Source organism: Artemia sp. Qi Xiang Cuo, chromosome 10, assembly GCF_049724085.1.
Source record: "Artemia sp. Qi Xiang Cuo chromosome 10, ASM4972408v1, whole genome shotgun sequence".
Classification (NCBI taxonomy): Eukaryota; Metazoa; Arthropoda; class Branchiopoda; order Anostraca; family Artemiidae; genus Artemia; species Artemia sp. Qi Xiang Cuo.
In genome coordinates this window covers 25,936,530-26,080,708 of record NC_142803.1, presented here as the reverse complement: position 1 = coordinate 26,080,708, position 144,179 = coordinate 25,936,530, and the positions used below count along the sequence as shown (strand labels likewise).

The window sequence follows — 144,179 nt, the reverse complement described above, 5'->3', positions numbered from 1 at the left end:
ACACAAATCAGGAGAAAGCCTAGCGATCAGTGGCTTATACCTGCAGAGAGCGTTTGATTCATTGATTCATGTGCTTATGTTGCTAAACTCAGCTAAAAAAGGAGTGAACTCAAATATTATTTTGGCTTTCCGTGATCTTTACTCTCGCCTTCGTATGCGACTCAAGCTCCCTCCCGATAAAGGCCTTCCACCAGCCCCACAGTCAGCTTTGATACCAGTCCATAAAGGTGCCCGCGAGGGGGCAGTTTTATCCCCCAATTTCTTCAACAACGACATTATTGAGCCTCAAGACAGCTGTCCTTCATCATGCATTCTCAGTTCCATTGACATCTCCCTAGTATGCTATGCTGATGACACGCTGAATCTCAGCCAGACGCTTAACTGCCTTTCAGAAATATTCTCATGTCTGCAGTCCAACTACAAGAAATTTGGTCTGAGATTTAACTCCCAAAAGTCGGAAGTCTTGCTTTACAATTGGAAGAATGACCCTCCTACTAATATCACACTAGGTGATTGCTCAGTAAAACCAGTTGACAAAATAGTATATCTGGGGCTGCCAATAGGTACCTCATTACAGCATACCCGCTCCCTCCTGATCATCTCACATCTTGAATGGCGAATTTCCAGCTCCTATGCTTTGATTGTTAAATCCACTCTGAGATTTAACCGTCCACTACTGGCAAGTATTTATAACGCTACCGCTCTACCACATATATTATATGTGACCCCTTTCTGAAATTATTGGCAAACTGTGAAAAGTATAAAATTTGCTCTTTATTTTTCTGTTTTGCCAAGTACCTACTAAAATTGCCACCTTGGACAAAAAGTAGTTTTCTGATTCGGTGCTACAACCTAGCAGACCCAAATCTAGCTGTTGAGACACTTTAGCCGGCAAAAAACAAAACCAGCAATTCTAAAGCACGAGTGGGCAAGTTTGCTTGTTTAATTTTCCCTCTTGTTTCACTTTTTTTTCTCTCCTTTCAGAAGTTGTTGTTTCTGTTGCAGTTTTTGAGTATGTTATGACTTCAGTCTCTTGTTATTAGGGAGATAAAGCGTTTTATAATCTAGGTAATTACAATTTTGAAATATTAGCTGAAATACAATTATATTAGTTCTGTGAGCTGGTCAAGACAGAAAGAGCTACAAGCAGAATTCACATATGACAATCCAGAAAAAAATAGTAAATTAAATAATCGAGAAAAACGAGGGTAATGTCAGCCGGTGGCAAGAAAAGAAGCGAAAATGACAGAAGCAGATATTTCGTCAGGGACTTCCCCCCAGCCGTCTTCAGTGCTCAAAAAAAGAAGCAAAACTAACCTTTTGAAGTAGCTCTTAACAGAGCAGAAGAAAGACTGAATAAAACAAGCCAAGCCAGAATAAATGAAAGATTATCAACAAGTTAGATTTGGATAGAATTTTCCGCCTAGAGATCGAATTAGCTTGTATGCTGACCAAAATTTCAGTAAAAGTGTGGACAGATGATCCTAATTTAAACTGAAGAAAAAACGGCACTTATATCCTTTAATTTTAAGATATTGTAAAATGGGTTTATAGGAATATCTCCAGTATCTCTATTTAAAGCAAGGTCTCTATTTATGGATTTTTTATCTCAATTGCCTTCCCAAAAGAATATGGGAAGCCATTTGCTTCATATATTAAAGTTGACTCTCGTCACAAAGAACTAAATAATATGGATTTTCAACGATGTGGAGGGCCAAAGCAAAATCAATATCCTCATTTTTATTTTAATTTTCACTTCTCAGAGAAATCTTGTGTTCATGCCGTTGTTCACCGGGAGCCAACAATTACCCTCCCCTCCGAAACATACCCTCCGTGGAGAATTCCCCCTTCCCCGCAAAAATCCCTCCCATTTTCCCCTGGATAATTCCAGATCTTCATTAGAAGGGAAATTGATATTTATACTCTTCTGTTTACAGCAGAGGCAATCATACAGCATTACCCATAAGGGTTCAAAATACTAATATTTGTTCATTTGTTTTTTCCCAAAGCCTTTCATTGTGGAAGGGGTGGTTGAACAAATTTTGGAGGAGGTTCAGTCAATTAGAAATCGAAAGTTCCAGTGTCCTTTTCTAAGATTTAGCCTGCTTTTCAACCAATTGCTGCCGAACTTGTGTTTACTGACTACAGTTTCTTCAAGAAATTCTTATTCTAGTTTAACAGCCCTTGTGTTTCAGCAGTTGTTTTGAAACAGTACTCAGATAAATACAGATTTAGTTCTAAGAGAAAGACGAGGGAGGTTGGAGGTAGAAATTAATATATATTCCTCATGGCCGTATCCAGGACTTTTGTTGGGGGGGGGGGGGGACTTTGGAACCGGCACAGTCACCTGAATCAGAAACTGAGTCGGAAGAAGAGGAGCTAGATTTGCCAGTAGATCCTGCTGAAAACGGTCTTAATGACTGAAAGTGACTGAATGTTCTGTTATTATGATCCAGTGCTTAGATAATCAGCCATCAAAGTGTTATAAACCACTTTTTTCCTGTATTTACTTCTTTTATAAACAAATGAAAAATAGCATGTATATAATATGGGAAATTTGGTTGAATCCAGCCCAAATAGTGGGGTTTTTTTTTTACAAAATGGATGTCCGAAATAAGGCATTGTCCAAGTGCTGAGGTATTACCCTAGGCACAAGATTACGAAAGGGATAAACTAGAATATTAATTAGATTGAAATAACTCTAGATGAAAGGGCATTACCTTTTTTAAGCCCCGGAAAATCATAATCATCAAAATATTTCATTAAAACCTGAAACTGATGCTTAAAAACCAATGCTCAACTGATTTTGTAGCTACAGGGAAAGTCTAAAACACCAATTTTACCCTATATTTCCTAGGAAGTACCGTATTTTACCCTATTTTAACCATTTACTTAGTGAGTTTTTATTTTACGGTAATTTTAAAACACTATTGTCAGCACTAACCATGTTAATTTTTGCTCGTTTTGAGTTTGGCTCAAAACGAGCTTTTTGTAAGGTTATTCAAACCTTAGCTAGGGTTGAATGAACACAAATTAAAACAAAATGATTATATCAAACATAGAGATAGCTTATACTGATATAGATTAATAAATTCAATTTAAAATATGTAAAAATTAAATTGAATATTTATGCCAAACTCAAAACAGACAAAAACTACGACAAACAGAAGTTTGGTTACTGCCCCCTTCCCCCTCTCCTAACTGTAAAAGTTCTAATTCCTATGGCGTGACTTTGTTTCTATGAAACAAAACGCATTATAAGTTTTGCTTTATATTTAAAACATTGACAAAAAAAATATTATTGAGTGAAGTAAAAGTATATTCAGTCATTTCAGTCATTCAGTCTTAGTATGATTCATTCATTATATCATTAAACATTCAGTTCATTTACAATAGTTATTTCCAGTCATCTAGATTATTATACTGATTTATTTTTCTAATTTTCATCAAAATTTTGAAAAACTGAAGAACACTGTTAAAAAATATAAATAGTTTTGTTCATTTCAAACGGAAATAGCACTATTTTAGACGCCATTTTCGAAAAGTTTAAGGCAGTTTTCAAATGTCCATGAACTATTTGTCAAAACATGATTTTACTACAAGACTAATCAAAATAATAGTTACAATTTCTGAATCAACAACAAATCGAAATTTTTCCTCGCCATACAGATTTTAGTTACTATGGGCCATGGTTCATTCATTCTTAGGATGCAACAATTGCAGCAAACATAATAAATGTAGATCACACACAAGAAAAACCATTCGGTTTTTTTTGCAAGTCTAGTAAAAAACGAACCACTTTGTCAACACTTTTACGCAGATGTATCGAAATTCTCCAAGAGCGAGGATGGGTCAACAACACAAAAAACTGCAGAGGCCCAAATCTTCAAAATTTTCATGGGAGGTTCCCTGAACCTCCCAAGTGGGAAGTTCATGTTCCAAGTGGAAGATTATTTCCTCAAAAGGAATCTAAATCTCGTATTTTAGGATAGAGTTCTAAGGAACTGGCTAAAACACAGAGATGTACATAGACATTCACAGATCTGAAGACTAGGGGTGTTATATAAGTTCTCAACAAGTTGTGTGTGTGCGTGTGGGGGGGGGGGGTCAAAATAATGTTTTTTTTGTCCTGATTTTGTTTCAAGCATACCCCCAAAGTACTTATTCACTATCTTGATACAGAGATAGATTGGACACACAAGTACAAATTATTCAGAAGTATCAAATATTTCCTGAGATAATAATCTATACCAGCACTGTGGATACTTTTTCCTTTTGAAAGTTGAACAAAGAGTGCAAAATAATAATCATAGAAGAGTTAGTTTGCCTAATTTAACCACATTCAAATATACAAGATATAAAGCAGATCTTATTCATAAAACAGATTTCACAAAAAAAAACTGTCAAACTTAGGTTTTTTATAGACACAATTTGTACAATTTACAACAAAGAGAAAACATCAATCAGTCTAATGAACCAGTACATAATTAAGTAATGACATTAAAAAAAAAAATATGTAATTGAATGAAGTAGCAAATTAGTATCCTCAAAATTAATTAGTTATGCTTCCATGTTTATTTCTTTCTTTTCTGTGACAATTCATAGCAATATTGACTATACCCCCCAAAAATCTAGAGTTTGTCTTTTCCCCAACAACTTATATATTCTCCATGCAATTAACATATCTTTGGTAAATTTTTTTTTCTGAAGTTGTGCTCATCCCTTATCTGAAATAAATTGCTGCATCCATGCTTTCATCTTTTCCCGGTCTTTTTTTCAGTAATTATATTTTCAAGCTGTATCACTAAGAATTTACCTTTTTCTTTTCATCTGTTTAATCCATGTTTGCAACTAAAATACTGTCATCATTTTAATGAGTTGATTAAGTTGTCATCATTTTAAACATTTGATTGTCATCAATTGATTGGGTTGTCATCATTTAATGAGTTGATTAAGCTATTTGCTATCAGATTTGAATTCTGCAGTGAAAAATTAGGTGCAGCCTACCCTCCCCTTCCAGAAATCTTTTTGAAAATAATAATAAATAAGATTCTTGGGCAAAAACTTGCCACAAAATCTATATCACAGATAAAGCAACAAAAAGTAACCTGAGATGAAAGAAAGTAATCAAAAAACATTTCAACAATACATACACCAATTACCAAATTAATGTGCTTACTACATAGAAAATGATCTTACTCTTCATCATTGAATTTTTTACTGAGAACGACTTCAGCGCCATCATATTTCACATCAAAACCTTCAAAAGTAGTAGGTGGCACTTTCATTTTTTGATTTTTCTTCTCTGTGGCAATTTTCTCTGTCAGAAATTCCAGTAGTTCTTTATCTCCTGAAAGAACATCATAGTTAAGGCACAGATTTTCAAATACAACGATTGTACAATATCAGATCAGTCATTATGTACTGTCAGCAGTCAAATTAATCAAATAGTAAGAGGTTTAAGGGTAGAACAGGAAGATGATATTATGTGAGTGTTGTGTGGAAGTCTACATTTTAAAGTCTTTAACAACAAACAGCAAAACCTTCCAAATTATGTTGCTTGGCTATTCAATAAATAACAAGACAAACTACTGTAACTCACAAATGATTTACTTAATCATTTCAACAATTTGGCAACTTGTCAACACAGTCCTGAGCAATATTTATAAACTTGTCCAGCCACTGTTCTAATTTGTGTATGCCTATGGTGTCAAATTCCTTAGATTCTCTTAAATTCTTTAAAAGAATTTATGTTCTTTCAGTCAACATTGGATCAAAAATGTTTTCTGCATAGAGCCTCTTTAAGAGGTCCAACCTTTTAAAAGTCTAAGGTCAGGGGAGTAGGGATGATTTGGAAGGATCTCCTACCCCAGTTTTGAATTTCTTATGGATTTATCATAGCCATGCACAAGGCCAACACAGCTACGCACGCTCCTCCTCTATCACGATCTATTCAAAGTAAATCAATGAGCTTGCAAATTTTTTATGCTAAAAATTAGTTGCTTGTGTTTCTATGATCATTTTTTTCTGTGGCAATATTGATAGAAAAAGCTACCTATAACTACCCATAGTTTTCCTGGGTTACTGAATGGGTTAACAACAAAAGCTATAGCTTTTTTAAGAGAAAACAAGCACCTGCTTTGAGTTTTTTCTTAATTTGTGTTTTAATACACATATAAGCAGGAGGAAGGGGGGTGGGAGTTTCAAGATTATACCCTCCCAAAATCTAGACATTGTCTTTTCCCCAGCAATTTATATATTCTTCATACAATTGACATATCTTTGGTCATTTTTTTTTCTGAAGTTGTGCATACATTCCCACATCTCTTCTGTAGAATCTGGTTTAAAATTGTTTAAAACCCAATACTAGCAGCATAAATAGCACAGCAAATAGCACAGCATAATAGCACAAGCAAGTGATTAGTTCACAATGCTGCATCTCCCTTCCTTTCATTTAGGGCCGTCTGCTTACATGTCCAGCCTTAAGGGTGGTCTAATCACTCCACTGCTGCAGGTATGCAGCATGACCTTTGGTGTGGTGGTGGAGGGTTTAGTCCTTGTGGCTGGGCAAATAGCAGCCGCATTTTGGGATGTAGGCACTATACTTGGTGGGGAAGATGGCTTGCCTTTTTCTCTTGGTATTAAGAGACTCTTTGGCGGAGTTTTAATATTTGCAGGGTTTGGTTGAGGTAATTTGGCTAAGGGGGTGATAAAGGTGTAGCTACTTTCGTCCCCTGTTATTGGTGGGATCCTGACTGCATCCTCGACTGGGCTAAAGGGACACTGGGAGATGTGGACTCTGTTTTGCCATAGTCTGGAACCGTCTTCTGTCTCCACTACATATGAACTAGGGTTTCCATGATTTTTGGCTTTGTCCAGGGGCTGTTTGTTTTCTTCTGGACCTAAACTTGGTCACTTGGTTGTGGCTCAAGTAGTGGTTTTGTGGACTTATCATGATAAGATTTATGTATTTCCTGTTCCTTTGACCTATGTTGTAGAAAGGTATGGAGAGGGATGGTTTTGGGTCTCAGCTTATAGTATGTTGATAGTAGGACAGACCAAGGCTGGCGACTCATTAGGAATTGGGTAGGTCATGACCATCAACTGGGCTGTTTCTATATTCTAGAAGTGCAATATATGGGTCACTTTCACTTTCCTTTGCTTTTATTAGTATCCATTTGCAAGTTTGTATTGATTTTTCCACTAGACCACTTGATTTTCGATAGATGGGACTGGAGGTTTTCAGACTGATTCCCCATAATTGTGCAAAGTCTAAACTCCTGAGAGAAAAGTTGAAAACCATTGTCTGAAGTTATCAGCTGAGGGATTTCAAAACGTGCGAAGTTAGCTCTCAGTTTGTCAATGATTGCAGCTGATGTCTGACTTGGTATTTTATCTATTTTAAAATATCTGCTGTAATAGTCAGCGGTTATGAGATAACAGGTTTTGTTCCACTCAAAGAGGTCAATGCTGGTATGGTGCCATGGTAGTGAGGGTGGCTGGTTACTAATAAATGGCTCTTTTTGATTGTTCATTGCAAACTTTGTACATGCTTCACATTTTGGATAAAGGTCTCTAGGTCTGCATTCATTCCTGGCCAGTACGCAACCATTCTGGCACACTGCTTGGTTTTGTTTAACCCCAGGTGTGCTGATTGAAACTGGTGAAGTATATTGGTTCTGAGAAGATGGGGTACAACAATTCTTTGGCTTTTAGAGCTAGCCCATCATGGATTGCTAACCATTTGAGGAAAACTCAGCTCCCAGTCCATGCTTTGAAGCATCAACCTTGAGCTCAGCTGTTTTGCATTCATGGTCAAGGAATGCTAGATTTTCTGATATACAGCTCTTGATCTCTCTCATGCTAGATTTGTGATTAACTTCCCACCTGGATTCCATGGCTTTAGTGAGATCTCTCAGTGGCTTATTTTTGGAGGATAGGTCAGGTATGTACTTTTATAGGAAGTTGAGCATTCCTAACAATGTCTGTAGCTCTTCTCTAGACTGGGGATTTGGGATGTTTTGTATGGCCCTGAACTTTTCTATGTCTGGCTTTGTTTCCGTCCTTGTTTATAAACCAAAAATTGGTATTCCCAGGTAAAAAAGTTGTGTGGTAAGAGTCTAGACCAGCTTGACTTGAACCTACCTGAATCCCTAGAAGTTACTGCTAATGACTTAACAATTTCCTTGCTTCCATAGTCCAGAGCCTTCCAGCATTGTCTTATCAATTACCTACTGATGTTCTCTCCCCTGTTTTCCCCTCCATATTTCCGTCTGAGATCGAACGAAGAATTGGGAAACTACGAAAAGCAGATGTATGCCCTTTAGATATCCCGTTTTTTCTTATTAGTGCTGTCAGTGGCTTTCTCTCAAAGCTCTTGTTTGTTATTTTCAATGACATTACTGATTCTAGCAAATATCCACAAACTTGGAAAAAGTTTTCATAACCCCCCTCAAAAAAAAAAACGGAAAGCCGGATTTTGAAGGTGCTTATCCTATTTCACTCACTCCCATAATTATCTAAACTATATGAAGGATTCCTTGCAGATTGGCTAAAGGAGAAAATTCTATCTCTTACTGACCTGAGACAATTCGGGAATATCAAATCCACCTCCAGTTCCCATTACCTTGTTTTTCTTATTGACTCAATTGGGAAAATTCTCGAAAACCTAATGGCTAGCAAAATTCAATTTCCATTGACCTTCAAAGAGCATTTGACCTTGTTAACCACAATATTTTAGTTGTGAAACTTGTAACTGATTTCAATATTGATTCTTTCCTAGTTAAATTGGTTGCCCCCTTTTTATCAAATAGATCACAAGGTAGTCAAATATCAGAATCATTATTCCAGCCCCCTCCCTGTACACAATGGAGTACCCCAAGGTACTATCCTAGGTCCCCTTCTTTTTTCTGTCATAATATATAATATTAAATAATTTCTGAGACCACACTGGCTAATCATGATAAAACGAAAATATAGTAAAAAAAAGAGAAAAACGAGGATTTTAAAGCCAGTGACAAATTTGAACTACAATGCGAACGTTTTAATCAAGGTCTCTACTCTGACACCAGCTGTAAACGATGATAACAAAAAGAGTACTAATAAAAATCAATGCAAGTTAAGCGAAATTCCCACCCTTAAAAAAAAACGTAAATAAAATTTGACGGCTCTCTCCATGTAACATTGAAAGCGTAACTGGATGAAAAAATACAGTACTGAATGGGAATTCAATTTTTTCATTTATACAGAGCCTTTTTAAAAGCTAAACGCTTTCCAGGTAAAACATCATCACAGATTAGGTTAGGTTGCAAAATGTGATTTTTTTTAATATTTAAGGAAAAACGATCAGAATTAATTAGTTCATTATAAATGGGGCTTAAATAGGTTTCTCCCGTGTCTCTATTGAGAGCAATCTTTCGGTGAATATATTTTTTTTCTCAACTACCTCCCTGAAAACTTGGATGAGACCTTTAACAGGGGCAATAATGGAGGTGTTATAGAATGAAACGAAATGGTGTGGGTTGTCATACACATGTTGAGCCAAGGCGGAATCAAAAGTCTCAGGCCTTTGGTATAGCTCTATAGCTTTGTTGATTGAGGACCTGTGTTCCAACAATCTCTTCCCCAATTGCTGATGGGTTCTTCCAACATAGAAACAGCTGCAAGAACATGGAGCCCTATAAACACCACTGCCCAAAATGGGGCTCGTTTTATCTTTACCGCTGTTAAAATAGCTCTGAATTTTATTAAAATTTTTGAAAGTGACATTTAAGTTATGTTTTTTTAGAATTCTTTGCAGTTTGTCACCTAATTTGGGAAAATAGGGCAAAACAGTAAAAACTTTCCTATCACCAACTAAAGAGATGCTAGCTATTGGAGGTTATCGAGATAATGAATCCTTTTCTGCCTTTTTTTTGTCTTTTTTCTATTATGGATTCCAGTAACTTGATGGGATATTCATTGCAAAACAAAATATGCTTCAGATGATTTAATTCTGGGATTATATGAGCCTTTGAACAAATTCTTATGACACGATCAACTCAAAATATAACTACTCCTCTTTTAACACAAGGAGGGTGGTTGGAAGATAAATACAAATACCTATCATTATGTGTAAGTTTTTTATAAATCGAAAATTCAAGGCTGAGAGATTTGTTGAAGATTAAGACGTCTAAAAAAGGCAGTTTATGATTATCTTCCAGTTCCAAGGTGAAATGAAAGTTGGAATCGAAACCATTAAGATGAAGTAAAAAAGTGTTCAGTTCTTTATCTCCATGATTCAACATAGAGATAACATCATCGACAAACCGGCCCCGGAACTGGTGTTTCAGAGGAAAAGTATTCAAAGAAGAGGTTTCAGAAAATTCCATGTAAAAAGTGGCCAAAAAAGGTGAAAGGCTTGTACCCATTGGGAGGCCATTTGTTTGGGTGAAAAATAGATTGTTATACCGAAAATAAAAGGAATATCTATTGCAAAGGCGAACAAGTCGCATAATGGTTTTAATATCTAATGTTTTGTAATCCATCCAGTCAATATTATCTTCTAGTTTCTTTTGAAGAGCAAATTCACATTTTTTTATATCAAAGGATATAAAAAAAGGATATAAAAAAAGGATATACATTGAAATGGCATCAAAACTGGCCAAAATTGTGTCTTTTTTTATATCAACGTTTTTTAATTTTTCCACAAGGTGTACTGAATTTTTAATGTAAGAAGCTTGCGTCAACACAAGAGGACGAAAATATTGTGGATAACCATTTTCCCAGTCTGGAAGCTGGCAAACTATAAGAGGCCACAATTGGGCACAGAGGAACTCCATCTTTGTGAATTTTTGGGAGACCATAGAATTTAGGAGCAGAGCACCCTATAGGGTAAAACATTTTGTACATTTGTGGAATAACGAGTCTTTCTTTTTGTAAAATTCCCAGCTCTTTTTGTACTTCACGGGTGAACTTGTTGGTGGGGTCTGACTATACGTTTATAAATGTTGGACAAAATATCTGTAACTTTTTTGTTATATGAGATTTTATCAAGGATAACAATTTTCCCTTTGTCAGCCCTGGTGATAATGATGTCTTGGTCTTTTGTTAAATTTCTCAGAATTTGTGTTTCCCGAGTTTTTGAATTAGAGGAATAAGGAGTGAAGTTAAGAAGATTCTTAACAACCTCCCCTCAAAGTAAATCGGGATTTTCCACAATACCTCTTGAGCCAAATATACCCGCCTCCACACAGGATACTATCTCTGAGAAATTTACTCGTGGACGAGGCAGGCAAAATTTTGGTCCCTTAGACAAGATATGGATTTCTTCCAGTGTAAGAACTTTCGAAGATAGGTTCTCAATGGCCGGGCCAGGACAGAATCTAGGAAGAAAACGTCTGGAATTTTGAAATTTTTCGTATTGTAATTTTACAAACTTTTCTGATAAACGAATTCTAGCCATAAAAAAGTCGTGACGGAAAGAACTTTTGGTCATATTCTCCCCGTAAGCTTGTCGTAAATAATTTCTGAGACCACACTGGCTAATCACGATAAAACGAAAATATTGCAAAAAAAAAGAGAAAAACGAGGATTATACAAGCCAGTGAAAAATATGGACTAAAATACAAATATTTCGGTCAAGACCTCGGCTTGACCATCCTCAGTGCAAGATAATAACATTAAAATTACTAATAAAAATCCAAGGATACTATAAAAAAATTTCAAACCTTAAAACAAAGCGATAATAAATTTGAAGACTCTCTCCATGAAACAGTAAAAGGATAACTGAATGAAAAAATACAGTACTGAATGGGAATTCAATTTTTTTATTTATACAGAGCATTTTTAAAAGCTAAACGCTTTCAAGGTAAGACATCATCACAGATTAGGTTAGGTTGCAAAATGTGATTTTTTTAATATTTAAGTAAGAACGATCAGAATTAATTAGTTCATTATAAATGGGACTTAAATAGGTTTCTCCCGTGTCTCTATTTGAGAGCAACCTTTCAGTGAATGTACTTTTTTATCTCAACTGCCTCCCTGAAAACTTGGATGAAACCTTTAACAGGGGCAATAATGGAGGTGTTATCGAATAAAACGAAATGGTGCGGGTTGTCATACACATGCTGAGCCAAGGCGGAATCAAAAGTCTCAGGCCTTTGGTATAGCTCTATAGCTTTGTTGATTGAGGACCTGTGTTCCAACAATCTCTTCCCCAATTGCTGATGGGTTCTTCCAACATAGAAACAGCTGCAAGAACATGGAGCCCTATTAACACCACTGCCCAAAATGGGGCTTGTTTTATCTTTACCGCTGTTAAAATAGTTCTGGATTTTATTAGAATTTTTGAAGGTGACATTTAAGTTATGTTTTTTTAAGAATTCTTTGCAATTTGTCACCTAATTTGGGAAAATAGGGCAAAACAGTAAAAACTTTCTTATCACCCACTAAAGGGATGATATCCGTTGGAGGTTGTGGAGATGATGAATCTTTTTCTGCCTTTTTTGTCTTTTTTTCTATGATGGATTCCAGTAACTTGATGGGATATCCATTGCAAAACAAAATACCCTTCAGATAATTTAATTCTGGGATTATATGAGCCTTTGAACAAATTCTTATGACACGATCAACTAAAGATATAACTACTCCTCTTTTTACACAAGGAGGGTGGTTGGAAGAGAAATGCAAATACCTATCATTATGTGTAGGTTTTCTATAAATCGAAAATTCAAGACTGAGAGATTTGTTGAAGATTAAGACGTCTAAAAAAGGCTGTTTATGATTATCTTCCAGTTCCAAGGTGAACTGAAGGTTGGAATCGAAATTATTAAGATGAAGTAAAAAAGCGTTAAGTTCTATCTCTCCATGATTCCACACAGAGATAGCATCATCAACAAACCGACCCCAGAACCGGTGTTTCAGAGGAAAAGTATTCAAAGCAGAGGTTTCAATAAATTCCATGTAAAAAGTGGCCAAAAAAGGTGATCATACCCATTGGGAGGCCATTTGTTTGGGAGAGAAATTAATTGTTATACCAAAAATATAAGGAATATCTACCGCAAAGGCAAACAAGTCGCATAATGGTTTCAATGTTGAATGTTATTAAATTTTAAAATAAATATCTTATCTAATAATGGTGCATCTCACTCAAGCAGTGACGATGTTCTATCCCTTCTGTTTTAGTTTATGTGTAGTGACAACAGTGTTTCAGAACCAAGCAGAGCATGCAAAGATGAAGAAGAATATAAACAAAACTGTACAGAGTTTTTATAACTGGTAGCCAATGTTGTTCAGTAAACCAATAAGATTGAGGAAGTACAAAGCCTTGTAACACATCTCTATTCCTGGATACCAGGTAATATCAAACTTGTACAGAGTTTTTACAACTCTGATATCATGCCCTTCCACAAAACTATCTTGGACTGCTTGATTGGTGGGCTGATGCTTGAATTCTTAAATTTAATGTTACCAAGTGTCATGTCATTCACTTTGGCAAACAGAACCCTTGTTGCTCTTATTTTCTCTCAGGTCACCCACTTTCCTCTGTAAATACTGAGCAAGATCTTGGAATCACTATTGATAATGAATTAAAGTTCAGCACTCATGCTAAGAAGTCTGCTGTTGGTGCTAGTTCAACCATGGGGCTGATTAAGCATACTCTTTTATTAGAAATTTTTAAGGTGACATTTAAGTTATGTTTTTAAAGAGTTCTTTGCAATTTGTCACCTAATTTGGGAAAATGGGGCAAAACAGTAAAAAATTTCTTATCACCCACTAAAGGGATGATATCCGTTGGAGGTTGTGATGATGATGAATCTTTTTCTGCTTTTTTTTTTATGATGGATTCCAGTAACTTGATGGGATATCCATTGCAAAACAAAATACCCTTCAGATAATTTAATTATGGGATTATATGAGCTTTTGAACAAATTCTTATAACACGATCAACGAAAGATATAACTACTCCTCTTTTTACACAAGGAGGGTGGTTGGAAGAGAAAAGCAAATACCTATCATTATGTGTAGGTTTTCTATAAGTCGAATATTCAAGGCTGAGAGATTTATTGAAGATTAAGACGTCTAAAAAAGGCAGTTTATGATTATCTTCCAGTTCCAATGTGAAGTGAAGGTTGGAATCGAAACTATTAAGATGAAGTAAAAAAGCGTTAAGTTCTATCTCTCCATGATTCCACACAGAGATAGCATCATCAACAAACCGACCCCAGAACCGGTGTTTCAGAGGAAAAGTATTCAAAGCAGAGGTTTCAATAAATTCCATGTAAAAAGTGGCCAAAAAAGGTGATCATACCCATTGGGAGGCCATTTGTTTGGGAGAGAAATTGATTGTTATACCAAAAATATAAGGAATATCTACTGCAAAGGCGAACAAGTCGCATAATGGTTTCAATGTTGAATGTTATTAAATTTTAAAGTAAATATCTTATCTAATAATGGTGCATCTCACTCAAGCAGTGACAATGTTCTATCCCTTCTGTTTTAGTTTATGTGTAGTGACAACAGTGTTTCAGAACCAAGCAGAGCATGCAAAGATGAAGAAGAATATAAACAAAACTGTACAGAGTTTTTATAACTGGTAGCCAATGTTGTTCAGTAAACCAATAAGATTGAGGAAGTACAAAGCCTTGTAACACATCTCTATTCCTGGATACCAGGTAATATCAAACTTGTACAGAGTTTTTACAACTCTGATATCATGCCCTTCCACAAAACTATCTTGGACTGCTTGATTGGTGGGCTGATGCTTGAATTCTTAAATTTAATGTTACCAAGTGTCATGTCATTCACTTTGGCAAACAGAACCCTTGTTGCTCTTATTTTCTCTCAGGTCACCCACTTTCCTCTGTAAATACTGAGCAAGATCATGGAATCACAATTGATAATGAATTAAAATTCAGTACTCATGCTTAGAATTCTGCTGTTGGTGCTAATTCAACCATGGAGCTAATAAAGCATACTCTTTCCATTTGTTCTCCTAAAGTCATAAGTCTTCTCCATAAGGGACTTGTGTACTCTTAGCTGAAAGTTGGAATATCTCTAACCTCTTCTTATTTTAAAAAGACATAAAAATATCAGAAGATGTGCCACCAAAGGGATATTCTGCATGCAGGAGCTTTTCTACACTGCAAGACTAGCAAAGCTCCCAACTCTTGTATATAGGAGAAATAGAGGTGATGCCATTTTAACCTATAAGTTAATGAGGGCTAATAAGCATTATTTCCCACTGTTGGTCCTAACTAAAGAACTAGAGGTCACCAGTTGAAATTTGTTAAGCAGCCTACCCTATCCAGAGTCTGTGCTCAATTCTTTTCCTCAAGAATTGCCAACAGTTGGAATAAACTCTCAGAAGGAACTGTTACTGCTGAATCTGTGGACATCTTCATACAAATACTGGATGCTGAGTGGTCCTCCAGGGAGTGTAAACTCCAACTGGGAAGCTATAGACCAGCACAGTGCATCTGGTCACAAAAGAATCCTGAGATTGCTCCAAGCTGCAATTTAAGGTAATTGAATTCAAGTAATTTCCAAAGAGGTGTATTGACAATAGTTAGGTCAGAATATGATGTTAAAGTGGTAGATATCCCCCTATTCATGATTATGTTGAGTTTGTCTGCTTTGATTGAAAACTTCCACTTGACCCTGGTAATAAATTTTTTTTTTTGTGTGTTTATAGAAGCCTTTCAGCTCTATCTAAAATTATTATAGAACAAGCTGTGGCAGATCATTTTCAAAAAATCAGAGCATCAAACAAAGGTAATCTGCTCATAGCAGTGGACTTTAATTTCCTGCAATTATCATGGAAAGTAGGATTTGGTTACCATGGATATGGTGCAACACAACAACCATTCCTTGAATGTATACATGACGTCTCCCTATATCTAGTTTATAAACCAACTAGATATTGAATTTTTCAGAACCCTATTCTATTAGACCTTGTTTTTCTTAATAGCCAAAACCTTTTGGAAAATATTGAGTACTTACCCCCCCCCCCCCCTTGGTAAGAGTGACCACATAGCTACAGAAATACAGCTCTGTCTAAAGACTTTGACTAATAGATTTCTTTAAAAAAAAGCCTTCATACTCAAAACAGTGAACTGGAGTGAAATTTTACGGAGATCAGGAGAAGAGCATTGGGAAAACTTCAAGTTAAGTTTACTCAAAATCCAAGACAGTAACACAACTGTATCTTACAGGAGAAAGTCAATGACTATTCTGTACATGACCAAGAAAATGAAGAAGCAGCTGAATAAAATCAGAGATCTTGGAAAAATACAAAACAACTGATAGTTCAGACCAGTACAAGAAGTTCAAAAGAGCAAGAGATAAGTTGAGAAATCTAGCCAGGAAACTTCACCAGAACCATAAAGCCACACTAGCTAAAGAAAGCAAGCATAAACTAAAAAAGATTTGGCAATACATGTCCTGTAAAAGTCCTGGTCAGCAATCAATATCTAAACTAACTGCTTTAGGAGCTGAACTAACAGATGTCAAAGAAATTGCAGATGAGTTGAACAGCCAGTTTCTGTCTGTTTTTAGTAGTACATTTGATACAGACCTAACCCCTGTTAAAACCCACACAAATCCACCATCCAATGGAGCCTATTGATATTCATAGTTTGAACTTCCTCAAATGACTTAAATTGCATGTACCAAGGAGGTACCAATGGATTAGAAAACAGCATTTATAACCCTTTGTTCAGAAAAGAAAACAAATACAGAGCATAGAACTACTATCCCATAAGTATAACTTCTGCTGTTGCTAAAATCCTGCAAAGAGTGGTAAATGACTTGTCATGGAACAGCTTAAACTTAATGGGGTAGTATCACCCAGCCAACATTGTTTTGAACCAGGAAAGTCAGTAGAAACAAACTTGCTGGAGACATATGATAAAATAACAGACCTGTTTCATCAGGGCCTATCTGTTGATGTCATGCTGCTTGGCCTTACAAAAGCATTTGACAATAAAACTCATCTCATGTGGAATTAATGCAGACGTAGTGGGTTGGATCTCAGCTTTTCTTACTGATAGAAAACAAAGAGTGAGGCTTGATACTAATGAAGGAGAATCAATCATCTGAAAGATGTGGAGTCACCAGCAATGACTCCATTGGTGACTATAAATCATCAACAAATTTTGGCAACCATGCTGTGAGAGAAATTTTTAAATTCTATTCTATCTCACTCTCTATACTGACAAATCAAATTTGTTTGGTGCAGTCAACCATGAGCCACTACAAGCAGATCTGAGCAATATTCAAAATTGGACAACAACACCGCACATGAGTTTTAATATTGACAAGTGTAGTGTTATACATTTTGGCAAATCCAACCCAGGTTTTAAGTATACTATGGTCAATCCAGCTGGAAACAATATTCAAGAGCTGCAAAGAGAAGATGAAGAAAAGGATCTTGGAATTGTTGTTGACAACCATTGTAAATTTTATTCAAACAACAAGAAGACTGTGTCTCATGCAAACTCTGCCCTTGCACTCTTGAAAAAAACTATTTCCAGTAGGTCTCCCTATGTTTTTGTGAGGTTGTACAAGGCCCTTGTGAGACCAGTGCTTGATTTTGGAACATGCATAGCATCACCAGGATACAGGGGTGATGTACAGCTTCTGGAAGTATTGCAAAGGAGAGCTAGTACAGCAGTAACAAAGATGAGAGACAAGCCTTATGAGGAATATTTGATGGAGCTAAAATTATCTACACTGCTTTACTGACAAAGAAGAGCTGAAATACTTATGACATAAGCTCTTTACTTCTAAAGACCAACCCCCCAATTCATTTGTCAACTTCCCAAGATATTGGCACTGACAGATAGGGGCATTCAAAAAAGCTGTTCAAGTGATCTGTCAAAACTCAACACCACCAATGGTTTTTCTCCTGCTTTGTAGTAAACCACTGGAATAGTCTCTCAGATATAACAGTCTCACCACCCAATGATGAAGCTTTCAAGAAGTTACAAGATGACAAATGGAATGGTTACCCCGGAAGTACCAGTAGAATACAGTTGATGTTTGATCACCAATATTATCAAGTATGGAGCCATTCACAGATCAAGATGGATCTTAATTTGCTCTGGAGTACAAATTCAGGTAACAGAGCCCATGTGTTAGAATGTTCTAACAACCCAAGTTGTTTTGTTAGAACCTCTACAACAGTTTTAGTGGTGTTCCTTTGGGTATTATTGTTGGTTCTTATTGGTTCCCCCCTCCCCCTAAAGGACCTCAGAAAGGACAGTTGCTATCTTTTGGTGCAAAGTGAAGTTTTGTTGGGCAAAGCCTGACAAAACTTACTACTTCATGTGCACAAAGTTGATAGAAACCTATTTGCCCCCTAAAAAACGACTATTAGAGCAGAGCCCTACAAAACTTGTCATTTTGTTGGTCCATTGTAATGCCATAAAAGAATTATGCCAGGGAAAGAACAACAAAATTTACTGCTTCATCTACGCAAAGTCAGCAGAAACCAATTGCCCATCTAGAAAACAACTTGTTGATCCGAGCCCTACAAACCTTAATATATAGTTGGTCCAATCTAATGTCATTAAAGACTTCTGTCAGGCAAAGGACTATGAAATTTACTGCTTAATCTGCACAAAGTAAACAAAAACTTAATATTTTTTTGGTCCTTTACTATGTCATAAAAGACTTCCATTGGGCAAAGACAACAAAATTGACTGCTCCATCTGTAAAAAAGTTTACAGAAACCAATTTGCTACCTAGAAAGCAACTTGTCGGGTGGAGCCTTGCAAAACTTGAATTTTTTTAATGGGTTGGCTAGCCAGGACAATTGACTGAGAAAAAACTTGATGTGAAATAATGTTGTTTCTTTCCAAAATATTGGAAACAGCTGATATATTTTGCTAATAGATGAGCCAATAGAATTGCAAGGTTATACTAAGCTTATTCATAACTAGGTTCCTTCTTCTCAAAAGCCCTATAACAAATCATATAACTAAGGGTTTGAAGAATTAAGAGTTCAAGGGAAAGAAACAACTTTTAATTCTAGATTTTAAAATTTTTTGCTTTGCAACATAATAGTTATTTTAAGACTTAATTAAACAAAAAATTAAAAAAAAGGCAGGAGGCCTGGTAACCTCTATAATACTGCTACTCCAAAAGAAAATTCTGTAATACATATCCTTTTCAAAATAAATTCAAACCAAACTGGTTTGTCAAGAGTGAGGAAAGTTTACAGGTTGGAAATTGATCACAAAGAAATGGTAGGAATCAGCAATATCTTTGCTATTCTTTCTGGCATTGTTGAAAGCTTTAATTCCCCCAAGATATCAACGTTCCCATATTTTGAATTTTCTCTGTCACTGTTGCCACTGCAGTTGCCAAAATAATTTTCGTTTGGACAAATTTGAAAATCCTGCCAAAAAAGCCAAAAACCACAGAATAAATGTTTTTGAGCCCCCCTAAGAAACTGCCAGAGATGGGAAACCTGGTAATAGGAACAGAAAATAAAATAGTAAGTCTGATCCAATCTTCTTCTTGCTCTGTATCATGACCCCCCCTGTATCATGATAACTGTTGGAGCTAATACTACAATCGAGGGTATTCCCCCATTGTATGATGCTATTTCTAACACAAAAACCCCAACGGATGGCTTTCAAGAAGTTCTCCCTTGGAAAGCCAAGAAACGTAAAAACATTTCCCCAGCAAAACCCCTAAATTCCCAGCCCAGGAACGACCACAATATCTCCCCCCAACTATTGCCCAAATCAGACTGGCAATTTTCAAAATAATTAAATCAGAATTCTCATTAAATATTAATAAAAATGGCACAATTTTAATCTCTCTGAAGGATAAAGCTGAATCAAAAAAACTTCTGATAACTACTAATCTTTAAGTATGTCTATCAAGTGTGGTTATTGGTCTCCACCCAAAAGGGAGACCAAAATTGTTATTTACAATGTCTCAACATATATAGCACTACAGGACCTGGCCACTGGCCTAACAAATAGCCAAGGGGAGCCTATATCAGTGTCAAGTGTCTCTAGATTAGGAAACCTGATACTACAGGCCAAATAATCAGCAAATCTATCTTATTTGGTTTGAACAACGAGGTAAATCTAAATCAACCTTTGCTGTTATTTGGCCAAAGAAAAGCCTTTAAAGCCTATCAGTTGAAGTCTGTCCAATGCCATAAATGTTCAAAGCTAGGGTATATAGCTAAATTTTGCTCTTCAAATAGTATAACCTGTGCAAAGTGTGATAGCTAACATAATGAGGATGCTACCTGCCCCAAAGAAGAACCCAAATGGATTAAATGCAAAGGCCCTCATAGATCAGTTAATAAGTATAAATGTTCATTGTACAAACAAAAAGCTGTCACTTTAAAAATTGCTGAAGAAAGGTCAATACCTTACACTTTTCCCACTATAGAGGCTAGAGCAACTACAAAGTCAAGCCTCAAACATGCATAATAGATCAGAACCTCTGGTACTTATTTCCATTGGTGTCAATCAATTGAGTACCCCCCAAGCAGCCAGCACTCCCCATTCACCAAGCCTTGAGGAAAACAAAAAATAGGAAAAATTCAAACCCTTTGCATCAACAAGAACAATTATCCCCCATTAATACCCCTGTCAAGGAAAGAATAGAGGCAAGAAGCATCAACCCAATCCCCTAATAATGAAAACCTCCTATCTGATATGTGCCTCTTTATGCTCAACATGCTAGCCCTGGAAAAAGTCACCCTGCTACCCCAGCAGAAGTCAGATATTGCCAGTGAGATAGCCTCAACCTATCTCTCAAAAGAAATACTTGTTCAGCCTGAAGCTTGCTTTACCCAAATTATGAATAAGTACCAATCATCCTGTTCAGCTCAGATCAAAAAAAAAACTGGCCACTAACAGGGGGCTGTCAGCCCAACTAACTGTTCATCTGTCTTTGTCAATTGTTTATCACATCAATTTATTAAATTCAACCAACATTTTTTCCAGCTCAAATAATTCAAAACACAACTTAAGTGAGGATAAAGTATTCATAGCAGAGAACCTTTGGATAGTTTGACTTTTGAATCTTGCAAGTTGGGACTTAGTAATATTGGTGATGCACATATTGAAAATGAAGACTGACTATTTGTGCTTTACAGTAACATGGATTGCATCACCACAAAAATGGATGAAATAAAAGCTGTAGTGTCAGCAAGACCTGAAGCAAGTTTGTTTGCCTTCACTGAAGTTAAACCAAAGTTATACTTCAGTGCCACTGACTGATGTGCAAATCTAGATCACTGGATTCAGAATAATTTCAAACCTGTCAAAACCAGAAGGAAAAGGAATTGTCCTGTACATCAAATCATCACTGAAGGTGGGAGACCTGAATCTTGGTTCTCAGTATGAGCTGTGGGTAGAGCAGGTCTGGACAAAAATTTATCTAAAGGGTCACCCCTTAAATATAGGTTGTATTTATGGAAGCCCAAACTCTCACTCTCAGAAAGATTCTCACCTCATAATTGCGAATTCTATAAGTTCAGTGATGAGTTGTCTGTGCCATAATATAGTAATGGTTGGAGACTTCAACCCACCTCATATTCAATGGGTTAGTGGTTATGCTGCTGCAGGAGATAACAATCACCAGATTGGCCCAATCCTCAAGTGCCTACAAGAACATTCATTGTATCAGACAATTGATTTCCTGACTAGGTACAGAGAGGGCCAGAACCTATCTCTCCTATTTGTTAAAGATGAGGAGGCAATCCAAAGTATAGACCCAGAGCCACCTTTTGGTGTAAGCAACCACATAGGAGAATCTTCGTCTCTTAGTGACCCTATACAGAAGAATAGGACTACAAGTCACCATAGAGAAAACCGAATTTATCGTTTTTAGCAGCACCAACTTGACCAATTCCAATCTTGTCCTTGACGGTATCAGAATCCAGCAGTCCCAGTCCCTAAATTACCTTGGTATCAAGTATGGTCAGACGCCTAGGTCAACTAGAGGCTTGTTGGCTGAATCAGTCTGTAAATCTATCCACTCAGCATATGGAAAAGCTGTCAAATGCAAGTGGTCATTTAATCGATTTACTAAGTCAAAACTATTCAACGCTGTCGTCTCCCCTGCCATCTGGTATATATCACCCTTGTGGGAAATGTTGTCCCTCACCGAGCGTTGAAAAATACAAACCACATACTACAGATTTGCAAAATTTTTGCTGGGACTTCCACTAAGATTTTCTAACCCAGAGATCTCATCCATATATGGATCCTTGATAATCCTTGATCCATCAACCAAGGTGATTGATCTAGAACGGAGAGCCTCAAGACAATCCCTCAGTAAACTCTACGACTCACCGCTGACTCAACTGTTTCTGTGAATGAAATACCTGTATTTAATTTTTAGTGTTGAAGATGTTTTTCTTCTTTCTTTGTTTCATTTTGTACTCTGCTTTTTTTTTTCATTTTTCCATTGTAAGCGGGCATAAATAAATATATATATATAGCCATAACTTGTCGACTAAAGATGTATCCGCAGACAAACAATTTTAGAAAGTATGTGTATACAAACTATAACAAGGTCAGGCAAGATTTAGCTAACCAAGATTGGTCTTTTGTTAAAAAGAATAATGTAGTGGGAGCTTGGCTTGAGATGAAAAGGGTCCTCAGTGAGACAACTGCAAAATACCCAACAAACACTTTGAAACAAAGACCAAGAATGCTCCCTTTTGTCACACAAGAAATCAAGCTAGCAGTCCAAAAGAAAAAGAAGTTCTGGAGAAGGTACAAGGACATCCCAGTGCAGTTAAATCATGACAAACTCAAACAAATACAAAACAAAGTCTGCTACCTTACAAGAGAAGTTATTAGCAAGCATGAGGAGTCTTTAGCTGCAGTGTCAAAAACAAATCCAAAGCAATTTTGGTAGTATGCCTGCACTCAAATTGCAAACAGGTGTAATATTTGCATTTTGCCAATCTTCAGGGACTTGTTTGGTAACAAGACTTCTGGAACAGTTTTGCTAGGGGGAGGGCAAGCTCTACATGAGCCTCTTTCAAAGTCCAAGGGTGAACCCCATGAGGACCAACTGACTTATTTGGGTTCAATCTTTTCAGCTGTGATTCCACATCCAAAGTGCCAACAGTAATAATTTGCATTGGTTTCTAGATATCATATTCCAGCATCTGTGGCAAAGGGGCATCTTCTGGAGGTGTAAAAACTGACTTGAACTGCTGATTCAGAGCTTCAGCTATATCTCCAGGGTTGCTTATGGTATGCTCATTAACTGAAGGTTCAGTTACTGAGTGTCTTCTGTTTTGCTATCTTGAAAAGGAAATGGGTTAGGATAATGAAACTTTCAGTAATGAATCTAGGGTCAAAAACACCTTAATAGGGCAAATCATACCTTAATTTTCAGTATATTTTTTTCTCTGGTTTATGCTTTGAAAATGCATATGTTATTTGAATAGAGTTTCAAACCATATCAATGGTTTTTCTATATTTATGAAATGCACTTGCAGATCTTTGAAACCTCAAAAATTGGAATTGAGCAAGGTTGTGAAGCTGAGTCTTGTACTTTATTTAAGTAAAAGATCTATAATTTTGCAAGGTTTTTATTTGTAGATCTATCTCTGAATCTCTCATTTTCCTAATCTAATTACTTTCCAAGATATGCATAAAGTAGCTTGTCTAGAATTTTACCTTGCTAACCTCTTTTGGAACACACAGTATTAGCCAAATCAACTCACATGTTTAAGTCCAAAACTGACAAAAGGTGGCTACATCAAGAGTCCTTGTTAAACTGGGAGTAGGCTTGCTGAATCCACAACCCAGAAGTAGCCTAATAAACAGCCAGACCAGAAAATCCTTCCTAAAGATGTTGTCAGAGGATAACAAGGCTTGAAAACCTTATCTTGCTCTAAGCTGTGATTGAGGAAAATTTCAAGGTACAAGAAGTCTAAAGGCAAGCTACTACTTTTATTTAATTAGCATTTTCCTTAAGAAGAAGCCAACCACTAAATTCTTAGGTAAATTTTTGGCATTCATATTATTGACTTACAAATAAAGTAAACATACTAGGCTACTTGATGCCTCTTTTTAAACTCTTTCCAAATACAAATACAACAATCATTTTTGTCAGAAATGAATTTTACCCCTACCCCTATAGGCTATATATATTTCAATTCATGGTATATATTTGCACATTAGGGGGGGGGCTAAAGTTTATTTCTGATGCAAATCAGAGGTAAGTTTAAACTTTACCCCTATCCCTTCTAAAGTGCAAATATATACCCTGAATTGGTAGCCTATATATAGGGGTAGGGGTAAAATTCATTTCTGACAAACATGATTATTAGGTCTATATGCATAAAGAGCATTAAAAAGGGGTAAATTTTTTTCAGTTCATATTATTGACTTGCAAATAAAGTAAACATACCACTCAATGCCTTTTTTATGCTCGTTCCAAATATAATAATCATTTTTGTCACAAATGAATTTTACCCCCACCCCTATACATACCAATTCAGGCTATATATTTGCACATTAGGAGGCATGGGGGTAAAATTTAGACTTAGCTCTCATTTACATCAGAAATAAAATTTACCCACACCCCCTAATGTGCAAATATATACCCTGAATTGGCATAGACTTATATATGGGTGGGGTAAAGTTCACTTCCAACAAAAATGTGTCAATATCTACAAAATTATATTATTGAGTTAGGACAAAAGTGAATACACCATTCAATGCCTTTTTTTATGCTGATTACAAATATAATAAGCATTTCTATCGGAAATGAGTTTCAGCCCCCCCCCCCTATATAGGCCAATTCAGAGTTAGGTTAGGTATAGCCTATATAGGGGGGGGCTGAAATTCATTTCCAATAGAAATGCTTATTATATTCATAATCAGCATAAAAAAAGGTGTTCAATATATACGAAATCATATTATTGAGTTAGGACTAAAGTGAATACACCATTTGATGCCATTTTTTATGCTGATTACAAATATAATAAGCATTTCTATTAGACATTGATTTCAGCCCCTCCCCCCTATATCGGCTATACCTAACCTAGCCTACCCCTGAATTGGCCTTTATAGGGGGGGGGGCTGAAATTCATTTCTAATAGAAAAGCTTATTATATTCGTAATCAGCATAGAAAAATGCATAGAATGGTGTATTCACTTTTGTCCTAGCCTAACTCAATAATATGATTTCATAGATATTGACCCAAAAATGACTATTATATTTGAAAAGAGCATAAAATAAGGCAGGTAAGTGGTATGTTTACTTTATTCATAGGCTAAGTCAATAATATGTACTGCAAAAATTTACCAAAAAAGGCATCAAGTAGCATGTTCACTTTATTTGCAAGTCAATAATATGAACTGCTGAAAATTTACCAACTCTTAGTCTACACAAAAATAATAGAAACCAACAAAATAAGTAAGTTTTGTAGGCTAGGCTAGTTCAGATTAGGGCTGTAGGCTATCTGAACACATTAGGAGGGGCAGTAGACATTTGAAAGTGTAAGCTATATTGCAATTAGTATATTAAAAATAGATTGTCAGATAAAAATAAGCAATGAGAAGCCTAGAATCTTACATATGTTTCTAGTTTTAACTAACAAATTTACCAAAACATCCAAAGATTGACAATTTCTAACCTCAACAAATTAAATACTGTTTGGAGTAGATTATTTCAACTTACCTCTTGTGTGCATTCCTTGAAATTTACCACATCCACAGCTACATGCTGTACTAACATTTGTCAATTTTTTTGCAGTGACAGCAACTGTAGGTGCTTGCCGCTGTACTAAATGGGTAAAGTTTCTTTTGGCCACGCTAGAGAGATTCAATTCACATTTGGCTGTTGGAAGTTTGGATAGAGTAGAGATAATTCTTCCTACAGATGCCATATCTCCCTTTTTCTGTTTTCTTGCTGTGTGTGATTTTCCGGTGTCGCGTGCCTTTGTTTTTTATTCATGCCTTGAAATCTTTTGGGCTTAATAGATGGCACTAAGAAAGCTATGTTTGCCGCTTCGCCTTACAAAAACCAAAGTATAAATCACCCCACGGAACAAGTACTGACAAAACTTTCCAAAAGTGACCCCGCGTACCTCAGCGCCTCTAGACGCAAAATATTGTACTACTTAATCGCTCCGAGCCAAAGTACTTTGCTCCGAGCCAATAAATTATGCTAGAGCGTGATTCAGGCGACGAGTTACCCGGAAAGTTGTATTGAATTGTGTAACTAAGCTGTTTAGTTGCCAGGTTCGCATAGGTATACAAAGGGTCACTTTTTTTATGTGGAGAGGATATGTTTTGTCAGTACTTGTTCCGTAGGTGATTATACTTTGCAAAAAACTAAAAAAACAAGGGTCATTCCAAGAAAATCAACTACCATCTAGTGCCTGAAAAAGAAAACAACGTAGCAACAAAAAAATAATAGGGTGGATCGTTTAAATTATTAGGAAAACTATTCTTAAATTAAATTGTCTCAATAAAGCATCTCAATCGAAATCTGCATATATTCCAATGAAGTTCCCAGCTTCTTACAGGTTAATTTCTCCTTTTTTTTCCCCAGAGCCCTCTATAGCATTACATAGCCCCTCTAATAGGCAGTCATTTCTCAAAACGGATAAAAACTTACTTTCCTCCAGTAAGTGCGTGAAAAGCTTGTGGAATTAGGCAAAGTTGTGTATAAGGAGCGTATCTCTGTTTTTGTAGATGCCAGCCAAAATTATTGTGATAAAATAGCCCTTTTAATATGTTTCAAATAATGTGTTGCCTAGTTATAAATTCCCAAAACCCATTGTTTATTCAAAGTCAATGTCGAACTTTGAGCTTCTAGATTCGGCCTCACAATATAACTGTGACATTCAAATTTTCCATTATGTAAAGCTTTCAAATGCACTTCCTTCCAGTTTAAGCGACTTAGTATTTGTAACATTAAATTTTAGATCTATTTTACATTCTTAACCCTCAAAATCCCTAGAAATTCACTAATTTTACTAAAATTTTTATACAAGACATTCGAGTCTTTTGTATAATCTAAACTGGTATAGTCATAATAAACATAATCCAAGTCTTGAAGATTTTTATTTTCCTATTTGATTCCGTGTTCGCCTTTACGTGTTCCTTAGGACAAAGATTATGAAAATGATACATGCAAATGAGGATAGGACACAAACCTGCTCAATTCCTGATTCACACCGAACCAGCCCCACCTCTTACCTTAACCTCGAAAGTATTATTGTCGTATATCGCATCAATCACTTTAATAAACTGTTCAATATACTATGTAAGGATATTACCTTCAATGAAGCATTTAAATTAACGGAATAAAATTATGGTTCTTAATCTATAAAACTGAGGACGAAAGGAGCCTGATGATTCGGACACCCTTAAATATATAAGCTAAGCACAACAATTTCATCGACGCCTTCTCTCCACCTCCTGAAAGCACGCTGTTCTTGCTTTAAACCTTTATTTACAGTGTCCCTTGGTCTTATAAGTATCAACACTCTAGGTAGTTTGCTTCTTATAAAAATCATTGCACAGACCAAATAGCTGGATAATCTCTGAAAACTAACCAGCCAAGTGGGAGAACCATCTTCTGAGAGATTTATATCTTGATGGAGACTTTCAGAGGCTTATACAACAAATATAAACCAAATTAATCCCCGTTTCCTACTTACTTTAATTTCGGCGGGAACCAGACGATGATCCATCCTGCCCGGTACCAATGGACGATGGAATGACTGACGTAGTCCAACACGCTCTGTCAGCAGCAGCCTCTTCTGCAATCTTCAGCCAGTTTTTATCCCAACGACGTCCGTGTCGTCGGAAGTCACCCCAAGGATCCTGGTCATTCTTGAATGTCTGCCAGAGATTCTTTGGCCGCCTGGTCTCCGTTTCCAAGTTGGAAGGGGGTCGCAGATGAGGACATCGTGGGATATAGTTCCAGCTGGTAAGTTTCTTGGTGGCATGGGCGCCCATAGGCTGAATTTTAGGGGGGGGGGGCAAAATATTGAAAAATACTTTATATCCTTGAATATCCGTATATTCTTCCATTTTCATTCGAGGGCACCTTATGGTACAAACACACGATTTTCCCTTTTAAAATGTAAAATGTAATTTTGATATTGGCCTTGCTTTCAAAACCAACAAAAACAGACAAAAAACATAATGGTGGCAGAAAATTTTGTCAACATCGGTGAGTTCTGCTAAAGATCACATTTGCCGTCTTAGCGAAATTCTCTGTTGTGAACCACATGAGTGAAATGAAATGAACCACATGAAAGTGAAATGAGTGAAACTGGAGTTCGGAACATAATCGCAAATTTTTAATCATTAGAAATTCAAAAAATAAAACACGGATTTAAGATTTTTGATTTATCTAAATCTCAAAAAAATTGATTTAACTCATGAAAAGAAACTTACATAAGATTTTTAAATCACAAAATTATGACTTTTTAGAAAAAGCAAATTGCAGATTTCGGTTCTGTTTGTAAAATTTGCCTATAGCCACATCTTCCAAATTGAGCTCTTTTACTCTACACTTGTGAATGATTAATAAGCTCAAACTTGATAGGCGTTCTTCACTCCTAGTGCTCCTCAGCCATGTTTTAACTCGCCTCAGGGTGCTAAAGGGTCTCTCCACAGTACATGTTGTTGGTGGGATGGTTAGATAATTAACAAGGGCTCTCATAATTGAAGGGAAAAATGTAGTTTCAGAGAAGAGATCTATGAGCTTCACTTCCTCACCACAGTCTTTGTTTTACTACACATCATACCAGGTTTTTGCTTCCACTTCTAAATTTTCATTGTCATAGAACTTAAATAGATCTTTCATAGCATTAACAAATGTATTCTTCTCTGTAATTTTTAAAATGTTGTGATGACTAAGAAATAATTTGAATGGGGTTTTGTTGTGGTCATTGAATCTCGATTCAAGTGACACAATTAACGAGTCCAAATAAGGAATAAAAACAGCTAACCTATAGTAATCTATTGGATTAGTCATAGAAATGTTTGAGCGATGAGTTTGTCTTGCGGTTGTCCTAGATGTTTTGATTTCAATTTCCAGTAAATCACAGGTTTCTTGTAATTCCGTGAAAATTCCTTCAAATTCCATGACTGCTTCTACTCTGTGCTTTTGAAAAACCCATAACAATTTCTCTTTTACGTGCATATGTACAGCATGCAGGTCAAAATCGACGGACTGCATTTTGTTTACAACTGGCTCAAGGTATGAAGAGTATCTGGAAATGATTTTTAGACATACGATAAAAACTACTGATGATGCTGCAGTATCCAACTGAAAAGCTTGTGAACGCGTTTCTTGGTTCGCCTCATTGTCAGTGGAAAGTTGACTCAAAGCTTCCTTGATGGCACTAAAATTGTTTGAAAAGTTGCGTATGCATCTGTACTTCTCAGACCACCTTGTTTCACACAGAATAGAAATTTTTTGGATCTTTTTCCTTCTAAAAGCGCTTCCCTGAAGAATCGAATAACTTTTTTTATTGTGACTATTGTGTTTCTAATTGCTGTTACAATATTGAGGTCATTGACTATTAAATTTAATCCATGAAAGGCAGAGTGAAAATACACAGCTTTTGGATATTTTCCCTGGATTCTTCGTTGAACTCCAGTATCTTTCCCGGCCATCGTTGAACATCCATCAAATCCTAAACCAATTAGCTTTGTCATGTCTAGTCCTATCTTGTCTGTGAAATGCAAAATTGCATCAGCAATACTTCCTGCACCTAATTTTTCAAGTTCGGCAAACCCCACAAATTCTTCTTTGATCACCCATCCAACGTTTGAATCCGTTTTTATGTAACGTACCCCTATTGACATCTGCTCTTTCCCACTAATATCAGCAGTCTCATCTGCTAGCAAAGAGAATGCTTGGCTATCATTTACTTCTTTGACTATTGTATCTTGTAGTATAGTCCCACAAATGTTTATTAGCTCATTTTGGCCTCTATGAGATGTATATTTAGCTTTTCCTGAATATGTCGTTATTTGGTCTTTAAGGACTTGATCTCCTGCTTCAATGCGAAAACGAAGCAGGTCTTGAAAGTTTCCTCCATTTGAATGATTTCCACGGAGAGCAATGTCGTGAGTACCACAAACTATAATTGCTTTTAAAATTAATGTAAGTTTGCTTCGGTTTATCTGTATAAGATCAGATACAGCAGAATGCAGTTGTTCTTTGGTGTCGTTTTTCTTCATCGTCATTGAATCAAAGAAGTTATTAGCATCAATTACAGCTTCGTGGTGCCACTTGGATTTGGCATGATTCCGTGCGTCTTCATGAAAATGTTTGAAGTCCTTGTGAGCTTTTATCACGAAAGAGCCAAAAATGTCTCTCTTCAAGGCTGGCTTAAATAACACACAATATTTACAAAGCCCGTCTTTTAGTGAAGTCGAATACACTAACCATGGATAAGCATACAACCAGCTTTCCTTAAATTTACGGGCATCTTTACCAATAATAGAAACATCTTTCTTGAAATCATGAGAATAACAGTTTACACTCGGGTTTGTCAGCAATTTCTATTTTTTACAATCAGAAATACCTGGCTTTTCCAAAAAGCTCCCTAAATCAACACTTTCAACCGCACTGTCATTAACATTCGTGTTTTTGGACTGTAAGGATTGCTGAAACTCATCAAATCTTCTTGAAGTTGAATGTTGTTCCATTACAGTTTCTTTGGCTGTTGATGACGAAACATCTAAATCAGGCACCTGCATATCTTTTTTATTTTCTGGAGGCGAGGTTTCCTCAAACTTAGCCTTTTTTATATTTTTTGATTCAAAAAACTTCCGGATATCCATTTTTCTAAAAATAAAGAAAATATATCTATTAGAACTGCCTCATTAGTAATTTGGAGTTAGTGTTTTGTTTGAGCGAGGAATGATTTTGATTTAAATGGAACGAATTTTATAGAAAACAGCAAACTTGTAAATAAGTAATGTAGGTGCCATTATTCAAAGCCATCAGGGCCTTCAATAGCATCTGCAATGATTTATGTTAATCAATGAATATCCTTCGGCAAGCTTACATTCAAATGCAATGAATTAAATAAAAAAAAATAGTTTTTCCACCTGAAATTAATGAGCACCATTAAAAATTAAAAAGAATAGAAACGAACCATTTAACACCCGACTATTCACGGTAATATTTTTTAGTACTTTTAAGAAAGCTTCTTATTGTTCTAATTAAATAACAGTTGTGTTTCAGGAATCGTTCTAACAGAATAGGGACAAAATTCAAACTGTAGCGTAAATAACGTGGTTTTAAAGAGGAGACCCCAACAACCCCCCTCTGATATATGTAATAATTCTTGTTCGTTTTAATGTTGCTCCTTAGGCCTATTTTCAGATGATAAAAAACTTTTTTGATATTTACGGTTAGAAGATTGTGTGGTTCTTACCCATTAGCCAGAAAACACACAAAAAATTGTATAGCGAACATGATACAACAAAACTAGTTAAGCAGCTTCTTTATCAAAAGAATTCCTTGGGCGATCTAGGCAAAAAGGGGTTTTTCACTCAGTGAACAATATTTAAAATTTAGTTTGTTGGGGTTGTGGGGCAAAAAAAAGGTACCTAGGTTGGGTTATGTATTTGATTCATACTATGCTTTACCCCCAGCCTCACCCCTCCTATGTGCAAATATATAGCCCAAATTTGTTTCTAAGCTATTGTATTTTCATCATATTTTGATTTACTTCATTAGCATTAACCAAACTTCACCTCTCGCGTGTTTTCTGGCTAATACGTAAGTACTGGTTGTATTTAGGGAGAGTTATTAAGAAGAAATTCAATTATAAAACATTTTTAAATTCTATTGTTTCTATCTCAAGAGCCTTCATACAGGGTTACTAATTGTTCAAGCATTAGAAGTTGTAAAGATATGCCTGAATATTTAAACAAAATTTACTAGGCTATCCCTAATTTGAGCAAAACATCTTTTCCATTAAATTTTATTCGCCTACCTAACAGCTTCGCAAGACTGTAAAAAGATCCTAAACTGCAATTTAAAATATTAAGCCTACCGAAAATATTACACGGGTGAAGAACCAGAATAATAATTGTAAGGGAAGGGAAATACGTTTGAGGGAAGAAGGTGGCATCACATGTACAACTCTCAGATAATAAAGAATTTAATTTTTACACACCAAATGAAACAAAATTTAAACGGTAAGAATTCGTGGAAAAAAGATCGGTGCTTTCCGAGTATGTCGGTCTTTCTAAAAAGTCCATTTTGGTTAATGCTAATGAGATAAAATAGGATGAATATATAATAGTTTAGAAACAAATTTCGGCAATATATTTGCACATTAGGAGGGTTGGGGCTGGGGGTAGATAATAGCATATATTAAATACGTAACCTAATGTAACCTCGGTACCTTCCCCCCCCCCCCAAAAAAAATACAGCTTAATATCGTATACTCAATGTAAACCACGCTATCATTGCCAACTTTATATTGGTTAACACGTCAAAAACGGGTTTTATCATTGCCTACTCTATAGCGGTTAACCCGAAAGGCCCACACAATGGGAAAGTAACAAAAGATAAATTCCTTCAGTATTTCATGCTTTCACTAATTAGGCATTAAACATTGATACATTATGTCCGAAACCAAAGTAGCAAAAAAAAAAAAAAAATTAACTTAAAAATAGGCTTTAAAAAGAATTAACCTCTATATATTAAATTTAAGAACTAAAAATAAAAATTAAGAATCCAACTTAAAACAAAATTATTAAATATTTTTGACCACGACCACAAATGATGTAAAGTCATATAGCATTAGGAATACAATATTTGAATCGAAATGGTTTAGTCTCATTTCAGAAAGAGAATACTTTTGTAAAAACCTGTTTGAAGAACAAGAACCGTCTATCATTTTTATGCATAGTAAAACAACAGACAAAAATTAACGAGCAAGAGAGTAAGGCAGTGAAAAAATGTATGGCAAGTAAAGTAATAATCGCTAAGAACATTTTGCGCATTTTTTGACCTTTAAAACTTTAGCAGAAGTCAGAATTTGCCTCAAACTTACAGGGCTCTTATTTGAGATCCCCAAAACATATTTAAACTTTTTCAGCTTTTGACGATCTCTTGGGAAGCAAATGTCTTTTTTACCTGGTCTAATCGGCACTTTCAATGCTATATATAATAGAAATCTCAAAACAAAATGTAAGGCAACGTAATTCAGCCAGGGGGGCGACCGTCCTCCCTGCCCCCCCTCCCTTATGGGTGCCCATGCTTGGTGGGGATGATTAGCCCACTTCTAGAATCAGGCATCATCTGAACCTGATCTGCGTCGGCTACCACGGACGCCGTAGTATTGATAGCTATATATGAATCTTCTGTATCCATTGGTGTTTCATGGGAATTTTCTTGACCAGCAGTTCCCCATACTTCTGGCGCCCTGTTGCGTTAGCCGTTGTGCCGGTCTGACCTAGGCAACCAGCATAACGTTTCACCACTCCACCGCAATGAGGTGCAACTTAAGGCTCTCCTCTAGCCTCACTAAGGACAGGAGCGTGAATCATAGCTACAAGGTCTCAACCTTCCCCCCCCCCCCATTTCCCTGCCAAATATAGGATAGAATATATGCAGACTCAAATGACCTATATTTGTAAACTTATCCTTGGAAAATGCTTCATACAGGCTTAACCGTCACCCCACATCCCCATATTACCTTCACAATATTAAAAATTGAAGCTTTGACCATTGCTCATTTTTCCTTTGGATTCCTTACATAAAGGGGGCGTTTTAATGTTAGCTCAACTAAAAATTTGTTAGTTTACAATTTACTATAAATTTTACTCATATCTCAAAAAAAGAATTAGGTTTCTGAAGTGTAGAAGCCTATATCCTATTGGATAACACCATGGTTAAAAGACTTCTTTGTTATTTTTTTTTCACTGCAGAAGCACACTCTGTACTTGGGTTTTCTAATTTTTACATCTTAAATGCGTCTGTTACTTTTTGGTATCTTCGATCACTTTTTCATCCCCATTTATTCATAATTCGAGCTCGTTAATATTGGTTCCCTCCTCCTGTACCCAACCCTGGACTACTAAATCTCCCAAAAGCTCATTCATTCCACCAATCCTTAGCCTAAAACACTCAAATCGTCTAAATCATCGAAGTCAAGAATAATTTTACTTCCCCTTTCATAGGCAGCGCAATAGCGATGCTTAAGTAAAGAACAATGTTGGGACACTGTATTATTTTTTTTTTTCTTTTAGACCAGGGCACTTCGCATCGAAGGAGCTGTCGTAAAAACTTTGAAATGGGCTCATTCAAATGGAAAGGCTTGCGCCCTATTTAATAGCTGAAAGTGATTGGAGGGCAACTAACAGCCTTTCCACGCCACCATTTTCCCAAACACATCCAATCAAAATTTTGAGATAGCCACTTTGTTCAACGTAGTTGAAAGATCTGGAAATTATGTCTTTGAGGAGGATACTCCCCCCACGGTATTCAGGGCAAGGGTTGTAAATTATGCCCTTGGGGCATATAAGGTTTTTTATAGAAAGCGTCGTTGTAGAATTGGAGGGTAACTATCCCCCCTCTCACGCCCACCATTTCCCCAAACACATCCAATCAAAATTTTGAGATAGCCATTTTTTCAACGTAGTTGAAAGTTTGGGAAATTAGGTCATTGAGGATGACACCCCCCCCCCCCCCCGCCCCAAACAGCCCTCAGGGAAAGGGTTGTAAGTTACGTCTTGGGGGCATATAAGGTTTTTATAGGTAGCGGTGTCTAGAAACTTCAAAAAGGGCCCATTCAACTAGATATTGAAAACACTAGTGCCCTATTTAATAGTCGAAAGTGATTGGAGGGCAACTAACCCCCTATCACACCCACCTTTTCCCCAACCAAAATTCTGAGATAGCTATTTTTTTCAACGTAGTTCAAGGTTCTGAAAATTGTGTCTTTGAGGAAGACAACCCCCTCCCACAGCCCTGAGGGCAAGGGTTGTAAGTTATGCCCCGGGGGCATATAAGTTTTTTTTTTATAGAAAGTGTTGTCGTAGAAACTTCTAAAAGGGCTCATTTGATTGGAAATTGAAAGGGCTAGTGTTCTTTTTAATAGTCGAATGTGATTAGAGGGCAACTAACCCCCCTCTCACGACCACCTTTCCCCCAAACACATCCAATCAAAATTTTTCGATAGCCATTTTGTTCAGCGTAGTTAAAAGTTTCGTTGTATGCTTGGTAGATTATTTGATTTTATTTTTGTTCATTTTTGGTTTAATGGAGTTCTTTACTTTTTTTTGGAAGACTTATTTTATGAAAAGTTTTTTTTTAATTAATTCATTAAGGGTAGATCATTTTTCTCTTAACACTTGGTCTACCGCATATGTCAATCTAATACGTACCTTCATAGTGAACAATTTGTTTCCTGCCAAAATCAAGTTTATGTTTATTATCACTACACTTATTCCTTATCACCTTCCTTAGGATTGAACTAAACGTTTCCGAAAATTTACTGGGTACTTCAACTCTATCTAAAATAATATTCGCTCTTTATAATATAATATTTCTAACTTTGTAATTAATCTATTTACAAACTTATTTTCCATTCTATCAACGCCGGCAGCCTTCTTGTTTTTCCATCTTTTAATGCTTTGCCCGCCTATTAAATTATAATGAATTCTTCGAGTATTTTTAATTGCATCTCCACAGCCTAATCACCGTTTAATGTACCTTCAAAATCTTCATCACAATACTCCTTAATACTCTCCCTACCGCTAATCGAGGCTTAGTTCCTATCTTTCACTGAAACTATTCCAGACTAACTAATACCCTTTAATTACGTAACATATCAAACAATATCTTACTATAATGTTGTGTATCTTCCCTATTCAAGATGATTCTATCCATAATCTTCATTCAGCATTTCCTTATTTTATGCTTTTTATCTTGTTGACGATCTATTACATGCCATCTTCATATGCAAGGCATTATTGATCTATTTGTTTTCTTATTTTTTACCAGCCTGAAATGCTGTTTTTCCTCATATTTTATCTTCTAAGCCCCATTTTGAGTAGATTAGACATCGTATTTACCTTACATGGCTACCCAAAACTGGGTTTACGAACAAAATTACAACTTGCTTTTGCAGGAATAAGCTACCAAAATTTCAAATGAAGAAGATGAAGTTAATTTTGTGCGTTGTGGAAAGGGGAAATTTCAACTGTAAGATTTTAGAATACGGTACATCATCTAAGAATCTACAGGGTGGTTCTTTTAGTTTTGGTCTTAATGAGTTTTGCTCATTGAGACTCCTATTTTCAATAATGACGCCTGAATAGGTATAAGTTGTACCTGGAATTAGTTTCCTATTCACTGCAATCGTAGCAGAAAAAAAAGACAATTAAATTGCAGACAAAACAAGGTACTTGAATCATTAGGTGCGGTAGATTGATTTACTAAAATAGAAATTACCCTTGATTTTGGTAAAATTTTGATACACTTCTTACAGGAAAAATATCTCCAGATTACATAGATCTAGCATGGTCTAGGTTCTCCTAAAATGAGACGCTACTGCAAAAGACCGTACCCAACATTTTCGTTTGGAAGGGGGGGATTTGTCTTTGGGGAAGGGTCTTGCCAAAAAAAAAAAACTTTACAAAACGCATCAAGAATTTATTTATGTGCATTTCCATTCATTTTTTACGAGCCAGACAAAATTTTCGGGGGGACGAGTCAAGCCTGGTACCCCGCCCCCTGGATACGGCCCTATAACTGCAAATAGATAACCATCCCATTTTCCAGATTCGTCCTTTCTAACCTCATTGCTGACTTGTCTTTATTTTTCCGAGAAGAGCGCTCAGAAGAACTTCAGACATCTAAAACCGTTAGTTCCTTATACTGATTATGAGAATGCACCAAAATTAGAAATATCAAACGATTTAGTTTAACCACAACATTCAAATCCTTTCATAGAAGCATCCGCTTTGAAATTTTGTAGTGATTTTTTTTAGTCTCGATCAAGAGGTGATCTCATGTGTAGCAGTGGCAGAGAAATTAAAATAAAACGGCCATCCTTTTGAACAAGGCAAAAGCGGAGATGAAAAACAGAAGACGACCAAACGCGAGGGAAACAAATCTATCAATCAATCGGAAAATAGAACTTGGACTGATATAAATCAGGGTCCTTGTGAATTCGATGTCAGTTACGTAATAACTTGGTTGTTCCTCACAAGTTCTCCTCCATGGCGTTAATTTTTGTTTTTCTTCTTCTAGATCTAGAGCGAAGACGGCTTTGTCATCTTTATGAAGCCCAAAACAAGGAAACCTTGGGGACATGCTACCTTTTCCTCGCAGTTTGCGAGTAAGATACTTTGATGGTACTGCTACGGCTCTTGCTACAGAACTCTCCTCTTCTTCGGCTTGTCAGCCTTTCTTGTTAATATTTTTAGAACTTCTTTTTATAAAATATTGACATTTCGCAAAACGTCAATCATTTCCTTAAAAATCCGTCTCTCTGCATGAGCTGGGAGGACTGTCCTAGCAATAGATAGAAACCTGTTTTGCGGAGCAAAACACAGCTTTTAGTTTCACTAATAAACAGACACAAAATACAGTTTAATAAGAGCTACTTGGAGACTAAGTGCAATCTTTAATCGTTAGACTGCATCCATAGCATAACTGGCTACAATCAATTAAATTAAAATCTTTTTCTGGTTTAGAACTGATAAAATGCTCAATTTGTTCTTGACTGGCGGATTTTCCAAGAGTTGAAAGAGCACTTGAATAAAGTCTAGCTTGAAGAGCAGACGACGGGGGAATCACCTTGCTGTCTAACGGCATCTGAAAAACATTGAAAATATATTAAACAATAAATTTAAGCTGGATTCCAAGAGCTAGGATTTATATAGTAAGAGGGATTCTAGGAGCCAAATTAGAAAGTATGAGAATCGTCGGGTTTATTTATAGAAGAATTGTTTTTAAAACCTCCCATTCAAATTCTCCTTTTTCACAGCATGGCAATTAAAATTTCATCTTCATTCTCTTGAGTTTTGGGTTAATTTTGTTGCAGTATAGCAATTTGCATATTATTGGGATAACTTGCTGAAAGTCAATTAGCTCCATAAAAAACAACTGAGAAAACAGACGAAGAAAATAATCGCTGGTTTTAACTATATTACACCAATCATCTTGTGGAAAAACAATAAATTGTAAACATTTTTATTTACTTGTGTGTTGGGGTATGAATAATACATATAAATGCACTCATGGGCGTACGTAGCTTCTTGTCTAGCGAGGGGGGCAACCGATTCTGTGATGAAGGGAGGGGGGAGGAACCTGAAGTTATATTGTCAGTTCACAAAACCTTACATTGCGAGCAAGTTCTATCCTTCCTATGAAATCTTTATTAATAAGTAATCACCATAAATCATCAATAAGCTTCAGCATAAATCTTCTTAGATTAGAGCTAAATCTTTCCATGACACTATGGATAATTGCTTCTCGTTTGACTTTTATTCTCTCATTTCGGCATTTTATTTCCAACTGTTTCAACCAACTACCTTTTATCAACTGCTTTTTTAGCCATCTACCTTTTTTCAACTGCTTTTTCAACCTTCTGCTTTTTCAACCATCTGCTTTTTCAGCCATATCTATTGTAAATTTTAAGTTCTAGGGGGGGCAATATTCACCCCCTCCGTACGCCCATGAATGTACTTCCTATACGGTCAGTCTAATTGGCTTCACAAAAATATTTATTTTCAAAGGTTAGGTCATAATTAGTTTTGCAAGGCTTGAATAGTCCCTCCTGAAAAATATTCAAGAATACATAACGAAAAACAAACAAACGAAAAACATAAATAAAAACATAAAACGAAAAACGAAAAACGAAAAAGAAAACAAACGAAAAACATATTCGATTATTTATGGACTAGAAATAATCTTTCCCTGAGCTGAGCACACCCATACAGAAATAAGCTATCATATTCCTTAGACCAAATCGGACAAAAATGATGATAAAATATAAAAAAAACCTACAGAATTAAGCCAATATAAAAAACAAAACAAAAAAGCGCCAGGTATTCCAAATCAATATCCAGGGTTCGCGTTCAGTGTCTAATTAAAATACATAACACCTGAAATAGTTGCAAGGTAAAAACGCAAATTTACAGATTATAAACACACACAATATATCATATACAGCTACGAGTTGCTTCTTCTGTCTACTGTATATTTGCCGAATCCTGTTGATTTCTTTGGACGCTTTTCTTCGAAATTAGTTATTCCTCCGCTAAAGCAAAATTCTGGGCAAGACGATAAACGAAGGCAATTTATTCTTACGTTGAATATCAAGCCATTAGTTTTTAAACTGGACACAGTATTCCAAGGGAGTAATTATGAGCAAGATTCGGTTCTAAGAACAAACTCACTATTTCACACCGTCATCACAAATCACCATTTGCCCATGGAACCAGGGACAGACAAAGTGATTTTTTATTTTTTTTGGAAAAAAAAGTCAAATCACTCATATGTGATAAATTTATAATTTAGATTTAGGTGGCTATTAAAAATGGCTTAAAATATCAAAATTTCCGTTCCGTTCAAAATGACAGAGGATTAGTTCCCCGTTAAATGAGATGACGATAAGGCCGATGTGTATTATAGCCAAAGGTCTCAGTATTATTGAAGAAACAATAGTTGGATATGTATGCAAAGTATCGATGATGATAATTGATTTCTTTGGACAGGAACGAAGCCTAAGAGGCTAACCGAAGCCATTTTGTTCACCGTAGTTAAAAGTTCTGGAAATTAGGTCTTTGAGGATGACAACCACCCCACTGCCCTCAGGGCAAGGGTTGTAAGTTATGCCCTGGGGGCATATAAGGTTTTTTATAGAAAGCGTTGTTGTAGAAACTTCAAAAAGTAATCATTCGATAGGAAATTGAAACGACTAGTGCCCTTTTTAATAGTTGAAAGTGATTGGATGGCAATTAAACCCCCTCCGACGCCCACTATTTCCCCTAGCACATCCAATCAAAATTTTGAGATATCCATTTTGTTCAACGTAGTTGAAAGGTCCGGAAAGTATGTCTTCTAGGATGACAACCCCCACACAGTCCTCAGGTCAAGGGTTGTAAGTAATGCCCTGGGGCATATAAGGTTTTTATAGAAAGCGTTGTCGAAGAAACTTCAAAAAGGGCTCATTATATTGGAAATTGAAAGGGATAGTACCCTTTTTAATAATCGGAAGTGATTGGAGGGCAACTAACCCCCCTCTCGCCCCCCCACCATTTCCTCAAACACATCCAATCAAAATTTTGCGATAGCAATTTTGTTCAATGTCGTTGAAAGTTCTGGAAATTAGGTCTTTGAGGAAGACAACCCCCCTCCCAGCCCTCAGGGCAAGGCTTGTAAGTTATGCTCTGGGGACATATAAGGTTTTTATTGAAAGCATTGTCGCAGAAACTTCAACAGGGCTCATTCGAGTGGAAATTAAAAGGGCTACTGCCTTTTTTAATAGTTGAAAGTGATTGAGGAGCAACTAACGCCCCTCTCACGTCCACCATTTCCCCAAAGACGTCCAATCAAAATTTTGAGATATCCATTTTGTTCAGCGTAGTTGATTTCCAGATAGAGAATACGTTTTTGAGGAGGACATTCTCCCACAACCCTCGGGGCAAGGGTTTTAAGTTATGCCCTGAGGGCATATAAGGTGTTTATAGAAAGCGTTGTCGTAGAAACTCAAAAAGGGCTCATTCGATTGGAAATTGAAAGGGCTAGTGCTCTTTTTAATAGTCGAAAGTGATTAGAGGGCAACTAGTCTCCCTCCCATGCCCACCCTCCCATTTGCCCATTATTTTTAAAAACTAAATGTTGCCTGAAGATTAAATCAAAATGCACTGTGTTAATGCTAATTCCGAATTTTTTTTGCGAATGGTATCAAGTTTTCTATTTCAGGTCAACTAGAGGAGGTAGGAATCTAAATTAAACACTACTATTTGTGTCCAGATTTTTAAAAGGGTGTATGTTGTTAAAAATTGCTGAAAAAATTTTTCCAGCATAAAAGTAGCAGGCCAAACTATACAGTCTTAAAAAAAATGAAAAGATTTAAAGAATTATTTTCTTTTCCCTGAAAGGACTATGTCAATATATAACGAACAGAAATTAATTAAAAAACTTTTCCCACAAAATAAGTTTTTCAAAGAAAAGTAATTAAACCAAAAATGAAAAAAAATAAAGTCAAATAATCTACCAAGCGTGAAACTACCACAAATCAGCATCGATAAATAAATGAAACCCAAAACGAACAGAAATTATAATGAATAACCGAGTCAAACTCAAAACGAGCAGAAATTAACATGAGTAGGGCTCAAAACCCATACGCTTTCCCAAGACCAGAACATAATTTGCACTTTACTGAAAAATACAAATGAATGTGCATTGTCAGTTTAATATACATATATTGATATTTAGTAATCAAAATGTTAATATTATTTGATTTATTAAAGTTATAAAAGTAAAAACATTTATATTTTTTTCATTTATTTATCGATGCTGATTTGTGGTAGTTTCACGCTTGGTAGATTATTTGATTTTATTTTTATTCATTTATGGTTTAATGGAGTTCTTTACTTTTATTTGAAAAACTTATTTTGTGGAAAAAGTTTTTTAAATTATTTACAATAAACGTCCATATCAGATAATTTCGTTTGTACACCAGGGAATTTAGTTTACGCCTACCTATTACAATTCAACTTATTTACAAAGCGGAGTTTTACCAAGTAAAGCTATTCGCTATACTTTCTCGGAACTCCTTTTCAGAAAAGTTTTGGTTAAATATAATCATTTTATTTTAAAGAAATTTTACCTACCGTTTTTTGTAAGCTTAAAATGTAATTTTGTCTTCTTTTTTGGTTTTGTTTTTCTGCTGAAAAAGATACCCGGACATGAAACCAAATCCTATTTCAAATTCGATTTGTCTATTTTTTCCCAGTCAAAATTAATCTCATTCCATTTTAATTTTCATTTTAAAAACATCAACTTTAATATAACCATTATTTTTTTTTTCATTTGTTCACAGAACTTGGACAGCTTTTACTACAAGGGCAACTGAGTTTGATGCTTTGAAGCAGACTTGGATAAGCTTAGATAAGGAATTAGATCTTAAATTTTTATAACACATAACACTATTTGTTCGAACAGCCTACATACCTTGCAAAAGGAACACTTATCCCCATCCTGTTTAACCGCTGTAGTCAACTTATCACCGGTTCTAAACACCGTTGGTACCGTCCCTGGGAAGTCTTTCTGAAGGCTCGACAAGAAGTTTTGAGTTAACGTACCAATACTTGACAAACGCGACATAACCTGAAATTACCCATTATAATTACCTGAGATTACCGCATAATTACCAATTATAGTAGTTTCATAACCTTAAATTACCATATAATTCCCAATTATGCAATTAACACATTTCTTAACATAAGCATAAGCAACCTCAGTGAACATAGACTTAAGGATCTCCAAATGTCCAGGAACCTGTAAAAAAAAAAAAAAAAAAAAAAAAAGAGAAGTGGGCCAGAGGGCTTCAGATTTGGTATTTTTTTCTCCAATCAAACTGAAATATTACCAAGGAGTTATCAATGCAAAAAAAAAAACTGAGCGGGAGGGGCCAAAAACTATAAAAAAAATGTATGTGTGTTTGTCCTTTATGCATTACTAAATAATTCATCTGACCTCCACAAAAGTTTGGGAAGTTGTCGATTAAACTCTCACGAAGGTTTCCGACAGCCCAAGGAGAGGAGTTTTTCAGCTGCTGGACAGATCGACTTGAATTTTTCGAAGATAAGCCCCTTGTGTCATGAAGACTTCGAATAAGTATGTTGGGGTAACTTGGGGGGGGGGGGAGGAGATTTTAAGGTTTGGAACTTTTGTCTCTGACGGAGCTTAAATCTTTATAGAAGGTAGCTTTTACCAATATAAAAATAAAAAAAGTCCTGCGGGGCACTAACAGATTCTATCAAATTCAATAAATAGATAATAATAATAATAAAAAAAGCAAAAAAAAACCCGCAAAACAGGTCAATCATCCTCATATTTTGGAACATATATCATACATAAAACGCTAAGTAATACAGACCCATTCTTTATAATGACCATCCATTATCAAAAGGACGTACGTGCAAAAAAGCGTTACATCTCCGCAGCGGTAGGGCCGTTAAAGTTGAATCTTCCGGGGACATGTTTTTTGGGTCCTGAGCAAAAGTTTGATGTTTTACAGCGTATTTTGTCTCAAACCGAGCTAAAATCATGATAGCACGCAAATTCTATTGAAACAGGCTGAAAAAATCCCAAAAACATAAACTAAAATTGAGAAACCTATATGCAATATCAAGTCCTCCCCACATGTGAACTTATCATGTGGAACGAATGACCAATGGCACTCGAAAAAGCTTAGGAAGTGCCAGATTGTACACTGCAAGATTTGAGGGGACAGAACAACCTTCGATGGAGCCCTTCTTTTATTGTCTAGTGATTTTCGACAAACTCTGTCAGTTATGCTCAGTCAATCCGACAGATGAACTTAATGCTGGTCTCAAATCGTCAATTCTAAGGTGCCTTGTAAAAAAAAAATTGATTAAAAAAAAAACAATATTATTTTCATCTACAAAAGCGTCCCACACTTCATTTCCCGTTGCACTCTTACAGAACTTCTCTAATGTTTTCTGCACAACGGTGTACGGATTGGATATATTATGTGTGCTACTACTCACTATGTCACGCGCTTCCAGAGAGGCAAATGCAGGAGAAATTTGCGAAATCCGTAAAAGCAATAGCACACTGAACGTTTATTCTTATCAGATAAATGAATAAGGATGGAGAGAGCGCTAGCACATGTGTTGCTAGCGCTTGATGCCATCACCAAAAACAGCTGAGTCCTAACTTGTTAACAAAGCTTTAGAAGATAAAAGCATACCAAAAGCTTTCCGGCCTTTATTAGCAGTAAATTAACAAAAATCTACGTGTCGACTTAACTTTGCAACCACATTTAACACGCTATATTTAATGAAGATTTTACTACCTTGTCACCGAGTACTACTTCACGAGCTATTGAAAACAAGATCAGCTATTGAACACTTTCCTTACTGTTGAATACAAGAATAAAACACAGGCCAATTTTCTCATATTAACTTTTCAACGTCACAAAATTTTCTCCAAAATGGGCAAAGAACACCTTAATTTCAAAATGTCATCAGCGTAATTCAAATATGCCAAATCTAGACAGAGATACAGAAAACTAAGTTTAACAACGTCCTGAGCTTCAGCTACACTGCTATTATAAAAGGGCATTGAAGAGGCAGCTCCTTGAGGGATCCCTTTTTGGACTGGGATAACCGTAGAGAAAATTTCATCCCACTCGGTAGACTAATCCTAATCTTAACTCAAAGTTTCCGATACAAATTACGGAAAGTAAGGACAAATGACTTGCTAAGACGACTTTTATATGCATTACACAGCAGCAGGCTATGAAGACCGGATTCGAACCTTCGAATTATATCGAAAACACACTTCAAACCACCATATAATACAAAAAAAAAACTATTGCATAAGAGATATGCTTGTCGCGTGATAAAAGGCGTCCCACCAAAGCCCTTCTGACAACAGCCTTTGTTACCATTTCAGACTTTTTCCAAATATTGGTCCTTCATGTCTTCCACAAAAAAAGAGAAACCCTTTTTGAACCCAAAACTCGTTGCTGGGTATATTGCACACCTGGTCTGTATTATCCATAGCCAATATTTCAAAAATTCTACAAAGAACCGAGGCAATAGAAATTGATCTATGAGACCGGGAAGGTGGGAAGGCTGTACTTGGAAGGATCTTATTCTTTTTTGATAACTGGAGTGAGGATACAAACATAAACGAATCAGGCACTCTAAACCGCATGAAAAGAAAAACATTTGGTACAAAAGGGTTAAGTGCTCAAACGGCATCGGACGGACATTCTCTAGATACAAATTACAGATGTCATAATCTCCCTTTGAGTGTTTCTTTTTTACTTTACTCACAGCATCACCGATCTGGAGAAAAAGATTGCAAAAACCCAGACTTTCGGTATGCCCAGAAAGCCTTTTGTCAGGTTCCTTTTCGAAAATCTCATAACGCTGAGGATCGGGCACACAAAACTCGGAACTGTGGTAGTCAGTTCACTCTTCTTTCTAAGGGCTTGTATGAGGAGGATCAGATCGCTTAGCATTTTTTTTATTTATCACTTGTTTCCAAATCAGGGAGGGGTTGATTACGACACGAGGAGTGTTTTCTTTTGCAATAAGTATCCTATGCTGACATAAACATTTTGCGAATTTGCGTTTCGCTTATAATCTGATATATTTAACTGTACCCACTTTAGGCCTACCGTTATCACCACAGCTGAAACCAAAACTTCGACCGATGACAGGCTTCACAAAGCTTGGGGTTTTCACTTCACTTTGGTATACCGCTTCTGATCTACACCTTTTTCGTAGGTTCATTTGCCATTTCAGCCACTCTCAAAAGGTGTGCGATTTCAAAATAATAGGAATTTCAGCAATAGCTTCTTGTCAGCCTAGCTTAAGCCAGAGGCAGCCTGCAATGGGGGGGGGGGGATAAGGCACTTTGATTTTAGGCAGTATGTTATCAGACACTGAATGGTGAGTAGGAAGATTATTTTTTTTATCTCTCTTGATTCCAACCCCAGCCATTATAACCCTTGAGTAGGATGCATGCTTGGAATACACAGAATGTATTCGATGCAGGTAAGCGGCTACTAACACTGATTGCATTATCAACACGAGATGAAAGGTAAAATAAATCAATTTTGCTGATGAAAAAAGTCAAGCTTGGGTGTGACAGTGCCCTCAACCAAGGGCGTATCCATGATTTTTGTTCGGGGGAGGGGGTATTTTTTAGTGGGGATGTTTTACAAAAAACGTTACAAAACGCATTAAAAATTTGCTTATATACATTTTTTTTAATTTTTTTTACGAGTCTGACAAAAATTTATATAGGGGTCAAACCCGATACCCCCCCCCTCCTTAGTGCCATTTAGGCAATATTTCATATGCCCTGGAGTGATAACAATAACGGCTTGTTTCTACGATTCTGCCAAGCATTTGCAAGCTTATTACGCTTACTACCACTAAAAAAGCAAAGCAGCCAAACCGGAAGGTTTTCCTCTCCCATCAGACAATGAAGGAACACCGGAGACTTAAACCCCACCGTCAAGTTGCAGCAGTGCTAGTCCTTCTTTCCATAGAAAATGCTCCTGTTGACATAGTACATCATAATCAGCCATGAGCTGACACAAAAGAGGCCTTTTATAAGCCACTGAACCGTTCATGTTCCAGGTAGTGATTCTTGGAGAACAACTCATTTTAATAATAACTTCTGGCCTATAGGTTATTTTTACAGCTAGCACAGGCGGTAAAGGACTGTCTTTAGAGTTTTTATGTGGACCAGCACACTGCAAGCATTTCTCTGAATTAATGCAGCAGCAATATGGACGAAAACCTATGATCTGTGACACTCAGGGGGAAGAAACTTGTATTGTGACATAGGTAGCCGCACATAGCCAATCTCAGGTGGATTCTTTATTGCTTTTCGTAGGCGTTCCCTGTTTCCCAACTTCAGGTGAACATATCTGGAGGTACGTATTGAAGAAACTTCAGTACAGTTCTGTAGACAACTTTGAATGTCAGCAATCGAGGTTCTAGGTTGAGTATGCCGAACAACGCTAAAATAAGGACTTGATTTAACTTTAGCCTCTGCACCTTAGTTAGGGGTAGCTATGGTTTCCGCAAGTGGAATTGTGTCAGCTTTGTCAGACATGACAACGTGCAATTCTTCCTTTTCCTCTTAGTGATACTATTTGATCTAGAATTGCCAACTATAGAATCTTAAAAGTGTTTACGCGTATTTGGGTTTTCCAGGTTTTTCAGATGATACTTGATGACCGCAGCATAAGAAGCTTTTTCAGGTACTATCATAGATTCAGAAGGCTGAAGGACAGTATTAACATTTTGGTTCGGTAAAACTTTTAAATTTCAAACGGAATTCGTTTAATTTGCAAGCAAGAGTCACAGTAGTTTCCACCGGGACTTGATCTGGTTTAAATATGACAAATCAGGGCTGAATCACCCTTTTCTCGTTACACATATCAAATACTCGTAGAATATCTTGGAGATCGTCGCTAACTTTGCGTCAATCAGTCGGTTGAGTTAATACAGCGAGAGCCAACAAAACTTCCTTAGCTTCAATAATTTCATCCACCTATAAATTGCAAGCGGTCTTTGTAATCAAGTCTATCACATAACCCGTTTTTATCGCTAACGAGTTAAAGTTCAATATAGGATTCAGTACAAGGTTTTCGTTTACAATTACGCTACTAAGTAATTCTAGAGAAAGAAAAGTCCGTGAGCGAGTCCAGTTTTATGTCGTCAGCAAGAAGGTAACCCGAGGTAAAGATCGCTGATTAATTTGATGTGTACAAAGCAAAAGTGTTATTTAATTTGTTCTTCGAACAAAGAAAAATACTTGCAATACACTGGACTGAAAGAATAGCGAATGTACAGATTAGAGCCAGGACCAAGCAGCCTCTAATTCCTAATGAAATTCACAAGAGACGTTCGAGTTACTAGGGACATATGACAAGAATGAAGGAGGGCAGCCTCCCATATGATATGTGGTGCTGGAAACAACCTGCCCTGTGCAGAAGCAGTAGGCAGCGAAAATTTTCGGTTGGTCACTGGAGAAGGAGGATAGATCGTCAAGAAGGTCAATGGAGGAGCTGCGGTCGTTGGCCAAGAACCGAGGGACGTGGAGATCCACAGTTGCTTGCTTATGCGCCTCAAGGCGTAGGAGGACATAAGTCTAAGTAAGTAAGTCTCCAAAGTTCAGACAGCAAATTCTGAAAATCAAGGGTTAGCTAATCCCATAGTATAAGGGAGACAACTCCCCGCTGGTACAAGAGACAAGAGAGCAGCTTCAGAACAAGATCACAGAGCAAAAGAGTTGAACTCAGTAAGTTCCACTTAGTGGAGCTCAACAAGTTCCAAAAACTGGATACCTCCTGTTTTTCCAACACTGCTTATATAGCACTATTGGGTCACTAAATATTTCTAAGCTTTCAAGCTAAAAGCAATGTCTAGCAACAACAGACAGAGACACTAATTTTCGGTGCAGACCGAAAATCCGATAGCATTTTCTTATAAATAGGAACTAATAGGATAAAATAATAATTCTTTAACAGAAACCGTACTTTAAATCCTACTCTGCAATATTCTTTTTTAAGCAACAACTGATCTAAATTATTTGACCAAAAGGGTTTGCGGTTATTTCCCACCAAAGATACGGTATCTGTTTTTTGGAGTCAAGTTACAACTTTATTTTAATTTGATTCAGATATTTACTAGAATTTTATGTACATAATGAATCACATAGCCAACAAAATTTTGTAAGAAACGACCAAAGAAGAATTGATTGAAAGGTTGTCCCAAGTACTGCGCGGAATAACAAAAACCATCACAGGGGAATTAGCGGCAACGAACCGTAGCGGCTACGCGATTTCAATCTTTGTGATCTATATTACCCTGCTAATCCTCCCTTTGAGAACAGCTTGGCAAACGGTTTTTGGGAATTATCTCAGAGGTATGAAAACGTCTGATATAAACTCTAGGTGCTGTAAATAAAACAAGGAGCGTTGGTGTCAGGGGCGCAGCGAATTAACAGCTACCAAATGAACGAATTAGCAGCTACGAACAACGGTGTCAATACCATTAATTTCAACATTCAAAAGGCATAGCAGGCAAAAAGGACAACGTATAAGTCAATCGATATGAAGACAAAGTTGCCAAATACGGAACAGAATATTTTAGTTCTCTGAATTTGAAGCCAGGTAAGCCACGGAGCATTTTAACCTTGAAAACTAGCGTGAGTATCATTCTTCCCCCCAAAACCAATCAAACAACTTTGTAACGGTATAAGACTTACAATGGAAAAGATAATGAACAATGGCACAAAAGCGATAGATTTAAATAGGAAATTAGAGAAGGAAGTTGTACGACTACCACGAACTCCAACCATTCGAACACATTTGCCATTTTTACCGTTCATTTACAGTTCATAGTAAGTTCAAACATATACCTTTTCTAGTGCGACACAATTTTGCAAAGACCATCAACATAGCACAAGAAAAATAATATATATATATATATATATATATATATATATTCTTTCTTTTCTTCTAGTGGATTTGTACATAAAATATTTAAACTAGGAACGTGAAAATTAATCCAGAATAATTAAAAACTGTGAGAATTCAAAATAGGCTATAAAAATCTCAAATTTATAAACAAAAAACCAAAAAAACAGAGAAGTAGCGCAGCGATAACAAGCCTGCCAGAGCCAAAGGACTGAGCTGTCAATTGTTCCGAGCAGAGAGAAGTTATACCAGGTATATATTTGCAAAGGCTAAAGACCAAAATGATTGAAGGGACATGATATATATACTATACATATATATACTATACATGTATATACATATATATATATATATATATATATATATATATATATATATATATATATATATATATATATTTATATATATATATATATATATATATATATATATATATATATATATATATATATATATATATATATATATATATATATATATATTTATATGCGAAAATCGGTCGATCGGGCTTCCGTCATAAAACATTTTCTACCATGACGTAGAATTTCTAGTTTTTTTTTTTTTTATTTTTACTGCCTATTTTCATGGCTCCAAAACAAATGCACATAATAATGACTTTTCTAACTTGAATATTTCCGCTGCAAATCCAATCAAAAGACAAATACAAAGATAGTAACCCACTTATCATGTGTATACCACTGTATATGGATAATATAGCAGTAAGATCACAGCTGATGATTTTTGGCGCTTCATTCTCGGTGTGTACAAACAGCTCCTCCTTACACTTATTCTTTCATTAGCGGGTTAGTATGTATTTCTCAGTCACTGAAAAATGGTGTGAAATTGCATTATTCGTAATTACGAAAGCAAAATGAAACTTGGTGAGACGGCGAAGTGGTTTGCAATTGCCTCATATCACAGGTATGAATAAATTTATATACAAATTATGACTTAATATATTATTTATATACAGTGGACTTAACTGTTTGGCCTATGGAGGATTTCTAAAAAGGCGGCGGGTGGTTAGTAAAATTTTTGAAAATAAGGAAATTGCTTAAAAGCTTATTCAAGGTGATAGTGAAGTTTTCGACGAAACTTCCTTTTATGGCAGAAAAGGCCTACGAGCAGTCAAGCCTGAATTTATCCCACCTTACAGCTCCTTTGCTAGGTGTTGTTTCGTTTATGCAAGACTGTGACTCCATTCTCCTCAAACATTATAAAAAGTCTTGTTAGAAACCGGGACTAACCAATCGAATTCGGCTTGAGTGCAAAAACCTGAACTGGGAAACTGGCTGCGAGGACTTCCCCCTTGAGCAATTTATAAGATTTTTTTGCGCGCACTTGCATATTACGAAGTAAAATTTAAGAATCAGGAAACCGAGAGACATAACTATCACGGAAAGTAAACCAGCAAGTAATTATTTTAGTTTTAGTAGTTTAAATATTTGATTATCTCTTTTTTTGAACAAAGGGGCAAAATTTTCAAAAACTTGTGTTTGATTATCTCCTTAATGAGCTCCTCAGGACTACAAACAATAAAAATCAAACCAAAATCAATAAACATATGTGAAAAGTGGAAATGACTATATTTAATTTAACTGCTAGTCTACATACCCACCACTTAATTTTCCTTTGAGAAAAAATTGATAATACTTTGGAACTGAAATATCAATGCGAAGCGCCAAATTTCATAATCAAATGTCATCACGTTATGTCATTGTTCAAGTAAAACTTATTGTTAACTTAATTATCGCTGTAAATTCATTTTTGTTTTTCTTTCCATTCTTAAACCAATGTTATATTTACCTTTTGCATTATTACAGCCCACTGTATATACATTTATATAAATTTATATACAGTGATAAACATATATATATATATATATATAAAAATATATATATATATATATATATATATATATATATATATATATATATATATATATATATATATATATATATATATATATATATATATATATATATATATATATATATATATATATATATATATATATATATATATATATATATATATATATATATATATATATATATACTGTTTCTAGCAAGTATTAACAACAATTTGGATCGATACGTGGAAAAACAATACCAGACAAACAAAAACGGGTACCTCAGGCTGCTCGAACGCTTCTAAAAGTTTTATTTCCTTAACTTCAGCATATTTTTCAACTTCATCTTCTAAAATTTCTCTCATTGGTCTGATGATTATTACATCTGGATCATGGGTGTCGGAGAATCCCTACAAGTTAAAAACAAAACTTCGTATTAGTTGGGGGTTCGGTACGGTGTAAAAAAGAAGAAGAAAAAAACTGCGACCCCGTTAAAATACAAGGAATTCAGTAAGACATACAATGACACTTCGACTGATTAACAGGAAAGATATAGGGCAAATCATGTTTAGTTAAGAATAGTTCAGAGATTCCATACAATCAGTGGTGTCAATAGAAAGAGGGGATAGGGGGGGGGCTGCACCCCCTAGATTTTTGTCCCCTAAATTTGGAAAATACCTTTTTTGGGGGTATTTTCATTGAAAAATGGCCTTCTTTGTATTTTCTTTAAACAATTTGAAAAAGCAATAATTTGCAAAAAATGAGCAGTTGTAATTATTCCGCTTGTATAAAACAAGGCGTCTTTGGCAAGGATGAAACCAAAAACTGATAAAGACGAAAATTAAAAATGATTAGAAACTGCAACCGTTACTCCCAAATCAATCCAGTTAATCACAACATGTATACTTTGAGCTACTTCCTACGCATCCAGAAAATAACTGAAGTTATACTAGACAAAAAAAATGAACAAATAGTTATTAACTCTGTTGAAAAATAATGCTCTTGTTGGCATACGAGGCAATTCAGCAATTAATAGTTAAATTTACATAGAGATTAATTGATAACAATATATTTCAATTTATAACATTATAAATTAAATTGTAAATCAATTTAATTGGTTTACATGGAGATTTTCAATGACCGAGTCACATATTTTCAAGTACGAAGCAGAGTGATAACGAAATCTGACTACAGGAATTATTTAAGTGGAAAGCTACTCAACCACATGTATCTTAAAAAAGTAGAAAAATAGGAAATTCCAATCTTAATGAAAAAGACTTCCATTTACTGCTATGTAGTGGAAAAGCTACTCAACCACATGTAGGCCTATCTGAAAACAGTATGAAAATTGGAAATCGCATTTTTAATGAAAAAGACTTCCACTAACAGCTATGTAGTTTTGGCAGTAGCGGGCACCAAATTTAAAAAAAAGAAACGTGGATGAAAAATCAGCAGAAAACATGAAGTACTAAATATCTTAAGAAAGTGCAGCTTCCCTTGAAGGGGCATTTGTCTCTGGAATCAACAGATTGGCAATGTTTGAAGTCTTACAGACGAAATGTGTTGTCAAATTTGACAAATCAATTTTACTTATTTATTTGCATATTTTAAATTGGCAACACTGACAAAAATTTGGTACTGCTTCAAAAACTTCTAATTTTAAAACAACCCTAAGAAAAAGTTTCGAAGATCACGGACTCCGTTTTAAACAGACCTAAGATGGATCTAGGGGCAACAAATATTTTTATGTCCTTGATTCTTTAGCAATAGGTACAATTTTTAATATATTATTAAAAATTGAGTCATTACCCAGATTTCCAGACTCTCTATTTATTTCCAAATCTGAGAAAATATACTTTTTCTTTACATCATTTCATGGGGTTCAGACTTCTAAACAGGGTGAATAGTAGGAACAAAAAAGCACTCTATCCATCCAAGTAATAGTAGTTTATTCATTCCTCTCTACAGAACAACATATTTTCACAAAACCTAAAATATATTTATGCTAAATGCACAGAACTTCCCGAAATGAAAATTTATCGTAAACTAGTCCTAAAACCCGTAAAGGTGATTTTGAGTTCCAACCAGTAGTTCTTCCCTAATTATAAAAAAAAAAAAAAAAAAAAAAAAAAAAAAAAAAAAAAAAAAATGCGAACATAGAGTCTAATATAAGAAAAACCCTTATAAGATGATAAGAAAAAGGGATTTTAACCAAACAAAAACATTTCTTTCTGGGTCATCATGCTGTAGCCTACGTCTATTTATGAAAATCTCATTCATGCAGCGAATTCAATTAGGAGTTAGAAAAAATCAGTTCTTTTCCGTAGATTTCTTCTATTTCTAGGCTAACATTCAACACAGCTTTTTTTTACTTATAAAAACTTACCTAAGACCTCTAACTTAAACCACAAAATAGCTAATATTTTTGCAATCTACGCACTCCGATTCTTTACTTTTAATGGGAAGTACTCAATGCATTCAATCATTTTGCTGATTTTATCTATTTTTAGTTTTGATTCATTAGGTATAATTTTTTTTGGTGGTGGTGTGGGGGGGGGGGTTGAATTCCACCTCTAAAGCTATGGGTTTCCATGGATTCCATGAAAAGCTAATTTTGCTGCGCTACAATAGGATTAACCCTAGGTTTACACGGGAGCAAAATTCGCTCATCGCTGCGATTTAACTGTCAATTTTGATAATTTTGATAATTTTAGTTGCTTTGCAAAGCAATTTATCAAGTTAAAAAAAAAAAAAAAAAAAAAAAAAAAAAAAAAAAATCAAGATTGAAAAGTTGACTCTTTGACCTAGCCCTTGAACAAGAGTACTAAAGGAGGAATTCTATAGCATTAAAGTGTTAGTGTTTAAGATTTCGGGGGGGGGAGGAGGCAAAGGAGAAAATATTTAATTTTCATTATTGACCTTAGTTCAAAGTGCCCCTTATTGCCAAGAAACATATAAACAGTTCCCCTCAGTTTGCTTGTTCTGTATCTAATTATTAGAAGCATTGTTTATTTATTTGTTTGCATCCGACCATTAATAATTGATTCCGTAAATACTTTTATCTGCCTACGTAAAAAATTGAAGAAACTATAAGAAGAAACAGAACAAGGACTCTACTTAGGGTCAATAGATTATACCAGCATGACTTTAAATTCATTTAGGTGAGATATGTCCACCATTATAACCGTTTCAAAGTTTTGAAATAGAGATACATCCATTTATGATGCTATGAGTGTCAAGGTCTGGGACACACAGCTTCCACCTGTGAAAAAAGTGACAGGAGTGCATGCTGTGCTGGGCTGCATAGCAGCAATAGACAAAATTCGTGCAAGTATAAAACTAAATGTGCCAACTGTGGAAGCCGAGAACATGCAACGTTTGGAGTGAACAGGGCCGTCACGTATGGGGGAGGAGGGACGCCCCCCAATGTTTTTGGTCACTTGTAAAAATAACCATCCAGTCGGTAAAATCTCTTGCCCCCCCCAAAAAAAACATTTTGGCTAGTAACGATTCTGGGGGTGTGATGTCCAAAATCGTCAGCATGACAACGAGCTGATGCTGCATAAAATTGACGATTTATAAATGGGATAGTTTAAGTACTGGTGAAGTGTTATCTGTCATATTTTTTTTACCATTTCCGCTTTCTCACCGTACTCCGCAATTCCCATTTAACTTGTGTTAAATTGGCAGGTAAGCGAATAGTCAATTCGCATGGGGTTTACACCGAATTAGCACTTTTGACACACAACGTTTAGAGTGGGATGTCAAAGAATTATCAACTTTACAATGAACTGACAATGATTCCAGTTCATAAATCAGATTGTTCGCGTATTAGTGTGGTGTTATCTGCCTATTCTTACCATACTCCGTCATTCCCATTAAACTAGATAGGCAAGAAATAAATTATTGTTCGATTCGTAATCATCATTTCGCAGGAAATTCAAATCGAATTACTTCTGTTAATGGCTTAAAAGCTCTGACTGAATTTACAGATTCAAGTCAAAATCATTTAATTCTTTCTTCCAACTTGATAAACAAAAAAAGAATTAAACACATAATAGAAAAAGTTTGACCAGACTTTATTTCTTTATTTAAACAAATTAAAAAACATAGAATTACATCATAATACCTTGTCCATCAACCATCATTTTTCCTCATAAATAAAGAATGTTAAGTATACTGGTATTTTCAAACGTCTAGAAACATATTTTAACTCAAAAACATTGTCTTTGAGCTATTTTTGAGTTATAGTTCGTTTTTATAATGCATCAAAACTTGTTATTTTTAATTCTCTAAATTTTTTTCATCGTTAAACAGCTAGAAAAAAGATGGTAATGAAATGCATTAGAGATCGCAAAATAAGTGATTTCGACTAAAAAATAGTTTCTGACAATTATAAGGAAGAAAATTAGAAAATTATCTGTATTGACAAGAATATATATATATATATATATAAATATATATATATATATATATATATATATATATATATATATATACATATATATATATATATATATATATATATATATATATATATATATATATATATATATGTATATATATATATAAATATATATATATATATATATATATATATATATATATATGTATGTATGTATATATGTATATATGTATATATGTATATATATATATATATATATATATATATATATATATATATATATATATATATATATATATATATATATATATATATATATATATATATATATATATATATATATATATATATATATATATGTATATATATATATATATATATATATATATATATATATATATATATATATATATATATATATATATATATATATATATATATATATATATATATATATATATATATATATATATATATATATATGTATATATATATGTATATATATATATATATATATATATATATATATATATATATATATATATATATATATATATATATATATATATATATATATATATATATATATATATATATATATATATATATATATATATATATATATATATATATATATATATATATATATATATGTAAGCTGTTCGACATAAGTGTTACCCGATTCATAGTGGTGATTTTCATCGGTTGTCTTTGGAACAGACTACAATTCTTTACACAAAACTGTACTGTCCTAATATTTGAGCTGATGTCCGAATTGTCTATAGGTCAAAATATGAGAAATTGATATGCTGTCCCAAGATTTGAGCTGATGTCTAACTATTAAACTGTGCTGTCCCCAGATTTGAGCGGGTGTCCAAATCTTAAACTATGCTGTCCCAAAACTTAAGCAAGTGTCCAAACTTTAGACCGTGCTATCCCGAGATTTGAGCTGGTGTCCAGATTTTAAACTGTGGTATCCCAAAATTTGAACTGAAGTCCAAATTTTAAACTCTGCTATCCCAAGATTTGAGCTGGGGTCAAAATTTTAAACTCTGCTATCCCAAGATTTCGGCTGGTGTCAAAATTTTAAATAGGTCATAATGCAAGGGGTGGATTAAAATTAGCTACAAGAATAAGACACTCGCGTGACACTTTTTTAAATTCTATAAGAAAGTCACACGATACAAAATTTTGACTCTTTTCAAAGAATTGCAAAGGAATATATAGAAATGCAATAAATGATTTTTTTTAAGGACGCAAGAACATTTAATGCATTGTTAAAAAAGGAAGAAAAAAAAACATACTATCTCGAATGGAAGTTGGCTTCCACGACCCTGAGCAACAAATGTCAAGAGGTCGGCTGCTATTCTTGAACTGTTTGAACCAACAAATATTTTTGGATGGTCCATCAATTTAGCTACACGGATTAGAAGTTCTGTCCTAGAGAACAAAACAAATAATAAATAAAAGAAAGAGGTAAACACACATCCAATAAGGGCTGAAAAACGGTATTATTTGATGCATATACACACGACTATATTGGCAATAAAAGACACACGATATTTTTGCAATAAAAGATGTTCCATAAGCCGAATCTACCAGCTCTCCTTTTCTCGTCTATGAATATGGTTGATTAAAGCCATTGATTGACGTTTAGCTTGTAGCTTCTTAATAAAGATTGTACCTAAACATACGATCTACTAAAAAGGAAAAAAACGGTCGATACCTTAAAATTTTGATTTGAAGCAAATTAGTCTAAGCTCATACTCATGAAATTTTTAACCTATGAAAAATATGTATATAATTCAGTTCACTAATACATGACTGCATCAAGAGTAGAAAAAGGCAAAACTACTTATTAGGTTAGGGGATGGGGATGGCATTGGGCCCTTCCATCGTACTCCTCAAATGTTTCCTGAATGATCACAAGTCAAAGGAGGTACATTTAGTGTTTCAGCTTTTAATGAAATTTTTCATTGATTCTGATTTTCCTGGGCTTAAAAATGGTAATATCCCATCATCTATATTTTCATCAATTTAATTAACAGTCTAGTTTACCCTTTTGGTCTTTTCCCTAGTTAATCCCTTTCAGCCTAGTTTATCACTGGCGTCACTGGCTCAAGACGCCAGTGATTACGTAAAACCAAATCTATGAAAAATTCTGATTTCAACAAGGCATAACAGTTCATCTAACAATTCTTAGTTTTAAAATGGGCTCTTTGCAAAATCTAGGGTCTTTGTTCAGAGGGATATAGTCAAACATTTTGCAAAAAATACCATAGCCCAACATTTGTAATACAAACTTGATAAATCTTTAGATATTAGGTTTGATGGAACTTAGAAATCATACCTGAAATACATATTTGTCATATTTTGATTTGAGACAGCCCTCTGATCATCTTTAATCATTCCCTCTATGATTATTGGTTCCTGATCAATCGAGAAGAGAAAAAGATGCTACTTGTCTAACGGCTATGAATTTAGGGACAAGGGTCCTCCAGTTGTTTAGAACAATATTTTCGTACGATTCTTTTTCCAATAAGATATTGAATCTCGTGGTGGACACACATTTAACAGACCACACAAGTAACATATTTAACAGGCCACATATGTAACAGGCCACACACTTTCTTAACTGTCAACTCCTCTTATTAATATAACTACCTAAGATTTTGACCTGCTACAAGATAGACTCCAAGAAAACAGACGGTGTCGAAAAGACGGCTGGCTATTCTCTGATCGGTTTTGGCCCTCAACAAGTTCTAAGGCAATCAATGTGCTATACAATGAGCCCTCCTACAACTTTCTACGGTCATATTCTATGCAGCAAGTGCGAACAAAATAAACAAAACACTGGATGCATATTGCTAAAAAGCAAGTCGAGGTTATTGCGATGACAACGGTACATGAAACTGGAAATTGGTGAGAATTCGAGCTCCAAAGAAGTAACGAGACTAATAGCACTACACGAAGTATATCGACGATCAATTGTTACAAAAATAATATCTAATTTAATGGAGCAACTAGACCCAACGAATTGTCAAAAACGCAATAAATATCTATCTAAAAACGTCTCTCTTTTTGTTGCAGCATGTCCCCTTCTGGAGAGCTGCTGATCTACTGGTTTACCCATTCACTAAATTTTTACAAAAAAAACTAAAATATTACCCGAAATATTATATCTTTTGACTCTTTGAATCGAGTTTTATAAACGGCAAAGGGTTTTTCTTGATTTGAACGTTAGACTTTTATTTCAGAAGCAGAAAAAAAAATGGCCCGACATCGTAAAAAAGACAGTGTAAGCCATAGTTCGGAATTTTCACCTAGGGTCAATCATGCTATGCTCCTCACGCTAGAACTACAACAACTCTCCAAAGCCTATTACTAAGCACGTTAGATACCAAAACTTTCATTTTGCGAGTCTTGCCGTCGGCTGACAGTCTCAAAGACATAGGGTTCATTAGCAAGTTTTTCTCAACACGAAAGAGAGCTTCCGAAACAATTATAGTATAAACAGATAGGGTTATTTAGATAAGTCAACAGTTCGAAATACTAGCTTAGAACAAAGGAAACCTGTAGTTTCTTACTAATTGTTAAGCACAACGCTGTATAATCAATGTACGTATAACACAAATAATGTTCATCCTGTGTCCGCAAAGATTTCAACCAAGGCAGTTAGCCCAACAAGAAACTTCAAAAGCTGACAAATCAGACTGTCAATGAGACTTCTTTTGAGTTTATTTTTAATGTTTTCCCAGCAGATATGCAAGACAATTTTTAGGGACTGCCCTTTCCTGAACTCTAAAAAAATCCTGCACCGTCCAATAAAAAAAAAGAAAAAAAGAACAATATTTACGCTTTCTAATGATGGAAGTTTCATTAAACCTGAATATTTCTATCTCTGACAAAAACTGGAGAAGCTAAATGGTTTTTCTAAGATTTCCGGGATAGTAGATTTCGGCTTATAGTTTATTGTCATTTATTCAGATCTCTTATCTAAGCCATGCAAGTTATAACAAAACCGTCCAATTAATTCCGAATAGTTTAGCCACACAAATTAAAAAAAAAGCTTGAAATGGACGAGATATGGTGATTTTTTTTAGCTATCGAACGACCTGAAGAAAAACTGAGGGTCCACTCCTTACCTTAACTATCTAATTAGCTCTCCTTGGTCTTAATGGAAGATTAACAAAGCACTAACCTGATCCTCTTCAAGAGATCTTCCTTAGCTGTCAGTGAATTTACCTTTTTGAATAATTCCTTCAACTGAGCCTGTTTACTGGAAGGCGGAAAATCTTCAACTTCCGTGTAAAACTGTGGAGATTCGTTAAAATATTCATCTAAATGACACCATGCAAAGGGTAAATCATAGTTCTGACAAAATCTAGCTGCCGTTTTAACACAATCTTCTTCACTTCCATAGCATGAAGAAATTGACTTCTCTGAAAAAAGGAGCTTGGTTAAACCCCCAATTAAAAAAGAATCTATGTCCCCAAACTGGCAGTTGTAGTCTAATAGCCTTTGGACTAAAACTTTAGGTATAGGCATGCCCAGGCAAGTATGATCCTCTATAGGCTGAAATTTTGATATAATTTGATGTAGAATTGGAAGAATTTCATTTAAATGAACCCTTCATAAAGCAAATACTCGTTTACAGATTAGAGAATTATTTGACGAAGGTATGATACTACTCAATTCAATTTTTTTTCAAAAAGTTTCAAAGATTATTTAGGATAAGATATGACAGTTTTTACTTCGTCCCCCTTTTCAAGAATTATTCGGAAAGAAAACAATTGACACAGATTTGCGCCGCTGTGTTGGCCTCACGCAATTTTTAAAACATTTTTTTTCTTTAATATCTTTTTTTTGCTGCGATTTTAAACTTTTAAAACTTCTTTTCTCCTGTATTTAATTTTAGTTGTATTATTTTAATTTAATTTTTGTTAGCACTGAATTTTAAACTTTTTTGCATGTTTTTAAGGATTTCCTATCCGATACAAAGTGAATTTGAATTTTAGGCATGACTCCTTTCTTTGAAATTGCATGACTAATTTTGTCAAGCAATTTGTTGATACTTTCGGCAGAGGCAGATCAAGGGTCCCCCCCTCTATCGTAGTCTAAAGTAGTGTAATTTACTTAATTGACTCAAGTTTGCTCGAATTAAACTTGCTCCTAACGCAAGTTTATCGGATCAACCTATTTTGCACCCCCTAATTTTTTTATCTGATCAACCTATTTTGCCCCCCCTCCCCCTAAAAAATTCTGGATCCATCCCTGGCTTTCGGGCTAACAATCCAGTCATTCAGAACACATAAAGCCATTAATTAATCATATGTTTTTACGCCAAAATTTCCAAAACATGAAAAGCAGAGTTAAATGATTGGAATTCTGAAGGACTCTTTCAATTCTTTGTTTTTATTACTATGCTCCACCCGTCATTCCATTTTCCTTGAATTCCAGAAAGAGATAATCACAAAAATTTAAATAAAGCTAACATATCTGAAATTATTTAAAAAGATGATAACCAATACATAGCATGTAGACAGGGCCATATTTTTTTTTTTGGAGGGGGGTACCAAATACAACAAGATACAATCAAAGACTTGTAATACAAAGAAAGAAAGGAACACACACAGATCAACTAGCTTCAAAATAGAAGTAGAAAAGGCCAAGTATTGATACACATAATAGATTCAAAAATTCGACCAAGCAGTTTTGTCAAGTTTAATAGGCCTACAGCAAGCATGTTCAAGACAATTTCTAAATGACAATTTCTTCCCCTTCTTCCTTTTACGATTGACGAAGCAAGAGGTTGTCCAGATAAATTAGTAATCGACAAACACAAAAAAAAACCTTCTGAAGGCCTACATCGGTGATGTAGCAGACACAAACAGATCGGTGTTTAAGGCTAGAAATATCTGCTGTTTCGTCGGCAAGCACTAAAATACAAGGGTTTGCGATTCAATTTTCTTGAAAATGGATTACTGATAAAGTTCTTCATTTGCGACAACCAAAACATTCTGAAACATTGGATAAAATTATGGGGTCACAGAAAGATATTTATTTAAATTTCGTCACATACACTCACAGAAGAGGTAAAAGCTGCCATTACTATGAGGTGGACTGGGTTTCGTGATCCAAATGGAACTAGAATCTTCCTTCCTCTGAGGAATAAGCTGTTCCCTCCTGCAAAATAATACGTATTCAGCAGTAAGCAAGAATTACGTTTTCCTCATCATGGTTCTAGTTTTATGCAATTGATTGATAGTAATAATTGGCCTTTTCCCAAAACAGAAATAAAGTTCTATGCGGTTACAGCATAATTTCTGTTAAATTGTGCTTGCTGGTGATTTGTGTAATGCTCGAATGCACCCTTCTGGGTTGTGATGGGTTTAATGGCAAGGTCGCCTATGCTCCGGTGGTTACCTTTGCCAACAAACAGTAACACAGAATTTGCAAAAAGGCTGTGTAGCAGGTTCTATCAAGTGTTAACAATTTATCTAAAAAGCAACGAATATCATTTAGAAGTGATGAAGAAAACTGCGTGGGTATGTTCTGTATGTTCTGTAAACAGACTGTATGTGTATTGCTCAAATTGGATGCATAAGGTTCAGAGGTTTTGGCAAGCATTTCAATATCCTGTCAGCTGGGGAATGGGGATGATAAACAATCCACAGATGACTCACTAACGTTGACAATAGAAATACTTATCCTGCTTCACTTGGGCACGAAAAAACGTAATATAATGTATTACGGTAATTACTTTAGTAAATATATAATATAATGTATTAAAAAAAAAAAAAAAAAAAAAACCGTCTTCCTACTTTAGTAACTGAAATAAATGAGCACTTGAACAAGGTATAGACCTTACTCTCCATCCAATCACTTAGGAAAAAACATTATATCTAATCCGGTAATCCAAAAACGAAGTCCAAAATAGAGCAAAATCAACACCAATAAGTATAAGTCATTGTCCCAAAACCAAGCTATAGCACCTAAAATCTACAACAATTTGATATTCCTCAGGTGATCACCACATATCAGGGCTCATCAGATGAAAAATTTCATTACCCAGGCAAAATGAGCGCGCCATACCATAATATGGCAAATTCACAATTTCCTTTCATTTTGTAAATCAACACTTACTTCACCAAATCTTAAGCTTAACTTGAACAACCGATCTTATAACACCTTTGCTCTTAGTAATTTTATGGAAGGGTAGTCTCAAATAGATCGGATAACCCAAGAACTTTATACTGTAACAGCTTAGCGATTCTCACGACTCTTTTTTGCAACCTAGTTGCTTCAATCTATTTTTTATAGAAGAATGGTAACATAAAACAACAATCTAGTTTATCTAATTATGATCATATTATCTAACTAATTTATCTAATCATTATAATTATATAATAGAGGAATAATTCCTTTGAACAATCTAGATCTTTTACTGTAAGTTTCTGCAATGCCAAAACCATTTTTTTTTATTATTATTATTTATTTTGTTTTATGAACCGCGAAACTTAAAAACTGGGTCGTAATAGAGGTCGTTAATTCGAGGGAGGGAGGGGGGCTAACAAAAGAACGTCCTATCCCTATGCAAAAATCCATTGTTTATATACATTTTTAGAAGAATTTTTTACGAGTCGGAGGAATGTTTCAAGGGGTTGGGGGGTCAAACCTGATATTTCCTTTTAGGACCCTGCCTGCATGTGTGCATACCTTGCTTTAGGGAATAGATTGCTCATCAATATCTATTGGGATTGTATTACCCTCAGATTTGAAACCCGAACTGGCCTGAATTCTTTTTGTTTTTTATTTCAAATTGAAAAAAAATATTCTATAGAGGCTGGAAATCGGAAGTAAACCAATGCTTACTGCTGAAAATTTGAACTAAATTCAGCACCAAAGATATAATAAAACAAGCCAAAAGAGGCTGTTTTTTGCACGGAGGATTTCAAACTCAAACCCAAGAAGTTTGCACACCCGCATTATGTAGCTACGTACATTTACTATTACTGTTTAAAGTATATACTTGTTCTTACATGTTTTATATGTATTTTCCTTTTTAGAGAAATTAAAGTGACAAATACTTTTTCCATTTTAAAGCCATTATAAAGGCTAACGTTTACCGTTTAAATCAAATTATTTGAAAAGCCGTTCAAAAATAAATCTATTAGTTCTAAAAAGAACCACTGAAATTAGACAAAAGGCACAATATACAAAATTTAATCTATTAAAATAAATATTCTTTGAACTTTTGATGAAAAGAAAAGAGCTTTAAATATAAAACTTTAAAATGTTTGAGCTTTAAAATATTTTCTTACGAAGATTAACACGGATATTGCAACGGATAAGGCGTGCGCAAAAGTGTGGAACGTGCTTCCAAAAGAGCTGAGATGCAGGAGCTCCCTTGGGTCTTTTAAAAATAATTTGAAAAAATATCTTATTGAATTTCAAAAAATAGAGTTAATTAATAATTGATTTTTTTTAATTATTCATTATTATATCGGTTTGTTTTTTTATTTACTTATTACTATTTTGTAAGGTTAAGGTAGCTGTGCTTTCAGGGAGGAAGGGGGGGAATCTCTTAGTTAATGAATTGTAAGGATGAAGGATGTGGTTGTGTTGAAGAGTAAAGCGAGAGTCGTAAAGCGTGATTAGGAGGAATCGTTATTTTTTTTAAGGGACTCAACGTGCGTTATTTGCATAAAGATGTTTAATTATTTCTATTTGTTTTAATAAAACCCGATTGAACTGAGAAGTGACCCCAAAAATATGATTCATGAAAAATTGTATATTATAGCCTAAAGTGAAAATTGGTTATTAGGCTCATAATGTTTTCTTGTGAATTTTATATTGTTTTCGGACTTATTTCTCATGTACCTTTGGTTAATAATGCCAAATAATCTTATTTTTAACAAAACGAATCAGCAACTTTTTTATGATTTGTAGCTTATAGTTATGCCATTAGACTAGGCATTATATATATATATATATATATATATATATATATATATATATATATATATATATATATATATATATATATATATATATATATATATATATATATATATATATATATATATATATATATATATATATATATATATATATATATATATATATATATATATATATATATATATATAAAATATATATATATATACTTACGAGAGATTGATTTTTTATATTTATTTTATTATTTTATTATTTATTTATATTTATTTTATTATTGTATGTGTATACATGTGTATGTGTATGTATATGTATATATATTGAGTTATTTAGATGAAATTATTGATATTGGTTGTTGTAGTCGTTCGTCCTGGGAGCATTGTTTCTTCTTGAACGGCTACTTGTCAAATGATTAAATTGTGTTGATTTTTTGTTTAATAAAGTTTAATCCGATTCAATTAGATGGGCTAGTATAAAATTGAGACTGCAATAATTACTATATTTGGAAAATGGGTCACCGCAGGGGTGGTGGGACGGGTAGGGGGTTAATCTGGGACTATATAGCCTAGAAACTATGAGGTAACCAAAAGAAAATAAAAAATAGTGGAAACAAACCATGGAAAAAATGTAGCTAGCGCCAGTTTCCACTCTTAGAGGTTAACCGTTTTCAAAATAGGTAAATCACCCATCTAATTGAGTTAGTCACTAAGTAGATTACTTTAGCTGTTACAAGGTAGGTGGCATTTCAGTAGTTATCTTATCAAAAAAATAATTTATTCTACATTTTATATCAAGTGACTTTTTAAACAAAAAGACAATAGTACTGCACGTCAAATTCTAGTGAACTGTGCAAAAACAAACAGGATTATTTCTTTTGCTTTAACATTTATATACCAATTGTTTTGGGACCCGTTAGACTGACCGTATTTCAAAAAGTTAGCTGTACGAAAAATGTGGCCCTTTCTACGGCTATAATGAGAAAAAGACAGGGAAGTCTAGGACACATTTTGCAGATGAAGGATGTATATTGCAAAATATTTTCCGTTTCGGTCATCCATCGGGCCAAACGAAAAGAATGCCGTCCTTAAATGGAGTGGGAAGAGATCGTGAAAAAATACTAAAAGGAAATGTGAATTTCCTGGGGGGGGGGGGGTGCAAAGACAGAAGCTTTGAATAGACCGGGATAGAGGAGGAGCGCACACAGTTGTGTTGGCCTCAGGAGGCTTGAACCATCCTCTTGTTCATAATCGCTCATAGTCCCCCATCATTTTATGTTGATATTTAAAATAATTTTATTACTACAATCTTCTCCCAGGATCTTGCCACCAGTATGAGCTAATAAGTGAACTTATTGGATGTATTTTTTTTTTAACTAACTGTCTCATTCGCAATGATCGAATCCAGTGATTGGCAAAATTTTTAGCGCAAAGAGCTTAATAACTTTTTTACAACTGTAATAAATCCAATGAAGAGCCGCAGAAAGGGAGTAAAATATAATCTACATAAACGTATGTGAAAACATTTTCAGTTAAAACGCTAATCCATAATATAATCCATAAAAACGTATGTAAAAACGTTTTCAATTATGGTTTAACTTTGAGATTAAAATTTCTAATCAAATGTTAAACATCTGATCAAACAGATAATTTATAAAAAGAAAGATTTTTCCAGCCTAACAGGGTTGAGACCTTAAGAAAAACAAATATGAAGATTATTAGCATTAGTGTTCAACAACTAATAATCCCTTTGAAAACAAGCGTCCAAATCCACGAATTTCAATTTTAACACCAAAAAATTAGTAATCAATAACGATTGACTAATTACAAATAGAATATTTTACTACACACAGGACTACTACACCTAACACTTCCAATCCATTTCTCAAACTTCATCCTCAATCTATTTTCTCTCATTTTTTGCCCGTAATGTTATGCAGGGGTGTGGTCGTATTTTTAGATTTCCTTGAAAATACAAAAACAAAAAATTTAAAGTACGCTGGGATGAAAATCTGGACATGAATTGTACGAAGTGCCACTGATATCCAATTATTCAAGTTGACGCGTCCGTGAAGAGAGTTTTAACGCATTTGTTCTTTTATTGCAGTTTATTTTGATTCTGGAACTTTTTTAATCAGAATTATGAAGAGATTCTGGCGAGTTGCACCGCGGCTTATGAGCCGCATATTACCGACTGATACTCTAGCCCACATATCTTTATAGAACAAAAAGTAACCTAGAATGAGAAAAACAGTTGGCTGAAATAGAAGTCTTCGTTGGGATCCGGCTCTCTCAATACTTTCTCTCACAAGATGCACCATTGCTGAAGAAGAAATTCCACCAGAAAAAGCAATCAAAACTTTATCTCCATGACGTACTGCTCGCATTTTACCAATAGTTGAACAGAACTTGTGATTTACATATATTACAAAACAATCCCTGAAAAAAGAATAAATAAATCAATGAACAAAGAAAACAAAAGAAATTAAATCAGTTAAATTTAAAAAAAAAATCGGAGAGAAATGTCCATTTCAGAATGCTTTTTATAAATTAACACTGTCTTACTCGTATTATGTTTTGTAATTACATTTTTTTGTTAATCAGTAATGAACCAGTTTGATTCAAGTAGTTATAAACAATTTTCTTCGCACCCTCCACGTCCTCGAAGTAACTCGATTTTTCTTGGGCCTATATTTCAGTTTGAAACAATACAAATAGTTTGTGACCTCCAACCAGGTAATTCAGCGGGAACAGATGGATCTACTTCTACAATTGTTAAAGAAATTTTGTCTGAAGCAATTTTATCATTTGAGCGTACAATGAATTTACAACAGGAATTTTGTCCTCTGCTTTTAAAGAAGCAAGGATAATTCCACTTCACAAAGGCGACTCCTGAAAGCCCATCTAATCACCACCCTTTTTCTATTTTGTCACTTTTTTGTGGAATACTTGAAAAAGCAAAACATAAAAGGTCTCAAAATTTTCTTCAATCGTCTAATTTCTTTACAAATTACCAAGTTGGTCTTTTGACTGGAAATTGAAAGTTCTAGTTCCCTTTACAAGAGTCAAAAGTGATCGGAGGGCAACTAGCTTCCCCGACGCCCTCTTTTTTTTATTGAAATTTTGGGACAGTGATTTTGTTCAAAATAGTCCAAAGATCATATAGCAACGTCTCCAGGGTTGACGAAAACCCACAGAGTCCAGGGACAAGGGTCGTAAGTTATGCTCCTGAAGCATATAAGGTTTTTATGGAAGTAGCGGTTGTACAGCTTTGGAGGAGGCTCATTTGTCATTTTATTCAAAATAGTCAAAAGATCATATAACAAAGCCTCCTGGATCGACAAAAACGCCCAGAGCCCGGGGACAAGGGTAGTAAGTTATGTCCCAGGGGCCTATAAAGTTCTTATAGAAATGGCGGTTGTATAAACTTTTGAGGACACTCATTTGGTTGGGAATTGAAAGTTCTAATTCCCTCTTTATTAGTCAAAATCGATCAGAGGGCAACTATCCCCCCGGGCTCTCTTTTCCCCAAGTACATCAGATCGAAATTTTGAGAGAGCCATTTTGTTCAAAATAGTCCAAAAATCATACAAAATGCCCTCGGGGCCGATACAACCCCCCAGAACCATGCGACAAGGGCTTTAACCCCAGGGGCACATAAGGCTCTTATGGAAGGGGCGGTCGTATAAAATTTGGAAGAGACTCGTTTGATTGGAAATTGAAAGATCTAGTTCCTTTTTTAGGAGACAAAAGTGATAAAAGGCAACCAGCCCTCACCTCATAACAAATACATCCGGTAAAACTTTGAGATAACTATTTTATTCAAAACAGTCCAGAGGCTAAATAACTACACTTTCAGGGTTGAACCCCCCTCCCCAGCCCCCGAGGTATGGATTGTAATTTATGCGACTTGATTATTGTTACTTTGATTTACTAATTTCTGGGGCAACAATGATTTACGGGGCAAGGGCTGTAAATTATGCAAGTTGCTCATTGTTACATTGACACTTTGTTTATTTTGATACTTTCTTTACTTTGATACTAATTTTTATACTTTGATGTTAAAATAATTACAAACAAGAGATTGGCTAATTTCCCCTTCCAAAATGTAAAAGCCCAAAGCCTACTGCGTCATTGGCGCTGTACGATTAATTAAAAAAAAAACTTTCCGAAAAATAAGATTTTCAAAGAAAAGTAAAAGCTATTTTAAAATTAAGCTCAACATACACAAATACCTGTTAAAATTCAAACTCAAAACGATCATAAATTCCTATTCAAGAATAAATTAAACCCAAAACAAACAGAAATTTAAGAAACAATAATAGCAAACAAACATAAAGCAGGTACTAATAAGAATGAATGAATAAATCTAAAAACGAGTAAAACGTAAATTGAATATGCAAATCAAGCTTAAAACGAACAAAATAATTACAAACTAGAGATTGGCTAATGTCACCTACAAAATGTAAAAGCCCAAAGCCTACTGCGTCATTGGCGCTTTACGATTAATTAAAAAAAAAACTTTCCGAAAAATAAGTTTTTCAAAGAAAAGTAAAGGCCATTTTAAACTTAAGCTCAACAGATACAAATACCTGTTAAAATTCAAACTCAAGACGACCAGAAATTACTATTAAAGAGAAACTGAAACCCAAAACAAACAGAAATTTAAGAAACAATAATAGCAAACAAACATAAAGCAGGTACTAATAAGAATGAATGAATAAATCTAAAAACGAGTAAAACGTAAATTGAATATGCAAATCAAGCTTAAAACGAACAAAATAATTACAAACTAGAGATTGGCTAATGTCACCTACAAACTGTAAAAGCCCAAAGCCTACTGCGTCATTGGCGCTTTACCGATTAATTAAAAAAAAAATTTCCAAAAAATAAGTTTTTCTAAGAAAAGTAAAGGCCATTTTAAACATAAGCTTAGAAGATACAAAATACCTGTTAAAATTCAAACTCAAAACGACCAGAAATTAAATAAACAATAATAGAGAACAAACATAAAGCAGGTTCTAATATGAATGAATAAATAAATCTAAAAACGAGTAAAACATCAGTTGAATATGCGAATCAAGATTAAAACGAACAAAAATAACTACAAACAAGAGATTGGCTAATGTCCCCTTCCAAACTATAAGAGTCCAAAGCCTACTGCGTCATTGGCGCTTTACCGATTAATTAAAAAAAAAACTTTCTGAAAAATAAGTTTTTCAAAGAAAAATAAAGGGTATTTTAAAATTAGGATAAGCAGATACAAATCCATGTTAAAATTCAAATTCAAAACGACCGGAAATTATTATTAAAGAATAAATGAAACCCAAAACAAACAGAAATTAAATAAACAATGATAGCAAAAAACATACAACAAGTAATTATATAAATGAATAAATAGATCTTAAAGCGAGTAATGTTTGGATTGAATATGAAAATCAAGCTTACACCGAAAAAAAGCATTTTGCTATTGAAGTATAAATGAAACTTAAAACGAAAAGAAATTAAATAAGCAATCAATGCAATCAAATACACAATAGAAATTAATGTAAATGAATAAATAAATCTTAAAACGAGTGAAACTTAAATTGAAAATGCAAATCAAGCTTGAAACGAACAAAAATCACTACGAACAAGTTTGGGCATCGACTCCTTCTCTCACTGTTAAAGTCTAAAACCTTCTGCGTCATTGGCGCTTTACTGAAAACCAATCTTAAGACAAATATCTTCTTTTGTACTTAATATTGAAAATAAACATTAAAATTACAGTAAAATTTTGAACTGATGAGCTTTCAGCAATTAATATCAAATATTCAGATTAATTTATTAGGTCTTTCTAAAGTTATTCAAGACGAATATAGTTTCACTACAAACAAGAGTTGGGATACCGCCCCCTTCCTTAACAGTGAATACAAACCAAAAGCCTACTGCGTCATTAGCGCTTAACTGAAAGTGAATTATATTACAAATATTTTCTTTTCCGGTTCTTACAGCATTGAAAATAAGAATAAAATTACTGTGAAATAACTTCTTGAACTGATGGATCTTTCAATAATTGATATCAATATACATCAAATATTCAATTTTATGTTGTTAACACTATCCAAGACTGTTCAAGATACATATGGTTTTTCTTATCCGACTTTTGAACTATTTAAACAAAAATGTTTATCTCAAAATTTTCATCAGATGGGTCTGGAAAAAGGCGTGGGGGGGGGGGGGCTATTTTCCCTCGGATCTCTTTTGAATATTAAAAAGTGAACTCGAACTTTCAATTTCTAATCAGACGAGCCCTCTCAGAAGTTTATACGAGCATCCATTTCCTAAGAACCATATATGCCCCAGCGCATAACTTACAACACCTGCCCCCGGGCCCTGGGGGTGTGTGTCGACACCTGAATTTTTGTTAACTGACTTTTGAAGAATTTTAACCTTAATGGCTTTCTCAAAATTTTATCGGATGCATTCGGGAAAAATGGGCTAGTTGCCGTCCAATCTCTTTTGACTCTCAAAAACTAAAACAGAACTTTTAATTTCCAATCAAATGAGCTCTCTCTGAAGTTTTTACGAGCATCCCTTCCATAAGAAACATATATTCCCCGAGGGCATAACTTACAACGCCTACCCTCGGGTCCTGATGGGGCTGTATCGACCCCGGAGTTTTCGTTATATGGTCTTTGAATAATTTAAAAAAAAGGCATCTCAAAGTTCTTATCAGAAGGGTTTGAGAAAAAAGGGAGTAGAGGGGGGGGGGGCTAGATGCCCTCAAATCTCTTTCGACTCAAAAAGTGAAATAGAACTTTCAATTTCCAATCAAATGAGCCCTCTTTGAATCTGATACGAGCATCCCTTCCATAAGAACCATATATGCCCCCAGTGCATAACTTCCAACGCATACCCCCGGACCAAGGGGGGATGTGTCCACACCGGAGTTTTTTTTTATATGATCTTTGAACTATTTTATTAAAACACCTATCTCAAAATTTTTATCAGATACATTTGTGAAAAATGGGCGTGAGGGGGGGGGGGGTGCTGGTTAAACTCCGATATCTTTTGACACGTAAAAAGTGAACGGGAAATTTCAATGTCCAATCAAATGAGCCCTCTCTGAATTTTATACGAGCATTCCTTCCATAAGAATCATATAACCCTTGCCCTGAAGACTGTGAGGGGAGTGTCCTGCTCAAAGATATAATTTGCAAGACTTTGAACTTTATTGAAAAAAATGACCACCTCAAAATTTTTATTGAATATGTTTTGGGAAACGGTGGGCGTGGAAGGGGCGTTAGACGCCTTCCAATTACTTTCGACTACTAAAAAGGACACTAGCCATTTAAATTTCCAATCAAAAAAGCCCTTTTTGAAGTTTCTACAACACTTTCTACAAAAACCTTATATGCCCCCGGGGCATAACTTACAACCCTTTCCCTGAGTGCTGTGGGGGGGGGGGGGGTGTCATCCTCAAAGACCTAATTTCCAGAAATTTCAACTACGTAGAACAAAATGGCAATCTCAAAATTTTGATTGGATGTGTTTGGAAAAAAGGTTGGCGTGAGAGGGGGGTTATTTGCCCTCCAATCACTTTCGACTTTTAAAAAGGGCATTTAAAGGGTAGCCCTTTGAATTTTCAATCGAATGAGGCCTTTTTTGAAGTTTCTACGACAAAAATTTCTATAAAAAGCTTATATACCCCCAGGGCATAACTTACAATCCTTGCCCTGAGGGCTGTGGGGGAGTGTCCTCCTCAAAAACATAATTTCTATGTGGAAATCAACTACGTTGAACAAAATGGCTATCTCAAAGTTTTTATTGGATGTGTTTGGTGAAATGGTGGACATGGAAGGGGTGTTAGTTGCTTTCCAACCACTTTTGACCCTTAAAGAGGGCAACGCTATAGCGTTGACTCTGAAAAGGAGTTATATTACAAATATTTTCTTCTGTATTTATTAAATCATTGAAAATAACAATTGCAGTAAAATAAAACCTTAAACTGATGAGTTTTCAGCAATTAATATCAGTATACATAAATATTACTTTTTAATTTTATTATTTTCAATTTAATTTTATTAGTTTTTTCCAAGACTTTTCAAGATACACATAGATTTCGGTACAAACAAGAGTCTAAGGCCAACTGGGTCATTGGCACTTTACTTAAAATTAAATTAGCATAATTTCTATGATTATTAATTTAGATTGGCATAATTATATTAGCTTTAGAATTAATTGAAAGCACATTATTTTTTTATCTTGGAAAAATGAAAGCAACTAATTACATAGGTCTTTCATGAGGGATTTGATTCAATATTAAGCTGCTGTTTAGTAGCTGATTTTACGTATCTCTTTTTTTCGGGAGGGGGGAGGGTACAAGTCAATTTTCATTCTTTGATTTGAAAAAGATTGAAAGTTTTACAAAAGAAAAATGGTGCTATTTTGCAGTACTTGTGCAGTCAAGTACTATATTGTGCCTGTCAGACAAGCACAGGCATAGACAAGTACTTAAATGAAATTTTACTTACTTGCAATAAGAATCAAATCCTCGTAGCAATATTGAACCTTCATTAGGACACCTTTTGCACTGTGCAGCCTCACCGTCTGTTTTTGGCCTGAAAGAGAATATAAAAGAAACTGAAGAAGAAGAAACCATTAAATAAAAAACAAGAAAATGGTCTCATAAAAATAAACAACCGATTCAAAGACCGACTGCACAAGATTGTGGTACGTATAAAGTCTATGTAGCTGGTTGTGATGAGGGGAACAGGGTGTTACACAATGAACTTTTTTATAATAAAATAAAATTAAAAAAAAAATTGAATATTTTGGGCTTGTCTCTATTTTTTATTTTATATAAAAATACAAGAAAATAGTTTCTTTGACATCAATAATCTAGTTAAGGAAAGTGACAAAATAATGCTTTATTTGAAAATTGCCGTCAAAAGGTAATGTTAGCCAAGCTTGCATTTCAACACCTCGAATCATGCAGGTGCTGTTGAAACTTGCATTTCTACATCGGTTTAAACCATGAAATCAAGTTAAAGAAATATTTCCCAAAAGGTTTTTTAAAAAAATGTACAGAATCATATGAAAACACAAGACGCGCAGAAATAAAGTCATTTAATAATCCGAACTTCAAACAAACAGAAATTACAATCAATGAATACATGAAAACAAAATGGAATAGAAATTAAAATAAAATAATCATCATAACAGATAGGGCTACAGAGGAAAATTGAATCCTAAAACGAACAGTAATCAAAACAAATAGTCAAGTCAAACTAAGAATAAACAGAAATATCCACAAAAAAGAGTAAGATTACTGCCACCTATAAAGGTTATACCGTCATTTGCGCTTTATTGAAAGCGATTTGTATTTTGAGCATTTTTTTTTTAAATCTGTCATAGCATCAACAACAGCGCAAAACAATAAACATAACAATACCCCAAGACTAATCGAGGTTCACAAATAAGAGTGCTGGTACCCCCTTCTCTTAAACCATCTAAACGGTTCGAGTGTCATTTGTATTTTGCTGACAACAATATGAGTTTTGAACAGTGTTGTCTTTATTTGTCATAATATAAACAACAACAAAAAAAAGAGGAAAGGAAATGAAAATCACCAAAATGATCAAGATTACTGGAAAGAATTAATGAAAGTGGACTGATTATCTAACGTATTAGGATTCAAATTACCAAAATTCTCGGCACTTTTAGAGTTTTCGATGTTATAATTCTAGAAGTGGAAACGATTAAAACAAGTTTTGGTTTCAGTAAAGCACAAATTAAGCTCAAACTTTTAGAAGTCTTAGGAGGTGGTAGCCGTTCTTCTACTGGCGATGATTTGTGCTAGTTATAGGACAATTTATCCGTCTACAGCAGTATCTGTTATCTTTATGTTTGATGTAATACATTCAAGTGATTGGTGCCATGTATGAGAATAGCACTACCGCAGGTAAGGTAGGAAATGAGGTTAGTTAATCAGGAGTTAAGCACGGTTGAGTTCTATCTCCATTTATATGGGTAGCTTTGATGGATTTTGTCCTAAGGAACACGTTAAGGACTATGAGAGAGCAAAGAATCAAATAAAAGGTAAAACTTCTAGAATTAGATTATGCTGATGATTTCAGCATCCTAGATGAGAATGTTGGCAAAAAGACTCATTTTATGGATGCTTTGAGAGCTCAGGATGCATGAATAGGCTTGAAAATTAATGTTATGAAGAATAAGTCGCTTAGACTGGAATAAATAAAGGTGAAGAGGTGATGTTAGGTAATAATAAGATTGTTCAAGTGGATAGCTTCACTTATCTCGGTAGTATTATTAGTAAAGATGGTGGATTCACTGAAGAAGTTAAAATTAGAATAGCTGAGGCCCGGTTTTTTTTTTCAAAGTGGAACAAAGTTTAGAACAATAGAACGTGACCAACAATCCTTATTTCGAGCTGAATGTTTCTATTTCTCATAAAATCGAAAAAAGCATCATCATAACCAAGATTACTATTCCTTAAAATCTTAATAATTTTGGATTTTTTAAAGTTAAAAAGTGGGAACATTTAAAATGTATTTGGTTTCAGTAAAGTTCAAGTTATGTTCTGGTCTTCAGAAGGCATGGGGGCGTCAGCCCTACTAGTCTTAGTTTCTGATAGCTCTTGAGTTTGACTTGGTAATTCATTGTAATTTCCGTTCGTTTTGTGTTTTATTTATTTTTAATGGTGATTTGTGCTAGTTTTGCGCTTGGAAAATTATTTAAATTTATTTATGCACACTTTTGGTTTAACATACCTCTTTACTTTTTTTTGAATAAAAAACTGCGGATAAGTTATAAAATTAATTTCTTTTTAATTTTTATTGACACATTCTTTTTCATTGGAAAAGAAAATAATTTTTTAATCTTTTTATTTTTTCTTTTCTATAAGAATCCATACTTGGGCTTACTATTTATATGTTGGAGAAAAATTTTCAACAATTTTTTTTAATATATGCCCTTTTGAAACCAGGACACACATAGTTTTACACATCCTAATTAGTTTTAATTATCTAACTATCTCCTAATTACCTCCTAATCCTACTAATTATCTAATTTAATTTTACGCCTCAAGTTGTCCTGAAAAATAAAGCTTAACACCACTCCAGGGTTCGGACAGGTCGCTTCGTTTCAAATTCTAGGCTATGTCCTATTTTTATAGGATTTCCCAGGCCCAAATATAGGCCAAATATAGGATTCGGAAGTCCTCGGGATCAGATCTGTGGTAGATGGCGTAGGATGCCTGGTCACATAAATTCGTCATTTCCTGAGTTTTTGCATTTATATATATTTTTTTTCAAATACAAACTGTACAAATAGTAAAAAACAGTAAAAAATCAGATACACATACTGTGCCAACGATTGACTGATACAGGTAAAATATTTGGAATCACTCTTGCTGCTTCTTGGGCATCAATTTCGATATGAGGTCAGTTCTTCTCTTTGCAAGACACTGCTCCATTCTCGCAGATTCCACCATCTGCTCTGTTTCCCTTGTTCTGGACTTCACAGCTCATTCGAGCAAAGAAACAGCTAGGGCAATGTCTATGGAACTCTTGGACTCAACAGCCTTCTTCATTCTGTCGGTTGCTTCCTGAAGTAGAGCATCTGCTACTGTTCTCTTTTCTTGCTCTGATGCTCTAAGTTTTTTCTTTTTGCTTTCCAGGTCTTCTATTTCTTTTTTTTGTCGTGGACCTCCTGCAACGTCCGCTTACTCTCCTCTTCGAAAGCTGATTTCTTCTTCTTGGATAGCTCTTCTTTTTTCTTTTCATCCAGATATTGTTGATACCGAGACCATGCAGAACGAACAATTCAACAGTTCTTTTGTACTAACAAACTGTTCTGGTTTTCCTCCATAAAGCCTCAACGTGGCATATACCATGAGTCTCGCATTCAGAACGCGTTCAGAAATCAAGGCCTGGTCTTCACCGAGAATCCTACCAGAACGCAAGAACCTACACTCAACATCTGCACTGCCATGCGAGAACATCAGCACCGCTTTGATAAGCTTGGTTAGTTCCGGGTACTTGCTGTCCCCGCGCTCATTCACCTTTAAAAATAATAGCTCCAAAAATGATCGATCCGAGTTATGTCCTCACGGGGTCCAGTTTCCGTTCACAAAAGCAGCCACTCAGCCTGGGCGACGTCTGAGCTTACTCCAATTGCAATCTCGCGTTCCACAACCGTGTCTGCAATGCTTCTTGAATCCTTCATGTTGATCAGACTTAAACAGAGTAAAGCCTCTAGAAAACCGTCCTTTTCCAGAGGACATTTGTTCAAAATATGGCAAATACCCGTAATAAAATGTTTCCGCACATTGACGTAGAAAATGGCCTGGTTTTTCAGTGTTGCTTTCTCACCAAAAGCTCGTTCCACATTTTTTGAAACTATGAGCTTTTCTGCAAATTTTTCAGCTAGGTTCAACATTTCTGATGAGAAATTTTCAGTCTCGGTCACGAAATCTGGAGTAAAGACCCGTCCGCAAATCGTCACAACTAGTCTTTTGATCTCTGAGTGCAGAACATGAATGAGAGGCTCTTCTTTCTGGAACAGTTGGGTGAAACTCATGATCAGTTCTGCTGAGGCTAGAACAAACTTGAGCTGGGCCTTCATCGTCGCACTTTTGATATAAGCCACAATCTTCAGAAATTTGGGAGTGGACAGAAGATTATTCAGTTTTTTCTCTCTCGGCACGAAGTTCAGGAAGTACTCTAAGATTGCCGGCCACTGCTGCATGATTCTAGCGAGAACACGTCCAATCGTCAGCCAGCGGCTTGGGACATGCTTCAAGAAAGCATTCTCTGGCACTCCCACTTTCTTTTGGCACTTTCAATATACGTCACAACGTGCAGGCCAGCCGTCCAAAAATGAATGCACAAGAATAACAAAGTCGGAACTTTCTTCTCCAAACACCTGAAGAACTTTCAAGAAAGTTTTATGAATTATATGGATGTTGGTTACCAATGTTCAACATTTCCTTTCCCGCCATTTCCTTTTTTTCGGCATTGAACTTGTTTCAAACGCTTTTGTTGACGTTTGGTCTGTCACTTCCAAGCGTGATCAGCTTTTCAAGTGGCAGCTGATTCTGATCAATGGCTGACATAATCTTCCTATACAGGTCATCACTTGTCGCGTGGCCCATATAACATGTGCATACATGTCTGCTCTGGATTTCGTTTCCGTATGGGGACCAATATCGAACACGTATCTGTAACTCTTTCATACCAGCGTTGTAGGTTGTCTCGTCATATTCTAGTACAAAATATGACTGAATGTCCTTCACAACCATTTGCTTACAGTAAGGATGCAGCGCATCGGTGATCAGATACACGAGTTTCTTCGCACATAGGGACATATTTTACCGGGGAGCATCGCAAGGAAGGTTGCGACAATATTGTCTGAAGAGTTAGCAGACATGGAACTCTGTACCTTCTGAAGTGCTCATATTAACTCAGCTTTATAAGTGGCATCATGCTCACAAAACATGTTTGTATCAACTAATGGTTTATCCTTGGTTGTTTCATCAACTCGAGATTGTCCGGTCAGGTGAAGCTGCAGTGGATGTAGTTGAACAGTAACTGCGGCTTTGTGTTCTGCAGATCGCACATGTTAGTTTAGCTGAGCAACCCCAGCTCTGCAACCAAGATTTTTCAAGCAGAGTTTGCAAAAGAACAAGTACTGGTCGTTCCCAGTCTTACACCATTTGCCAATCTTTCTACTGCTGCAATCCGTCTTAGAAAGCCATGAACTATTGAACTTGGTAAGCCCCATTCTTAATTACCAAGCATCACCTGCAAAATAACATCCCGTGATTAAAAGGCCATAAAAAAATGTGGATATGTCCGAAACTGGGCTGTATTCGCATCAGCCTTTTATAGCGTTCAGCCAGGAAACGCATAAGTCGCAAGAACTCACATTCTCATTAAGCCAAGACTGCTAGCCTATATAGTGATCTTTGCTCATTTCGGACAGGCCCAACATGACAATAAACAAAACATAGGCTACTAAGTTAACACAACAACATAGGCCAGGCAGAAGCAGCTTACTAATCCCAACACAAAGCATTAGTTAAGTTCAAACAGCTCAACAGTTGTAATTAATTATCGATCCACACCAAAAGACAGCACAGTTTACAAGCAGAGTCAAAAGCAAAGAAAAGCACATCTTGGCTTAGTTAACGAGCAGTGAAAATTGCATATCATGACCAATGTTCTTGGTGCTCTTCACCCGAAAATATAGGAATAATAGGATTTTAGCCAAAATATAGGCATTTTATAGGAGTGCATTAAAATATAGGAATTTATAGGCGAGTCCGAACCCTGCCACTCCCATAGGATTGTATCTATACTTTTATCACAACCCAGATGCACTTGCACTCTTTTGATTTAGTACTATTGTAACAGCAAAAGTGGTAATAGTAGTAGCCCTGAAAGTTTCTACTTATTACCCTCAGTTGTTCTTGAGATATTGCTGAGACGTCTTATTGGCAACCATCATACACATAGTGCCTTTTAATTTAGTCTTAAAGCAATATATACTTTCAGTAAAAGTTTCTACTTTATACTCTATTCTATACTCTTTAAACCCTAGACCCTAGCAGAAGCGATAGTAGGGGCAATAGAAGTAGTATCAACGATAGCAGAAGTAGCATGAGTATTAAGCAACAGTGGTACCCACATTGTGCCTTTTTGGTCCAGTACAGCATCCCCTCCTCATGCCATGATTGTTTCAACGTAAATACTTTAAGCCGTTTATGAAAGATTTCTGATGAATGCACACAATGTGTTTTGATCTAACCCAACATCCCCCTCAATAGTCCCTGAAATTCAGAGGCAACGCTATAGCGTTGCCTACAGTAAAGGCCACATGGCTTCAATGGTTTATTATTATTATTATTTTTTTTCTCCAGAGACACTTCATATGGAAGGGGTCGTCATAGAAACTTCAAAGGGGACTCATTTGAATGGAAATCGAGAGTTTCGGTGCCCTTTTTAAGGGTCAAAAGTGATTGGAGGGCAACTACCCCCCCCCCCACGCCCATCATTCCCTCAAATACTTCCAATCCAAATTTTGAGATAGCCATTATGTTCAGCATATTTTATTTCCAGATTGAAATGATGTTTTTGAGGAGGACACTCCCCCACAACCCTCAGGGCAAGGGTTTTAAGTTATGCCCGGGGCCATATAAGAACAATGTTGGCACAATGTATTATTTATTATTTATTTTCCTTTAAAGCAGGGCACTTCGTATCGAAGAAGTTGTCGTAGAAACTTCGAAAAGGGCTCATTCAGTTGGAAATTGGAGCGGCTTATGCCCTTTCTAATAGTCGAAAGTGATTGGAAGGCAACTTAAACCCCTTCCACGCCCACCATTTCCCAAAACATATCCAATAAAAATTTTGAGATAGCCATTTTGTTCAGCATAGTAGATTTCTAGATAGAAATTGAGTTTTTGAGAAAGACACTCCCCCAGAGCCTTCAGGGCAAGGGTTGTAAGTTATGCCCTGTTGGCATATAAGGTTTTTCGATTGGAAATTCAAAGAGCTAGTGCCCTTTTCAATAGTCGAAAGTGATTGGAGGGCAAATAACCCCCCCTTCTTACGCCCGCCTTTTTCCCAAACACATCCAATAAAAATTTTGATATAGCCATTTTATTCAACGTAGTTTTAAGTTCTGTAAACTAGGTCTTTGAGGATGACAACCTCCCCACAACATTCAGGGCAAGGGTTGTAAGTTATGCCCTGGGGGTATATAAGGTTTTGTATACACAGCGTTCTCATAGAAACTTCAAAAGCGCTCATTCGATTGGAAATTTAAATGGCTAGTTCCTTTTTTAATAGTCAAAAGTGATTCTAAGGCAACTGACACCCCTTCCACGCCCACCATTTCCCCAAACACATCCAATCAAAATTTTGATATAGCCATTTTGTTCAACCTAGTTGAAAGTTCTGGAAATTGTATGTTTGAGCAGGACACTCCCCCCACAGTCTTCAGGGGCAAGGGTTATGAGTTATGCCCTGGGGGCACATATGGTTCTTATGGAAGGAATGCTCATGTATACTTCAGAGAGGGCTCATTTGATTGGAAATTGAAAATTCTAATTCACTTTTTATGCGTTAAAAGATATTGGAGGGTAGCCAGCTCCCCCCCCCCCCAATAAAAAAACCTCTTTTTCCCAAATGCACCCAATAAAAATTTTAAGATAGCTATTTTGTTAAAAATAGTTCAAATATCAAACAAAAATTCCGGTGTCGACACAACCCCCCAGGGCCCGGGGGCAGGCGTTGTAAGTTATGCTCTGGGGGCGTATATGGGTCTTATGGAAGGGATGCTTGTATTAAGTTCAAAGAGAGCTCATTTCACTGGAAATTGAAAGTTCCAGTTCACTTTTTAAGAGTCAAAAGAGACTGGAAGGAACTTAGCCCCCCCCCCTCCCCGCCCTTTTTCCTCAAACCCATCCGATAAGAACTTTGAGATAGTTTTTTTTTAAATTGTTCAAAGAGCATATAACGAAAACTCCGAGGTCGACACAGCCCCGCAGGGCCCGAGGGCAGGGGTTGTAAGTTATGCCCTGGGGGAATATATGGTTCTTATTGAAGGGATGCTCGTAAAAACTTCAGAGATGGCTAATTTGATTGGAAATTGAAAGTTCTAGATCAGTTTTTTAGAGTCAAAAGAGATTGGAGGGGTACTAGCCCCCCCCCCCCGGCTTTTTTCCCCAAATGTATAAAAATTTTGAGATAGCCATTAAATTAAAAATTGCTCAAAATTCAGATAACAAAATCTCAGGTGTCGTCACAACCCCCCAGGGCTCAAGGGCAGGCGTTGTAAGTTTGCCCTTGGACATATATGGATCGAAAGGGATGCTCGTATAAACTTCAGAGAGGGGTCATTTGATTGGAAATTAAAATTTTGAGCTCCCTTTTTAATAGTCAAAATAGTTCTGAGAGCAACTAGCCCCCCCACGCCTTCTTTTTCCAAGCTTCGCTTTCAGCATTTTTTAGATAGACATTTTGTTAGGAACAGCTCGAAGGTTGACAAAGAAAAACTCAGGGGTCAGTACATCCTCCCGGTGTACGGAAGACTGTATTCTGAGCTATGCCCAAAGGGAATGTATGGTTCTTATGAAAGGGATGCTCGTATAAATTTCATAAAGTGCTCATTTGACTGGAAATTGAAAGTTCTAGTTCACTTTTTAAGTCAAGAGAGTTAAGGGCAACTACCCCCCCCCCGATCTTTTTCCCCCAAGCCCATCCTCTACTAATTTTGAGATAGCCGGTTTTTTAGAAATTGTTCAAAAATTAAATAACAAAAACTCCTCCCAGTGCCTTGGGAACAGGCGTTGTAAGTGTTGTCCTGGGGGCGTATATGGTCCTTATGAAAGGGATACTCGTATAAACTTCAGAGGAGGCTCATTTGATTGTAAATTGAAAGTTCTAGTTCAATTTTTAAGTCAGAAGATATCCGAGGGCAACTAGCCCCCCCCCCCTCACACCTTTTTTCCCCAAGCCCATCCGATAAAACATTTATAATAGCTATTTCATTAAAAATATTTCAAAGGTCAGATAACAAAAATTCCTGTGTCGACAGAACCCGCCAGGGCCCGGAGGCAGGCGTTATGAGTAATCCTCCAGGACCACATATAGTTTTTATGGAAGGGATGCTCCTATAAACTTAGGAGAGGGCTCATTTGATTGGAAATTGACAGTTCTTGTTCACTTTTCAAGAGTCAAAAGAGATCGGGGGGCAACTAGCCACCCCTCTCCTCCACTCCCTAAATGAATCAGATAAAATCTTGAGATAGAAATTTGTTAAAAATAGTTCAAAGTTCTGATAAAAAAAACAGGTGTTGACACGGCCCCCCAGGGCCCGGGGGTAGGCGTGGTAAGTTATGCCCTGGTGGCATATACGGTTGTTATGGAAGGGATGCTCGCATAAACTTCCTAGAGGGCTCATTTGATTGGAAATTGAAAGTTGTAATTAACTTTTTAAGAGCCAAAAGTGATTGGAGGGCAGCTAGCCTCCCCCACACTCCATTTATTTTTTCCCCAGAGGCACTTCATATAGAAGGGGTCGTCATATAAACTTCAAAGGGGGCTCATTCGATTGGAAATCGAGAGTTCTAGTGCCCTTTTTAAGAGTCAAAAGTGATCTTTTTCGTCAAATACATCTAATAAAACTTGAGGTAGCCATTTTGTTAAAAATAGTTCAAAGATCATATAACAAAACTCCTTTGCGTAAGGCCATTTCGTCAAAAATAATTCAAAGGTCAGATGAGAAAAACTCCTGTGTCGATACAGCTCCCCCCCCCAGGGAAGACGTTGTAAGTATTGCTCTGGGGGCATATATGGTTCTTGTGGAGGTTATGCTCGTATAAACTTCGGAGGGCTCATATGATAGGAAATTGAAAGTTCTCGTTCACTTTTTAAGAGTCAAAAGAGATCGGAGGGCAACTAGCCCTCTCCATGCCCTATTTTCCTCAAACTCATCCGATAATAACTTTGAGAGAGGCATTTTTCAAATTAGTTCAAAGGTTAGATAACAAAATTCCGGTGTCGACACTACCCCCCAGGGCCCGGGGGCAGGCATTGTAAGCTATGTCCTGGGGCCGTATGGGGTTCTTATGAAAGGGATGCTCGTATAAACTTTAGAGAGGGTTCATTTGAATGGAAATTCAAAGTTGTAGTTCCTTTTCTTAGAGCGAAAAAAGATCGGAGGGCAACTAACCCCTCTCGCCCACCACGTCTTTGGGTTTATCGGATGGATAAACCCATCCGATAAAAATTTGAGGTGACCATTTTGTTAAAAACAGTTCAGCCATCAGATATTAAAACTCCAGGGTCGACGCAACCTCCCAGGGCCCAGGGACAGGCGTTGTAAGTTATACTCTGGGGATATATATGGTTCTTATAGAAGGGATACTCGTATAAACTTCAGAGAGGGCTCATTTGATTGAAAATAGAAAGTTCGAGTTCACTTTTAAAGTCAAAAGAGACCAAAGCTTAATTAGTCCCCACACGCCCCTTTTCCCCAAACCTATCCGATAAAAATTTTGAGATAGCAATTTTGTTAAAAATAGTTCAAAGATCAGATAATAAAAAGTCCGAGGTTGACACAAACTCATTTTTTCTCTTTGATACCAGTTTTGATAATTTGATGAATATTTGATTATTTTTTTTTAAAGTTTGATTTTGAAATAAGGAATTTTTAAAAACTTGAAATTTTTAGCAATAGAAAATGAACAAAAATTAATTAAAAAAAACTCCGAAAAATCAGTTTTTCAAAGAGATATAAAGGCCATTTTAAACTTGATATTAATGTAAATTAATAAATAAATCTTAAAACGAGTGAAACTTAAATTGAATATGCAAATTAAGCTTGAAACGAAAAAAAAATTACTACAAACAAGAGTTTGGGTATGACCTCCTTCTCTCACTGTAAAAGTCTTAAACCTACTGCGTCCTTGGCGCTTTACTGAAAACTATATGCGTCTTGAACAGTCTTGGAAAGTATAAACAACATCAAATTGAATATTTGATGTTGAATTAATTGTTGAAAGATCCATCAGTTCAAAAATTTAGTTCACTGTAATTGTATTTTTATTTTCCATGCTTTAAGAACTGGAAAAGAAAATATTTGTAACATAATTCGTTTTCAGTTAAGCGCCAATGACGCAGTAGGCTTTTGGTCTTTATTTACAGTTAGGAAAGGAGGCAATATCCAAACACTCGTTTGTAGTGAAACTATATTCGTCTTTAGCAAGTTTAAAAAGAGCTAATAAATTAAACTCAATATTTGATGTATAATGATATTAATTGCTGAAAGCTCATCAGTTCAAAATGTTACTATGATTTTAATGTTTATTTTAAATATTAAATACAAAAGAAAACATTTGTCATAAAATTGGTTTTCAGTAAAGCGCCAATGACGCAGTAGGTTTAAGACTTTTACAATGAGAGAAGGAGGTCATACTCAAACTCTTGTTTGTAATGATTTTTGCTCGTTTTAAGCTTGATTTGTATATTCAATTGTTTTCACTCGTTTTAAGATTTATTTATTAATTTACATTAATATCTATCTATTGTATGTTTGTTTGCATTGATTGTCTATTTAATTTCTGTTCGTTTTAAGTTTCATTTATACTTCAAAAGGAAAATATTTTTTTTCGTTTTAAGCTTAATTTTCATATGCAATCTAAGCATTATTCGCTTTAAGATCTATTCTTTCATTTATATTATTACTTGTTGTATGCTTTTGCTATGATTGTTTATTTAATTTCGATTCGTTTTGGGTTTCATTTATTCTTTAATAGTAATTTCTGGTCGTTCTGAGTTTGAATTTAGAAAAGGTGTTTGTATCTGTTGAGCTTAAGTTTAAAACGGCCTTTACTTTTCTTTGAAAAACTTATTTTTCGGAAAATTTTCTTTAATTAATTTCATATATAAACCAACAGCTTTATGAACATTAATACTAGCAGCGGTAGTAGTACCATTACTACTGGCAGCAGTAGTATGAAAATAGTGCGTTTTTATTGGCTCAATATTTCCCTCAGCATGGTCTGAAAGTTTCAACCTATTATCATTCAAGACCCATCAGTGGTTCTCAAGCGAATATTGAGTGGGTCGCAGTCACGAGCTTTATATTGGATATGCTCAGATTCCGTTGTGGCGAGCAGTGGAAGTTATTTGATATAATTGAAATAAAAAAAAAATAATAACACAAGGGCTACCAATAGGAATGAAAGACTGTAAAAATCAGAAACATCACTTAAATAATGTTTTTTATTACTTGCATACCTACAACTGCAAGTTTTGTTTACAAAACTGTTTCATTCGGAAAAATGAATTTGTTTCCAATTTTTCTTCACTAGAGTTTGAGCATCAACTTCAACTTTAATTGCTTTTAATTGCAGTGAGTTTGATAAATCCAATTTATTTCTGTACTTAGTTTCAATGTAAACCATGCTTTGGAAACCAGTACTTCTCTATGAAGGCTACAATGTGTCCACAAAGCACACGGACTTTGTTTAAGAACTCTTGTAACCAAGCTGCTATTTTTCCTGTATATAGCCCGCGCACCGTCAGTGCACATACCGACACAATTTTTCCAGTGTAAAGCCTTTTCTTTTATATGGGAATCAATTGTATTGAAAAGTACCTCAGCAGCTCCACGACTTATTTGCTTGCAGAACAAGACAGCTTCATGCACGTCGTTCTGCCATATATAGCACACGAAAACAAGCAGTTGAGATAGGCTTTGCACGTCAATAGACTCATCTAGTTGTACAGCATAATATTTACTACCACTTTTCTCTAAGACCAGTCAACTTTGGGAACCACTGCTCAAAGCTGTTGATATACTGCTGAAACGGCTATTTGACAGCCTGCATAGGCAACATACAGCGTGTTTCAATCTAATTTAACATAAAACCCCTATATTTTCTGAAAACATCTCCTTAAAACCCCTAGGCTCAATACAAGTATATGTAGTGGTAGTAGAAATAGTAAGGCTAGTATACAAATATTACCTTTTGGTTGGTTAAAGCGTGTTTCAATTTAGTTCACTATCCTCTTCAACATTCCCTGAAATTTTCACTGTAACACCCTTAGCGTCAGTAGTACTAGTAGCAGCCATCATATTAAAAGTTATAGCAGTAGCAGTAGTGTGGTGTGTATAGATAGTGTGGAAAAGAGGTCATTTTTGCAGTCTCCATGCACATAGTGTCTTTTGGTTTAATCCAAAGAATCCAGTAAACATTTTGCTGAAAATTTCTGTAGAATTATGTTCGACAGAGGCATGATAGACGTGGTAGACCATACATTTGGGTCTTCAAAATTTGCTTCATTATTCATGTAGCCCCTCTGAGAATTTTTTGTAAAATTTAACCAGGTAGTGTACTTCAAAATAAGGCAATAAAAATACAAGCCATGGAAATAAAAGGCTTTTTTGCCATCCAGTTTAATCCTGCATTATATTATAGCCATTCCTAAGATAATGCACAAACACTCTTTAGACAACATAGATGTACACGGTGTGTTTTGATTTTTTTTTGAAAATACCTTATATGTTCCTTAGATATTGAAAATACCTCCTTTGAAGTTTTAGTAGTACCATTTTAGTAGTTGTAGCAGTGTTTTGCTTCAATTCAACATCCCCTTAAACATTTCTAGGAAGTTTTATCTTAATACCATTAGTCTAATATTATTAGTAGTAGCAGAAGTGGCAGTATGACCTGAGTGTCTTTTTGTTGGTTCAACATGCATCTCAATGTACCCTTAAAGTTTAAACTTAATAATTTAAAATCTTCTTGAGAAATTGTTTATTTGAAACTTAATTGCGCATTGTTTGTTTTGTTTTAGCTGAATATTCTCCGAAAATATTCCCTAAAAATTTTCACCTTTATACCCTTAGCCTCAGTAGAAGTCATAGTCCCAGCAGTAGTAGTAATAGCAATAGTGGTAATTTGCACATAGTGCCGTATGGTTAGTTCAACATTCCCCTTAACTTGCCATGAAACTTTCAACTTGATACTCTAAGCTGTTCCTAAGACATTGCTAATATGCCATTTTGACAACCTGTATGCATATAGTGTGAATTGATTTTGTTGAAACTTCCCCTAAACGTTCTCTGAAAGTTTCCACCTTAATATCACCAACTTTAGCAGTAACAGAAATCGTAACGGTAGCAGTAATAATAGTAGCAAGTATGCACGTATTACCTTTTGTTATATCAAATTTACCCTTAACATAACCTCAAAGTTTCAACTTAATACTCTAAGGTGTTCCTAAGATATTGCTGATTCAACCTTTTGACGATCTGCATGTGCATAGTATTTTTTGATTTAGTTCAACATCCCCTAAATGCTTCATTTTAAAACCCTTAGCTTTGGTAGCAGTATGACATAACCTCATTACCACACAACCTCAAAATTTCCTCAACCTCAAAGTTTCAACTTAATGCTCTAAGGCGTTTCTGAGATATTGCTGATTCGAACTTTTGACAATCTACATGTGCATAGTATGTTTTTTTTATTTAGTTCAACATCCCCTAAATGCTTCACCCTAAAACCCTTAGCTTCAGTAGCAGTAACAGCAGCATGCAAAGAACATCTTTAGCTTTTTTTTAAATTCCCCCTCAACATATGCAGGAAATTTCAACTGCATACCCAAAGCAGCTCGTTGGACCTTGCTGATACGTCCTTTTGACAACCTGCATGCACAGGGTGTGTTTTGATTTAGTTTAAAATCCTCTCAACATTCCCTAAAATGTTCACCTTAATAAGTAAATATGTAAGTAAGTTTTATTAATAACAACAACAACGACTTTTTTTTTATATAAAATATAAATATTAACAAATCCATTCTCCATCAACCATCAATACTAAACTCCCCCTCCCCTCCTGACCCCCCATTACCACCCTTCCTCCCCTACCCACCCATAGTAAAATTCAATAATTATCCCCCCCCCCAAATAGTCTTTTAAATTCTTTTTAAACTGGGGTACGCGTTCTGCCACCCTAATGCTCACTGTTAGCTCATTCCACACAGATGGACTTAGGTGTTTCACTGAAAATGAAGACCATGTACCACAGACACAATTCAACAACTATACTGTCACTTTGCCTAGTTCCATAATTATAGAGGTCACTATTTGGTAAAAACTAATTAAAAAATCAGGGACTATGCAATTTATGCACAGAAGCACAAATACTGCAGCTTGGTAATCTCTTATCTGACCTAAATTAAGGAGTTTCAGGGACAAAAAAAAGCACAGGTCTCATGTACATCCTGAATATACCTACCGATTGTTCGATCAGCTTTATTTTGCTGAAATTGCACTCTTCTAAAGTTGCATAAAAAGTTACTGCTCCATAAGAGGCAACTGAAGGCGATATATGGATAAAGAAACAAATAATATGTAGTTAGAAGTACCCTTTGCGGGAGAACGGGCTGAAGACGTCAAAATATGTCAACTACATGGGCGATTTCATTATCTTAATGGGATATGTACTTTCATAAATGGGTAAAATAACAGATATTAGATTATTAAGTGCTCTCGTAGGGGGCTCTTCTTCAGAAAACAAGGGGGTGAATAACACTAAGTTTCTCCATAAATTTTTGAAGATTCTTTTTTGTCTTTATTTTCTTTTTCTTTGGTCGATGCAGCTAATGCTTCATGACACTCACCAGTGGAAGATGGTCAGAACCAGGAAAAGATACAGCATTAGGATAACAAAACTTCAAAGCAGCAGAAAAAACAAAAATGTTATCAGTTAGGGTTGTACTCAGTCCAGTAATTCTCATGGGTATACTCACAAGCCAGGGGCGATCCAGGATTTTTTTAGGGGAGGCACAAAATAGGTTGATCCGATAAATCTGCGTTAGGAGCAAGTTTAATTAACACAAATTTGCGCTAATTAAGTAAATTACCCTACTTTAGACTATGTTAGGGGCGCCTCCTGTATCCGCCACTGTCACAAGCGGGTATGGATAATTCAATACAGTGCTTCCATTCCACTAATGTGGGAATAAAGTATATAAGTGCGAAAAAAAGAGTAGAATTAAAGTAGGACGCAATCCGGAAGTAAGTATGTTATCGTTCTTACTATTTGAACGGGAATAATAACAAAATTGATTCTTACGCTATATTACCTGTGTTTTTCCTTATTTTCAATATCAAAATTCCTCAAAGTTTTCCTATTTCCTGACTTATTTCCAAGTTACATGCAAAGTCCTATTAGGCTGACTTTTAATAGCATTTGTTCAGGATGACAGCGCCTGCATTTTGATCTTTTGAATTATTCGATTTTAACTAGTGTAGACTGCTACCTGGATCCCAGTTCTCCAGAAAATGCCGAATGTAGACGCACTTTAATTTGTATTCAGAAAATTTAATGAGAATTACAAAATAAGATTTAAGAGACAACACCAAATACTAAGATTAATACCCCGAGTCAACGTTGTCGTCTCAATCCCCATTGTCTTTTCCAATGCCTAAAAAAGCGACGCATTAGGACGCAGTCGCATCGGATTTCACAGACTTCATTTTTTTTCTTTAAAATCTCGGTGTATGTAGGGGGGCCTTAGCTTCATCCCATATTTGACAGAAATAGTAGCAGCCAAAGTTACGTTTTTGAGCCCATTCCTCTTTTCATTTTTTACTGTTTTCAAAATGCTGAAAAGTCTTTCCATAACAACATTTGAGCAGAGAAGTCCAAAAATTAAACCGAATGACATGAAGAACGTTAGTGAATTTTAGCACTCCATGTGGCGTCTTGATGGATGCCACCCGATTCCAAAAATCAAACCTTCAGTCCTTCCCCGTTGGTTATTGTTTCAAATTTCACAGGTCTATCCAAGTCCAACAAAAACTAGAACGTTTGTCAATCTTTTCTGTCGAAATCCCGCCGTTGTATCCAAAATTCTATTTCCGTAACAAAATTCCATAGAACTGGTAAGAAAAAGAGTGTGAGATGCATACGTGAACTAGAAATAAAGTGCTAAAATATGTCTAGAAATATTAGAGGAGAAGTATTGAAAACGGAGTGGTCGACTTAAAAATATAGTAAAAATAAATGCACTGATTCAATATCACCCTTAGGTTTAGCAGTAGTATTAGTAGCAGTAGGAATAGTGACAGACGGCATGCACATAATGTGCTTTGATTTTGCTAAAACTCCCCGTAGACATTCTCTGAAAGTTTCACCTTACTAGCCTTAGCAGTAGCATAAATCGCAGGTTAGTTTGGTTAGTTCAACATCCCCCACAACAAGCCCTGTAGCTTTCAAACTCAGACAAGGCAGTTCCTATTGTTCCTAAGATATTACTGACAGACCCTTTTCACAATCAGCATGTAGACAGTGTGTTGTGTCAGTTTAACTTCCCTCCTCAATATTCCCTGAAAATTTCAGCTTCATACAATTACCCATAGTTGTAATAGTAGTCACAGAGGTAAAGTAGGACTACTAGTAGCATAAGTTGTAGGGCTCGTAGTGATATAAACAGTGATATAACTAGTACTAGCAGCATCAGTAGTGTTAACATGTTGTTGTTTGGTCAGTTGAACATCCCTCTCATTAAGCCCTGGAAGTTTCAACTTAATAAAATTAGCTATTGCAACAATATTTTTTGATATGCCCTTTTGATAACCTGTACATCCATAGTGTATTTTAATTTATTTCAACTTTCCCTTCAATACTTCCTGACATGTTCATCTTAATACTCTTAGCATTAGTAGCAATGCAAATGAAGTAGTAGATGGAGTAGTAGCAATGGTAGAAGTATTAGTAGTAACATGGACATATTGCCTTTTGGTCAGTTGATTTTCCCATTTAGTCATTCTCTGAAAGTTCCAACTTAATTCCCCAATCCATTCCTGAGAAAGACCCTTTTGACAATCTCCATGCACATAGTATATTTTGATTTTATTCAAATTTCCCCTCTATAGTGTCTCAAATTTTCACCTTCATACCCTTAGTCTTAATAGTAGTAGTGTTGTATTAGCAGTAGGAGTGACAGTAGTAGCTGCAGTATTAGTAGCAGTAGTTATATGCATATGTTGCCTTGTGGCCAGTTGAACATCCTCCTTATGATGCCCTGGAATTTTCATCTTGATACGGTAAGCCATTCCCAATATGTTGCTCATATGCCTTTTTGAAAATCTGTGTGCACATAGTAGGGGAGAGTGGTATTTGCAGGGATGGGGTATAAGGTGGGACACAGTACTTATCTGCCATCTAGCATTCTTTAAAAAATTCAATAAAGTCACCTAGTATAGTTCATTCAATGGTGGACATGACAGTTCTATCATTTTGGTAAGTTGCTTTTTTCGTTTTTGAGAAAATCGACTTCAAAGTTTCGGTTATACCCCCTAAAAAATATTTGGGAAATAGTTTTTTGTGTTTTACTTTGTAATGGTTTGCAGAAACTGTGTGTGTAAGATAGCAAACGAAAGCTAAAACATCAGGCCATGTTATGGAAAAACATGCAACAGTAAAAAAAATCGGACACAATTTGCAAGTAGAGGTCGCATGGTATATACTGGGACAAGGACAAGTGATATGTAGTGGGACATGATATACCACATGTTGGAACCTTCGGTTCTTGTTTTTTAAGATAAATGTTCTTTCTTTTTCTCTTTTTAGTTCGTAATTATCCCCTTTCCTCTTTGTGGCAATCTCTAATTTTCTCTTAGTAGTGGTAACACCATTTTCTTTTTCTTTCATTACGTAGGCAGTTAAAGTCACAAAATTTTGGTCGAAAATGGACGGGGAGAGAAAAGGGTAATAAAGTTGATTCATTTGAGTTGATGTTGCAACCGGTGAGGGCTTGGATTGGCAGGAAATAGCATGTTTATGGATAGAATCCACCCACAGCCCAGAGGTGGCTTGGCTGTTCTAGGGGCAAGGTTTCTTAATTATCTTCAGTTCTTATATGAAGTTAAGAGAAAAAGCCTACAGAAAGAGTTCTTTTCTCTCTCTCTCTCATCTTTATTTTCAGATTTGGCATCAGAATAGATGACATGCCACAATTTGCAAGAGCTATATGGGAGGAATATTCCAAATTGGTTGCTGAAAAGAAAGTAGACCAGTATTTCATGATAAAAGTAGCTATTGTAGACCTAGAGGCTGGCTTACCAATTAGGCTAGTGGCAGAGAAACACGGAGTGTTATGTTCAGCCCTTCACATACACTACCAAAAGTACTCAAAACTCAGTGATGACAAAAAAAGCGAATTACAGTGATACCCAAAAGTTCAGATTTATCACTATTTTTACGCCTGAAGAAGAAGCATCACTCTCTCAATACTTGCTGCAAGCGAGCAGAATGAGTTATGGTCTGACCAGGCGAAACACCAGAACCCTTGCTTACAACTGCGCTGCTGAAAACAACAAGACTATTCCAGATACCTGGACAGACGCCAAAGAAGCTGGCAAAGACTGGTTAGCTGGATTTCAGGCTTAAAACCCACAGGTTTCACTTAGAAAGCCAGAGGCAACAAGTTTAGGGCATACCACAAGCTTTAACAACCACAATGTACAGAAGTTTTTCTCAAACTTGCAGTTAGTATTCAAGAAAACTCCATTTACAGCAAGCATCATTTTCAACTATGATGAAATCTCAGTCACCACTATTCATGTTCCTCCAAATGTTTTTGCCGAGAAGGGTAAGAAAATAGTGGGCAAAGTAACCTCAGCTGAGCGTGGTGTCCTTATGACTATGATTGGAGCCATATCTGTCAGCAGGCAGTACCATCCTCCCTACATTATAGTCCCATGCAAGAAATTTTAATCTCACATGCTAACTGGTGCTCCTGCTAATTCAACTGGAGGAGCTTCGCCTTCCGGATGGCCATACCAAGAACTGTTTTTGGAATGTTTTAAATATGTAAAGACTTACACATATGCTTCCCCTGAAAAACCGAAGCTTTTGATAATAGACAATCATGAGTCCCACATCTGTTATGCAACTGTATATTTTGCCAAATAGTCTGATATCATTTTGCTAACAATATTAACTCAGTGCAGCCACAGGTTGCATTCACTGGACATTTGCATGTATTTTCCCTTCAAATGCAAATACAACAAGGCTGTGGACAACTAGATGCTATCCAACTCAGGGAAGACCGTGACAATATACGAGATTGCATCTCTTGTCGGCCAAAGCCTCCCCACATCCTTCACACCAAACAACATAATGAGGGGCTTCAAAAAGGCAGGGATATGGCCCTACAACCCAGACATCTTTACAGAAAAGGATTTTCTAACCTCTGCTGTAACTGACAGACCTGTGCCTGATGCTTTGGATTTAGTTGAAACTGGCAAGCAACCTGGCCAAAACCCCCATTACAAGTGGGCCTGAACAATCCTCTACACCCTTTTAAGTTACTGTGACACCAGAACAAGTTCGGCAATGTCCTAAAGCAGAGCCATGTGTACTGAGTGAAAGAGGCAGGAAGAAAGGCTCTACAAAGATACTTACTGACACTCCTGTGAAAAGAAAGATTGAAGAACAAGAAGCCAAAAGAAAAGATAAAAAGCACGGGGTGGTAAGGCTCAAGGAAAACTTGGGACTGTTGTAAGAACTGGAAAACCAAAACAAAAACACAAAACAAAAAAAAAAACTATTTGTAGATTCAGAAGAAAGTGATGATGAAAAAATGATTCTTGATGATGACAGTGATGCCTCAATGAAGATAGGTGAATCGGAAGATGAAAATTAGAAAGAGGAAGAGGTCTTGGACAGTGTCTCTACAGGAGATTTTGTTAAAGTTGTTTACAAAGGAGAGTATTTTCCTGGGTCTGTCCAAAAGAAAAACGGGAACAGTGTCAGAGGGAGTTTATTGTACATGGCCGGTCTAAGAAAGTGGAAGTGGCCGGATCGAGGAGACTCAATATTTTATCCAAGGGAAGACATTTTGAAAAAGTTGTCGCCTCCTACCCCAGCACTCAGTACAGCTTCCAGAGCAGCATCATACTTTTTGTTTGCTGACTAGTCGTCTAGTCTTGTGTCTAAGATATTTTTACTTTTGAAGTCAAATTTTTAATATAATTTTTATATGATGAATAGTCAAAGTTTTCTACCAATACATGAATCTTTTTACTATGTCCCAGAGTATACCACCTTGCATCCCAAGATATACCACCCCTGGTACTTAGTGAGACAAATGGTATAAGCAGGGACACCCCTCTTTTTTCTTCTAGCTATACAAGAAGAATCTGAAAAAATCACAGTTTATGCTGCAGTTCTGAAGCTTTCTTTTGAGCCATAAACCATTTTTCTACTCTTATGTTAACCATACATTTTGGAGGTTCTCCAAAATCCGTCCCTGCATATACCACTCTCCCCTATATTTTAAATTAGTTCAACTTTATCCTCAACATTTCCTCAGATTTACAATGCAATATCCTCAGCTTTGGTAGTACTTGCTACAGAAGTGGTTGTAGTGGCAGTAGTAGTTTTGGTAGAAGTAGTAGTAGTAGTAACACGCAAATATTGCCTCTTGGTCAATCAATCTTCCCTTTAAGCATTACCTGGAAGTTCCAACTTAATACCCTAATCCATTCATGAGATACACCCTTACAACAATCTGCATACGCATGGTGTGTTTTAATTTAGTTCAAAATGCCCAATGTATTTTCTCAAACTTTCACAATCATACCTTTGTCTTAATAGTACTTGTACATTGGTAGTAGTGGTAGTAATAGGAGCAGAAGTAGTGTTGTATTAATAATAGTAACAGTAGTAGCAGCAGTATTAATAGCAGTAGTAGTATGCACATGTTGCCTTTTGGTAAGTTGAACATCTTCCTTATGATGCCCCAGACGTTTCAGCTTGATACAGTTAGCTATTCGAAAGATATTGCTGATATGCCCTTTTGACAATTTGTATGCACATAGCATGTTCTTATTTAGTTCTACTTTCCCCTCAATATTCCCTCAATTTTTCAATTCAATACCCTTAGCCTTGGAATTACTAACTACAGAAGCAGTATTTGTAATGGCAGTAGTTGTGGTAGCAGTAGTAGTAGCAAGTAAATATTGCTTTTTTGGTCAACTGATCATCCTCCTTATCATTTCCTGGAAGTTTCAAATTAATAAAGTTATCAAAGTGCATAGCCCAATCATATACAGATGAATGAACATCCTAAGACAGTAATTTTAGGTACAAACTCTTACAGGGATCTTATTCAAGGGCTTTAGTAGAGTCCAGACATTAAAATTCAACTTTCCCCAACATTTCCTCAATTTTCCATTTCAATGCCCTTGGCCTTGGTATTACTAACTACAGCAGCAGTAATTGTAATGGTAGTAGTTGTAGTAGCAGTAGTAGCAAGCAAATATTGCTTTTTTGGTTAATTGATCATCCTCCTTATCATTAATAAAGTCAGCTCCAAATTATAAAAGTCAATTACACACCTCCAAATTAATAAAGTCATTGAGTCCTGTGCTATGCTTTTTTGACAACTTATATGCACATTGTGTGTTTTTACTTTGTTTAACACTCCCCTCGTTTAACACTCCCCTCAACATTCTCTGAATGTTGTCTTTTCTCTGAAAATTGTCAGTTGATCTTGATGGTAAAAGTTAGGGCCTACAAAAAACTAAAAGAAAACACTAAAACAATGAAATTCTTACTCTATGATATACAAGATGTTTCAATTGATCATACTACCAGATTCTTTCCCATTATTATACACTTTTTTTTAAATCAGTTCAAATAATGCTTTTATCCACAATTGTGTTGCTACCACTTTGACACAGCTAGATTTCATCAAGCAAAAATGCTGCTATGTCCAGATAATCAACAAATTATCTCTATTCTTATGCTGCTACAAATCCCCTGCACTCATAGCAGGGGCAGGGAAGAAAATCTTTCAGTAATACCAAACAGCACAACATATACTCAACAAGATCAGCCCAAACCTCTGGGCTGTATTCCTCAATATATATCTGTGAAAGATGTTTCAGTAGTATAGGGGTTGCTCCCTATACCAAACCTCCTTAACAGCTCTCTGAACTATACCTAGACAAGAATGGTAAATTGTAGATACAGGTAAGAAGATAAGAAAAACTTACTATCAAAGTCAGAAACCATAAATTAAGCATTTTTAATCAAGCCTTCAATGATGACCTGCCACCCTAGACTCATCAAGAACCTCAACACAGCCCTTATTTGTGCTCATCTTGAGTTCTGTATGTCCATTGCAAGTATGCATTTCAAGTGTGACATAGGGTCACTTGAGAAGGTCTGAACAAGAGCAACCAAGATTCCTTTTGCCAAACAATACCTCCCCTATGAGCAACAATTAGAAAAGTTTGTACTCCTTACCCATGTATTACAGGAGGAGAAGAGGTGTCATCCTAGCATTTAATATGATGAGCAGCAACACAATAAAGCTCATTTTTGGTTGAAGTGAATACAGCAGAACACAAGACAACCCCAAGAAATTACATCAAGATTTCTGCAGAAAGCAAGAGAATTTCAGCTTCTTTACCAGCTGCATCATTCTAATGTGGAACTCACTAAGCAAATCTACTGTGTCTGCCAAATGAGTTGACAGTTTTAAAATCAGTGTTGACCATGACTAGAACAATAAGCCATAGATTACAAGGTGGGACAAGGAAGCAGCATTGACCAGGGTCCAAGCCTTCAACATTCCTTCCTGATTTAGTGTTTCTGATGTTCAATTGTCCTCTACATACAGAATGGTCCAGTACATGAAGTGATTATCTATGAACAAATTGTACAAGAAACTTTTGTCAACACTCCCTAAAAACATCTACAGATTCCTGTAACCATAGGTGCTAAAAGATGTGATTTAAGGTAATATCATAGGATTTAATTAACAGATAAATATATCATTAGGACTACAGGCTAAATAGAACCATCAGAGGGAACAGAATTCATTGTCATAAAATTAACAATATTTGAATAGAACATAAAGTTAAGAATCTAAAGGTATTATCCTTGTTTTAACTCATGTTTCCTCCAGAACAGCTGACCAACTTCAATTTTACTGAGGGATAATGTAATGAAAACTTAAAAGCAGCTAAACTCTAGGGTGGTGAAGGTTTTATGGTAAATTTGTAATTTTCAACCTAGACTAATTTAACTGAGATGAAAGTGAATATATCCCTTGCTTCCTTTTTTATGCTCTTTCATAATTCAATAATTACTTTAGAAGGAAATTACATTTTGATCTCTTAAAGGACTCAAAAAAGGCCCATAGTAACAAAAGGTTAAAAACACATATCTAAAAAAGCTGAGAAGTGAGAAAAAAAGTTATTTGTAGCTGAACTAGGAATGTTGATTATTATTTTCTTTAGTCTTATCAGTAAAATGTTATCTTGCTAACATATTAGCAGAAATTTTTAAAAAGACCTAGAACTCCTCAAAAATAACATCAATTTTGCAGTGACATATGTTTTGAGGGTTTTTTAAATTCTTTTTTAAATTCCTATAAATTTGTTTCTAAGATAACATTTTTCAATTGAAACTAACAAAACAATAGGCTAATTTGCCTACTATCCATGAATCAGCTGCAAATGGCAATTTTTTCTTACTAGATAGTTTTTTTAGACATACATTTTTAAACTTTTGGTTGGCTTGAGGGCTCAAAATGGAATTTTCCCAGAAACATTTACTGAATTATGAAAGAACACAGGAAAAAGTAGGCTATCAATTGATATATAACTGCAAATTTACCAGATTTATTTATTCATTCTCTTGAACAATCTGAAACTCTATGGGGTTGAAAAGATGGATTAGACTAATGTTGACTGGAGTCTGAATTGGAACTTGGTAAATTTCTAGTGGGTCATATAATTTAGCAGTTCTGGTGTGTTATAGACACTTTTATATATTGTACAAGGAAACCTGTCACAAGAGCTCATCAACCAGGCTATTCTCAAGAGACCACTATACATAAATGACTGCAAAGCTGTGGTTTTGTAATGAGTTATAATATTTAAATTATTGTTTTTTCAGGTTTAAGGGGGAAAAAGGTACCTAGGTTAGGTTATGTACATGCTATGCTTTACCCCCCCTCCCTAATGTGCAAATATATAGCCCAAATTTGTTTATAAACTATTATATATTCATCCTATTTTATTTTATTTCACTAGCATTAACCAAACTTGACTTTTTAGAAGTGTCCATATAATGCACAGTACCAATTTAGCTAAGATGAAAGTGAAAACATCATTTGATGCTGTTTTTAATGCTTTTTCATGCTTCAATAATTTCTCCTGGGGCTAGTTGCATCTTGAGCCTTTAAAGGGGTCCCAAAGGTCATTCATTTTTGTAACCATACAAGGAAGTTATCAACACCAGGCTAGTAAAGGTATTGAAAAGTGGTTAAAAACATATCACTAGTTTATAAATAAGTTGTTCAAGAGTAATATATTCCAAAACAGTCTTATTTATAACAATTCAAACCCTATTTATTAGACAACTCACTATTTTCCTACTATTTCAAGTTTTTTAAATGCTGTCAACAAAAAAGCACTGAATTTTGTAATTCAAAACTTTGCTGTTGACAATTCACAGTATATTCTAATTCAGGGTATATTTGCCCATTTGGAGGGGGGAAGTTCATGATAAATTTGTAGTGGGTTATATAATTTAGCTAGGCTAGGATGAAAGTGAAAACATCATTTGATGCTTTTTTTAATGCTCTTTCATAATTCAGGTAAAATATCTTCAGGGCCTCTTCAAGGGATTAAGATGCTATTAGCCCCAGAAGCAATTATTGAATAATGAAAGAGCATAAGAAGAAGGCATCAAATGATGTTTTCACTTTCATCTTACCTAAATTATAAGATAAGATAACATGTATTTCAAGCCAAAATGTGGCCTTATACACAAATAACATACAAGATTAAAAAATTACAGCACTTATAGCCTATGACCCACTAGAAATTTACCTGGAACTCAACCATCAACTGAAATTGAGACAGCAACACCAGAAAGAAACCCACTGAATATCATGGCTGAATTATCTTGGGGTGAAAATAATCTAAGAACATTTTTTAGACTAGCTCTAGGGGCAGAATCCTGCTTCTGAGCTAGCCTAATAAACCAGTCCAGCCTATTGTATTTACCAGTTACATCATGTTTTTTAACCATAAAAGTGATTTCCCATCATGAAAAGTAGCATCAATACATTAAAAGCTACAAAGAAATCGAGTTTAAGGCAAGCATGAAGTACCTTTGCAAGAGAGTTTTAAATTCTTCGGTTTCAAATGAGGAGCACATGTCGATCATTCAAAGATTTTGCGAGACTTTAGTCCGTAATTCAAGAACTTGGGTAAAGCTTGATTTAGTTAAATATAAATGACAACAAGTATTGATTAAATTTTTGCTTATAATGCATATAAATTTCAAAACATAATTCCTTATTAGAAAATTAAATTAATATTATGTTTTATAAATAGCCTGAAAGAAAACTTCTTTCAAGACTAATGAATCTGTACTGTGGCTGCATCTTGGATTTCATTTCTTTTGGCTTCCCTTAGAATATTCCAACCAATCAAATGAGAACAACTGGGAATTTAGAATTACCAAGAAGAACCAAGTGACAGGCTAGGCCTTGGAAATATTGGCTAGCTCCTTCTTGGTGGGTAAGTTTTAGCAATAATTTCATGTATCTTATCTATGAGCAACAGTCCATGGAATCTCAATACCATATAGGAGGCCAAATGTAAATTTTTGTGAATGTAGGCTTGGCCTAAGGCAGAAATCAGTTAGCCTAGGCCTTTTTTATTATCTTAGATGCCACTTATATACTGCTTTTAGCTTCATACTTGTTCAAATAAGTTTACTCATTACCTTAATTTGCACTTCAGAGTGAAAAAAGGTCCATGCATGATCTGTTCTGCCCATGTGTCAATGATGGTAATCTGAAACATCAGTTTGTTATGGGCCAGTTGATGTTGCATTAGTTGGCGGCTAAGAGGGACAGACTATCCCACTTATATTTACATGGCTTGTTGTTCTTTTCTTTGTCAAGTCTTGACTTAAAGGAGGCACTAGGGTAAGACACAGGTAATACACTACTATAATACTATAAAGGAAGTTTTTATACACTACTATGGATACTATTAGATATCCATATGGATATCTAAGTGACCAGGGAAACCAGCTTTGTCTTTGTATAAAAACTTTCTAAGCACATTAGCCTAGCCTAGAGCTAGGTTCCCTGTTAGTTACATTCTGTCTGAGAATAGGCAGGTGGCCGACTACTGGGTGTCTTACCCTAGTGGGTGCAGTCACAGTTTTGTCTTGAAGTTGTTCCAGTTGTTGGAAATACACTTAGTAAAAAAGTTTTGGCACATCCTGGTCTTCACTCTTTGCTTTGCTAACTTCTGTAAGTGTCCTCTATTGTTGTGTTGACCTGTATGTGTCATTAGGAGGGTGTTGTTTGGTTGACTAGGCTATTAGCCTATAGGCTATTTGTAGGTCAGCATCATATCACATCTGCAATTTCTGAAGACTGGTGTTTGTAGTTTTAGGTGCTTCAGTCTCTTATCATACAGCATATTTTACAGACCTATGATGCATTTCGGCTGCCGTCAATCAAAAGGCGATATCTGACATAAACTCGATTTTACAGGAGAACGAAAAAACAAAAAAAGTTTGAAGCCTTAGAAAACATGATAGGAGGTGCTTGTTTTGCAAACAAATACATCAAACCTAGGATTCAGAGCAAGAAAAATTTTTTTTGTTAAGGAAAAACTAGAAAATTCTTTTTCGTCATCGAGATAGTGCAGATATCGCATTTTAACCTGACAACAAAAGGCGGTATCTGCACGAGCGCCACAGTAAGATTCCTTATAAGAAAACCGAGATTACCGTTTCACAAAACGACTTTAAATCAAAGCGAAACGCAGTTTCCAATAAGTGTATTTGCTTTCCAGCAACATCAGCTATGTCATGATGTAGAATAACCTTGTTTTCAGTCTGTTGTTTGGTCTTGGTCTTCGATCGTTTCTATTGCGGGAAAAAGCGCATCTCAGAGGAATACGTTAAGATCAAGTCAAACTCCAGCACAAGCGTTTCCACAACATTGAATTCGTTTAATTTTATAAAGGTAATAAAGGTGATATTCATTTATGTTATAAAAAAAAAAAAAAAAGTCTATGTGTTTTTACTCGTCCTCTGGTTCACAGCCCTCGAATTCGTCAACCATCACTTGTACTTTTGCTTTGTGAATGTTATTCCAGAAATACTTATTCCGTGTGTCTGCAATATGGGGTACAAGTTTCATCAGGATGTTGTTTTTTTTTGTCCCTTGAAATCCCCCTTGGGACCGACAGCTTCTTAGGCAAACCTTTTCCTAGAGCACTTTTGGCTTTCACTGTCAGAAAATCTACAGCTTTCAGTTCGTTGTCAAAATCATATCGATAATATAGTTTCGAATCTTTCTTTATGAAACTTGCCTGTACGATCTTTCTAAGTTGAATATCAACTGACTTTTTCCCAGAGTTCTCATTCTTCCATTTGTAGAAATCGCTTATTTGGAGCTCTTTAACTCGGGTATTTTGTCTGGAATCCTGCAAAACCTTTTTCAACTCGGGAAAGTCCTCAACAACCAGCTTCGCGCGGATTTTCTTCTCTATCACTCCATGCAAGCTGTCAGCTGCCATGTGTGTGTGTCCCTTTGTCAGGAACTTGATGGAGATCTTCTCTGGACCCCATGATTCGTTTACAATGTACACAAACATGGAAAAGATTATCCAGTTCTTGTTATGTGGAGAGCGGTTATAGGCCCAGAAGGAAAATTCTTTTGTATCCCCCAACTCATCCACAAGACCAGAAATAGCAAAGGCGACAGCATCCCCGGTTCTACCATATGTTGCTTTGTGCCATACTACGCAGTATGCCACTTTTGGTAACGAGCCGGTGCGAGCACAAGAAAGCGGTGGAACAAAAGTTTCATTGAAACACACTAGCCTGCTTGTGAAAAGTGATTCTTTAACTGCTGGCTGTATTGGGAGACTTAGGACTTTTTGCATATCAGCTATAAACACTGCCTTCTCCTTGCCGTATGCGTGATCAGCATCTTTATCAAGTTCTCGCCTAGCTTTTTCTGCCTGGTTTCCATGCTCCTGTTGCTTCTCCCTTTCTTCGTCTGACACACCTTGCCTGGAATCCTTTATTTTGAACAAGTCACAGATTTTACATGCATCTGACCTTGGCATTTTGTTTGATATGTTCATTTCTTGCAAAACCCGAAGGTAAGAACTCTGACTACAACGCTGCTCGGGAAATTTTTCTTGAAAGTCAGCAAACATAGCTTCAAACGTAATATCTCTTGGGATATATCTCACATACGGACTGTTATACCTCCTTTAGTGGGGCTGACACGGCTTGAACGATTCTATATGCATGCAAATAGCTTCGCGATCCACATCCACCTTTCTAGCACCTCCTCTTTTTTCTGAAGAGGAAAATCCAACGCCCTCGGTCTTTAGCTTTCTTGATATTACCTCGATGACTTTTGGACTGATGTATCCCAAAGTTGAAAGAAACGTCTTTTAGCTCACTACCAACAAGAGTTCTCCAGCAGCATTAGGTTGGCAATACACTAAACTTTTGTCTATAAATTTTGGAGTTTTCGTGTATTTCAGGTTTATTCTTTTTTGGCGGTACACAAAAAAACACGACTTGATGTATGCAATTCTTTCTCCCTGGCTTAATTCTTGAAACTTGTCATAGATCTATCTCCTCTGATCAATTGCAAATTCTTTGCACTTTTTCTTACACTTTTCAGGGTTGCACCCATTCTCTATGAATGGATGTTTTTGCCTTTTCTTTTCAATCTTCTTTCTCCTTTTTTCTAAGACTTGGGTCTTCTATTTTGTCACAAAAGCAGGTTCTTCAACATCTAGTTTTTCTTGTCGTTCAACACTGGAGATAGAGACTTCACTCTCAGGTAATAATGAGATAAGCTCGCCTTGTACATCAGTACTTTGTCTTGCTGCTCTTCGAACACTAGCACCTGTAGAATCAGAATCTTCTGATTCTCCATCTGGCTGATACTCACTTGCTGAGTTGTTGGTCTCCAAGTCATCGTCTGAATCAAGTAAATTTTTATGTAGGCTTTGTCTGGTATCTTCGTTACTAGCTGCATGACGGTTAGATTGAGTGGACAAGTCTAAAACTATTCCAACGTCTCTTTCACTAAACCCACTCATATCTGCATACATATCTTCTGTAGTAGTCTCATTGTTTTCTGCACGCATTTCTGTCCCCATATCATAGTTAACTCCAATGTTCTCAGTCTCAACTTTTTCCAGCCAGTATTTGATAAATTGTATGCTCTCTAATTCAGGTGGAGCATCTGTTTGGTCTAATGAAGATTTTTGTGGTAATGGATGGCTTGAGAATATTCCTCTGATAGGGTATTTCTTTTGGTATCACTGTTTCTTTGGGAACAATTCTGATGATTCTTTGTTTTTGGGACACAACAACAGGAGTTGCTTCCCTGTTATCCACATGCATATCTGCTGTCACCATTTCACTGCTGTAAGCGTGCATCTTTTTTGCCATCTCATTGTTTGTGTCTCTTTTGAGCTGTTTTGAGCTACTTTGCGCATTGTTTTGAGCTGTTTCCCTGAAAAAAAAAATTATTAGCAGAAAATACAAAGAACAAATAGCGTAAAGCAGAGGGGTCCCGACACATTTTGGACCATGGGTCAGATTTCGGAAGGGAAGGGATTGCATACCGGATTAACGCCTAGTCGAGCAGCCATCAGCCAGATCTCAGCACAGTCATGGGACTGCGAAAGTTTTTGAAGGTACAAATTGCAAAAACGGTGGATTCGAATGGTTTTCCCGACTGAAGGCTAGTTTTGTCTTGTTTCTAATGATTCAATTATTTGACCAGGACGGATACAATGTCAGATTTTATTTTAGAGCGCAGAGTCATGACAGGAGACAGATCCCCAAATATAAAGATACTGCCTGAGTGCTGCACACATGCATTGATTGCTTCTAGTGTGGACAGGGGTTGGCAATGTAAAAAAAAAAATGTAACGTAACGTTTACATGTAAAATATGATTTTTTACATTAAATTTTTACATGTAAAGTATATACCTCAGTCATAAATGTTTTCGAGGCCAAAACTGGATAAAACACTTTTGGTTATTTGTTACATTTTAACTCGTAAAAGAAAAAAAATCCATCTAAAGTACCATCCCTGACTGTGGACATGCACAGGACATGCATCCCTGGAGTAGCCCAAAATAGTGGGTACTCTACCCCATAAACAGCTAGTGGCCCTGGCTGGGAAAGATCCTGTTTTTGTCAGATATTAACAGAATTCAGGCTCTTCTTAAATAGCCTCAAAATGTATAGTAGCTTACACTGCTGAAGAGATAAAAATTCACAAAACATTTGCCAAACAAGCAATAATGTGGTCTGACAACAGCAAACCATCTGCAAAACGAACCCCCAGAACAGCTATGACGAAAAACCTGCATCAGAATTGCAAACTAGAAACTTAAACTGACCTATCCTACTACTGCTGATTCCCTTGCCGGGGTCAAATCTCTACAAATTTCAAAATAATTCCTTTTACAGGTACACAGGCCTAACAAGCCATTTACCCTTACCTTTCTCTTGCCATTTTAGGGGCTTCTTTCAACAAAAAATTGCCACGGCTCATGATTATGCTCTTCAGTTTTACGGAGTCTTTTCTTCTACATAGCCTTGAATGTGATGAAAGGTTGGCCTTATTTGGCGATATCTGCTCGTGCACTGGAAGTAAAAGCAAAGATCTAAAAGACGATATCTGCATGTGCAGATATCGCATTTTGAGTCAGAAGAGAATACAAGTTTTCCAGACAACGCCAAATAAAACTACAATATATCTTGGCTATTTTTGTAGATATCACGTTGTTGACTCAACCAACCGATAGAGCGGAGTGTCTTTACTTGGCATACGCAGAAATCTCAATTTCGCTCGTCATGTCAGATATCGCCTTTTGATTGACGGCAGCCGATTTGGTGGCACATCTTTGAACTCCTTCTGTTATTCTGATGTCATGCTTGTAGAAGAGGGAGGTCAGACAGGTTCTAAAATCTGAGAACAGTCTAACAATAGCCTTGTAAAGTCTCAGGAAGACAGTACAGGAGCAGCTGGTGATAGTGCATTTCAGCAGGCTTAGACTTGAGTTAGCTTTTGACACTGCTTGTTGCCAATGCCCATGGAACTTCAGTTGCTCATCAACAAGTACTCCCAATTCTTTTTATTCATGACTAGTTTATAGCTGAATATCTGACTGCAACTTATGGTCATGCATGGTATACTGGTGGTGAGAATTGTCATTGACAAAATGGAGTACACTGCATTTATTGATGTTGAACTCAAGCATCCATTTGCTGGTCCACTTCTGGATTCTCTGGAGGTCTTGTGGTAAAGTACGATTATGGTTGTTGTAAAGTAGGGTTATAGTTGCCAACTTTGTGGGCGGGCGTAAAAAGGGAGGCTTTGAATAGATTGGGTGGAGGAGGATTGTGTGTAGCTGTGTTGGCCTCATGCGGCTTGGTGCTGTGGTGAGTTGTTAGTAGCAGTAGTAGTAGCTGTCACCAGCTGGTATAATGTAGGTTTTGGCTGGTGTGCTAATCTACCCTTTTTAGAGGGTATAATTACTGCCCTAAGGTGAGTAAACTTGGTATCATGTCTTAGGCCTTGGCCTGACTAATTACCTTGAGTGTACTAACTGGGAATTACTCAAGAAACTTAAATAAAGTGGTATAGAAGTTGGTTATGACATAATACTTTTGTTTATCCACTAAAATACACAGTCCACCAAAATTGGTTATTTATCCACCAAAATTGGTTGTATAGATGCCACTGGTTCTGGTAAAATCAAAAACCTTTTCATTTTCATGTTAAATAAGAAACTTGATTGGTATCAGTTGAATGATCCTTCTCTTCACTAGGAAACACTATAAGATTTTGGAAACTATAGTACTCTAACCATTCTAAAATACTTATTTAAATAATCTTTAAATGTGGTTCACTTCACTTTACAAACACCCCCCCCCCTAATGGACAAATGTATAGCCCAAACATATGCATATTATGAAGTAAGAATTGTTTTTGGGGCATTTTCTTGTCAATAGCCATAGATCTTTATCAAAAAAATTTGCTATTTGCCAACTCTTTTCTTCCTGCTGCTTGTTGTTGCTGTCTTGCTTGTTTGCTGTTCAATTACTCTGAAGGTCACTCAGTTGCTTAAAATTTTTGTGACCATTATTCTTAAAGATATTTTAGAGATATTAGAGTGATTAACCTATTGAGAAAAGCCTAGTGATTAGCTATCTAGCTAGGTCTACTGATTATTTTACAGTACCCTAAATAGTGTAGGACAAGGCTGTGACCAGCTTTATTATGCTTGGATGCAATTGCAACAGCAGTAACTATCATACCTGGACAGAGCAGCATCATACTTTTTGTTTGCTGACTAGTCGTCTAGTCTTGTGTCTAAGATATTTTTACTTTTGAAGTCAAATTTTTAATATAATTTTTATATGATGAATAGTCAAAGTTTTCTACCAATACATGAATAGTTTTAATATGCCCCAGAGTAAACCACCTTGTGTCCCAAGATATACCACCCCTGGTACTTAGTGGGACTAATGGTATAAGCAGGGACACCCCTCTTTTTTTCTTCTAGTTATACAAGAAAAATCTGGAAAAATCACAGTTTATGCTGCAGTTCTGGGGCTTTCTTTTGAGCCATAAACCATTTTTCTACTCCAATGTTAACCATACACTTTGGAGGTTCTCCAAAATCCATCCCTGCATATACCACTCTCCCCTATATTTTAAATTAGTTCAACTTTATCCTCAACATTTCCTCAGATTTACAATGCAATATCCTCAGCTTTGGTAGTACTTGCTACAGAAGTGGTTGTAGTGGCAGTAGTAGTTTTGGTAGAAGTAGTAGTAGTAGTAACATGCAAATATTGCCTTTTGGTCAATCAATCTTCCTTTTAAGCATTACCTGGAAGTTCTAACTTAATACCCTAATCCATTCATGAGATACACCCTTACAACAATCTGCATACACATGGTGTGTTTTAATTTAGTTCAAATTGCCCAATGTATTTTCTCAAACTTTCACAATTATACCTTTGTCTTAATAGCACTTGTACATTGGTAGTAGTGGTAGTAATAGGAGCAGTAGTAGTGTTGTATTAATAATAGTAACAGTAGTAGCAGCAGTATTAATAGCAGTAGTAGTATGCACATGCTGCCTTTTGGCAAGTTGAACATCTTCCTTGTGATACCCCAGAAGTTTCAGCTTGATACAGTTAGCTATTCAAAAGATATTGCTGATATGCCCTTTTGACAATTTGTATGCACATAGCATGTTCTTATTTAGTTCCACTTCCCCTCAATATTTCCTCAATTTTTCAATTCAATACCCTTAGGCTTGGTATTACTAACTACAGAAGCAGTATTTGTAATGGCAGTAGTTGTGGTAGCAGTGGTAGTAGCAAGTAAATATTGCTTTTTTGGTCAACTGATCATCCTCCTTATCATTTCCTGGAGGTTCCAAATTAATAAAGTTATCAAAGTGCATAGCCCAATCATATACAGATGAATGAACATCCTAAGACAGTAATTTTAGGTACAAACTCTTACAGGGATCTTATTCAAGGGCTTTAGTAGAGTCCAGACATTAAAATTCAACTTTCCCCCAACATTTCCTCAATTTTCCATTTCAATGCCCTCAGCCTTGGTTTACAGAAGCAGTAATTGTAATGGTAGTAGTTGTAGTAGCAGTAGTAGTAGTAGCAAGCAAATATTGCTTTTTTGGTTAATTGATCATCCTCCTTATCATTAATAAAGTCAGCTCCAAATTACAAAAGTCAATTACATACCTCCAAATTAATAAAGTCATTGAGTCCTGTGCTATGCTTTTTCAACAACTTAAATGCACATTGTGTGTTTTTACTTAGTTTAACACTCCCCTCAACATTCTCTGAATGTTGTCTTTTCTCTGAAAATTGTCAGTTGATCTTGATGGTGAAAGTTAGGGCCTACAAAAAACTAAAAGAAAACACTAAAACAATGAAATTCTTAATCTATGATATACAAGATGTTTCAATTGATCATACTACCAGATTCTTTCCCATTATTATACACTTTTTTTTAAATCAGTTCAAATAACACTTTTATCCACAATTGTGTTGCTACCACTTTGACACAGCTAGGTTTCATCAAGCAAAAATGATGCTATTTCCAGATAATCAACAAAATTATCTCTATTCTTATGCTGCTACAAATCCCCTGCACTCATAGCTGGAGCAGTGAAGAAAATCTTCAGTAATACCAAACAGCACAACATATACTCAACAAGATTGGCCCAAACCTCTGGGCTGTATTCCTCAATATATATCTGTGAAAGATGTTTCAGTAGTATAGGGTTGCTCCCTATACCAAACCTCCTTAACAGCTCTCTGAACTATACCTAGACAAGAATGTTAAATTGTAGATGCAGGTAAGAAGATAAGAAAAACTTATTATCCAAGTCAGAAGCTATAAATTAAGCATTTTTAATCAAGCATTCACTGATGATCTGCCACCCCAGACTCATCAAGAACCTCAACACAGCCCTTATTTGTGCTCATCTTCAGTTCTGTATGTCCATTGCAAGTATGCATTTCAAGTGTGACATAGGGTCACTTGAGAAGGTCTGAACCAGAGCAACCAAGCTTCCTTTTGCCAAACAATACCTCCCCATATGAGCAACAATTAGAAAAGTTTGTACTCCCTACCCTAATGTATTACAGGAGGAGAAGAGGTGTCATCCTAGCATTTAATATGATGAGCAGCAACACAATAAAGCTCATTTTTGGTTGAAGTGAATACAGCAGAACACAAGACAACCCCAAGAAATTACATCAAGATTTCTGCAGAAAGCAAGAGAATTTCAGCTTCTTTACCAGCTGCATCATTGTAAAGTGGAACTCATTAAGCAAATCTACTGTGTCTGCCAAATGAGTTGACAGTTTCAAGATCAGTGTTGACCATGACTAGAACAACAAGCCATAGATTACAAGGTGGGACAAGAAAGCAGCATTGACCAGGGTCCAAGCCTTCAACATTCCTTCCTGATTTAGTGTTTCTGATGTTCAATTGTCCTCTACATACAGAATGGTCCAGTACATGAAGTGATTATATATGAACAAACTGTACAAAAAACTTTTGTCAACACTCCCTACAAACATCTACAGGTTCCTGTAACCATAGGTGCTAAAAGATGTGATTTAAGGTAATATCATAGGATTTAATTAACAGATAAATATATCATTAGGACTACAGGCTAAATAGAACCATCAGAGGGAACAGAATTAATTGTCATAAAATTAACAATAATATTTGAATAGAACATAAAGTTAAGAATCTAAAGGTATTATCCTTGTTTTAACTCATGTTTCCTCCAGAACAGCTGACCAACTTCAATTTTACTGAGGGATAATGTAATGAAAACTTAAAAGCAGCTAAACTCTAGGGTGGTGAAGGTTTTATGGTAAATTTGTAATTTTCAACCTAGACTAATTTAACTAAGATGAAAGTGAATATATCCCTTGCTTCCTTTTTTTGCTCTTTCATAATTCAATAATTACTTTAGAGGGAAATTACATTTTGATCTCTTAAAGGGCTCAAAAAAGGCCCATAGTAACAAAAGGTTAAAAACACATCTAAAAAAGCTGAGAAGTGAAAAAAAAAAGTTATTTGTTGCTGAACTAGGAATGGTAATTATTATTTTTTTAGTCTTAACAGTAAGTCTTGCTGACATCAATTTTGCAGTGATATATTTTTTGAGGGGTTTTTAGATTCTTTTTAAAATTCCTATAAATTTGTTTCTAAGATAACATTTTTCAATTGAAACTAAGGAAACAAAAGGCTAGTTTGCCTACTATCCATGAATCAGCTGCAAATTAAAAATTTTTCCTACTAGATAGTTTTTTTTAGACATATATTTTTAAACTTTTGGTTGGCTTGAGGGCTCAAAATGGAATTTTCCCAGAAACATTTACTGAATTGTTAAAGAACAAAGGAAAAGGTAGACTATCAATTGATATATTTCATAGCCTAACTAAATCATGTGCAAAACTGCAAATTTACCAGATGTATTTATTCATTCTCTTGAACAATCTAAAACTCTATGGGGTTGAAAAGATGGATTAGGCTAATGTTGACTGGAGTCTGAATTGGAACTTGGTAAATTTCTAGTGGGTCATATAATTTAGCAGTTCTGGTGTGTTATAGACACTTTTATATATTGTACAAGGAAACCAGTCACAAGAACTCATCAACCAGGCTATCAAAATAATTAATATAAAGGGGGATATAACACAACCCTGCTTTACTCCTGATATAATACAAAACCAGCTGCTAACCTCATTTTCTACCTTACCCATAGCAATGCTACTCTTGTACATAGTACTAATCACTTTAAGTGTATTTGTCTGGTATACTATACAAGGACAAAACCTTTGCTATAGCTCTTCTATCAACAGAATTGAACACTTGCTCATAATCTATAAAACTCAATTATTAACCTAAGAGTGAAAATTTGGTTGACAAATCCTCTACCTTTTTTAAAACCTCACTGTTCTTCTTGTAAAACTTTGTCTACAGCATCTTTCAGTCTAAAAAGTATCATGTTACTAAGTAATTTGCTACCTAGAGAGACCAGACTAATGCCTCCATAATTACCACACTCACTCTTCTCTTTCTTATAAAGTGGCTTAATTAAGGTTTTCCTAAAATTGTTAGGTACTTCCCCTTTTCAAAATCATACTCATAATCTTCAGTAACTTATTTCTAACCCCAGATCCACCATATTTAAGAAACTCATTAACCACACTATCAGCACTTGGACCCTTATTATTTTTTAATCCTTTTAGTACTGTCTCTAATTCTTCCTCACAAAACAAATATTCCTTCACATCCAAGGTATCATAATATAATTATATTGTATTATAATAATATAATTTGGGCTATATATTGGCACATTAAGTGGTTGGGAGTAAAATAACATAACCTTACCCCTATCCCCTAATGTGAAAATGTATAGCCCAAATTATACAAGTCCAATGCATTCTGTCACCCGTTATTTGTCTTTGTGGCTGTGAAACTGGTTTATTATAGATAGTACATTATCCTTCTTACCCCTAGCAAATCATCCTTAGCATACTTTCATCCCCAGACCTATGCTTAGGGCCTGTGTGGGTCAAGGTATAGTTTTGGAACCTTTCAACTCTGCTAAAACAAAATATCTCAAAAATTCAATTGAACAATTTTTGGGGAAAAAGGGAGGTGAGAGGGCAGCTAGTATCCATCAGATCTTTTTGTTCAAATAAAAGGGACACCAGAAATGCTAATTTTCATTTGCATGAGCCCTCTCCTGATGTTTTAGGACCATTGCTTTGATATGATTGCCCCTGGGATAAACAAATTAACACACATCTGTAATTTTCTTCTGGCAAATAATACAATTTCAACACTTTTGTAGATAGGGCTTTAACCTCTACAGTAGGCCTAGGGTTCTCTGATATGTTAAATCTAATGGTCTGATTTCAACTAAAATTCTTTGACTTTTAGTGGGTGTTTCCTCCCTCTTTCAGGCAAATTTTTGGCTTGTTTTTTAGCCTTTTATGGGTAAAACTAAGCTTATTGAATCTTCTATATTCGGAATCAACATAATAAGCCAATGTTGTATTGATTGATATCAAAATTCCATTTCTAGAGTTTTGGTCACTATTGTTGCTCCATTCTTATAGTTTGTTACTGCAAACTGTTTGATATATTAGCACATAAATCCAAAAACTGAAAGAATAGGATGTTGACTGCATTTATTATGTGTTTCAATTACAAATAAGAGAATTTCAGTTGCAATTAAGAGAATTTGGAGAATTATTGGAGTTTTGATTAGATATTAGAAGTAAAGATTAAAACTATAAGACAACTCCCAGAGTAGATACCCCTTCTTACTCCCAAACGTCTTCAATCATCAAATTACCATTGATTTAATTTATTTAGTTATATTACAAATCTTATTATAAAAAGCACTAAGTCCTATTTTCTTATTCTGAGAAATCACTAGTTTCAGAACAAAAATCACTATAAATCACTAGCTAGAAGAGAGTCACTAGACAACATAAAAAATCACTAGAAATAGTGATAAATCACTAGGAGTGGCAACCCTGAGTGAGACTAGTGTTGTCACTGGTAAAATTGGTCATGGTAAACATGGGTATTTTACTGTAATTTTACTGAACCCCATAAAATTGGTGTTTTACCTATTTTATGTAATTTACATATTTTACCAGTATTTTACTGGTATATTACATATTTTATGACGCCTTGAAATTTTTATTGCCTTCCTAAAAGAATATGGGAAGTCATTTCCTTCAAATATTAAAGTTACCTCATCAAAACTACATGATCTAGATTTTCAACAATGTGGAGGGCCAAAGCAGAATCAATATTCTCATTTTTATTTTAAATTTCACATCCCAGAGAAATCTTGTATTCATTCTGACTTTTCCTTGGGAGCTGGTGTTTACCCCCCCCCCTTCCCCCCACGGAATATTCCCCCTCCCCACGGAAAATTTCACCTATTTCCCCCTTGGATAATTCCAGATTTTCATTTGAAGGAAAATTGAAATTTCTCCTGTCTCCTGTTTAAGTCAGGGGCAATTGTATTGCATTACCTATAGTAAAGACCCATAAGGGTTCAATGTATTAATAGTTGTTTATTTATTTTTTCCCAGAGACACTTCATGTGGAAGAGGTGGTCGAATAAGCTTTGGAGGGGGCTCTGTCAATTGGAAATTGAAAGTTCCAGTGCCTTTTTCTAAGATCTAGCCTGCTTTTCAGCCAATTGCTGCACAATTGCTAAGCCTGCTGCACATCCTGTCACAAACTCCCAATCAGCTCGTACCCCTTGTTGCAGAGCTTCAACATCAAGCTGATCAAGTGAAGCTCCAGATAAGCCTCAAGAAAAGCTGTGTAATGCATGTCAACTTCCTGAAGAAGAATAAGAGCATAAATGAATCTGCACCTCTCCAAACAAAGAAATCAGAAAAAAAAAACTTAGTTTCACATTAACTGATTATCTCTCGTTTGGAGATCACATCAGCCAGATCACAGCAAAGGCAGCTGGTTTTCTAAAATCCTTTGCAAATCTAAGAAGGTTTGGAATGACAGAGCAACTCCTTCTTTCATGCCATAAAACCTATGCAATGCCCGTGATGATGTACTGCTGTCTTGTTTGTCACCTGTCGCTTACAGAGAAGCACAGAAAGGAACTGGAAACAATTCATAAGAGAGCCTGCAAAATAATTCTTGGGCCAAATTATAAGAACTATGAATAAAGCCTTAGCCAACTCAAGCTCCTGACCCTGGAGAAAAGGAGGCATGAAATGCTGATGAAGTTTGGAGCTGACATCCTGAAGTCCTCAACACACCGAGATATCCTTCCTCTGTTTACTTCAGAGACCCACGCACACAAAGCAAGGTTGGCGACTCTGAAAGAGGGAAAAAAACTATTAGAGTGCCCACCTACACACTCGACGACAAGATTTTTAAACTTCTTTGTGCCCTATGATGTCAGATGTTACAACAATAATGTCCTGAAGTAGAGGTGATGGTTCATCATTTGTGTTTTTCTTGGTGCTATGTCTTTTTGTGTTTTCTTTTTTTTTGTGCTTAAATTGACAATACCCATGTTATTGCAGTGTGATAAAGGGAATGAATAAAGATTAGTGTTATTAATAGCTGCCAAATGAGTTGTTACTGACTACAGTATCTAAAAGAAACTTTTATTCTAGTTTAATGACCCTTTTGTTTCAGCAGTTGTTTTGAAAGAATCTTCAGATAAATACAGAATTAGCTGTAAGGGAGAGACATTGGGAGGGTGGAGATAGAAATTGATATATAATCCTCTGGCCATATCTAGGACTTTCGTTTCGAGGGGGGAGGGGGCTTCTGAATAGGTATGGCCACCTGAATCAGAATCTAAGTCTGAAGGAGAGGAGATAGATTTGCAAGCAAATCCTGTTCAAGACAGCCTTAATGACTGTGAAAGTAACTGAATGTTCCAACAATATTATGATCCAATGCTAAGTTAATCAAAGTCACCAAAGTGTTACAAACCTCTTTTTTATTTGTATTTGGTACTTTTATAAATGAATTAAAAATAACATGTACAGGATATGAGAAATGTGGTTGAATACAGCTATTTGAATATACAAAGCTGTTAACGTTGCATTTCTTAGGTTGAAATGTAAAAAAAAATGACTAGTATGATTTTACTTCCAAATAATGTTAAATTTTATAGGCTTGTTTTTATTCTTTTTTTTTCTTTTTTTTTTACAAAATGGATGTCCGAGATCAGGCAGTGTCCGATTGCTGAGGTATTACCCTAGGCACATGATTACCAAAGGGTTTAAACTATTACCTTTTTTAAGCCCAGGAAAATCAGAATTATTAAAAAATGTTTATTAAAAGCTGAAAGTGATGCTTAAAAAGAAATGCTCAACAGGGCTTGTAGCTACAAAACAACTCCAAAACACTTATTTTACCCTTTATTTCCTAGAAAGTACCTTATTTTACCAATTTTACCTTATTTTACCAATTTTACTTAGCCTACTGAGTTTATATTTTACAGTAATTTTTCAACACCAAGTGACACAAACTAAAAAGATATGTTGTTTTGAAGTTTTAAATACATAAGGCTTATGCACTCTTTCATACACAAGTCTAGATTTAAGGCAGGTTATTCTAAATAATCTTAGCTTGTTTATTTTTTCTAGGTTCCCAAGATGAAGATTCCTGCTAATACATCATTTATCTTTTTTTTCATTCTTTTACATTGTATTTTGGATGTTGTATGCAGGTAAGTTTTTCTCTTTGTTTTCTTCTCCTTTTCTTGATTATACAATAAAACACTTTACTAATAAATATCAAGATATATGAAGCTAGTATATAATTTAGCCAACAAGGCTCAGTATAAAGGTTGAAAACCAATAAAGCACTATAAAATCAACAAATTTTATAAGTATAATAGCCTAAATGAAAAATCAAAGAAAGACAAATGTGTAAAACCTACATATTTTGAGCATGAGAAATTTGTAAAACCATGCCAGTGTACAAAAAGTGAAACAGCATATTATAAACAGAAAAAAACTGCTAAGTAATCTTTATATAAAGGTATAAAATGTTTTTCTTAGACATCCTTTCTAAAGCTTGGCTCATCATCAACAATTCTATTTTAATGAATTATGGTCTTAGTAAGAGCCGAAGATATGTGATGTTGTTTGGGGTTTGATGCATTCAACCAATAGGTCATATGCGTTTGTATCACTTGATTTTTATGTGCCTTATGTAATCACTGGCTTGCTTGGGTGTCACTTTGGTCAATATTCACCGAACCTGATCATGTATCACTTATCTTGCTATTGGTAGGGAGTAATTCACCTGCAGCAGCTGTGTGCATTCAAAAACAGGAATCAAAATAATGCAACTGTGCTTTGTCATACAGCAATTAAAATACATATACAACACAATTATAATAGATAATACAGTTTTACATTATAACCTATTACATCCCTCCATATATAGAAATTTAATAAGATAAAATATGAAAATATAGATAGGGATAATAAAACAAATAAAATAGAAAAAGGATAACACTAAAATAAAATAATATGGGAGGGTTATCATGGCCGTCACAATTAAAATAATATGGAGCCATCTACCATTTATCTTACTTATTATAGGTGTTAATCCCCATCAGCACCTGCCAACAAATATAAACAGGAACCAGAATGATACAAAAACCATATCAAACAGCAAATACAATTTTTATGAAATTACATTATAATAAATAATACATTTAACCTTTAACCTGTCACCTATATCAAATTATAAACAAATAAAGCAACTCTAAAAAAGGAAACATGCAGGGAAAAAAAATAGTTTAGGGAATGAACCAAACCAGTAGTCTTAACCAAATTACTTAATAAGCTTGTGCTTAGTCAACCATGCCCAACCCAAGGGAAAACACTGGAGAGATAACTAGTCAATTGTCTCAGAAGGGGCCAGCCTAGGTTGTATTGTAGCACCTTCTGGGCTAGGTACAGACTCCTTTCCTTTACGTTTCCTTTCTACTTTACCAGGGCTACTGGCAACTGCTGACATGGTGGGAAGGCTGGAACCTTCTATGTTTAGGTTTTCAACAGAGTCATTCAGGCTACAGACTTTATCTTTGAAAGTATGTGGTGCTATTTGAGAAACCAGCTTGCAAAGTGAAGTTATAATCTGGGTTAGATCAGCGATCTGCTTTGCAACACCTTCAAACATGGCCATGTACCTCATGCTGAGTTCCTCTGCTGGAGGTTCATTAGGAGTCAGTGGAGGGAAAGAGTCTGTGTGTACTATGGGGATGTGTTCTGTATGTTTAGGAAGTCCTTTCTTCAAGACCTCAGCGGCTGTCCTCATGGGGACATTATTAGTGAAAGAGTAAGTTACAATTGCTTTCTTCTCCATGAATACTGGGCATTCCTTAGCATTAGCAGCATGGTTACCATTGCAGTTAGGGCACTTGAATACCTGGTCTTCCTTAACTGTTTTAGATTGGGGACATTCATCAAGGGTGTGTTGTCAACTACAAAGTAGACATCTTCTGCCTCGGCAATTTGAAGCTATGTGGCCAAAACCTTGGCAATTCAAACACTGTATTACCCAGGAGATAAGCTGCTTAACAGTATACCTTGCACCCCAAACAGAGATTCTCAGAGGGAACTGAACATCCTGATTGAAGGTGCAAACCACAGGGATAATTGATGGGCTTGGGTTTTTAAAGGCCAATGTCACTTGTTGTATTCTGTCATCAACTTGGGCCTCCTTGAAAAAATCATCCAGATGGGTGACCTCCTCAGATGAGATAAATACAATGCCTTTTCTGTTTCTGATTAAAGCAGGGTTAGAGGTAGGACCAAGCACAAACTTTACCTTACATCCATTTACTGCTATATCTGAGATAGAAAGTATAGAAATAGCTACTGAGTGGTTCACAGATATTATGATAATGGAGCCACCTGGTCCAAGTCTTTCTAACATTGAACCATAATAGCCCTGAACTCATGATTTTAGAGATGTTGAAACAGTCTTTTGGTAATAACTGTTCTACAGCCCAATGTCAACAACCTAGGCCCACTGGTCTCATTTGGACTTTCAACACCTAAGGCCAAAATCCTTACACTAGAGTTATTGGGGTCAGAGGTGACATGACTACTAACCATCCTGTCAGTCATCACAAATAAAACCCCAAAGGGCTAAAACAGTTTAAACAACAAAATTAAATCACAAAAAGGAAATAAAATGTCAAATAAATAAAACAATTAGGCTACAAGCAGAGGGGGACCCTTAGTCAATAATAAATTAAGCAAGCAATATAAGACAGAAGCAGCCACAGCACTAAGTTTCAGAGCAGATATGTGATGTTTTTTCAAAACGTAGATCTTCCTATTCTTGTTAAAATCTATTTATTTCATTGGCTGGAATGACTGTATATACATTTCAGACATAATGTATGAAGCTAGAAATTGTCTTAGATTTTATAAGTTTGTATATATTGTTAATAACGATTCCATGACTCCCGAAACTTTGTTTAGATTTAGAGATGATTTTAAACAGCTTTTGTAAACATAATAACTTTTGTTTCAGATGCCAGTTGTAAAGTTCTGTAAGTTTTCTTCTTGTTTAAAAAAAGTAAAAAACAACTAGTAGTATATGGCCACAGTATTGCAAAAATATTATAGTTTGAATGAATGATTGTAAACTATTTTTCACTTAAGCTAACTTTGATACCTCTTGTATGCTGCTGTTAGCTTCACCCTTGTTTAAATAAGTTTACTCATTACCTTAATTTGCACTTCAGCAGGGGCGTTCTGAGGCTCTTTTTATTGGGGGGGGGGGGATTTTTGTAAATTTTACCGAATTGCTACCTGATTTATGCTGAATTTTCTGCGGAAATCGAGAATTTTGCTAAATTTCGGCCAATTTTGCCGAAATTTTGCTTTTGGTGAAAATTTGTTTCAGCTTTAGAGTTAAGCTTTCTAATTAAGCTTTCTAAATTTGTTTTCAATTGAAATCCTTTAAGCCTCTAAGGCTTGCTAGCTATGTGAACGAGCTTGACCCAATGAAATGCATTTTATATGGTTTCACTGTCATACTGACTGTGGTAGAAGAGAGTTGCAGTTAGTACCCTACAAATTGACACACAGACTAGACAGTGAAATTTTGAATTCAGCACCTTAAATTTCACATTTATGTTGCATATTCCTCTCCACCCCCATACACTGCTAAAAGGTCAGACATTACAATTTTGGTCTGTTGATAAGATCTTTTATAATTTGCCATCCCAGTTTTGATTGTGTTTAAGGCATATTACTTTTTCCTTTCCCTTTTCTTTTTTTGCAAGCATCTTAATAGACAACTTCAATTGCCTAGTGGGATTGACTATCATTTATATGTTTCATTTATGTACCAACTTCACATGACATGATATTTATGCAAAAGTCTTGGAGGAGGCTTTTCCTTGAAAGAGAAAAGGGGGAAAACATTTGTTTATTCACTGTAGTAAAGGTATATCTTATATGTAAAACCTACCAGTATAGCCGTGTAAAAGGCTAGCAGCGCATTATGCATTGTGGATTGTCTTGCTCAGCAATTTCTGCTATGCAAAAATTTAAATCAGGTTAGCAAATTTCTGAATGGTTTTTCTATTTTTATTGATATTACAGAGTAATTTTTGTCCAGCTTGCTTGGGAGTGAGATTTGCTTGGGAGTACATGATCTTTTGCAACTGGGTATGCTACTCCAGAACAGATGTGAGAATAGCCTGAAAATCTCAACTCTTATCATACTAATGTCTAAAAAATCCCAACTGTACAAAAAAACGTATCAATTTGGGTGTGTTAAGGATTTTTTAACCCTGGTCTTTTTAAATGATTGCACACCTGTATTCATTATTTAGTCTTGTGTGGGTCAAAGCGACAGGAATTTATGAGTAGCTTATGAAGTTAATCAGGTTTACCTTTCATTATTTGAAAGCTGACTTTTTGTGGTTAAAGACTTGAAGCTCATTACAATGGCATTTGGCTGGCTGCTTACATTGGATAAATGAAGAGAATTAGCCCATCAAAGCGGATTCATAAGGACACTGTTGGATTGCAGTCTGAACAATGGATCCTTTTAAGTTGTTATTATACAAATTTAAGTTTATATTCTGATCTAAACGAGAATATGATGTGGTAGGGTTGGGTTTAGACTACCATTTTTAGTACTTGGCATTATCAAATATTATTCTACATCCTTTATTCTGGTTAATCTCATTACATAGTCATTCTTGGGGTATGTGTACGGTTTTGTGTCTTAACATTTTCTTCAATTTAATTTCCACTTTTTTCAACAAACCTCAGGGGACAAGAAGTATTTTAAAGCACTTGCAAGTATTTGCCCCACTTGAACTCCATTCGAATATATCCCTGGTATAATTTATTTTACTTGGTGTCATCAAAGCAGCCGAAAAAAACGGAAGCCTGTCGATTCAACCTTTACTGTGAGAAAAAACGAGGCATAAAAGACATGCATATAGAATGAAATCGTTTCGATTCTAAAGTTGTCGGGAAAATTTGATTCTTAGGGCCAAATTCTCTGTGACATTTAACATGTCAACCCGCTTGTGAAAGAGATAAACAGTATAAAATTGTTTTCAAGATTTCAGCAAGTTGATGGCAGAATGTCAGCCATGATTCTATTCAGTAAGGGTCCAATTTCATTGTTTAGTCAAGCAATTATTAGAGTTAAAACGTTTAAACTACACAACTTTTCAAAGGACCAACAAAAAGATCAATTATCTTGAGATATTATTATGGTCTAGAAATTTGATAATTCAGAAGTGTTGCGCAATCATTCTGTCAGCTAAAATTGCTTAATCGCTCAATCAATGAATGCTGTACGTTATGGTTTTTCTTCCATGTACACCTAGGGTTTCCAGATTTTTTTTCTAAGAATAGTCTGATACTTAATGAAATTGTACATTTAGGACAAACTGCACAGATTGGGTGAAAAGATTAAGAGGGGATATTTTTACAGGGTTGTTTGAAAGGGAGGAATGGGTGAATATTATATTTAGTAATATAAATTTTCTGTTGATAAAAACTTAAACTTTGTTGTTTGGGGTGAGGATCGTAGAGGCCATTTTCTATAATGTACTAATTATTATTTATGTTTATTTTATATTTATAGTGAAGTGATTGCAGTGACCACGGTGCATTAAGACTTGTAGTGGTAATGATTATCATATCGTTTTATTTTAAAATAAACTGTCCCAGAGGAGGGACAGCAGAAAAATCTAATTTACTAATTTTGTTTTGTTTTTTTTAGTCGCGACTTTTACAAAATCCTTGGTGTTTCACGATCAGCATCTACTAATCAAGTTAAGAAAGCATATAGGCAGCTAGCTAAAGAATTACATCCAGATAAGAATATTGACGATCCAAATGCTCAAGAAAAATTTCAAGACTTAGGGGCTGCCTATGAAGTACTAGCAGATCCAGATAAAAGAGCTCTCTATGATAAATGTGGCGAGGAATGTGTTAAAAGAGAAGGTGGCCATAGTGACTCCGGATTTGATGTTTTTAATTCATTTTTTGGTGATTTTGGATTTTCCTTTGGCAATGGAGGAAATGGAGGTGAAAGAGAAGTTGCCAAAGGAGCTGATATAGTTATGGAACTTTCTGTGACTCTAGAAGAATTGTATTCAGGAAATTTTGTAGAGGTAAATCCCTTTAACTTAGATATTTAGTGTGACCTACCAGGAATAATTTTGAGGTGAAACTAAAGTATTCAAAGGCCAGCGGAGCAAATTTTACTGCAGAAAAAAAGAAGATTGTTTACTAGTTAGGATCTGTAACGCTTAAATCATCTGTTAGAAAAATAACCAAGGGTTTCCTGTGTTTTTGAATGTAGATCTTGTCTTCAGTGCTTTTTAGATTTTAAATCAAATTGGTTTTGTTTTAAATTATGTAAAAATATCTAATTTTATGTAAAATATCCAATGGTGAATGTCCGTAAATATCAATTTATTTTTTCTCTTTTTGCGAGACTGTCCACTGTAATTTATTCCAAACTTAATCTGGCCTAAAAACAAAACAATTGTTTACAGGTCAGATGCCAAACAATAACTGAGTTTTTAATAAATAGGTTCCAAATTTTGAAATATAAGAAGTCTTTCTCTGAACCGCTGGAAATATGTTGACGACCTTGCCCTTGAAGAAATTTGTGAAGCAAAGGAATGTAGCAAAGCTTAAATTTTATTTTATAACGTAAAGACTAAAGCTTCCAGTTCAAATTTGACAGTAAATGACAGTAAGTCTTCAATTTTAACTATTTCATTTTTAAATTCTTCTAAGCCAAATTTTCTACCAACTATCTCTGATTCTTTTAAAGTCAGGAAGATTAAACTCTTGGGAGTTATTATTACCAGTGATTTAAAATGGGAAGCAAACACATATAGTCTAGTAAAAGGGGCAATGCTGCGCTGCAGATGCTCAAGCTTATGTCGAAACATGGCGCCCCTCCAGATCACCTCCTCCGAATATTTACATCTTTTATTCGCCCAATTTTGGAATATGCAGCTCCTATATGGCATTTTGGACTGGCTACTGAGCAAAGCGCCAGATCGAAATAGCTCAGAAAAGAGCTCTAATGATAGTATCAAAGTAGGCAGAAGTGTTGTATGAAGAGCTGCTGAGAAAGTTTAAAATGCAAACTCTGAAAAAAAGAAGAGAGAAACTCTGCATGATTTTGGAAGACAACCTCTGATCCACCCAATCCACAAAACCTTTTCCCCCCCTCAATCCAAAACAAAACGATTCCCGTGCAGGGTTGCAGTTACAGGTTGAGAAACTTTAGCAGGTACGCCTTGCCCATCAGCGGTTAGAGAAACGTTTTATACTTAGTTTTGTAAATACGTACCACGAAAATCAGGAGGATTGATAACTTTTTTTTTTTTTTTTTTTTTTTTTTTTTTTTTAATGTTAGTATGCTTGTATAATGTGGCTAATGCTTTTTAATATGACTATACCAAGGAAATTTGGCAGTGCCATGAAGATTTTGGTGAAAATAAAAGTTTATCTACCTATCTATCCATATTTAAAATCTAGAAATTCATTTCGTGGTTTAGATTAAAAATATATACACAACTTAAGAACAAGCAGTGTTAGGATGTACCTCTGTAAAAAACAGGCTGGTTCTTAATGGGTTTTGTTTTGTGTAGTTGACGCTAATCTAGATTTATGAATACTATCTTTATCAATTACTATCGTTTAATGTTTTGATTACAGATAACACATAATAAGCCAGTGGCAAAGCCAGCTAAAGGAACAAGGAAATGCAACTGTAGACAAGAAATGGTAACTCGACAATTAGGACCTGGAAGATTTCAAATGATGCAACAGCAAGTTTGCGATGAGTGTCCGAATGTGAAGTGAGTTTTTCCTTTTGTTTTTGTATATTGTTCAGAGGCTTTAAAAAAATTTACTTTTTAAGAGGAAGGAACCAGTTTTTACTCGCTGATTCTTTGACCTAGCAAAAATGTAACTGCTGAAATCGCTGGATATTTTTTTTTCTTTTAAATCTTGACATGCCTTCTCGTGGTTGCTAAAAGAAAGTGTGTGACCTTTCTGAAAATTTTTGTTGTTGTCTGAACTTGTGGAGACAAAAAAATTCAGGTGGATAACTGGAATTTTTGTCAAGCTAGGTCTGAAACCTCAAGTACTACACCTATTCTACTTTTTTTCTTGAACATTAACCCCCTTACCCCTTCTGCTACCCCTCTGACATGCAGGTATGAAGGTAAAGATGTAGAAGCATATCCAAGTACCAGTATTTTGGGCTTAAGATAGCACTATCCTCTCAGATTTGATCCCATCCCCTTCCCCAGTAAGTTTTCTATCCCAGTTAAAACGTTAGTTGTGTTCACATATGATCTCTGACATCTGTCAATCAGTTCGAATTTCTTTGTATTTAAAATAATTTTCTTTTCTTATAACAGAATATTTTTCGTCATAAAATTCTTCAAGTCGTATAGAACTTGAATGGAAATAAGGAAACAAAAATCTAAAAAAAAAATCTAAAACATTAAGTGACGAAACTTTTGACCATTATAAAAGTTCATTGCTACAAAGGAGGTAAGTTTGACACTTATCAAAAATTTGCCATTTTCTCTTTAAATGGACCAACTATTCATTATTTGACAGTGAACTTCGTTTTATGTATCAAATGAATTTTATTTGATGAATGTATGAACTTGTTTGCAAGCAATGACTATCAGTTTTCCATCTAGAGCTATTCTTTGGAAACAGTTGTAGGCTAAGATAATTTATTGCGATTTCTGGCACAATGTCAACATGCTTGACTATATTAAACATAATTAAAAAAAAATATTTAGATGTAATAGCGTCCTAGTTTTTGCTTCTTTTCAAGCTTCTTTTCATTTGTTTTTATTTAGTCTGCTACACATGCTACTACTCCTGACTGCTCATTGTTGGACTAAGCGATCCAAGGCCCACCGGCCTCCTATGGTTCTTTTTCATCATACTCTGTTCAGAGCTTCACTATTTACCTTCTGTCACAAAGCTCCTGCAAATATTTTCTTATGACCTATTCCCTGCTTTTTGTCTGGACCGATCTAGAACGCCAACTTTTGGTTATTTATCCTGCATAAGACGTGATCAAACTATTTTAACCTTTCAGTAATTATAGCTGCAGAAAGGAACCACATTTTTATGCAGTATTGTTTGAAATAAAGTCATCCAAGTGAGTCCCTGAAACACCTTTTGATAGTTCTTCTTAAAAACATCTAGCAGATTTTACACATTTGGTTGTGTGCTCATGGCTGCCCATAACCAATCGTTTTTATAGATGGCATTTGGTTATACTTTTTTCAGATGGCAATTTTTGATAGTGCCATTTTAGGCTACAATTATTTCTTGAGGTTAAATCTAGGTCCTCCTTTGTGCTAATCAGCAGCCGTTGTTAGGGCTCGCTAAAAATTTTAAATCCTTATTCTTAAGTTAATTGTGGATAGTTGAATTTAGTGAAATAATTGTTCTTTATTCACCCTTCTCCCAGTAATGGGTAAAATTGCATGGTGATGCAGAACACCATCTTGGGAGGATCCTCTACCGGGCGTAAGATCCAGATATATGGACAACGGCCTCTGAAAAGAGCTGCCTCGACCCTTTCGGGGTATCTGCACGACTGGGGACATTGCGGTCAATTCTATTCTTCCTTGAGGAGTGGTGCCCCCTCGAGGAAATTATAGCCCAGTAAACGATATTGCACTCACATGGGATTCTGATTAATGGATAATTTTTTCGGCTTGATCGGTTTTGGCAGGCTTTTTCGGGCTGAAAAACGTCTTCTTAGCTGATTTATTTACTACGGGTTGCCTCCCATAGTAGCATAATATTTGTTGGCAATATATAATGAGTCGGAGGTAACAGGCTTGAGATTATCTGTGCAGGATTTTGACTCTTTCTGATAGAAGAGCATCGCCAAGTGCTGAAAACCATGTTGTGACCAAGATGGGCCCAGGATTGCACAAAGCCTCTATTCATACTGAGGGTCTCCAGGGACTTCTTGCAGTCCAATTAGAAGCCGTCTTAAGCGCTTTGATGTAGACTGGAGAAGATGTGTTTTGTCCCTGTCCTGCACTGGTATCTGAGACCATTGCTTTTCCTGAGGCCAAAAGTATTTAAATGATTTAAAGAATATGAAAACTGGTGCTTGGAATGTTACGCCGTTAGAAAATAGCTATCATATTGGCATTTTGACTGACAAATTCAGACGATTCGAACTAGACTTATTAGGAGTTTCAGAAACTCATTTCCCAGGGGTAGGAAGCATGAAATCAGGTGATATAGAATTTATTTACTCAGGCAGAAAGGATGGTGTGCATAGACAGGGAGTAGTGCTCATGATGAGAAATGAAGCTGTTAAGTCTTGTTTAGGCTGGGAAGGTATTAAAAATATAATAATAATAAGTTATTTTATCACTAAAAATACAGCGTATCAGTTTTATTAGTATTTGCTCGTGTAGAACCGACTGACGGAGATAGTATTGACTCAGGCGAATTTGACTTACAGTTACAGCAGCAAATACACAGGGTCCCAGGTACAAATATGATGTTTTTGCTAGGACATTTTAAAGCCCAGGTCGGTAGAAATAGGGATAGATGGTATCCTAGCCTAGGTTAATTTGATGTAAAAAAAAAAAAACAGTAATGGCTACAGACTGCTGCAATTTTATAGGCATAACAATCTAGGTATAGCCAATTCAAGTTTTTGGTCATAAAATGACCCATAAGTTAACATGGTATTCACGTGATGGTGAGACAGCAACGTTTATTGATTATTTATTCTAAACCAAAGACTGGCAGGGTCAAAACAAGGTACTAGGGTATTTAGGAGTGCTGTTATTGATGTTAAAAGTACAAGATAACCCATCTAGTAGTGTCTAGGGTGTCTAGAGGTAATTTGAAACTGAAAATTCGGAAGGGTAATTACCTCCCGGGAAGTTATGATGCTTGTAGCTTCAGGATGAGAATTGGAGAAACTTTGCACGAAGAGTTAAATACTAAACTGGAGAGTCTAAAATTTGACAATTTAGAAGACAGAAGATGGATGGAATAATTTTAGGTTAATAATTTGTGAAGTTGCTGTTAGTGTCTTAGGGGAGAAAGTTAGGAATGCTGCTAGGAATATTAGTGTAGAGCTTTATGTTTAATAGAGAGGAGCAAGTGCTTATCGGATTTATAGATCATATGAAAACAAGAAGAATGTAAAGAAAGTGGAGAAAGTATTAAAATATGAACTAAGTGGGAAGTGGGGCCCATGGATAAAATTGCCGAGGATCTGGAAGACGCAACTAGACAGCATAATAGTATAATATTGCACTGACATGTTAACATTGAGAGGGAGTAGTCAATCCGGACATGTCCTTATTAAAGATAGGAACGGGGCAACAATTAGTGATAAGGAAAGAGTTGAAAAGAGATTGGCAGAACATTTTGAGAATTTGTTAAACCAAGATAGAATTGCAGGAAAAGATATAGAGGAAAATGAAAAGGTCGTGATACCTTGTATGTGAAGGAAGACATGTTTTGTGAGGAAGATATAGTAACAGTACTAAAAGGATTAAAAATAATAAGACCCCAGGTGCTGATAGTGTGGCGAATGAGTTTCTTAAATATGGTGCCTCTGAGGATAGAAATAAGCTACTGAAGATTATGAATATGATTTAGGAAAACCCTAATTAAATTATTGTATGAGAAAGATGATAAGAGTGAGTTTGGTAAAGATCGAGGCATTAGCCTGGTTTCTGTAGGTAGCAAATTGCTTAGTTATATGATACTTTTTAGACTGAGAGATGCTCTAGACAAAGTTAAAAGAGAAGAACAGTGTGGTTTTAGAAAGGGTAGATGTGTCGACCACATTTTCCACTCTTAGGTTAATAATTGAGAAGTGCCTGAGTTATCAAACACCTTTAGTCCTCAGTTTTGTAGACTATGAGGAAGGATTCGATTCTGTTGATAGAATAACTTTAGCGAAGGTATTATCCTTGTATGGTATACCAGATAAATTCATTAAAGTGATGAGTGCTATGTAGGAGAATAACACTCCTGTTGTTAAGGTAGGAAACAAGGTTAGCAACTGGTTTCGTAGTAAATCAGGAGTTAAGCAGGGTTGTGTTCTATCACCGTTTATATGTAGGCTATCATTTTTGTGGACTTCGTCTTGAGGAGCACAGGAAAGGCAATGGGGGAAAACGAAATCAAACTTTTGACGGAAAAACTTTCCTGGACTTCGATTATGCTGGTGATTTAAGCATCCTCGATGAAAGTGTGAGCAAAATAAATGAAATTCTAGATACTTTCCGAATTCAGGGTGCTAGAATAGGTTTGAAAATTAGTGTCAAGAAGACTTGAGTCACTAAGGCTAGGAATAGGTGAAGATGAAAAGGGACCTTGGGTAACGAAAAGATTGATCAGGTGGACAGCTTCACTTACCATGGTAGTATTATTAGTAAAGACGGCGGGAGCAGGGAAGATGTTAAAAATAGAATAGCCAAGGTTTAGGGTGTTTTTCCTCAGTTGAAAAAAGTTTGAAAGTATAGGAAGATAAGTCTTCAAACTAATACTAGACTATTGGAAACTACAGTGATGACAGTTGTCAAATATGGTTATGATGCATGGACGCTCCGAAAGGCGGATGAAGATTTGCTAGATGTTTTACAGAGCAGTTGCCTACGGATTGTTCTGGGTACCCGGCTGACTGACCTTATTTCAAACAGTAGACCATACGAAAAGTGTGATTCAATCCCGCTTTCTAGGGCTATTATGAGAGAAAGGTTGAGATAACTATGGCATGTTCTGTGGATGAGGAATGAAAGATTGTCCTTTTCGGCCAACCGTCTAGGGCGAAACGGAAAGCGGGGCGTCCTTGGGTGGGGTGGTAGAATGTCACAGAGAAAGATTTAAGAGAAAGGGGAAATTCCTGGGAGGTGTAAATAGGGAGGCTTTGAATAGATTGGAATGGAGGAGGAGCGTATGTTGCTGTGTTGGCCTCTGGCGGCTTGTTGCTGCGGTGAGTTTTGTTAGTAGTAGTAGTAGTAGTAGTAGTAGTAGTATTTGTTCTCTATCATGTGTTTTATGTTAAAAGAAAATGTATAAAAGATTTTGTAACTAAAATATTGCTGATATTTTCTAAGCATAGCCAGAAACAAATAAAAGAAAGAAGCTTAATACATGAAGTTTTTAAAATAAGCCCTAGTTAGTTTATTGCTAATTATCTTGTTATAAATATATATAGAAGAGAGAATTCTACAGTTTAACTTGAAGCATCACACTCCTCCCATTTTAGAAAACTTAAGGGCTTAAAAGTACCTTATCAAGTTTGCTAATGAAAACCTAAATGTACATAGAGGAGGGAATTTCCTAAGTTTAGCCTGAAGAATCCACACCCCTCTCTGTTTAGAAAACTCAAGGGGCTAAAAGCACACTATCGAATTCGTCAATAAAAAGTCAAATGTAAATAAGAGGGAATCCCCAATTTTGAATTAAAATCAAGTTGTCATCAATCAATCCATGGCTAATTGGAGGAAAAGCCAATACAGTTGATAGTCTGAGTGAGAGGCACAGTTGGCATAAGCCTTTTTCAGGAATGTATAAAAATGATGTCATTTTTCCTTGTTGATAGATAGTCTATCATCCATCCATCCATCTTGGGACAGAAATGAATTAAAATCAAGTTACCATCAATTCATGGCTAATTGGAGAAAAAAGCCAAGACAGTTAATAGTCTGATCGAGAGGCACAGCTGGCAAAAGCCTTTTTCAGGAATTTTGTAAAAATTATATCATTTTCCCTTGTTGATAGATAGTCTATCATCCATCCATGTATCTGCCTGAAGAATCCAAACCCCTCCCCTTTTAGAAAACTCAAGGGCCAAAAAGCACACTATCAAGTTCGTCCGTAAAAAAGCTAAGTCTACATAGAGGAAGTAATTTTCCTTAGTTTAGCCTGAAGGATACCTCACCAATTCTAACAAAGTCAGAGTCCTAAAAACGCACTATCAAGTTCGTCAATAAAAAGCTAAATGTATATTGAGGAGGAAATTCTCCAAGTTAGCTTGAAGGATCCATACCCCTTTCCCTCTATGAAACTCAAGGACCCAAAAGCACACTATTAAGTTCGTCAATAAAAAGCTAAATATATATTGAGGAGGAAATTCCCCAAGTTAGCTTGAAGGATCCATACTCCTTTCCTTCTAGTAAACTCAAGGACCCAAAAGCACACTATTAAGTTCGTCAATTAAAAGCTAAATATATATTGAGGAGGAAATTCCCCAAGTTAGCTTGAAGCATCCATACTCCTTTCCTTCTAGGAAACTCAAGGGCCCAAATCCACACTATTAAGTTCGTCAATTAAAAGCTAAATCTATATTGAGGAGAAAAGTCACCAAGTTAGCTTGAAGCATCAACACTCCTTTCATTCTAGTAAACTCAAGGGCCCAAAAGCACACTAATGTTAGACAATTAAAATATAAAGATATATTGATGAGAAAATTCCCCAAGTTAGCTGCAAGGATCCATGCTCCTTTCCTTCTAGTAAACTCAAGGGCCCAAAAGCACACTATTAAGTTCGTCAATAAAAAGCTAAATATATATTGAGGAGGAAATTCCCCAAGTTAGCTTGAAGGATCCATACTCCTTTCCTTCTAGGAAACTCAAGGACCCAAAAGCACACTTAAGTTCGTCAATAAAAAGCTATATATATATTGAGGAGAAAATTCACCAAGTTAGCTTGAAGGATCCATACTACTTTCCTTCTAGGAAAATCAAGGACCCAAAAGCACACTATTATGTTCGTCAATAAAAATCTAAATATATATTGAGGAGGAAATTCCCCAAGTTAGCTTGAAGGATCCATACTCCTTTCCTTCTAGGAAACTCAAGGACACAACAGAACTCTATTAAAATCGTAAATAATTAGCTAAATCTATATTGATGAAGAAAGTCCACTATGTATCTTGAATGATCCATTCTCCTTTAATTCTATTAAACACAAGTACCCAAAACCACTATATTCTAGTCGTCAATAAAAATATAAATATATCTTGAGGAAGAAATTCCCAAAGTTAGCTTGAAGGATCCACACTCCTTTCCTTCTAGGAAACTCAAGGACCCAAAAGCACACTATTAAGTTCGTCAATAAAAATCTAAATATATATTGAGGAGGAAATTCCCCAAGTTAGCTTGAAGGATCCATACTCCTTTCCTTTTAGGAAACTCAAGGACCCAAAAGCACACTATTAAGTTCGTCAATAAAAAGCTAAATATATATTGAGGAGGAAATTCCCCAAGTTAGCTTGAAGGATCCACACTCCTTTCCTTCTAGGAAACTCAAGGACCCAAAAGCACACTATTAAGATCGTCAATAAAAAGCTAAATATATATTGAGGAAGAAAGTCCCAAAGTTAGCTTGAATGATCCACACTCCTGTCCTTCTAGGAAACTCAAGGACCCAAAAGCACACTATTAAGTTCGTCAATAAACAGCTAAATATATATTGAGGATGAAATTCCCCAAGTTAGCTTGAAGGATCCACACTCCTTTCCTTTTAGTAAACTCAAGGACCCAAAAGCACACTTAAGTTCGTCAATAAAAAGCTAAATATATATTGAGGAGGAAATTCCCCAAGTTAGCTTGAAGGATCCATACTCCTTTCCTTTTAGGAAACTCAAGGACCCAAAAGCACACTATTAAGTTCGTCAATAAAAAGCTAAATATATATTGAGGAGGAAATTCCCCAAGTTAGCTTGAAGGATCCACACTCCTTTCCTTCTAGGAAACTCAAGGACCCAAAAGCACACTATTAAAGTCGTCAATAAAAAGCTAAATATATCTTGAGGAGGAAATTCCGCAAGTTAGCTTGAAGGATCCACACTCCTTTCCTTCTAGGAAACTCAAGGACCCAAAAGCACACTATTAATTTCGTCAATAAAAAGCTAAATATATATTGAGGAGGAAATTCCCCAAGTTAGCTTGAAGGATCCACACTCCTTTCCTTCTAGGAAACTCAAGGACCCAAAAGCACACTATTAAGTTCGTCAATAAAAATTTGATATGTGCCTACACCCATAAAATAAATTCTGGTAATTAACTACTGCAGTTTAGTTTTTCTATTTTTTGAATAAATTATTATTTTTTCAATGAACATTGTTTCTCTGCTTCTTTGCTTTCTTTGGAAGACGAATTTTCTGTATTTTTTCAATGGCTATAGAATAATGTTTGAATAATCGTAGCTGATATAGTACAAGACATTTTTGTTTGTATGACTATAACTAAAGAATGGTCACCATTCAAGGAAATAAATTACAACACGATTCTTTGCTTTAAATAAAAATGTCTGACCAGACATCTGTTTTCAGGTTTGTAAGTGAAGAGCGTGTCTTAGAAGTTGAAATTGAATCTGGAATGCGGGATGGGCAAGAACAACGTTTTTAGGAGAGGGAGAACCTCATATTGACGGTGAACCCGGTGACCTGCGATTAGTTATCAGCACAACTCCTCATCCACACTTTGAACGACGTGGAGATGATCTTTACACAAATGTAACTGTGTCCCTGACGGATGCGTTGATAGGTATGATTAAAAAAAATTGGTCTTTTTCTCATATGCTCCCATGCTCTGCCTACTTGTGAATTCCCATGCTTTCCTCCTGTTCAATTTGTGTTTATGTTGAAACGTTTTTTTGTTTTTTATTTAACTACATTTTTACTTGGTGAAATCGTTCTCAGCTGATATGTATCGTCGTATTGAGTATGACTTTTTGGCTACTAGCTAATTTAAAGAATCGTCTATTCATAAAAAAAAAGATATCAACAAAAACTGTTGGCTAATGAAAAGGAAATAATTACAGAAATAAGTATTGTTGACATATTTGCAATCAGTGGGAAGTGAAAACTCCCACCACTGGGAAGATAGATCTGACGGATCCACGAGGCAGATTTGAAAAAAGTTCAGCTAAAGCTGCATTTTTTGAATTTTTGGTTTCCTTACCTATGAAAAATCTTCTGATAGACGTCTCCCAAAGACTAGGATTGTTAAGTGGTCAGAAATTAAATTAAAAAAAGATCATATTTTTTTTTCAACTGAAATTAAGCAGCAACACTAAAACATAAAAACGAATAGAAGTTATCCCGTATATGAGGAGGGCGGCCCCTTCCTTCCTCATCCCTCGCTCTTTACGTTAACGTTTGGGTTTTTGTCAGAATTTCTTAAGAAATATTCTCAAACGCAAGGGCTGTCGAATATGAATGAGAAGTATTTATGAAGAACTTTAAGTCTTTAGCGTAAAGAGCGAGGGCTGAGGAAGGGCAGGCCCCCTCGTATTCGGAGTAGTTTATGTTAATTTTAAGTATTGATTTCACTCCTTACTTTCAGTTGAAGAAACTCTTTTTTATACTTGTATCTCAAAACAACTGGGGAATATTTACCAAACTCTACTAAGATCTGTCACACAGAGATAAGCCTACTGCAACACTTGGAACAATTTTTGATTTTTTGTCAGGACTGTGGAGTCCGTCCACTTTACCTCTGACTCCTGCAACTTTAAACATAATTGCTCCGAATCCTAACATTTTCTTCAAAGAAATAAAAACTGCAAATCCTACACCAACATTCCTGCTAATTACTGCAGATATTAATGAGAGGAATGCAGAAAATTAATATTGTAGGCTAATTATAGTCTATAATTAACTTACAATGTTTTTTTGTTTATTATCGTCACTTTTTAGTAGTATTCAAGAGTATTTGGCTTGCATCTAGGCCTTTATGTGTTTCCATAACTCCAATTCTGAATACAAGGGTCTAATATTATTTCTGTTTCTCCGAATCCATTCAACAAAAAATTACTATAACTCCGACTCCATTGGCCTTGATTTTGTAATGTTGTCGCCTGTATATTCAGTTGAGTATATCAACTCAGTAACTAATTTAAATTTTGATATGTAAATTCTTAAATTCAGTTTAAAAGGTAGAATTAAAATATTAAAAAAAAATGTTAATAAGGTAAAATGTCATATTTACTCTCATTGAATTGGCTTTTACAAATAGAGTAAGGCCATCTAACCCCCCTTTGGTGTTTTTAATTGTCTTGACTAAATCTTTTCGGACGTGGCATTCTTTTAGACAACTCATAATACACAACTGTTTACAGATTACTTATCAAAAGAGGACTTTGTGATCTGGTCATTATCAAATTACAAAATATCATTATCTTTTCTGTTGTTGTAGAATGAGTTAATACAGTTTTCGGCTTCGGAGGCACTATAGCCGTATTTTTCTGCCAAATATAGCCGTTTTAAGACCGCCATAGAAATATTTCTATATCGCATTTTCCTGCCAAATCTATCCTCTCTTGGTTTCAGACTTTGGAAATGGATAGCTGTCGATACTGTTTCACCTTTCGTTCGCGTGATCACTGTTTAGCTTCAGTTGCATTAACTCCAAATTTTTTACCTCAACTTTGAAATGGCTCTAGCAGATAAGAAGTTTTTCACTATACTTTCGTCCTTGTCATTCTTGTTTTCCATTTCAAGTATTTGTTTCAATATTCTTTACCCTTTACTAAAGTAGGGACTTCTTAGCTGTATTTGACTATTTAGCTATGTTTAGGTCTATAGCTATTGCTTACTGGTGTTTTGATAACCCATTTTCTTGATTTCGTACTTTACGTCCTGAGCAGATGATACTCGATACTGTCTTACCGTCTGTGTGCGTGATGACTCTCCGGCTATCTCTGTTCTTTACTCGCTGTTAACGCCTTTTTCTGCGATTCTGTGGTTTGGTGATTGTGTTCTGGCGTTTTGGTAGCTTAATTATCCGATATTTCTTGATTTAAAACATTTCGACTCTAATAGATAGTACTCGATGTTGGGTTACCATTTGTGTTAGGGATGATCTTTAGTTTTTTTTCCTTTAATTAAAATTGGTTTCGTTTCTCTGGGCACTTTCCCATGAATTAGTAACGTTTTGGCTATTTTTCTCATATATGGTCATATTTTCGATATTCCATCTATGACAGGGATGGTTCTTTAATCGTAACGAGCATCAGAGTTTTTAACCCAAATAAGTTTTTTTGACTATTTTTTCATTAGGCTTTAAACAGGGTTTTGTTCTATCACAATTTGTATGGATCATTTTGATGGGTTTTTCCTAAGTAACACAGCAAAGACTATAACAGGACACGGAATCAAATAGGGAAGAAAAACTCTCCTAGACTTAGCTCATGCTGAATTGCTGATGACTTGAGAGTCTTAAATGAAAATATCAGCAGTGTTGGATAACGAAAAGGTTGATCTAGTGGACAGCTTCACTAGATCACTAGATAGGTAGCATTATTAATAAAGAGGGAGATGCAGCGATGGAGATGCAAATTATAATGGCCCATGACGTTTTTACACAGGAGAAAAAAGTTTGGAAACATGGGGAGATAAATCTGCTGCCCAAGATTAGTATATTGGAAGCTACAGTAACGCCAGTGGTCAAGTATGGTTCTGAAACGTGGGCGCTCAGAAGGACGGAGTAGGATTTGTTAGATATTTTCAATAGAAGCTCTTTACAGATTCTTTGTACGGGTACCTGTCTGACCGTATTTCAAACAGTAAGCTGTGTGAAAATGTAATAGTAAGCTATCCCACTTCCTAGGGCTATAATATGAAAATTAAATAAAAAAAACAAGTTTTTAACTGACAGTAATGAGCAACATTAAAACTTAGAACGAACAGAAATTATTACGTATATGAAGGAGGTTGCCCCCTCCTATACACCCCGCTCCTCTCGCTAAAGTTTTTTAGTACTTTTAAAAAAGCTTATTGTTCTAATTCAACAACCCTTGTGTTTCAGGAGTCGTTCTTAAAGAATTGGGACAACATTCAAACTTTAGCGTAATGAGAGAGGTGTTGAGTATACGTAATAATTTCTGTTCGTTTAAAATTTTAATGTTGCTCCTTACTTTTGGTTGAAAAAATTTGTTTTTTAAAATCTCATTTCTGATCGTTTTTCAAATAATGCCAGAAAATCTGTCTGCGCTTCCACAGAGAAATCCCCCTCCCCACGGAAATGTCCTCTAGTCAATTCAATCCCGGGGAGGATTTACCCCAGGCAATTGCCCTTACATCTTCACGCGTAAAATTGAGACGGAAAAGAGAAAACAAGACACATAAAAATAATTTTGTATAGGAATTATGGCAAATTCTCACACTCCAAAATTTCACCCTCTGGAAACTTTCCTCCCTGTGGAAAATTCTCCGTGGAAAAACCCCCCAGCAGAAAATTTGCCGTCCCTCACCCGAAAAGGTATGCATACTTCCCAATAACAAATACTATGCGTAAACAATGGACAAATTTATAATTTAAGGACCTTTCCCCTGGGGCTGGGGGGGGGGTCATGTTATATCCAAATGAATTTCAAATTATGACGAACAAAATGGCTATCTCAAAATGTTGATCGGACGATTTGGGGGAACAGGGACGGGGGAGGGGTGTAGTTGCCCTCTAATCTATTTGGTCACTTAGAAAGGGCACTAGAACTTTTATTTTCGTTAGAATGAACCCTTTACAAATATTCTAGGACCACTGGGTTGATACGATCACCCTGGAAAAAAAAACCAAATAACTGTACATGCGTGATCTCTCTTCTGGCAAAAAGTGTAAATTCCACATTTTTGCATATAAGAGCTTGAAACCTCTAGAAACAAGTTAATACGTAATATGAAATATATAGAGGAGCATACGTAATCCTGTTTGCCTCAGACCGCTTGGTACTATTAAGCTGTCAATGGTAGCAGTAAATTTTCACTTTTTTTTTATTATTATATTATCTGTCCCATTTTTTAGTTGTAGAACAGATAATATTATAAACTAAATCACAAGCTAAACTTCCAAAGCATTCTAGCTTTCTTTGTATCTTAGATGATGTCATGCAGGAGTAAACTTCATAATTGTTGTCATACTCTTTATAGGACCGTACAAATTCAACCTGATATCATTGCTAAACCTAACTAATCGTGACGTCATTTTCAAGTCACATTACTATATGCGGTTGGTTTTCAACAACCATACAACAACGTAAGGAGATCCTAGACGTGAAGGAGGTTCTTCATTTATAAATCAGAAATAAAATTACTATATTAAAAATACACAACAACGTAAGGAGATCCTTGACGTGAAGGATGTTCTTGATTATTAAATTTCCCATTAGGGAAATTTAATAAATTTCCCATTAGGAAATCGAAAGTTCCACTCACCTGTTTGTCACAGGCAGTGCTATAGCTTTGCGTATAGTAGAGTCACAAGGTTTCAACGTATTATCATTTATTCATCTATTTTTTTCCAGAGGCACTTCACATGGAAGGGGTGGTCGTATAAACTTTTCGGAGAGGGCTCATTCGATTACAAAATAAAATTTCCCTTACCCTTTTTAAGAGTAAAAAGTGATTGGAGGGAAACAAGCCACCACCCACACCGTTTTTTCCCAAACGCATCCGATCAAAATTTTGAGATAGCCATTTTGCCCAATGGTCAAATGACCATGCCGTCGGGTTTGACAACCCCCCTTCCAACCTCCAGGGCAAGGGTTGTAAGCTATGCACGTTGCCCATTATTAAAATACTACATTTTTGTGGAAAGGGTGATCGTATAAACTTTGGTGGGGGCTGATTCATGTGGAAATTGAAAGCTCCTGTACTCTTTTTAAGATTCTTGTTGGAGAGGGGGCAGATGCCTCAAAGGGTGCACTGTAATGCCAAAACATAGTAACTCTCATTGAGCCTTCAGGTAAATACAGAATTCGTCTAAGGAAAGACAAGTGGGGGTGGATGTATATATTGATATTTAATCTCTCTTGATCTCTGGGAACATTTCTGGTCTACGTTGCTATTATGAAAGTAAAGAGTAAAATTAAACCCCAAAATTAGCAGAATTTATTCCTTATAAGAATATGACTGCCTCTTCCTCATCCTAACCTCCCCCTCATCCCCAACCAACCTCTCTGTCTCTTCCTCATCCATAACCTCCCCCTGATGGTCTTAGAAACTTCGAAAGAGACTCACTCGATTGGAAATTCAGAGTTATAGTCCTTTTTATAAGTCGAAAGTGATTAGAGACAAACCAGCCCCTGTTATAAAATTATTTTTCATATCTGGTTCTTTTCTTACCCTAAGGACTTCTGATCGACATTTTGAAGTACCTATTTTGTACTTTGCCTGTGGCGGCTTAATTTTGCACGGGGAGGAATTTTCAGGGGGGGGGGGCGCCGGTTTCCGTACAAAATACCCATAGCATAAATTAAAAAAAAAAAATGTGAATAGTATATATACAAAATATATGAACACAACATAACCCCAGGCTATATTTCTTTTTCCTTGCTCCAGTGTAATATTTTGTAAACGGTGAGTAAATAAATCATTAGTATCATTATATACAGAAGTTTGATGATTTGGTTTTGATACAATATTCCTTTCTTAAACTAGTCACTAACGCAAATTAGAATTAGCCTACAATTTATTTATGTGTTCAATACTCCACATTTTATTTGTTTCTTTGACAGTGCCTAGAAATTGAAATCGTCACTATTTTTTGTACTTACATCTTATCTGGGATACAATTTTGATGGTAGGCTAATCATTATTACATTTGGAAGGAACATTCAATAGGGAAGGAAATGGCATGATTCTTTTTTTTTTAATATTATTATCTGATTTCTTTCCTATAAGTAAGCTTCGCTGAGATTTCTGTGGCTTATTAAAATAGAGTATCAAACTTACAATTTATATTATCAAACTTACAAATCCCTTTCTGTTCTCTTCTTATGAAAGTAGCCTAAATAGGCCTCGGCCTATTTTCTTTAAATTGTTCGGGAGTTTTTCTAGAAAGGTACTGAATACCTGCTCCATATCTATGAATAATTTGATTGAAATATAGATCTACCGCGAGTTCTTTTTTCTATTCTGTCAGTTGTAAGTGGCTAAAAATTAACATTTTAAAACACTAAAATGTTTCTGGACTCTCGCTATCGCTGGTTGCAATAAGAAATTCCAGTCACATTATTCTAATATAGCACAAATCAGAGTAGATGCAACAGAACGCCTATTGCTAAATTATTAAAAACAGCGTTTAAAGAAAATATTTAAAAATATCTTCTCACAATTTATTTTTTCTTTTGATTGTTCATTGTTTTTAAGGTTTTGAAATGGATATCCCACATTTAGACGGTCATCGTTCGTGACAAGATTACATTCCCTGGTGCTAGAATCCGCAAAAAAGGAGAAGGAATGCCTAATTACGAGAATAATAATTTATTTGGGAATTTAATTGTTACACTTGATGTAGAATTCCCTAAAGATGGGCTATCTAGGGAGAACAAAGAGAGTAAGTACAAAAGAGTTCTATTTTAGGTGTGTTCCCGCATTCCTAATTGTTATTAACAGTTTTCTCTTTGCTTACGAAAATAATTTTAACTAACAAACATTTGTTACCTACGATTTGCAGAAACATAGAAGTAGGGAGGAAAAATCAAAAATAGGTTCTTCAAATGTAAATAAAGATTCAATGCGGAACCTCAGATGCAATAAAAACTTAGGAGTACCAAAGTTGTCTACAGTTGTTTCCCTAAATAAAAAAATTGCCAGTATATTCTTTTCTTCAAATTGTCTGAGTTTTCCACTCAAAATCCATTAACAATTTTCTCCAATTTTGAATTGTTAGAGACTAAGAATTTTTAATAAAAATTTGCTCTTTGCTCGTGGAAAATTAATGCTAACAGCTTGTGGTAGGTGGGGAAAACAGGCTGCTCATTTTTGCAGATAAAGTGAGCTGGTCAGAAACGAATTAAATTGCTATCAAGAAAGCTGTTCTTTTTGCCACGATATTTTCAAGCGTTGCGGCACTAACAGTTTACGGAATGACGTGACAGTTTACAGAAGCTAACTATTCAGATGCGGATTACAACAAAGGAGGCTGCTTTTGTGTGTAGTGTGAAAGCCTAAGGTATTCCAGAAATTTTTTCCATTTGTATTGTCATCACATGTATATCAGCTAAAGCTCTCTCTCTCTCTCTCTCTGTCTCTGTCTCTCTCTCTCTCTCTGTCTCTCTTTCTCTCTCTCTCTCTCTCTCTCTCTCTCTCTCTCTCTCTCTATATCTCTCTCTCTCTCTCTCTCTCTCTCTCTCTCTCTCTCTCTCTCTCTCTCTCTCTCTCTCTCTCTCTCTCTCTCTCTCTCTCTCTCTCTCTCTCTCTCTCTCTCTCTCTCTCTCTCTCTCTCTCTCTCTCTCTCTCTCTCTCTCTCTCTCTCTCTCTCTCTCTCTCTCTCTCTCTCTCTCTCTCTCTCTCTCTCTCTCTCTCTCTCTCTCTCTCTCTCTCTCTCTCTCTCTCTCTCTCTCTCTCTCTCTCTCTCTCTCTCTCTCTCTCTCTCTCTCTCTCTCTCTCTCTCTCTCTCTCTCTCTCTCTCTCTCTCTCTCTCTCTCTCTCTCTCTCTCTCTCTCTCTCTCTCTCTCTCTCTCTCTCTCTCTCTCTCTCTCTCTCTCTCTCTCTCTCTCTCTCTCTCTCTCTCTCTCTCTCTCTCTCTCTCTCTCTCTCTCTCTCTCTCTCTCTCTCTCTCTCTCTCTCTCTCTCTCTCTCTCTCTCTCTCTCTCTCTCTCTCTCTCTCTTGAATCAGGAACAGACGATTTCCTCCTGTTCGATTCCGCGATGTCGTTGATATTAGTAGTGATGATGACAGGAACAGTATGATTATATCAATAAGCTGGATCAAACAGAGCCTTGAAAAAAAAAGTGCAAATAAAAATTTTGCTTTATCTAATTGTGAATCCTACGATTATGTAGGGATGGGGAAGTTCTCTTCTAAAATCATCCCTAATCCATCAAGATAATTGGGAAGTTTTGGGCTTAATAGTCCACTCATCCTATTTTTCCTCATCGGATACAACTAAAAAATTCTTAGAGGCGATTCTAGGAACCACACGGGCTCCAGTCTCCGAGGATTGTTCGAAGAGAGTGGGTCAAAAACTCAAAATGTATTTTTAAGGCTATTCCTGTAACTTCATTAGGGAAAATGTTTAAGTACGAAGTTTTAAAATTGATATGAATATTCATTTATCTCCCTAGAAGTTTTTTTTTCACTTTGTTGTTAAGCATGCCGAGAGCTGATGCTCAGTTTTGTGTTTAATTTTAGGTATTTGCAAAAAAACTTTTTTTTATTAAATAAGAAAAGGTCTGTGAAATCCTATCGTTTATTCGTGCTTCTCTTTAATTTTTAATATTTTTCTATTCTATTCTATTTACTTTACTGCTATACCAATGAATTTCTGAAAAATGATGCTAGATCGCTGTTGAAGTTTAAAAATGCTAGATCGCTGTTGAAGTTTAAAAAGAATTTACCGAAGATGGTTTTTTCAGATTACATCAGCGGACTGCTCTAATATTTTGTTTGTTTTGTGGTGATTATCATCTCTATCTCTAGTTACCTTTTATTCTCCAGTTAGCCTCCATTCTCCCTTTCCTTTTCTCACCTTCTTCGTTCTTCTCTTGGAAGCACGAATTTTGTTATTCATGCTGGTTTTATTTTCTGTGCTAAAGGGGACGGATCGAGTTTTACATCTCTGTCTGCCATGTATAAGTTGTATTACGTTAATTCAATTAAACAGTTCGGTTCAAATGCCTAAGGTTTTTTTCTGATTATGGATTCTTGTTTCATATAGTCTTTCATGTAGCGGAAATTACTTTCTTGTATTTGAAATAATATTTTTCCAAGATTTGAACTAAACCGAGCAAATGAGATTTGCATCACCTTATAGTCAATTATTACATTATTAGTTGAAATGATTTTTGATGCATGCCATACCAACCACATTATGAGAAAGATTTTTTTTCTTTTAGGAATCAAAGAAATTTTGAATCAGGAACCTGTCAACAAAGTTTATAATGGATTACGAGGGTACTAACTGCTTTAGTTGGATTAGGAACTGTTATTTATTTATATCTTTTAACGGAGCATATTTTTTCTTACTTGATTGACAAGTACACTTTTGCAGATTGAGTTTAAATAAATTGTCGCTGTGAGTGAGTTTGGTATTAGCATTAGAAGAAAAATGGAGATATTTTGCAAGTAGTTCACATCCACGAAGCTCTTATCGCTATCTTTCAAATGCTAGAGATTCAGACTGCCATCTCCCCACAGACCGTGATATACACAGATAATAAATGTATGCAACGAATAAATAAATGCAACGATGTAACATTGTAAAGGCTCTCTGAGAGCTTTCAATGAACAGGTGCGAAGATTAAACAGATAGTATAATCAGATGTATACCTCTGTATAATGGTATTCGACTAATCCCCCCCCAACACCCCAAAAAAAGTTCATTACCGGAATACCCCTCCCCTCCTCTCTGTGGATAATTTTCCACTGGAAAGTTGAACCAATTCGTAGATTTGAGCAGACAAAGGAAAAGTACGGCAAATAAAAATAGTATGTGACAAATAAATAGAATGAAGAAAGTAAGGAATTTAGGAATATTCTACCTATATTCCAAAATTTAGGCAGAATGTATGGTGTAGAACATCCTATAGTACGTATTTTTACCTTTTTTTTTCTTTTAATTCTTTTTGTCATGTTTTCGGGGGTTGAGCTATTATAGCAGAGAAAGTTAAAGGCTAAAGAAAATAAATTGAAAATATGAAATCAGTGATAACTATAGAACGGTTGTTCTTTGATGGAAGTGCGCATAGATAACAACCTAGGACTAAAAAGTATAAATAGTTACTTTCCCAGGACTTGGTTTGTTACCAACATCTATAGTGCATGATACAAGTTCACCCCTTCCAATTAAGAGTATGTACATTGGAACATTTTCCTTTCTGAAATATCTTTAAGGGGCACATATTATTTTCTAATTTAATTCAAGTATCATGGAGTTAAACTCCTAAATCAGAACCAAGCAAATTTAAAATGGACAGGGCTCCTTATTTAGAACAAGCTAGCAATAGCTTAAGTAAAGAAAGTTTTCAAAAATTCAGCTAAGGATATTCCAAACTCTTCTTCATTCAGCGCTCGTCTGATGAACATCGCCTCGGGGAGCGTTGCTTGCAAGTGAAGTACAAAATAGAATTTTGACTCTTGTGATAATATCTCTGGACTGTTATTTATATATGATTATTGATCGTGATTTGGATTACTGAAGCAGGAATACGTAAGCAGTGTGTATATGTCTTGAACTTTAAATCTGTAATAGAGGATTTTTACTTATATATTTTTCCTACGGAAAACCTTGAAACCAGATACTTAACTATGCAATTGATATTTAATGTGACATTTCAGAAGTAAGTATGGATCATCTCTCTGAATGAAAATCTTGTTTCATTCAGTGATGCTTACAAGTGAAATACGAAATAGAATTTAGACTCTTGTGATAATATCTCTGGACTGTTATTTATATATGATTAAATAAAAAAAAACTAGTTTTTTAAACTTAAAGTAAGGAGCGACATTAAAACTTAAAACGAACAGAAATTATTCCGTATATGAAAGGGGCTGTCCCCTCCTCAACGCCTCGCTCTTTACGCTAAAGTTTTTTATTGTTTTAAAAAATAAAGTTGTGAGACAGTGTCAAACTTTAGCGTAAAGAGCGAGGCGTTGAGGAGGGGACAGCCCCTTTCATATACGGAATAATTTCTGTTCGTTTTAAGTTTTAATGTCGCTCCTTACTTCCAGTTAAAAAAAACTTGTTTTTTTTAACTTAATTTCTGATCGTTTTTTAGTTAATGCAGCTTTTATTTTGGCTAACCGTCATTGAATAAGTAAACAAAATTTGCATAAAAATTTTACGTTTCTTTTGCTAAATGGACGTCTTTACAAATTAACTTACGTAACTAATTTCTATATTCGTCTATTTATCTTCTGGCAAAAAATACAAAGTTGCAGATTTTTGCAGATATGAGCTTGAAACTAATGTAATAGGGTTGTCTGATACGCTGAATCTGACGGTGTGATTTTCATTAAAATTCTTTCACATGTAGGGGATGTTTCCCCCCTCTTTAAAAAATCGAGTAAATTTTCTCAGGCTCTGATGAGTAATACTAAACTTAATAAAATTTATATATTTAGAATCAGCGTTATAAGCCCATTCTTTTGGTACGTTTATTTGCATTAAAATTCTGTTTTTAAAAGTTTGGATTACTATTGAGCCGTATCGCTTGTTTTTTTTTATTGTTTTTTTTTTATTACGTATACGTTATTATGTATATAAGGGCGTTCTCCCCTTAGTCAATACCACGCTCTTTACGTTAAAAGTTAAAACAAAATTTGATTCACAAACCCCTAAATCACAAAGGCCGTTTAATTAGAATAGATAGCTCTTTTGAAAGCACTAAAAAAAACTGTAGCGTAAAGAGCGAGGTATTGACTTGGGGGAGAACCTCCTCACATACGTTATAATTTCTGTTCGTTTTAAGTTCTTGTGTTCCTTCTTACTTTCCGTTGAAAAAACTTGTTTTTTTTATTTAATTTCTGATCGTTTTTTAAATAATGCTTGGAAATCCGGCGCCCCCTTCATCGCACTGTCCCTTACCCCAAAGAAACATCCTCCACGGAACGATTTTCCAGAGTAACCCCCTCCTCTAGCCCCCCCCCCCTTCAGAATAAAATCCTTCCTGAAAATATATGTATACGTCCCAATGACTAACAAATAATGCTAGCACGTCCGGCGCCCCCTTCATGGCAATTTCCCTTCCCCCATGAAAAATTCCTTCAGGGACAGATCTTCCAACATAACCCCCGACCCACCCTTCCCTCCCACTACCAGAAAAAAAACCTCCTGAAAACTTCTGTGTACTTCCCAATAACCAATACTATATGTTAACATTGGGTAAAGTTCATAACTTTTAGCCCTCACCCTGGGGACTTTGGGGGATTAAGTCATCCTAAAAGACTTATTTATCATATTTTCGACCATGCTGAACAAAATGGCTATCTTAAAATTTTGATCGGGTGACTTTGGAAAAAAATAAGCGTGGGAGGGGGCCTAGTTGCCCTCCATTTTTTTGGTCAGTTAAAAAGGGCCCCAAAACTTTTGAGGTCCGTTCCAATGATGCCTCGAACGATATTCTATGACCACTTGGTCGATACTATCAACCCTGGGAAAAAAAAACAAATAAACACTCATCCGTGATATTTCTTCCGGCAAAAAATGCAAAAGTCCATATTTTTTGCAAATAGGTGCTTAAAACTTCTGCAGTATGGTCCTCTAATACGCTGAATATGATGCTGTGATTTTCGTCAAGGTTCTATAACTTTTAGGGGGTCTTCCCCCCTTTTTTTGAAAATCAGCCAAATTTTCTCAGGCGCGTAACTTTTGATGGGTAGCACTAAACTTGATGAAAATTATATATTTGAAATCAGCATTGAAATCTGATTCTTTTGATGTATCTGTTGGTATCAAAAACCCGTTTTCTAGAGTTTCGGTTACCATTGAGCCGGGTCGCTCCTTACTTACAGTTCGTTACCACGAACTGTTTGATTATTGA

At 35.6% G+C, this 144,179-nt stretch overlaps 3 protein-coding genes across 3 annotated transcripts in view; 1 reads left to right on the top strand and 2 right to left on the bottom strand.

Moving 5' to 3' along the window:
• The window catches only part of LOC148947616 (complement component 1 Q subcomponent-binding protein, mitochondrial-like), a 91,076-nt gene extending 65,145 nt beyond the window's left edge, over window positions 1-25,931 (bottom strand). The window contains exons 1-2 of the mRNA XM_089095957.1: window positions 25,666-25,931; window positions 5,200-5,350 (exon numbers count right to left, since the gene is read on the bottom strand). Coding sequence (XP_088952083.1) covers window positions 5,200-5,350; window positions 25,666-25,873 — 359 coding nt within the window. The 5' untranslated portion in view covers window positions 25,874-25,931. The remainder of the gene's footprint in view (window positions 1-5,199; window positions 5,351-25,665) is intronic.
• An 11,664-nt stretch (window positions 25,932-37,595) lies between these two features.
• Window positions 37,596-99,195, bottom strand: Ctu2 (Cytosolic thiouridylase subunit 2). The gene is made up of 8 exons (XM_089095320.1): window positions 99,140-99,195; window positions 72,929-73,015; window positions 66,649-66,851; window positions 59,660-59,900; window positions 56,763-56,898; window positions 51,335-51,463; window positions 42,175-42,330; window positions 37,596-37,806 (listed from the first exon to the last, which is right to left on the bottom strand). The coding sequence occupies exons 1-8, from the start codon at window positions 99,193-99,195 to the stop codon at window positions 37,603-37,605; spliced, it is 1,212 nt and encodes a 403-aa protein (XP_088951446.1). The 3' UTR covers window positions 37,596-37,602.
• A 15,583-nt stretch (window positions 99,196-114,778) lies between these two features.
• shv (DnaJ heat shock protein family member shriveled) lies at window positions 114,779-140,717 on the top strand. The gene is given in 8 exon segments (XM_089095319.1): window positions 114,779-114,861; window positions 120,417-120,810; window positions 122,378-122,520; window positions 131,028-131,098; window positions 131,101-131,241; window positions 137,844-137,880; window positions 137,882-138,030; window positions 140,535-140,717. Coding segments are annotated over 8 exon segments (1,074 nt in total). The 5' UTR covers window positions 114,779-114,787; the 3' UTR covers window positions 140,600-140,717.
• Window positions 140,718-144,179: the final 3,462 nt, after the last annotated feature.

Coding starts and splice junctions, on each gene's coding strand:
- Ctu2 (XM_089095320.1), bottom strand. CDS start 99,195: ATGATCGACATGTGCTCCTCATTTGAAACCGAAGAATTTAAAACTCTC. Junction 56,899..59,659: donor GATCTCTTGAAGAGGATCAG/GTTAGTGCTTTG, acceptor TTTGTTCTCTAG/GACAGAACTTCTAATCCGTG. Junction 51,464..56,762: donor GCCAACTTCCATTCGAGATA/GTATGTTTTTTT, acceptor TTTAACTTGTAG/GGATTCTCCGACACCCATGA.